The sequence below is a fragment of the Cnephaeus nilssonii genome (genome assembly GCF_951640355.1).
Source record: "Cnephaeus nilssonii genome assembly, chromosome: 2".
Lineage (NCBI taxonomy): Eukaryota > Metazoa > Chordata > Mammalia > Chiroptera > Vespertilionidae > Cnephaeus > Cnephaeus nilssonii.
The window spans coordinates 34,553,307-34,655,007 of record NC_137073.1 but is presented as its reverse complement, the minus strand read 5'-3'; the positions used below and the strand labels follow the sequence as shown (position 1 = coordinate 34,655,007).

At 52.4% G+C, this 101,701-nt stretch overlaps 6 protein-coding genes across 8 annotated transcripts; 3 read left to right on the top strand and 3 right to left on the bottom strand.

Annotated features, from left to right (window-relative positions):
• The first annotated feature begins 6,386 nt into the window (after positions 1–6,386).
• PRKRIP1 (PRKR interacting protein 1) lies at positions 6,387–27,766 on the top strand. Its single transcript, XM_079788246.1, has 6 exons — positions 6,387–6,586; positions 7,489–7,567; positions 8,353–8,453; positions 10,801–10,886; positions 12,025–12,092; positions 26,487–27,766. The coding sequence occupies exons 1-6, from the start codon at positions 6,461–6,463 to the stop codon at positions 26,585–26,587; spliced, it is 561 nt and encodes a 186-aa protein (XP_079644372.1). The 5' UTR covers positions 6,387–6,460; the 3' UTR covers positions 26,588–27,766.
• Positions 27,767–34,891: 7,125 nt separating this feature from the next.
• Positions 34,892–47,555, top strand: ORAI2 (ORAI calcium release-activated calcium modulator 2). The gene is made up of 3 exons (XM_079786577.1): positions 34,892–35,048; positions 39,296–39,533; positions 44,170–47,555. Exons 2-3 carry the CDS (start codon positions 39,306–39,308, stop codon positions 44,707–44,709), a joined length of 768 nt encoding a protein of 255 aa, XP_079642703.1. The 5' UTR covers positions 34,892–35,048; positions 39,296–39,305; the 3' UTR covers positions 44,710–47,555.
• A 1,166-nt stretch (positions 47,556–48,721) lies between these two features.
• ALKBH4 (alkB homolog 4, lysine demethylase) lies at positions 48,722–58,048 on the bottom strand. The gene is made up of 3 exons (XM_079786566.1): positions 57,907–58,048; positions 54,474–54,671; positions 48,722–51,063 (listed from the first exon to the last, which is right to left on the bottom strand). Exons 1-3 carry the CDS (start codon positions 58,027–58,029, stop codon positions 50,479–50,481), a joined length of 906 nt encoding a protein of 301 aa, XP_079642692.1. The 5' UTR covers positions 58,030–58,048; the 3' UTR covers positions 48,722–50,478.
• Positions 58,049–58,120: 72 nt separating this feature from the next.
• LRWD1 (leucine rich repeats and WD repeat domain containing 1) lies at positions 58,121–64,999 on the top strand. The gene is made up of 15 exons (XM_079786556.1): positions 58,121–58,351; positions 58,810–59,044; positions 59,140–59,256; positions 59,727–59,867; positions 60,108–60,212; positions 60,464–60,586; positions 60,665–60,779; positions 60,996–61,105; positions 61,286–61,493; positions 61,969–62,041; positions 62,140–62,280; positions 63,811–63,902; positions 64,082–64,240; positions 64,323–64,435; positions 64,532–64,999. Exons 1-15 carry the CDS (start codon positions 58,272–58,274, stop codon positions 64,670–64,672), a joined length of 1,953 nt encoding a protein of 650 aa, XP_079642682.1. The 5' UTR covers positions 58,121–58,271; the 3' UTR covers positions 64,673–64,999.
• A 183-nt stretch (positions 65,000–65,182) lies between these two features.
• On the bottom strand, positions 65,183–69,413 carry POLR2J (RNA polymerase II subunit J). The gene is made up of 4 exons (XM_079786589.1): positions 69,285–69,413; positions 67,975–68,064; positions 66,109–66,283; positions 65,183–65,370 (listed from the first exon to the last, which is right to left on the bottom strand). The coding sequence occupies exons 1-4, from the start codon at positions 69,335–69,337 to the stop codon at positions 65,335–65,337; spliced, it is 354 nt and encodes a 117-aa protein (XP_079642715.1). The 5' UTR covers positions 69,338–69,413; the 3' UTR covers positions 65,183–65,334.
• Positions 69,414–72,859: 3,446 nt separating this feature from the next.
• Positions 72,860–96,905, bottom strand: RASA4B (RAS p21 protein activator 4B). Of its 3 annotated transcripts, none has more exons than XM_079792181.1 (21): positions 96,727–96,905; positions 91,773–91,829; positions 90,242–90,355; positions 89,722–89,783; positions 88,482–88,611; positions 86,547–86,628; positions 85,847–85,978; positions 85,546–85,637; positions 84,004–84,121; positions 83,602–83,752; positions 83,233–83,297; positions 82,831–82,943; positions 82,390–82,582; positions 82,015–82,152; positions 81,322–81,466; positions 80,913–81,082; positions 78,835–78,972; positions 77,555–77,690; positions 76,481–76,601; positions 73,685–73,749; positions 72,860–73,522 (listed from the first exon to the last, which is right to left on the bottom strand). In XM_079792181.1, exons 1-21 carry the CDS (start codon positions 96,789–96,791, stop codon positions 73,401–73,403), a joined length of 2,409 nt encoding a protein of 802 aa, XP_079648307.1. In that variant the 5' UTR covers positions 96,792–96,905; the 3' UTR covers positions 72,860–73,400. The 3 variants fall into 3 exon arrangements, with proteins under 3 accessions (XP_079648307.1, XP_079648308.1, XP_079648309.1); XM_079792182.1 differs by having other exon boundaries at positions 84,022–84,121; XM_079792183.1 differs by lacking the exons at positions 72,860–73,522; positions 73,685–73,749 and having other exon boundaries at positions 76,584–76,688.
• Positions 96,906–101,701: the final 4,796 nt, after the last annotated feature.

Here is a 101,701-nt window from a genome sequence, read left to right as displayed (position 1 = left end):
TATCAACTGAGCCAAACCAGCCAGGGCAGAAAATATATTTTTTTTAATAAGATACAAAAAGCTCTAAACAAAGAAAATAGTGATACATTTGATTACATTCAAATGAAGAGCTTCTTTTTGAGGACAGATTCTAGTAAGAGAGTAAACAAGTGAGCCACAGAGTAAAAGGAAAATATTTAAAATGCGTTGTGATTGAGTCTAAATATATAGAGTTCCAAAAACAGGACAAACTACACGAGCATTAGAGATGCATGGTTAGGTGATAAACATATAACAGTATAAAGGAAAGCAAGGGAGCGGTTACCATTCCGGCCAGGAGAGAGATCCCTCTGGAGGAAAAGCACAGAGAGTTGTTTGGAGGGTCAGGAGTGGGCTTTGGGGGCTGGCCATGTTTCATTTCTTGGCCAGAATGGTTTTATACAGGTGTTTGCTTGTGGTCATTCATTGAGCTATATGCTTTTGTACATTTTTGTGTGTATATTTTATTTCATGATGTAAAACTTTAAAATGGTATCTAATCAAGTTCTTGTGAGATCATGCATAGGATCCAGTTGCAAAGAGCGTGGCATATCAAAAGTGCCCACTAAAGTTAGTGACTCTGATTATCATTGGATTGGGGCATCTTGAGTGTGACCTGCTCATGCATGTGGAACTCAGCCGAGGATTTGTGGGTGGTCCACATATTCCTAAGAGGTCACCCTTGGAAGGTGTGTGAGGCACAGGTGGGGTGGGCAATGTCAGGGGCTGAGAGATCATGGGCCAGCCTGGACAGGGCGATGCATTTCTCCTACTGGGTCTTTTTTTAATTTATTTAAAATGGTTATTGTTTAAAGTATTACATATGTCTTTTTTCCCCCATTGACCTCTCCCTGGCTGCTCCCACCCCCCAGCACATGCCCTCACCCCCCTACTGTCTGTGTCCATTGGTTATGCTTATATGCATGCATACAAGTCCTTTGGTTGATCTCTTACCCCCGCCCCCCATCCCCCCCTGCCTTCCTTCTGTTCCATGCTTCTATGCCTCTGTATAGATGTACCACAGGTTTTTAATCCATTCATCTGCTTATGGACACTTAGGTTGTTTCCAAATCTTAGCTATTGTAAATTGTGCTGCAATGAACATAGGGGTGCATATATCCTTTCTGATTGGTGTTTCTGATTTCTGCACAGCAAAAGAAACCATTAACAAAACAACAAAAGAACCCACTGCATGGGAGAACATATTTGCCAATGTCATATCCAATAAGGGTCTAATCTCCAAAATTTACAGGGAACTCATACAACTTAAAAGGAAGATTAAACAATTCAATAAAAAATATGGGTAAAGGACCTAAATAGACACTTTTCGAAAGTGAACATACAGAAGGCCAAGAGACATATGAAAACATGCTCAAAGTCACGAATAATCCGAGAGATGCAAATCAAAACAACAATGAGGAACCATCTCACACCTGTCAGAATGGCTATCATCAACAAATCAACAAACGACAAGTGCTGGTGAGGATGTGGAGAAAAAGGAACCCTCGTGCACTGCTGGTGGGAATGCAGACTGGTGCAGCCACTGTGGAAAACAGTATGGAGTTTCCTCAAAAAATTAAAAATGAAACTCCCATTTGACCCAGTAATCCCACTTCTAGGAACATATCCCACTGGGTCTTTCAGCCAGCAGACCACGGAGTCCCCCTACCATGGGGGTCCAAGTTCAGGGATAGGAAGGTACTTTAGTGAGTCAGACTGAGAGCTCTGGAGGATGGGGTCATGCCAGTTGTAGCTCTAAGCACCTCCTGCCATTACTCAGTGAGGCCTGGTTCAGAAAGAGCCCCTGGCCTGTGAGTGCTAATCAGCCTTGGCCAGAACAGCCAGGACTCTGTTTGTGAGGGGACCAGAGGCAGAAGTGTGGGGACTTCACCCACATTAACCTCTAGGCTTCAGAAAGCCTCTTTCTGCCACCCCACCCTTTTGCCCACACTGGACAGGGCAGGGAAAATTTATAGGGTGTAAGCTGCCTCAGGGAGGCACAATGGGCCAAAGGCTGGCAGTGCTCCCCAAAACCACCCAGACAATGGGGGTTGGCTCCCCTGTAACCTGGCAAGGCAACCTTTATTATGCCAAGTGTATTGAGACATAATCTTTATACAATTAAATTCACCCTTTTTAAGCATATAGTTCAATGAGTTTGGCAAATGTGTATGTCCACATAGCAAAAGAAACCACAATCCAGATGTACATGTCTGTCACCCCAAAATTTCCCTTGGCCCTTTAAAGTCAAACCTCTCCTCCTACCCCTCCTGCGTGACCAGCTGTCCAAAACTGCTGATCTGTGTTCTGTCCCTATCATTTTGTCTTTCCCAGAATGTCAAGTAATGGAATCATTCAGGTTGTAGCCTTTTGAATCTGGCTTCATTCACTGACCATAATGCTTTTGAGACTCATCTGTGTGGTTGCAAGTATCAATAATTCCTTTCTTTTTATTGCTGAGTAGTGTATCACTGTTTGGATATATCACAATTAGGTGGACATTTGGGTTGTTTCCAGTTTTGACAATTATGAATCAAGCTGCTTTGTGCATTCACATACAGGTCTTTCAGTGGACACATATTTTCATTTCTCTAGGGTAAGTACCCAGGAGTGAGATTGCTGGGTTGTATGGTACATGTGTGTTTATCTTTATAGGACACTCACAAACTCTTTACCAAAGTTGGTATTTTCCATCTTCGTTTTTGTTCCCATTCGTGGAACTGTTCTCTCATCATCAACAGCAGGACCACTGTGGAAAGACCACTAATTCAGTGAGAAACTCAAGTTATTGAATAGTTGTAAAAAGTTTGGCTGTTTTAGTTCCTTTAAGTACCAACCACAACTCTAAGGATTGAGGTAGGAGTGTCTATCCCTCCATAGGGACCAACTGTCCTGGTTTACCCAAGGGTCTCCAGGTTTTAGCACTGAAAGTCTTATGTCCTGGGACACCCTTAGTCCTAGGGTTAAACTGGGACAGGTGCTGTGCCAGGCACTGTATATCCATCATGTCATTTTATCCACAAGTCAGTATCAAGGGTAGGTTTGCTTGTCTCATCCTGAGCATAAGGAAACAGCCTTTGGGAGGTTAAGCTGACTTTCTAGCCCACACTCCAGAGAAGGTGGAGCCAAACATTGGCAACAGGCCCACCAGACTCCAAAGCACTGGTGTCTTCCCTAGGTGCTGAGATTTGGGCCTCAGGAGTACAGGCCAGCAGGTGGGCCGGGTGGAGCTTTGCTGCCCTCTGGTGGCAGATATGGTGGCGCTCTAGGTTTGAGTCGACTTTTATGGGGCAGAGAGGCTGGTAAGGCACCCTTTTCTCCCAGGGAGCAGGACCTCAAAACTGGCCTCAGCCCTGGAAGGGTGGCCCTCACCAGTCTCTACTGGGAGCCTTGGTCCAGCCATTCAGGAGTATGTGAGCATTTAAGGCCCCGCAGACCCAGGGCCAGACTGCTGGGTTTGAGTCCCTGTGACCTGAGCCTGTCACTCACCCCTCTGGGCCTTACTCAATTCCTTATCTATAAATCAGGATGATAAACATGTCAATACACTAAAACTAGGCTTAGACTGAGGTTGTTATTACCAGCTCCTTCACACCCACATGCCTTAACTTTCCCACCTTTGTACACTCATTCACTTCATTCATTCACTTCACTTTCATCCAGCAGTTATCTACCAAGCACCAGCTCTGTGCCAGACCCTGAGCCGGGGGTGCCAGGGATATGGCTCCCTCCTGGCTTTGTAATTTTCCACAGTCTCGTGTCTGCCTTCCTTCCTTCCTTCCCTCATTCACTCACTATGGTGTATCCATTCATTTATTGTGTTCATTTTTTTCAATTAAAATTGACATTCAATATTATTTTATAGAGTGTTCATCCATTTTCCTCATATTTTTCACTCATTTAACTTCCTTATTCATTCACCCATCCACCCATCACTTGATCATCTCGTTTACATGTTCATTCTTTATTTGTTCAGGCAGTTGTGACTCACTCCTTTTCTCCCCTCATTCCCCTGTTCTGCAAGCATTCTGGAAGCACCACTCTACTCTAGGCCAGGATTCTGGCTCAGGTCTCCCCGCAGACTTGTGAGTGGAGAGATGGTGAGGATATAATGTGGTACCTACCCTGCCAGCCAGTGGGACCCAGAGCAGGGGAAGCACCAAGAAAAAAGCAACTGTCCGCCTGGAGGAGGGGACTGGGAGCAGTCATAGGTTTCACGGAGGAAGTAGCATTTAAGCCAAGCTAAGAAGGGTGTATGGGAGTTCACCAGGGAGGAAATGACACTCCAGTAAACTCTGTGTGTGTGGGGGGGGGGGAGGGGTGTTTGGGGAAAAGTGAGGTGCTTGGATGGCTGGAGTGTGTGATGTAGGGCCAAGTGTCCCTGACCATACCCAGGCCAAGCCCTCCCTAGGTTCCAATGACAGACTTGGGCCATTCAAGAACTTCCCCTAATTCATCATTCTTGGCCCCTGGAAAACCACCCACTATCAGGCAGCCAAGAATGGCCTGATAGTGTTAATACAGGACCCTGTCACAGGAGCCACCTGTCTAACCCCTGGACACTCAGTAGGCAAGCTATCCTGGGCTGAGTAGGCTGAGCAGACAGCAGTAGTGGGAGTATCTGAAGTACCTGGCCCCCAAGATCCCATGGTCATCCAGCAAATATTTGAGTGCCTTACTGTAAGCCAGGCCTTATCCCAGACACTGGGCATACAGCAGTGAACAAGACAGAACTTCTACTCTCTAGCAGGCAATAAATAATAAATGAGAAAACCAACAATTGTGAAGACCACCAAGAACATACCTGTAGCTGAACAAGTTGGGTTTATTACCTCTCTAAAAGTAAGACTGCCCTTACTTCAGCATGAGAGTAGGTGTTAAAGAGGTCTTATAGGATTTAAGTTTAGGCTAAGTGATTTGGGGAAGGGTTAGATGTTTTCAGGAAGCAGAGACAATTCTAATTGGATGTCTTAAATATTTAAAGTGGGAGGAATGACTCGAGAGGCCAATGCTGTAAAGAAGCAGCAGTTACTCATATTAGTGAGAATGGCAAAAATGTTCAGTCTTTTTCTGGTTCCAAAGATATTCATGTTTTTCCATCAAAAATTATTACAAAGAGCATCCCTTCTAACAACTGCCCTGTTCATGAATTGCTTAATAAAGCCAATTAGATCTTGGAAAAATACAAACATGAATACAAAGCATTCTTGTTTATTCTTGCTCCATCACGGTCACTGAATGGCCTAGTGTGATGTTGGTGCTCTGGGAAATTGATGTGCAACAGGAGAGCACCAACCCCTAGCTTTTGAGTGCCAGGCCAGCTCCAGATGTGCGGGGCAGTTTTCTCTTCTTGGTAAGATAGTCTCATTCACTCGGCTGAGGTATATATGCTGAGTGCCAGGAGCAGAGTAATTCGAGGTGGGCAAAAGAGGTAGGTCCCAGTCCTTAGAAAGTTGTTTGCGAAATCTTAAATAAACAAGTTGTCAGAAATGGGTGGGGTAGTCAGAGAAAGATAAATATCACATGATCTCACTCATTTGTGGATTATAATGAACAAGATAAACCAGGGGTCCTCAAACTTTTTAAATAGGGGCCAGTTCACTGTCCCTCAGACCGTTGGAGGGCTGGACTATAGTTTAAAAAAAACTATGAACAAATTCCTATGCACACTGCACATACCTTATTTTGAAGTAAAAAAACAAAACGGCAAAAACACCCGCATGTGGCCCTCGGGCTGTAGTTTGAGGACGCCTGCGATAAACTGATGAACAAAAACAGATACAGAGAAGCATGGATCAGATGCTCAAACCTCAGAGGGAAGGTAGGGGATGATGAGGGTAAGAGGGAGAGATCAACCAAAGGACTTGTATGCATCCATATAAGCATAACCAATGGACACAGACACTAGGTGGGTGAGGGCATGAACGGGAATGGGCTGGGGATGGGGGGGGGGGGGAGGGAGGGATGAGGGGATAAGGACACATATGTAATACCTTAATCAATAAAGAAAAAACAAGAATTATAAAGGAAAGAAAGAAATGGGTAGGGGGAGTGAACCAGACCCAAGGAAGAGTCAGGACACAGGCTCAGGGCGGGAGGGGAGGCTGAGAGCCATTAGCAAGCAGAACTGCCAGCGGAGCCGGGACGCGCGCGACGGGAGAGGTCGGCAGGGGCAGAACCCTAGGGCACGCGGACTCCTCTCCCCAGGGACCGGGACGCTCAGCCGCCGGGATTTACCCAGAAACAGGAAATGAAATCAAGCAGTTTTGATCAAAACAACCTGCCCGGTCTCGGGTTCATGAATATTCAGCAGCCGGCGACTCCGCCCCAGTCCCGCCCAGCTGGGAGACCGCGCTGGCGTCGCTGGCGCGCGTCTCTGTCGTCAGACGTGCGCGCCGCCGCCGCCGCCGCCGCCGCTCGCTAGGGAAACCGGAGAACTGTCATGGCGAGTCCAGCCGCGTCCTCGGTGCGACCGCCGAGGCCCAAGAAAGAGCCGCAAGCGCTCGTCATCCCCAAGAATGCGGCGGAAGAGCAGAAGCTCAAGCTGGAGCGGCTCATGAAGAATCCGGTAAGACGAAGCGTGGGCTCGTCCGCCCTCCGAGTCCCACCCCCTTCCCTTTCCGGTGCCTCTAGGGGCCCTAGGGCCCACTGCCCCCGCCCCCAAATTCAGGAATTCACAACCCGAACCCCAGCGCCAGTCCCTTAGTGAGGAGCAGGCTGCTTCAGAGATGGTGAGCTTCCTCCTGCCCTGATGTTACAGCCCAGCCAGGGGGCGCTGTGGGGCGGCTTTCCGTGCTCCAAGACCTTTTCCCGTTTAACTTTTTGTAAACTGAAGCGTTAGACTGTAAAGGGTTATTTTAGCACAAGGGTTACTTTCTTCTAAACTGTACCTCGTTAGCCAAGCCGGTGTGGTTCAGTGGGTGAGCGTCGACCCACGAACCGTGAGGTCCCGGTTTGATTCCGGGTCAGGGCACATGCCCATGTTGCGGGCTACAGCTAGTGGATGATTCTCTCCCTTTCCCTTCCTCTCTCCGAAACCAATAAAAACATTTTTAAAAATAAACTACCTCGTTAGAGGCATGGGGCAAGTCGCTCACCCTCTGCAGGCCTCAGGCCCCTCAGTCATAAAAACAATTGGATGAGCAGGTCTCATAGATCTTAGACTAGAAAGGGTTGACTCTCTTGTGCAGTGTAGGGTTAAAGTTGGAGGCTTCCAGCCATACATGGTGACTTACGTTTCTGAGTTCTCCTCTGGAAAGTTTAGAATAGCTTTGATGAGCCTGTGGGCTGTGATAGACCCCAAAATATACAGGATGAAGTAAAGCTAAGACAGAGGGAAGAAATCAGCTTTAAGTCCAAGGAGCAAAGCAGCCTTATTTTATTACTCTAGTTAAAACCCTTTTGGTTATGAGATGTGACTTTGTCAGCAGGTTTATACTTAATAAATGCTTTCCTGTTTAAATATTTCAGGACAAAGCAGTTCCAATTCCAGAAAAAATGAGTGAATGGGCACCTCGACCTCCCCCAGAATTTGTCCGAGATGTAATGGGTAATGTCTTTGGGGAGTGTGTGTGAATGTAAATATAATTTTTGAAGTATAAATATAAACCCTGCAGTTAGTATGTGTTAGTTAGATTTCTAATAGGAAAAAATAACGTTCACTGGTCCAGTATTTTGCTTTTACAACGAAGGGGTTTGGCATCAGAGAATTTTCTTATGCATTGTTTTTAATAATGCCTCACATTGGTTATTTATCCATGGAATAGTTTTATTATTTTGTTGGGTTGTAAATTAACATATACTAATTAAAAAGAAAAAGAATAGAAGTATTTAAAAAGTTTGAACCACCTATAATTTCATCGTTCCACTTGTAACATTCTGATATAGCCTTCCAAACCTCTTTATAGACAAAACCACTGCTGATTAAGAAAAAAATGTTTTTAGAAAAATGTGGTTGGTCTACACATACTATTTGGTAACCAACTTTTTTCACTTAATAGACCATGGATATATTTTTAGCTCAGAAATATAACATGTGAAATCACCTGGTGGAGAGGGAAAGGTCATAGGCTCTCTTCTAGGTTTCCCGGTCACTGAATTGCATTCTATTTCTCCTCTTAATACTGCATTAGAGTGGACTTTTTAGTGAATTCCACTTTCACCGTTCATGCAACAAATATTTATTGAAGGATATGCTAGATTCTGCAGTATAGTGGGGAGTAGGACAGGCCGTCCCTTCCATTATTGAGTTTCTTTCTTTGATCACTGTTAATTAAAGGTAGCCTGTGTTGATAACTGGAGCTCATCAAGAACTCTGAACTATCCTGGCTATAGGTTCAAGCGCTGGCGCAGGCAGTGGAGAGTTCCATGTGTATAGGCATCTGCGCCGGAGAGAATATCAGCGACAGGACTACATGGATGCCATGGCTGAGAAGGTCAGTGAGCAAGGAGGCTGACTGAGCCCTTGGGTATGAACAGTGTGCACTTAATAACTTCTAGAAAAAAGCATTTGAAACAGAGTAGATACACCTGATTTGTGTAAGGACTGCCTTTTAAAGCCAGCACCAGAAACAGACATCAAGTAGAGCCCAGTTAATCCTAGGTCAGACTTCGCACAGGAAGATAAATACCTATATGTACTAGTAGAAGGGCACAGCCCTTCAGGACATTGCCATGAAATTTAATAGGAAGCAGGATCTCCCACACCACTTGAGCTTTATTTCTCTCTTATTCTCTCTCTCTTTGGCTGAATACCTATAATTCCAGTTAGGGTGTGGTTTCTGTGAATACTAGTGTGGTTCTATGTGTCTGCTTCTTTTAGTTTTCTAGCTTGGCGGCTGGCAACTCTTCATGACAAGTGTCAAATAATAATTGATTAAAAATGGAGAATTGCTTTAGAAATTATACTGTAAAAACTATTAAGCATTACTTGACTAGAAGGGCCAGAAGTTTCTCTCCTATTTAAAAAATACTCTTTTGAACATATCACTTGTTTTATTTTTTTAATTAAAATTTGGAGTTATTTTATCCACACCAAAAGTCTTGCTGGATTTTTCACTAGAATTGAGTTGACTTAATTTGAATGAGAATGGATGTTACAGTGTTAATCATCCCTCAAGAAACTATGTTTTTTCACTTGTTTAAATTTTTTTGTATCTCTCTGATGACTTGTGGAGATTTTGCGTATATCTCACCACATTTGTTCAAAGATTTTTTTTTTTATTGCAGTGATGCTAGGTGGTCCTCTATTTTATTACTTGATATTACTGAGATGCAAAAAAAAAAAATACTGACTTTCGTATAGTGCTCCTAATTTGCCCACCATACTATTTTTAAAAATCAGGTATTATTTGGCTGTTTCTTTGTGGTTTTCCAAATCTGAAACATTGTACATGATGCCCTAGCTGATTTTGCTCAATTATTAGAACATCGGCCTGTGGACCGAAGGGTCTCAGGTCATCAGTTTGATTCCTGGTCAAGGGCACATACCTCAGTTGCAGGTTTCCCCAACCCTGGTAGGGCACATGTGGGAGGCAACCAATCGATGTGTCCCCCTCTCCCCCTCTCCCCTCTCCCCTCTCCCCTCTCCCCCTTTCCCCCTCTTCCCCTCTCCCCTCTCCCCCTTTCCCCCTCTTCCCCTCTTCCTTCCTTTCTTCCCCTCTCACTCTCTCCCTCTCCTCTCCCTCCCCCTTTCTCTCTCTCTCTCTCTCTCTCTTTCTTTCTCTCTTTCTTTCTTCCCCCATCCCCTCTACTCTCTGGAAAAAAATATCCTTGGGTGAGGATTAAAAACAGACAAACAAAAAAATAAAACATTGTGCATGAGAGATTGTCCCTTGTTCTTAATCTTACAACACACACTAGAAAAGTCCTTTTCCTCAGTCTTCTCATAATGGCTATTATTTCATGGAATACATTTATACATTTTGAGAGATTCAGATACTTTAAAACTATTTGTCTGCTTTTTATGAAAGAGGAGACTGCTCAATAATATTTCATTTTCCAATAATTTGATTTAAAAAGTTAGATTTAGCCCTAGCTGGTTTTCTCAGTGGTTAGACCTTCGGCCCACAGACTGAAGGGTCGAGGGTTTGATTCCGTTCAAGGGCATGTTAACATCGATTGCAGATTCAATCCCGGCCCAGTCCTCTCTCTCATGTCAATGTTCCCCCCCCCCCCCTCTCTCTCTCTCTCTCTCTTCCTCCCTCTCCCACTCTCCCTCCCCTCCCCCTCCCCCTCTTCCTCCTCCTCTTCTCCCCCCTCCCCCCACCCCACCTCCTCCACTCTCTAAAAAATATTAATGGAAAAAATATCCTTGGGTAAGGATTTAAAAAAATAAAATAAGTGTACAATGGGATCTGGGGTCATTTTCTGGCTAGTTTTACCTTTATCTTGGATTAGTCTGGCTCTGATTGGTTTTTGTTCTGGCTTCCTGACTATGGTGATTTAAATCATCTGCTCTTAAGCATCTTCAGTTAGGGAGGTTAGGGTCTTGTGATTTATTAGCTAGCTGTTAATTGCTCAGCTGTTCCCCATCCTTTGTCTCAGTTTCCTCATTCCACTTTCTGGAGAATTTTCCTAGTTTCTTACTACCCTGCTTCAGTATCTTAGTGACTTCACCATCAGAGAGCCCTGTATTGATTTCCCACCCCTCTGTGGGGCAACCACTTAAAGTTAAAGTGGCCCTGGAGATCTAGATATGCTTGTAGCACCCCCACTGGTGTGACTTTTGGAGCTCTCCTATCCAGCCCACAGTGTGTTTAAATGATGTGGGGTTTTTTGCAGCAAAAATTGGATGTAGAGTTTCAGAAGAGACTGGAAAGGAATAAAATTGCTGCAGAGGAGCAGACTGCAAAGCGTCGGAAAAAACGGTAAGGGCTTTGTGGCATCTCATAACTAATGAGACTTAAGGGCAGGAAATGGAAAGTAGATGCATGGTTGGTGAATGAGTCCTTGCAGTCAAAAGTTTGCCTGTATAACCTTTAGAGGTCTTGGGTGTTTAACCCACCATGGAGCAATCCAGTAGAGGAATGGCTTTTCTTCAAATACTCCAAGAGAGATCAAGACATTTACTGTGCCCCTCCCCCAGCTGGTTACAACTTCTTCAAAGCTTGGAGGTCAGCATTTCCGTGATCATATGGATTTCTCTTCTTCACTTCTGTATTTTAACTTCAGGTTTAACTAGGTGCTGTGAGTGAACTTCTCATTTAGCTTCTTCCTTAAATTAGGGCCTGTGATCTCCCTAAGAGACTATGTAAGTATGCAGGTTGCATGTGTATATGTTTTAATAAATACTCCCTTATCAATGTAAGAAATGTCTAAACCTGTAGGGAATTTTTTAAGAATTTGTTTGAGCCAAACTGAGGACAGCTGCTGGGAATCAAGATCTTAAATAGTCTCCAGAATGGCAGTTTGCAGCTTCTTTTATGCATTTGAAATTGAGGGAAGTAAGGAAGGTTACATGAAGGTAGAGAAAGTAAGGCTGAGATTGGATTACAGGATAGTTGACCAGATCTGTGCTCTCTTGAAGGAGGTTACTTCTGAAAAGACATTTCAAAGTTCTGTTAACCTAGATGCACTAAAACAATGGCCTGCTTAAGACAAAGATAAACCTTTTACAAAAGTTATATGCCTGGGGCGTGGCTGCCCATCATGACCTGCCCAGTTAGGAATTTATGATCAGGTCACCCTATGAGGTTACTTTCAGTAGAACCCCACTTTTAGAGTGCTGAACAGGATTTTTAAAGTCGTCCCTATTATCTTGGGATGAAGAACCATCTCCATTGTTTCTGAGATTGCTTTAATCACCTCAGGAGGATTTCTCTTGATTCGTGAAGAAAAACGGCTTGATAATGTTGATGATGGAGTAGCAGAATCATAAAGTATTCTTTCATTTTATTAGTGTAGTGTTTGTGTGATTATAACATTTTTAAAGGTCCTATAAGTAGATGTTTCTAACATACACAATAAGGTAGCTAAGGGATTAATGTGTTTATATTACATTTGTAGCCAAAAGTTAAAAGAGAAGAAATTATTGGCAAAGAAGATGAAACTTGAACAGAAGAAACAAAAAGAAGGTGAGTAGTACCCACTTTCCTTGGTTGTGATCTTTCATGGTGTTGCACAGAAGCTGACCTGCCAAGAATGAAATTTAGAGTTTGGAACTGATTGGCTGACCAGTGAAGAAATTAGGGCTTATTTCTATTAGTTAAGGCTCATTTAATTGCAAGTGTCAGAAAGCCAAACTGGATTAAGCACAAAAGGAACATACTAGCTCGTGTTAAGTCCAGGACAAACCTTCCTTCAGTCATGACTAGTAAAAGAGCTTCGAGTTGTTATTGGCATTCACTGTTTCCCTCTGTCTCTTAGCATCCCGTCCTCAGGCAGGCTTGTCATCCCTGTGGTTGTAAGGTTCCTGAGGCTGTACCCTGCCTCATTCTTGTCCAGTAGGAAAGATTGAGATGTCCCTAGCAAAGGTGTTTTTGTGTTCCTTTGTCTCTGATTGAATCACTTGGCAAGTTAGTTAAGAATACTTTTGGCACCACCCTGGCCAGTTTTGCTCAGTGGATAGAGCATCAGTCTCTGGTCCCAGGTTCGATTCTGGTCAAGGGCATGTACCTCAGTTGCAGGCTCCATCTCAGACCCCAGTTGGGGTGTTGGAGGCAACCAATCAGTGTAAGAGACACATCAGTGTTTCTCTTTCTCTGTCTTTCCCCCATCCTTCTCTCTCTAAAAACCAGTGGAGAAATATCCTCAGGCAAGGATTAACAACAAAAAAAGAAGAGTAAAAATTGTTGCCTGGCCAGCATGGCTAATGGCATATGCCTGGGTTGCGGGCTCAATCCCCAGTGTGGGGTGTGCAGAAGGCAGCTGATCAAGGATTCTCTCTCATCATTGATGTTTCTATTTCTATCTCTCTCGCTTCCTCTCTGAAATCAATACAAATATATTTTTTAAAAAGAATAGTTTTGGCACCCTGGCTGGGTGGCTCAGTTGCTTAGTGTCATCCCGTACACCAAAAAAGGTTGCGGGTTAAATGCCTGGACAGGGTGCCTATGAGAGGCAACCAACTGATATTTCTTTCTCCCTTCCTCACTCTCTAAAAAAATCAATGAGCCGAAACCGGTTTGGCTCAGTGGATAGAGCATCGGCCTAGGGACTGAAGGGTCCCGGGTTCGATTCCGGTCAAGGGCATGTACCTTGGTTGCGGGCATATCCCCAGTAGGGGGTGTGCAGGAGGCAGCTGATCGATGTTTCTCTCTCATCGATGTTTCTAACTCTCTCTCTCTCCCCCTTCCTCTCGGTAAAAAATCAATAAAATATATATTTTAAAAATCAATGAAATATAGCCTCAGGTTAGGATTTAAAAAAAAAAGAATGCTTTTGGCTGCAAGAAACAGACAGGCTCAACCAGCAGTAGTTAAACAAAGAGGAATTCATTTTTCTTACATAACAAGAAAGCAGGTGATAGGTGGCAGCCTTTTATGGTTCAGCAGTTCAATAGTGTCAGGCCCAACATCCCTGCAGTTCTTTTGGCCTTTGTCCTATGGGCATGATATGGCTATTGCAGCTCCTGGCATCATACCTATGCTCAAAGCAGGAAGAAGAGGGAAAAGAGTGCTATTTGTCTGGTGTGTTTTTTCTGTAACTGAAAAGCAAAACATCCCCTAGAAATGCTCAACTGTTGACATCTTATATGTCATTGATCAGTACTAGGTCACTTTGCCATCTCTTGCTACCATCAGGCTAGATGAATAGATAAAAGAATTGTCATGATCATCTTTAACCTCTCATAATTCATCATTGAGAGCTGGATACATGGCATCCCTAGGTAGAATTGAGTTTGTTAACGAGAAATAGGAGGTGAGTAATGTGTCAACATACCACAGTGCTGCCAGTCTTGCCTACCTTTGAAACCATCACAAGGCCAGAAGTACCAGCCACTCCCCTGGGAGCCCCTGAGCTGAGAGTCAGGGACAGAGGGATCCCAGATAGGAAGGGAGGACCAAGGATGCTAAGAAACAAAAAACAATTGCAACTCTCCATAACATTATTGAATCTGTGGCAATTCCCTGATTGACTAGGCATATTTCCTGATTGGACAGTTTTGATTTTTGGTCTTATGATAAAGTCAGACTTTCACTGTCATATTGCAATATGATTGGACCCTTCAAGGACCAGTTTCCTTCTGAGTTATAAATGTACTGAGACACACTATATATGGTATGGTTTTTTACTAGAAGAAATTCTTTTATGATGCCTGGGGAAAGGCTGTTTTCTACTGAGTCAGATTGAATGAAGATAATCCTTGCAAATGTAAGTTTTTAGGGAGCTGCCAGGCAGGTCAAATAAGGACAGACCTCTGTGTGTGGAACTTCTGAGGCACTCCCAATGCAGCTTACCTCCTCCAGTGGTTTGTAGGCTGGTGCTTTTTTTTTTTTTTTTTTTAATATATTTTATTGATTTTTTTACAGAGAGGAAGGGAGAGGGATAGAGAGTTAGAAACATCAATGAGAGAGAATCACCGATCAGCTGCCTCCTGCACACCCCCTACTGGGGATGTGCCTGCAACCAAGGTACATGCCCTTGACCGGAATCAAACCTGGGACCCTTCAGTCCCCAGGCCGATGCTCTATCCACTGAGCCAAACCAGTTATGGCTGTAGGCTGGTGCTTTTCATAGGTACTGTGATTATGAGGCTGTTGGCTTTGGTGACTACCTTGGGTTTATGGAGAGGGTAAGGAATACGACAAGTTAAAACACCACAGCCGAAACCGGTTTGGCTCAGTGGATAGAGCGTCGGCCTGCGGACTCAAGGGTCCCAGGTTCGATTCCGGGCAAGGGCATGTACCTTGGTTGCGGGCACATCCCCGGTGGGGGGTGTGCAAGAGGCAGCTGATCGATGTTTCTAACTCTCTATCCCTCTCTCTTCCTCTCTGTAAAAAATCAATAAAATATATTTAAAAAAAAAAAAAAGTTAAAACACCACAAAGCTTGCTGTTCTGACCAGGATTCAGCCATTTTTCTCAAAACAATCCAAGGAACATTTCCAGAGTCTGAGCGTTATGATCCTTTACTCACTGGGTCATGAAATCATTTTAGAGGTTGCAGCTATTATTTTTTCAAACATGAATAAAGAGACAAGAAGCCATTAGAACACATTACACTCAGAATAAATATTTTGTGAATCTTTCCGTTTCTGTGTCGGCTGTGGGCTATGGGCTTCAGTCAAACAAATTTGAAAATCGTAGTTATAGTGCATGGGCCCTGCCTGTTCTTATAGTTAATAGTGAAGTTAATATCTGTACATATTTAAAAATGATTAGTGATCATGCATAGTTGAGCAAGATAGGGAATGCTATAGGGATAACTGTCAAAAAATGGTTTATGTGCTTTTTACCTCACCTCAGTTTCCTTTTGTGAAAGAGAAAATAGATTTTCCAGCTATCTGTTTGAAATGAATAGAAACTTAAATGTTGTGATATTCCATTGTGCCATAAGGTGGCTTCTGTGTACTGCTGGGTTCTTGATGAACTTGGAGTAAATCACTCAAGCTTTTCGGCCCTTCTAAAAAGCAGTAAGGGGCAGCTGGCTAGGAGTTCCGTTCTGTTGTTGGAGAAGAAGTATCCCTGCTTGTTGTCTGTGCTGGTCCAGTAATTTAATGAAAACACCATGCAGTGTGGGACTCGAATCTGAATGACACCATGGGATTGTATTAAGCCCATTTGGATTATTATGAAGTCACTAGAGGCCCGGTGCATGAAATTCGTGCACTGGGGGGGGGGTGTCCCTCAGCCCAGCCTGCATCCTCTTGCTCTTTACCACCTGCCTGCTCGCTGCTCCTTAGCGCTTTGGTGGAGACTGGAGACAGGAGAGGCTCCCACCACCGCTGCTGCACTCGCCAGCCATGAGCCCAGTTTCTGGCTGAATGGCGCTTCCCCTGTGGGAGTGCACTCACCACCAGAGGGCAGCTCCTGCGTTGAGCATCTGCCCCCAGTGCGCATCATAGCGACCGGTCGTTTCGCTGTAACGGTCCCTTAGGCTTTTATTATATAGACTAGAGGCCCAGTACACGAATTCGTGCACCGGTGGGATCCCTCGGCCTGACCTGCAGGATCAGGCCGAAACCAGCTCTCCAACATCCCCCGAGGGGTCCTGGATTGTGAGAGGGCACAGGCTAGGCTGAGGGACCCCACCGGTGCACGAACAGGACTGGGGAGCAACGCGGGAGGTTGGCCAGCCAGGGAGGGATCGCGGAGGGCTCCAGGTTGTGTGTCCGGCCCATCTTGCTCAACCCCGATTGGCCAGACCTCAGCAGCAAGCTAACCTACCAGTCCCAGTGTCTGCCCCCTGGTGGTCAGTGCACATCATAGCAACTGATCAATCAGTTGATTGTCTGCCCCCTGGTGGTCAGTGAACATCATAGCGAGCAGTTGAGCTACCTTAGCATATCATTAGCATATTACGCTTTGATTGGTTGAAAGGACAACCAGACACTTAGCATATTAGGCTTTTATTATATACTAGAGGCCCAGTGCACGAAATTTGTGCACGGGGGGGGGTTGTCTCTCAGCCCAGCCTGCACCCTCTCCAATCTGGGACCCCTCGAGGGATGTCCGACTGCCCGTTTAGGCCCAATCCTCCAAGTAGGATCGGGCCTAAACGGGCAGTCGGACATCCCTCTCACAATCCAGGACTGCTGGCTCCCAACTGCTTGCCTGCCTGCCTTCCTGATTGCCCCTAACCGCTTCTGCCTACCAGCCTGATCACCCCCTAACTACTCCCCTGCCAGCCTGTTTGCCCCTAACTGCCCTCCCCTGCAGGCCTGGTCACCCCTAACTGCCCTCCCCTGCAGGCCTGGTCCCCCCCAACTGCTTTCACCTGCAGGCCTGGGTCCCCCTGCCCAACTGCCCTTCCCTGCAGACCCGGTCGCCCCCAACTTCCCTCCTCTGCCGGCCTGGTCACCCCTAACTGCCCTCCCTTGCAGGCCTGGTCCCTCCCAACTGCCCTCCCCTGCTGGCCATCTTGTGGTGGCCATCTTGTGTCCACATGGGGACAGCCATCTTGTGTGTTGGGGTGATCGTCAATTTGCATATTATCCTTTTATTAGATAGGATTAGATAGGATAGAGTCCTGGTGCACAGGTGGGGCCCGGCTGGTTTGCCCTGAAAGGTGTCCCGGATCAGGGTGGGGGTTCCCTTGGGGCGTGGGGCGGCCTGGGCGAGGGACCTGTGGTGGTTTGCAGGCCGGCCACGCCCCTTGGCAACCCAAGCAGAGGCCCTGGTATCTGGGATTTATTTATCTTCTATAATTGAAACTTTGTAGCCTTGAGCAGAGGCCTGGGCCCGCCAGGGCAGGCGGAAAGCTTGGCTTCCTCCATTGCCGGGGACAACTCAAGCCTCCTGTTCTCTCCGTGGCCGCAGCCATCTTGGTTGGGTTAATTTGCATACTTGCTCCTGATTGGCTGGTGGGCGTGGCTTGTGGGTATAGCAGAGGTGTGGTCAATTTGCATATTACTCTTTTATTAGCTAGGACAAGCACCTCAAGAAAAATTGGGGGGAGGGGAGGGAAAGCAAATTAAAGAATCTACAATCTTACTGGCCTCTAGTGCTCATTTCATACAGTGCTGAATAATAATTGTCTCCATATTATTATCAGAAGCGCCTTACTGTAATGATTTGAACCAAGATAATAGTAATATATGGCTAGAAAAACGAATGAATGAATTAGTCTACTATACATAACCTATCCACAAAAATTCCAAATATTTGTTCCACATGAAACTCTATGGCATATATTTGCTTTTTTTCTGGCAAAAGCGGGAAATTGAAGCACTGTACACAGGAGGCACTTCTGCAGCTTCCTGGATGGCAAATGGATCTAATTCTAAGATCACAGTTCTCAGCAAGTACCTCAACAGGCTTCACTGGCTACTTCCCCTCTCAAAACAGTTCATTATTAAAAGGTACTGGCTTCACCCAATGTCCTCAAGCAACTACATATTAAAACCTGCTCTCAGTTTCCCACTGTCTCTTCCCCTTATGCCTTCTTCTACAGCATGGATTATTTAACAAAAAACATTTTTTATTTTTCAGTTACAGTTGACATACAATATTATTTTAGTTTCAGGCGTATAACCTTGTGATTAGACATTTAGGTACCTTACTAAGTGATCACCCTGATAAATCTAGTACCCATCTGACACAATATGTAGCTATTACAATATTATTGACTATATTTCCTATGCTGTACTTTACATCCCCATGACTACTCTGTAACAACCAATTTGTACTTAACCCCTTTACCTTTTTCACCCATTCCCCCAACCCCCCTTCTATCTGGCAATGATCAGAATGTTCTCTGTATCTATTAGTCTGTTTCTGTTTTGCTTGCTTGTTTATTGTTTTTTAGATTCAATTGTTTGATAGATATTTACTGTCATTTTATTGTTCACATTTTTTCTTTTTTCTTCTTTTTAAAGGAGAACCTTTCACATTTCATGTAATAATGATTCAATAGTAATGAACTCCATTAGCTTTTTGTTGTCTGGAAAGATCTTTATAGGTCCTTCAATTCTAAATGACAACTTTCCTGTGTAATCTTGGTTGTTGTAGGTCTTTGCTGTCCGTCACTTTAAATATTTCTTGCCACCTGCTTCTGGCCTGCAAAGTTTCTGTTGAGAAGTCAGCTGACAGCTTTATGTGAGCTCCCTTGTAGGTAACTAATTTATTTTCTCTTGCTGCTTTTAAGAATCTGACTTTTAACCTTTTGCATTGTAATTATGATGTCTCAGTATTGGCCTCTTTTGGGTTCATCTTTTTTGGGACTCTGGGCTTCCTGGACTTGTATATCTATTTCCTTCACCAGGTTAGGGAAGTTTTCTGTCATTTTTTCAAATGGGTTCTCAACTTCTTGCTCTCTTTCTTCTCCTTGCACCCTCATGATGTGAATGTTGGAATGCTAGAAGTTATCCCAGAGGCTTCCTACACTATCTTCATTTTTTTTTGGATTCTTTTTCTTATTGCCGTTCTGATTGGATGTTTTTTGCTTCCTTATGTTGTAAATCACTGATCTGATTCTCAGCTTCATCTACTCTACTGTTGATTGCCTATAAGTTATTCTTCATTTCAGTTAGTGTATCTGTTAGGTCTGATCAAATAATTGAATTCTAAAGGTCAGTTCCCATGTGCACGAAATTCATGCACTGGGGGGGTGGGGAGGGTATCCCTCAGCCCAACCTGTGCCCTCTCGCAGTCCGGGACCCTTCAGGGGATGTCTGCCTGCTGGCTTAGGCCCAATCCCCTAGCCAGCAGGCGGACATTCCTCTCACAATCCGGGATCCCTCGCTCCTTACCGCCTGCCTGCTCACTCCTTACAGCTTGGCTCGCTGCTCCTTAGTGCTGCCATGGAGGCAGGAGAGGCTCCCGCCACTGCCACTGCGCTCGCCAGCCATGAGCCCGGCTTCTGGCTGAGCGGCGCTCCCCCTGTGGGAGTGCACTGACCACCAGGGGTCAGCTCCTGCGTTGAGCATCTGCCCCTGGTGGTCAGTGTACGCCATAGTGACTGATCGTTCCACTGTAACGGTTGCTTAGGCTTTTATTATATAGATGATGAACTCCCCAATATAATTTTTCTAATACTAGTCTTACTATCCTAACATAGGCCTGCCTACCAAAGAAACCCAGGGTGACCTTAAGGTGATTTGTTACTAGGTACCTTGAGAGAAGTTTCTCAATCTCAGCATTAATGAATGACATTTTGGGCCAGATAATTATTTGCTGTGAAGGCTATATCCTGTTCATTATAGGATGTTTAATAACATCCTGGCCTCTGTCCAGTAGATACCAGTAGCACCCATCCTCCCCTCAGTCATTGACATGCAAAAATATCTTCAAACATTGCCAAATGATCTCTCGTGGGGGAGGGGGACAAAATTAACCCCAATTAAAACTCATCTCAACTAGTATCTGGAGTTCAGAAAGCACTCAATATATGTTTTGGATAGAACTGTTTGTTTCAATGCCAAAATTCTTATACATGTGTTGGAAAACTATTCATATCTTTTTTATCTTTTGAGATACAAAAACTCTAATCCATTGCCACATGTATTCTAGCCTTTTCAGCTTGTTTGCCAGTAACTTTCTAACACCATCCACCATCCTTTTATTTAATTATTCAGTTTCAGTATACACGGATAGTGGTTTCAGAATTGTTAACCTGTTATCTGTGGGAAACAACTTTATCAACTAGAATACAGTGCAATGTACAGTTCTTTTTGCCTTTAGTCTTACAGATCCTGCTATTTCCAAAATTATTTAGGTCAATATCTTTCCTTCATCCCCTTCACAGAGGTTTCATCCATTTGTAATATAGTTGAATTCTTATTTCACATTTCATCCTTGGATCCTTGACATCCTGAAATTTGCATACATTAAAGTTTATTCTTTATGCTATAAAGTCCTATGAATTTTGACAAATGCATAGTATCATGTACCCACCATTGCAATATTATGTAGAATAGTTTTCCAGCCTTAAAAAATTCCCTGTGCTTCATTATTCAGCCTCCTCCCCACCCCCAATCCCTGGCAACCACTGATCTGTTTACCATCCCTATAGTTTTGCCTTTGTCATTTCGTTGGAATCATGAAGGATGTAGCCTTTTCAGGCTGGCTTCTTTCATATAGCAGAATGCATTTAAGATCCATCCATGTCTGCATGGATTTTAGCTCATTCCTTTTTATTGGTGAATAGTATTTTATTGTATTGGATATACCACAGTGTGTTTATTCATTCACCTATTGAGGGACATCTTGGTCATATCCAGTTTCTAGAGATTCTGAATAAAGCTGCTACAAACATGTAATGGTTTTTGTGTGGATATTTTTCAAATCTGTTGAATATATACCTAGGAAGATGATTGCTGGATCATATGGTTAGAGTAAGTTTAGCTTTGTAAGAAACTGTCAAACTGTCTTCCAAAGTGGCTGTATCATTTTGCATTTCCATCAACAATGAATGAGAATTCCTGTTGCTCCACATCCTTTCCAGCAATTGGTATTGTTAACTTTTTGAATTTTAGCCATATTTATATGTGTGTTGTGGTATCTCATAATTTGTGACAGCATTTTTGAAGTTCCTATGCCCTCAACATTAAGCATAATAGTAATAAGTGCTTCATTATTTATTATTTATTATTTATTATTTATTTATGTTGAAAGAATGAATGGGTAAAATAATGTTGCTGAATTACCAAATGACTTGAATGGTCATTAGATTTCTCCTCTTTGAGAATGATACTTCTAGGCCCTGACAACATGTTTCCCACACACAGGAATCAATTGTGTTTACTGTTGAGGTGCTACATTTTTAGGGGCTTTTCAATCACAATGAATGCTTTGATCCCTCCTGTTAATCAGCATCTCAAGCATCTAAAACCCCCATTTCACAAACATCTAGGTTGATCAGTATTTTACTTTCTTTTCTTTTTCTTTTCTTTTCTTTTCTTTTCTTTTCTTTTCTTTTCTTTTCTCTTTTCTTTTCTTTTCTTTTCTTTTCTTTTCTTTTCTTTTCTTTTCTTTTCTTTTCTTTTTTAGGGAGGGAGAGAGAAAGAAACAGATTTGTTGGTCCACTTATTTATGCATTCATTGATTGATTCTTGTATATGCCCAAACCGGGGATCGAGCCTGCAATCTTGGCGTATCAGGATGATGCTCTAACCAGCCAGGGCTTTATGTTTCTTTAAGATTAGAATTAAAGATCAAATTCTGTGCTCTGGTCCTCCTATGGTCAGACCTGTGCAGGTGTGGTTGATGGTTCTTAGAGAGGCTGAGACAGAATATGCTAAGTTATGGAATAAAACAGAAATAATCAGCAGTTTCAGCCTTAGAGCCCAAGTTCTAGAACAGAACTCCACAGCTGGCATATGGGTCAATGGGCTGCAAGAGGTGAGACCTTGGACACCCCCCTCCCCACCCCCACCCCCGGCCTTCAGGGTGGATAAAGGCTGAGTGAAGGCCTTGGACTTGGACCAGTTGCACTATGTGCCGTAGAATTATTATCCTTTTCCATGTGTGCCATGACATGAAAGAGCCTGGGGAGTACTAACTACCCTGAGTCCAGGGAGCTCAGAGCCAGGTTTTTTTATTCCTCTAGTTTTCCCCTCAATCTCTCTAGTATGTGCGTGCGTGGGGGGGGGGGGGGGGGGGGGCAGGACGAGTAGAATACATATAAAATTTACCATCTTGCCAAAACCAGTTTGGCTCAGTGGATAGAGCTTGGACCTGCGGACTGAAAGGTCCCAGGTTCGATTCCGATCAAGGGCATGTACCTTGGTTGTGGGCACATCCCCAGTAGGGAGTGTGCAGGAGGCAGCTGATCGATGTTTCTCTCTCATCGATGTTTCTAACTATCCCTCTCCCTTCCTCTCTGTAAAAAATCAATAAAATATATATATTTTTTTAAATTACCATCTTAACCATTTTAAGTGCACAGTTCATTGGTATTGAATACATTCAAATCATTTTGCTACCATTTCCACCATGAATCCCCATAACTCTTTTCATCATATAAAATTGGAACTATACCTATTAAACAGTAACTCCTATTTCTCCTCCCCCAGTCCCTGGCAACCACATTTTACTTTCTGTCTCTGATTTTCACTATTCAAGATACCTCATATAAAAGGAATCAGAATATTTGTTTTTCTATGACTGGCCTGTTTCACTTAATGTCTTCAAGTTACATCCATGTTTTAGCATGTGTTAGAATAATATTCCATTGTATGGCTAGACCATAGTTTGCTTATCCATTCAGTATGCTCACCTCACTCCTGTTTCCACCTTGTTTTTCTTTTGCCTGAGTTTCCTTATGCATTTCTTCAGACAAGGTTGTTAGAGGCCTAGAGAGTTAAATAGTTCAGGTCTGAATCCTGGATCCTTGTTTTAGTGATTATGAGACCTTCGTAGCAAATTAACTTCTCTGAGCTTTATTCCTCATCTGTAAAATGGATATATGGTAGGTATTTAGAGTTAAACAAGACAGTAAAAAATTGGCACAGTGCCTGGCACATAATAATTGTTCAACAAATATTAGTTATTAAAACATGCTCACCATTTGTACTTTTGAAATTTCTCAGTCTTTTTGGCATGAGGTTGAGGAGGAGGAATATGCTAAATTTATTAAATTAAATCTTAGAGATGATTTTAACCCATTGCCATGAGTATTTTTAAGTGTCTCGTCCTAGGGTATGAAGGTGATTTTTAGACTATACAGTGCCTGGGCACCCCAAGGTTTCCTGCCTTGAAGCTCTTTGTCTGGCCTTGTGATGACAGCAGGAGCAAATCTCTGGGTGCCTGTGGGCTCTGGGGGTGCTGGAATTCCTGCATATCTGCAGGGAGGAGGCCCATTGATGGGCCTGGGTGAGCCCACTGTGCCTGCAAGTGGCCACCTGGGCTGGGCTGAACTGGAGGACTGGTGCTGCCTCTGAGGGCTCTGCCTTGTTCTGGCTTTCACCCACTCCTCTGCTCCCAAAAAGAGGGAGGAGGAGTTGGGAACACGTTGTCTTTGTGCTCTGCTTTTGGTCAGCTCAGTGGCACTGTGGGTGCTGGCAGTCATGCCAGGGAAAACACTGGAACTCAGAGCTGCACGTGGAGTATCAAGAGAGGGTTTCTAAGTCTGTGGGAAGAGCCAGGAAGCTGACATATTTGTGTGGGCAGAGCCCTCTGCTATAGATTTTTTTTTTTTTTTAATCCTTTTGCCCCTGGCCGGTGTGGTTGACTGTCCTCCCTGCACCAAAGATCACAGGTTCAATTACTGGTCAGGGCACATGCCATGGTTTCAGGCTCCATCCCCAGTAGAGGGCATGCAGGAGGCAGCCGGTTGATGTTTTTCTCTCTCTCTCCCCCCTTTCTCCCCGCTCCCTTCTCTCTCTCTCTCTCAAATCAATTAAAAAAACAAACAAACATTTTGCCCTAACTGGTTTGGCTCAGTGGATAGAGCGTCGGCCTGTGGACTCAAGGGTCCCAGGTTCGATTCCGGTCAAGGGCATGTACCTTGGTTGTGGGCACATACCCACTAGGCAGTGTGCAGGAGGCAGCTGATCGATGTTTCTCTCTTATCGATATTTCTAACTTTCTATCTCTTTCCCTTCCTCTCTGTAAAAAATCAATAAAATATATTTTAAAAAAACATATTTTAAAAAAGCAACCCTCCGATCACTTTAGGGAAGAAAAAAAATCCTTTTGCAGACTGCAGTGTGAGAGCTTGAGACATCAACAGCAGTATTGTCAGTATTAAATGCTAAATGTTAAAGGGCTGGTTGGGGATGTTGCCCTGGCAAAGTGGTGGTGAGGACCATATAAAAACAGGCTTGATGCATGGGTAAGGTGACCAGACGTCCCGCTTTTGGCGGGACAGTCCCGATTTTTAACAATTTGTCCCGTGTCCAACGGCGTTTTAAAAAAGTCCCGATTTTTGGAAAGAATGCACGACAAGCTAGAGAACGGCGGGAGAAGGGGAAGGGAATGAATATACGGTTTTCGGAGGCTATGTGGCTATTTAGCCAGGATATGAGTTTTATATTATTTTTGTTAATTTTATAATGTTAAACTTTAATAATAACAAAAAATTGTTGAGAACTGATTATCGAGAACTGCTTATCAAAGTTTGCATTGTTGACCAGTTGTTAGAATTCGACCACCATTGTTTGGACTTAATGAACAATGGCATTTTTGGGATTGGCAATGACAAAAACATTTTGTAACTGTCTCTCAGACGATACACATCGTACTGCATGCTAGTAAGCTAGTTAAACAAGTGATGTCATTACAAATCAGCTATTCAGATAATTTAGGTAAGTTATTTATTTATTTCATAAATACATAAATTTTCTTGAATTTGGCAGACAGTACTCATATTAGTTATATTTTATAGTGGTGGCAAAAAGTCTAGCGCCGGCCTTGAAAGTGACACTTACGACTTACGTTACGGCAAATTCAGAGGAAAAATAATACAAGTTAGTATTGTTATTATTTAGAAAGAAATATAGGATTAAAATATTTTTTAAAATATAGTTACTTTATAACAATCAAATTAATTTAATTTATAAACTAACAATAAAATATGTTCATGTAATTATGTACCTACTTACTGTGTTTTTAAGCAATATGTATATAATAACTTATAATATAATTTTAAATTATTTTTTTTTAGATTTTTAACATAATGAGTAAGAAAAGAGGATGCAAATTCAACGATGATCTAAGAAGTGAATTTCCTTTTATTAAAAAAACCAAAAGCGATTACAATATAGACCAAATTTTTAATCAAGAACCCCCCCCCCCCCCCCCCCCCCCGGGCCGAAACCGGTTTGGCTCAGTGGATAGAGCGTTGGCCTGCGGACTCAAGGGTCCCAGGTTCGATTCCGGTCAAGGGCATGTACCTTGGTTGCGGGCACATCCCCAGTAGGGGGTGTGCAAGAGGCAGCTAATCGATGTTTCTCTCTCATCAATGTTTCTAACTCTCTATCCCTCTCTGTAAAAAATCAATAAAATATATATATTTTTAAAAATAACCCCCCACCCCACCCCCCTGTCAGTGTGTCCCACTTTACCAATGTTAAAATCTGGTCACCTTACGCATGGGGCATCAGGCTCTTGTGTATGCTGCTGGATCTTTTTTTTAATTTTTTTTAATTTTTATTTTTTTTTAAATTTCTTTATTGATTAAGGTGTCACATATTTGTCCTCAACCCCCTGTTGAACTTAACCATTGGTTAGGCTCATATGCATGCACACAAGACCTTTGGTTGATCTCTCCCCCCTCCCCCCACCCTCCCCTATCCTCCCTCTGAGGCCCGACAGTCCGATCGATGCCTCCTTGTTTCTGGTTCTGTTCTTGTTCATCAGTCTATGTTGTTCATCATTTCCCCTAGATGAGCGAAATCATGTGTCACTAGAGATATACTTAACTGAATGTGAGACGAGCAATAATAGTTATGCTGACAGGCAAATGAATCAGTCTGTAGTGAGTTTCTTTCTGGACCAACAGTTCTTTTGAGACCCAATATCAATGTCCACCAGTTCCTTATGAGTACATGTCGGCACTGACCCCTCAGCTCTGGATGGTGGACAAATGGTGGTAATGCAGGTCCGACTCCCTCTGGTTTGGTCTCGGCCGGACCCAGGGGCACGGCTTCACCCGGACCCAGGGGGTGCGTGGCCTCACCCGGAGCTGCTGGATCTTTTTAATAAGGATGAGATCTACCCACCAGCAGTGGTAGATCGGTTCTGTGATGGACCCTTTTATACTGGGCAGTGGAGGTGAGGACTGACAGATGAGAGGACCTCTTCTGGCTCACTTGTCTGTCCAGGAATGACCAGTTCCTAATGTCTCCACAGCACTTATTTTTCTAAAGCATCCTGGATTATCTGAGTGAGTTTGGACATCGCTAATCGAATGTCATGTGATTACAGGATCCAGTCAGAACCAAGAGCAGCCATCCAGTAGTTCTGAGGCGACATCTGGGACAGAGGAAGAGAAAGAGGAAGAGCCCAGCTTCATCATGGGGCGATGACAGTGTTGGCCACGGTGGCTTTCTGGAGCCCAGGGCCTCAGAAAATCCTCCACATGACCCAAGGAGAAAGGAGGTTGTTTGAACTGTTTCTCTCCCAGGGCCTCGCTGGATAGAAGCAAGTGGAAGCCATCCTGACTGCTTGTGGCCCTGCCAGTAGAGACAGAGAGGACTGTCCTGGGCACTCAAGGCATTGCCAAGCAGTTCATTCATGTTCCCGCTAAAGGGGGGAAATGTATAACCTTCTGCCCCTGCTGTCTGTTCTCACATATCTGGACAGTGATGAGTTTTGGGCTGGTATCTGTGAAAGGAATGTTTATTAAAGAACAGAAAAACTTGAGGTTTTGATTGGACCTGTGAAGTGTCGAAGTGTAGGGAAGGCTGTGAAAATTAGGTGATAGAGATGAGGCCTGTTACACCAGCCTGTTCCCAGGCTCATTGAGGGAAATGGCCTTGGTTCTGGAGCTGACTTGCACTGCAGGGCACCTGACCTCCATTTCCTTCAGCTGAGGGTGCAGACTGCACCTCAGAACACGTGCTCCTGCCCAGCTGCTCCCAGTACATAGGTGTGTTTTGGGAAGCCTTGGGCATATGCAAAGGGAGATGTGGGATATAACCAGGGAAAATAATTGGAGACTAATAAAGAAGCAGGTGGAGAATCCAGGCTGGGCTGAATCAGAGTAGAGGGCATGGGGAATCCTAGCCAAACTGGAAGGGGGAGGAGGGGGGAATCCATGGCCCAAAGCTGTGTTTTCATCCTGAGGTCAAGGGGGTTCTAATCAGAAAATTTGAGGTTGCCTTTCAGGTAACAGGAAGGACAGAGATGGTTTCTAATTAGAGCTTTTGCTCACTTTTTGGATTATCTCCAACTCCAAATTTCTAAAAATATCTTATGGCTTTTATAGAATTGGATGGAATTAAGGATCATGGTTGTGGGTGAATGTTTTCTTTCACTTTAATAGTATTGATTTCCCTGGCCCTGCCCTGAGCCAGGTGGCATTTGTGATCACTTCTACCCTTTCAGCAATTCAGGTCACAGGAATTTATTTTTTTTTTACACTTCCCTATTTTACTGTAATACATCAGTCTGGTTAATAAGTGATTTACAGGAATTTTTCTTTTGCCAGAAGCTGAAATGGAAAGTCAACCCTAATAAATTAACACACACACACCCTGGCCATACATTTTGAAATCCATGTTTCTCTTTTCAGGGACTGGCTGGTTGGTTTTCCTTATCTTCCCCACCGCCACCCCCCACCCCCCCCCCCCCCCCAGAGTGTGTGTCACAACTCTTGCTTTGAATCCAGCCTGGATCTCATGGGTGTTGTCTTTCACTGGAGACTGTGGAGTATGGAGTTGGAAGACTTGGGTTCAAGCCCTGCCCCTGCCTCTGATGAGACTGGGAAATCTAGGCAAGTCACTTCCTACCTCTGCTGCACCTGGCCAAGAGTTTGGTGATACATGTGTTGGACAGGTGGCTGGAAGACTAAACAAATGGGATACCAGGCAGGTGTTTATGTTTTACACCTTTACCAGATTTCGAAGGTGATGTTTAGGTAGAATGTTTCTGACAGTTTTTAAGGGGTCATTTATACCTTGGGTTGAATGACTCCGTTTTTTTTCTTCAGGATATTGCTTATTTGGGAAAGGGGAACAATTAGATGTCATAAGTGAGAAAGAAGGGGGCGATACTGAGAGGATACCCCTGCTCTCCCCCCAAAAGCCATGATTGGGCAGAATCATTAAGTAATGCCCTATGATTAGCTTGTGGATAGGGAGAAATTAACAAAGGTATATATAACTTGGCTGTCTCATGTAAGAATTCTGATTTATCAAACATTAGACCTTCGTTCACTCACCAAATATTTATTGAGCACTCAGTGGCAGCCCTGAGCTAGGAGGCCTAGTTATTTGTATTAGAATACTGTTTGCCCTTTTATTAGAAGTCCCATATAGATGTACCAAACAAGGTTTATGAACAGAGAGGTCTGGAAACCAGCCCAGGTCACCCAGCAAATAAGTGGTGGAGCTGGCCTTTGGACTCACATAGTGTGACTCCGGAGTCCCTCACCCTAGCCCTGCACCACAGCACTGTGCTGCCCTGGGAAAGAAGCTGTGCAGAGCCCAGACCTGTCTGGTGCCTGGGCTGTAGACTATAGGACCCTCCTTTAGTAAGCCCCCTGGTGCGTTTGTGTGCATAGTAATACAGGATACAGGATATCACTATGTCATAGTTTTAAATATAATTGATTCTCATTTTTTCATAAGTTCTATGTTTATGAATTCACCAAAATTTATTTGTAATCCCAAAATTAATACTCATGTTTTTGTGGTCATTTGCAGACATTCACAGAACGGCAAAATTTTGAGTTGCCCAATGCACACATTCCCAACTGAGGTTAAACAAGGTAGTGCTCTGCCTTCTTGTTTCAGCGCAGACTTAATAACAGGTTTTTTACATTTATTGCTTATCGTTGGTGGTTTGTTTAAAATGGCCCCCAAATGTGGTGCTGAAGTGCAGTCTGGTGTTCTTGTTTATTTTGTTACTCCTCACCTGAGGATATTTTTCCATTGATTTTTAGAGAGTGGAAGGGAGTGGGGAGAGACAGAGAGAGAAACATCGATGTGCGAGAGACACATCGATTGGTTGCCTCTACGACATGCCCTGACCAGGGCCTGGGATCAAGCCCGCAACTAAAGTACATGCCCTTGACCAGAATCAAACCTGGGATGCTTCAGTCTTCGGGCAGATGCTCTATCCACTGAGCCAAACTGGCTAGTGTTCTTAAGCACAAGAAGGCTGCGAAGAGCCTTAGATATCCTTCATTCAGGCATGAGTTATAGCGCTGTTGGCTATGAGTTCAATGTTAAGGAATCAGTAATATATATTGATAAAGGTGTCATTAAACAAAAACATACGTAAGGTTATGTGTTGATCAGCTGATGTCATCAGGGGCTCACAGGAACCCAACCTCTACTTCCTGGTCAACAATAGAAGGGGCTGGTTGGGCGTGGTTCAGTGGTTGAGCATCGACCTATGAACCAGGAGGTCACAGTTTTGATTCCTGGTCTGGGCATGTGCCTGGGTTGCAGGCTTGATTCCCCGGGGGGGGGGGGGGGGGTATGCAGGAGGCAGCTGATCTCTCGCCATTGATGGTTCTCTCTCTCTCCCTCTCCTTTCCTCTCTGAAATCAATAAAAGATATTTTTTAAAAAAGCTAACATACTCTTTAAAAAAAATGGACGGGAGGAGACAGGTGGGGAGTTCTTGGAATAATGTAGACTGTAGGTAATGATGGCCTGAATTAGTACAGAGGCCATGGGGGCAGGGAGAAGTAGTCGAAATTCCAGAGACATTTATTTAGGTGGGAGAATTCACAGCACTTGATGGGGAGGGGAGGAGTCAGGAATGACACCAGATCTATAGTGTCACTAGCTGGGTGGATGGTCACACAGCCCCGGAGATAGGTGATCCAGGAAGTAGAGCAAGTATGTAAGGGAAAGGAGGAATTCAGCTCTGGGCATGGTGAAGTTTGGGATACCCCCTGCCAGGCTGGAAAACTCAGGGCTAGAGGTGATGATTTAGGCTCCTGAAACGGGCAGTGGGAGAGACCAGTCAGGAAGTATAGAAAGGGAGACCCAGACAACACTGAGAAACACCTGCATCTAGGGGACGGACAGGAGCATCCTGCACAGAGGGGAAAAGTCAGGTGGGGTCCCCGGAGCAAAAGAGGAGAGTGTTTCCAGATGGGGGAGGGGGGGGAGGTGTACCCAATGACAGACAAGACAATGGCTGAAATACCTTCTGGATGTAGCAATATAAGGTCAGTGAACCTCGGAAGGCTGAGGAGAAAATGAAGGAAGTGGTGATGACAGCTCTCTTACCAAGTTTGCATGAAGTGGGAAAAGATGGTGGCAGGAAGGGGTCAAGCTGAAGAGGAAAGAAGGCTGAGAGGGTGAAAGTGGGTCCCAGCAGGTCAAGGAAGAGAGGCAGTGGTTTGAGAACTAAGTGAGAAAGAGAAAGGATATTTGAATGTAAAATTTCACAGAGGGTGATGACAAGGAATAGGCCATAAGAGTGAATGGTGCCCTAGCCAGTTTGGCTCAGTGGGTAGAGAGCCTGTGGACTGAAGGGTCCTGGGTTTGATTCTGGTCAAGGGCACATGCCCGGGTTGTAGGCCCAATCCCCAGTGTGGGATGTGTAGGAAGCCAGCCTATCAGTGATTCTCTTCCATCATTGATGTTTCTATCTCTTTCCCTCTCCCTTCCTCTCTCTCTAAAAACCAATAAACATTAAAAAAAAAAAAGAGGAGCCCTAGCCAGTTTGGCTCAGTGGCTAGAGCGTCGGCCTGCGGACTGAAGGGTCCCAGGTTTGATTCTGGTCAAGGGCATGTACCTTGGTTGCGGGCACATCCCCAGTAGGGGGCGTGCAGGAGGCAGCTGATCCATGTTTCTCTCTCATCGATGTTTCTAACTATCCCTCTCCCTTCCTCTCTGTAAAAAATCAATAAAATATATTTTTTAAAAAGGGGGGATGACTAATGTGTCAGGGGATACATTGTTTATTCCAGCTGAGTGGCCATGCTTGATTTTAAGATCTGGTGTGGAGAAGAAAGTAGGGACCACAGTCTTCACTGAAGGAGGGGCATATGTTGAAGAGGAAAACTGGCATATGGTTGACCCTGGAGGTATGCCTCAAAGAATTGGCCTTTTTGGGTAACTTAGGCCTTGGGGGAGGAAGCAACTTGCCAGGGTCAATCAAGTAGGAAAATAGCCCAAACTGTAGCCCAAACATCTGCTGGGTAGCTGGTACTTGTGGACCTTAAACTGAACCTCCTAACCCCTCCATGTAACTCCCATTCAACTTCCTGGGCATCTAAGGGGCCCTCCAACAATTAGTACTGTGATCAATCTCCTTTCATCCCAGCCAGTGTGGCTCAGTGGTTGAATGTAATCTATGAACTAGGAGGTCATGGTCCAATTCCTGGTCAGGGCACATGCCCTGGTGGCCGAGTCGATCCTCAGTGTGAGCACCTGCAGGAGGCAACCAATTGATGATTCTCTCTCATCGATGTTTCTATTTCTCTCTCTCTCTCTCTCCCTTCCTCTCTGAAATCAATAAATTATATAGAGGCCTGGTGCACGAAATTCATGCACGGGGGCAAGAGGGCCCTCAGCCCTCGTGTAATCCGGGTCCCTTGTAATCCAGGACCCCTCGGGGGATGTCTGCCTACCTGATTGCCCCTAACCCCTCTGCCTGCCTGTCTAATCACTCCTAACCACTCACCTGCCTGCCTGATCGCCCCTAACCACTGTGCATACCTGCCTAATCACCCCTAACCACTCTGCCTGCCTGCCTGATTGGCCCTAACTGCTCACCTGCCTACCTGCCTGATCTCCCCTAACCACTCTGCCTGCCTGCCTGATCACACCTAATCACTCTGCCTGCCGGCCTGATTGCCCTAACTGTTCGCCTACCTGCCTGATCGCCCCTAACTGCCCCTGCCTTGGCCCCCGCCGCCGTGGCTTCATCCAGAAGGATGTCCAGAACAACGTCGGGAAGGTCATTCAGCTGTCGGGTCTAATTAGCATATTATGCTTTTATTATAATATTATACATAATTAGCATATTACGCTTTTATTATTATTACTAGAGGCCCGATGCACAAAATTCATGCACTCGGGGCTGTGGGGGGGGGGGGGTCCCCCAGCCTGGCCTGTGCCCTCTCACAGTGCGGGAGCCCTGTGATCGATCGCCCCAAAGATGTAGGCCCCACCCACCCATCCGGGGCTCCTCGATGGATTGCCCCAAAGAGATAGGCCGGAGCCTGGGGTCCCACGGCAGGACCCCCAGGCCTGGCCATGCGGAGTGGTTGTTGGGCCCTGCTTCCATGCCGCACACTCAGCGTCAAGTCCCTGCCCACACGCATGTGCCCGCTGCACACTCAGCCTACTGGTGATGGATTATGGGATTGTGATGGCATGAGGGCATCACAGCATGAGGGTGTGACAACCACCTAGGCTATTATTAGTGTGTGTGTGTGTATATATATATATATATATATATATATATATATATACTAATAATATATATATATTAGTGTGTGTGTGTGTGTATTTGTGCACAGGTGTGTGTGTGTATATATACAAATTCGTGCACAGGTGGGTTCCCTTTGGGTGGCCTATAGGAATCAAGCTGAAACCCACAGTCCAACTCCACCTGCAGCTCCTACCTGCTGCTCCTGCTCATCCCAGCCCCACTGTGCCTGCCGTGGGCTCGCACCCAATCAGTCCCTATCGGGAGAGGCTCGTACTGTCGCAGCAGCACTTGCCAGCCATGAGTCCTGCATCTGGCGCCTTCCCAAGGGGAATGGCCTGTGGGATCGGGCTGAAACCGGCTCTCCGACATCCCCGTGGGGTCCTGGATTGCGAGAGGACCCCACCGGTGCACAATGGCTGGGGAGGGACCACGTGAGGGCATGTCTGGCCCATCTCGCTCATCAGCCTGATCAGCCTGACCCCAGCAGCAAGCTAACCTACCTGTTGGAGCATCTGCCCCCTGGTGGTCAGTGCACATTATAGCGAGCGGTTGAGCAGCATTAGCATATTATGCTTTGATTGGTGGTTCGGTTGTTCTGCCATTCAGTCTATTTGCATAATACCCTTTTATTATATAGGATAATATATATATTTAAAATATTTCAACCTGGTGCTTTCATCTTCCTCAATCTTTGGGGGTGAGGGGGTCAAGGGAAAGCCATTTTCTGTGTTTGGTAGGAAACTAACTGAAAAACACTGGTAATTATGACACATTTTGCCTCTGTCCAGTTATGCTGGATTAATGTGCTTGGGGTGGAGGCATCACTGACTAGCATAGGAATCTTTGCAAAGGATGTGCACTGAGGCACTCAACAAGCAAATGACTCTGTTGCTGAAAGAAGTATCATCTATGACACAACTACTGCAGTTTAGTGTTTTTCTTCCTGTTTTTTTCCAGGTCATTTTATGAAGAGCTTTGAGGTTTGAAAGCCACAGTATGGTTGCATTTTGAGGATTTTGCCCCTTTCCTGTAGCCATGGAGGCAGGGCAGTATATCAGTCCCCAGGATTTTCCTATAACCTTTGTCAGGGCAATAACCAGAGGGGGAACTGGCTTAATTTGTTTTGTGTCCTACTGGACCAAAAGATATCATTTTTTGGATAAGTGTGTCACGGTTTAGTGCTGTGTGACAGATGGAAAAATCCTATGTAGGGCATGGAGGAAGGACTCTGAGGGGCCCTCTGGCAAGGCAGGCTGATATGAACCCATCTCGCCTGGTGGTAAATCATTCATGTGCACTTCCTGAAAAGAACCGTCCAGTTTCAATATCTACCTAGATTGTGAAATCGGAGAGTTCACCATTGCGGATGAGAGATTCCTTGCAGCAGCGGATGGAAGTGGCTGGGTCAACGCAGAGACCTTTTCACCCCAGGTGCCTTACATCTGAGAACACTAGATTAGCTCTCCGCGCGTGGTCACAAGGGTTAGAATCCCGAGCGTGCGGCACCCGGGCTAGGTCCCGCGGGTTTCACAGGGTCTGGGAGACCGGGGGTGGGTGAGCTTTTGGTGACCACCTGACAGCTCCAGCCCGCGATCTGCGTATGCCACCGTCCACCCAGGCAAACTCGCGCGTGGCTGTCTGGGCCCTGCCCAGTCTGCCCTTCCACCCGTTTCCCCCACGTTCTTCCCCTCACTCCTGCCCGCCCTGTAGTCACATAACGGGATCCTTGTTCCCTCTCTTTGCAGGATGCGCCCTTTTGGTCTCTCCGCATCCTCCTTACGGCCAACGATCGGTCCTGGGCATCCTCCGGGACTGACCCTGGAAACCATGTGGTCCCATTCTGCGCTTAGACCCACACACCGCGGGCAAGGCAGGCCCCACCCTGCCCTGGACTTGCTGGCCAGACCAAGGGTCAGACAGCGCAGCCTTATTGTCCTGTCACTGGGGCTCAGGGAGGCTGGCCTTGGGGCGGGAGCGCGAAGGATGCCCGGGCTTCCGGCTCGCCTAGCTGCCGCTGCGCCAATCCCTGTCCACGGCTACCCGAGGCGCGCCCGGGGCCAGAGAGATGCGCTCCCTCTGAGGGCATTCCGGCCTGGGCGGGAACCGAGTCCAGCCGGCAGGGCTCCCTGGGACCCCCAAGGAGGGGCCACGAGCCCCGCCCCTCCGGGGCCACAGGGTCACGTGGTCCGCCGCTCCCCCGAGGGCGGGTCACGTGACGCTAGCGCGCCGTTGCCCAGGCAGCCGCTGCGGCGGCCGGCGGGGGCGGGACAGCCGGCGAGGCGGGGCGGAGGGGGACCCCGCGGGACCGGCGGAAGGAGGCAGGGGCCGCGCTCTGCGCCCGGGCCAGGCCACGGGGCCACAGGGCCACAGGGTTAAGCCGGAGCCAAACCGGAGCCGAGCCGGGCAAGGCGAGCAGAGCAGCTCGGTGAGTGCGCGTCGCTGGGGGTCTGGAGGAGGTAGCTGGGTCCTCGCCCGTCCGCGGGACCGGAATTGCACCAGGGGAGGGACGGGCTTTCTCCTGGGCGGGCTCGGAATGGGGTGGGGTGGCGGCCAGGTGACCCTAATTCCGCGGATCCCCGGGCGGGTTGCGGCGCCGAAAGGACGGGGAAGTCGGGGGCGCGGGCCGAGCCCGGTCTTGCGGCGTCTGGGGATTCCCTGGGGGAAGGACGGAGATGCAGATGGACTCTTCCGGGAGACCCCTGTGGGGACTGCTGGGCCTCCGTCCCCCACAGGTGTGACAGAGACAGAGAGAATGAGAAACAGGTTTCTCTGCGGGCACTCACCATTGCTCACGCCCCAGATGCTTAAAGGAAGTTAAGATGGGCAAACCCCAAACCCACCCCCTGGGTGTGTTTCAAACAGGCCTGCCAAGGAGGGTAGCTAATGTAGAGAGAGTCCCAGTTAGTGTACCAAACCTCCTTTTCTGACTTCCCTTATATAGAAATAAAAACCCTCCCAGGTTCCACCAGGAGAGCATCCTTTGGAGCCCCTGACACCTGACTGAAGTGTCGGGCTCCATCTTGCCCCACCCTACCCCCTGCCCCAGTTGAGTGTGAGGACCAGACTCTGCCCGCCCCCCCTCGGGCCCGGGACACCTGGTGTAAGGGAGGACAGTGGGGCTGGCAGGGGATAGGATGGATTTGAATCAGGTCTGGCTGCTCCCTTTGCAGGAAGCGGCTTCACTATCTTTAGGACCCAGGCTCCAAGCAGACAGCCCTTCCTTCCCACCCCTGCCACTCTGAGGATGGTCATAGGGCTGCTGGGGCTGCCCTGACCACTCCCAGGAGGCCACCGTCTCCACTCTGGAACTTGAGCCCAGCCCCTGCTCACGGATGGCCCCAGAACTTCCCTCTTCTTCACCCCGTACTTACCTCTGTGTTTTGGAGGTTACCAGGCCCTCCTGCCATTTCATTGGCACACAGATCAGGCTGATACTAGATTGTTTCCCTGATTGGCTTCTTCCATGACCCATACTGTGCCCTGCCAGAGAAAGCCCAGCAGTCACACTGCCTGGGCTGCCCTGAGCTCCAGTACTCCCTGCATCCTGCCCCTCCCCCATTTCCTTGACACACACCCCCGCCCCCACTCTGCAGCCAGTCTTCCTGCCTTGTTCCCTGCCTCTCAGAGCCCATGTGGGTAGCATTTTGTCTTTGAGGGAGAGTCCCTCTTTGCCAATATTGCCTTCACTACCTATGTCCTTACCCCCATCCTTGCTCCCTAGAAGGGACCTTCTCCCTGCCCAAAGCTGAGGCAGCCAGCACCCCCTCTGCTTCCTAGGCCCTCTCACCCGCTCCACTAAAGCATTTAGCTCATCGAATGAGAATTACCCGTTATCTTGTTCCCCACTGGGCACAGGAACTCACAGGGTTCTTGCCTTTTTCATCTTTGATGCCTAAATACCAAATGCTGTCTTACTTTAGGGCCCAGTAAACATCTCTGTGATGCAGGATGTTGGATGGAGAGACGGCTACTCTGAGGAGGGCAAAGGTTGTGCCTTCTACCCTTCCACATCAGTACACTGTCTTTATCATACCTTTAGGCCCACTTCTGTTACATGTAGAAAAATGAAAGAAAAAGTGCATTTCCAAATGATGCCATCCTAAATTATTTGGAGCTAGCCAAGGGATAGGTTAGTAAGCAACATTCCTCTGAACTCTCCCCCAGGGAAGGGACCTTCCAGTTATTAAAGTGCTTGAAAGTAGTGCTGCTGGCTGCAGGCAGACGTGGGCAAGGGGGCCTCGATGCTTCCAAGTAGGCATTCCTAGTAATTGACATCTCTGGCAGGAATAGAAGAGCACAGAACTGTTCCCCAGGGTCCTATTGGCCAGTAAAAGCTGGTCTCCATAGCCTGGTAGTGAACAAAGAGGAAGGCAGCCCAAAACAGACTCTTCCAACTTCCAGGACCTTCCCATGGAACCCTTTTAGAGATTGGCATGGATGGATCAGGTTTGGGGCATTTTCTCAGTTGCTGACACTTGGTAAACACCCCTGACTCCCCCAACCCCCATCCCCAGCCATGCTCCCTGGGATCCAGAAACCCTTATCTGTTTGTAATCGCCTTAAGTAGGCTTTTCTGAGGTCTATCAGGGCCTAAATGTCCAAGTTAATATCTGATGCTAACTGAGCTGTGAGGTGCCTGTGCCCTTGAAACTTGCCCTGCAGATTAATTAGAGCTGATCCCAGCATGCTGCCAAACGGGCCAGCCCCTTGGACCATAGGAGACCACCAATCCCTATTGGGATTAGTGGAGATTTGGGTTTAAATTCACAAATCTTGACAGATCAGTCCTTCTGATCTTCATTCTGTGCTATTGTCACACCAGATTTCTTCCTGGGATAACTCCAGAGGTCTCCATTCTCCATCCTATATAATAAAAGGCTAATATGCAAATTGTCCCCTCCACTGGGAGTTCGACAGGGAGTTCAACCGGGAGCTCCACCACGGGGCGGGGCCCCCACCCGTGCACGAATTCGTGCACTGGGCCTCTAGTTTCTTTATAAAACCCTAGAGGCCCAGTGCATGAATTCATGCACGGGTGGGTCCAGCCGGCCCAGCCCCAATCAGGGTGGATAGGGCTGGGCCTGTCAGGAGGAAGAGATGGCGGGAGGTTGGCTGGCCGGCCCGCCCTGATTGGGGCCAATCAGGGCCAGGCTGGCTGGGTGGAGGGGCTGCCCCTGAGTGGGGTTGAGGGACCGATTGGGGGCGTGGCCAGCCATGGGGAGGAGCGGTGGGCCGGCCGTCCCCGCCCCCAAATGGGGGCCAGCAGTCTAGGAGAGAGACCATGGGTGGTTGGCTGGCGGGCCCTGCCCCTAATCGGGTGAGGGGGCCGATCTGGGGTGGGGCCAGGTAGGGGGAGGGGCTGCAGGAGGTTGGCCAGCTGCCCAGCTCCCTATTGTGGGGGTGGTGATCAGGGGTGGGCCAGGAAGGGGAAGGGGCTGCAGGCTGATCAGGGTGGTGGGGGCCCATCAGGGGCGGGGCCAACCAGGGGGAGGGGCTGCAGGAGGTTGGGTGGCCAGCCCTGCCCCCTGTTCTGGTGAGGGCTGCGATCAGGGGTGGGGCTGCCAGGGGGAGGAGCTGTAGGAGGTTGGCCAGTGGCCCCACCTCCTATTGGGGTGGGGGGTATGATCAGGGCCGGCTGGGGGGCGGGGCTTTGGGCCTATCATGGTGGGGTGGGCCGGTTGGGGGCGGGGCTGGCCAAGGGGAAGGTGGTGGGGTGTTTGGCCTGCCAGCCCCACCCTGGGAGAGTCCGGTAGTAGCGGTAGTGGGCAGTCCTTACTAAAGGATACTTTTGAGAACAGTAACTGGGAAGAATGGGAAAAGAGCACGTTTGAGCAGAGGAATAAGTAAAGCTGCAATGCTGGCCAGGGATCAGCCTCAGCAAACCACATAGAGAGCTCTTGGGTCAGTGGGGAAAAAAGAGACATATGTACCTGATCGGCTGGTTCGCTGGCCACAGTGGGCGTCATAGCGACCGGTTGTTAGGGTGTTACTGTCGCTGGCTTTATATATATATTAAATCCAACTGAATATATATATTCAGTCAGCCCCCCGCAGGAGGGTTTATAAAAAAAGAAAAAGAAAATTTAAGTTGGATTTATAGCAGCTGCTTGGAAAAGTGTATTTCACGTTGACACCTGGATATTGAAAAGCAGTTGAGTCTACAGGTCCTGTATCTTGTTCAAGAGCCCTGTAGGGTGGGGATGTCCTCATTTGAAGATGATGGAGGTCAGCAAGGTCAGGTGTCATGTTCAACATCACACAGTTGGGTCAAATCCAGACTTGGTAACTTGAGGTCCTAGGATATTTCTAAATGCTACAGCTCCTTACTCCCTAAAGATTGGTGCAACTTGGAGGATGTTGTTAGGTGCTCTTGGCCAACCTTGGAATTCCATTCACCCAGAGCCACACTCAACTGGAACCCTTCCGAGCTCGGGATGGCGGGAACAATGTTGAACACTGTGGTGCTTCTTGGAAATGCACTCCTGAGCCTCCTCTCCTATAAATGGTCCACATGTGGGGACTGCATTAGGACCAGGGCCCCCCCCCTCACACACCACTGGCCCCATGGCGCTGGTGTGGGGTGTAGACAGGGGCCCCAGAGAAGGTAAACTGGGTTTTCCAGGCCCCAGGAACCCTGTGGGATACCTGAGTGTGTCTCTCTTTTGCCCCCAGCCTGGCTCCCATGATGAGTGCTGAGCTCAATGTGCCTGTGGACCCCTCCACCCCCGCCTGCCCTGAGCCTGGCCACAAGGGCATGGATTACCGGGACTGGGTCCGCCGCAGCTACCTAGAGCTGGTCACCTCCAACCACCACTCCGTGCAAGCCCTCTCCTGGAGGAAGCTCTACCTGAGCAGGGCCAAACTGAAAGCCTCCAGCCGCACCTCTGCTCTCCTCTCAGGCTTTGCCATGGTGAGTGCAAACACTTGGTGGGAACATAGCTTGCAAAATGGGCTCTGGCACTCCCACTGGGCCCTACTGGTAGCCAGGATGGACCATTAGGAAATTTCCCCATATCCCATCCGCCAAGGTGACTGTGACTGCTCTGTCAACCAGAGGGGCTGCTGGGGCATAAAGGGGAGTTCCCAAGCCTCAGAGCCCACAGAAAGAGCCACTCTCACATTCACATAGAAGTATTTGCCTGGCAAGGAAGTTAGGGTGGTAATTAAAATAGCTTTAGAATACAGATTTCCTGGAGAAAAGTACCCACATCTGCCCATCTCAGGGTCCACTCAAGAGTTTGGAAATCTCAAGGACGTGGGCAGGAGCTGTGGATTGATTTGGGTTTATGCAGTGTAGCCCAATTGCGGTGCAGATGCCCCCAAATGTGGCCTCCAGGGTGACTAATCAGAGCCTCTGGCCTCACTCCCAGCTGCCCACCTGTGGCTTTCCTTCTGAGTCATCCCCAAGACAAGCGAGGACAAGAGTCCACCTCAGGCAAAACTGAGGGCACTGTTGACTCCAAAGCCTCAACCCACATCCCTTTAGGGAATTGTCCTGAGGATGCAGGTGTCAGGAGTCAGACTGCTGGGGCTGTGGCAACCTTTCTCTGTTGTATGTTCAGAGGTCCTATTGGGCTGGAAGCAGGGGATTTATTTTTTATGTAAAGACAGTTGTTGTTTTTCTGTAGTCCAGAGCCTCATTTGTCAAATTGGTAGTGCAGAAAATAAAGAGCTGTCAGAGTGAGCCACTGTGGTCATTCCTCTGACAAGGGCATGCTTGGTCATCAGTAGGGCCACCTTTGGAAAAATGACACCCTACACAGTCAGGGCATGACTTCATACAGGGTGAGGCAGAGGTCACCAAACTGAGAGGCAGTAAATTTGGGTTTAGGTCTACTTTAAAGCAAAGGCTTATTTAGGTCTTGTGTTTTTGTTTTCTTAAACATAATTACAAAAGTGTGCAATTACATGGTGCACAACTTTGGCTCATAGTGATTTTCTTCCTGTGGTTTCCATCACATTAAAAAGACAAAATTTTGCCCAGCCACTGTAGCTCAGTGATTGAGCCTTGACCCATGAACCAGGTCACGGCACGATCAGGTCAGGGCACGATCCCCAGTAGGGGGAGTACAGGAGGCAACCAATCATTGCTTCTCTCTCACCATGGATGGTTTTGGTTTTTTTTTTAAAAAATATATTTTTTATTGATTTCAGAGAGGAAGGGAAAGGAGAGAAAGAGAAACATCAATGATGAGGGAGAATCATTGATCAGCTGACTCCTGCATGCCCCATACTGGGGATTGAACCTGCAACCCGGGCATGTGCCCTTGACCGGAATCAAACCCGAGACCTTTCAGTCCGCAGGTCGACACTCTAGCCACTGAACCAAACCAGCTAGGGCTCATTATTGATGTTTCTATCCCTCTCCCTTCCGCTCTCTGAATTCAATTTTTTTAAAAAAATTTTTTAAAAAGACAGAATTTTCTCAAGCTTAATTTTAAGGAATGTGTGTGAGAAGTTTAAACATCACTATTAAAATTAGAACTTGTTTTCTACCCCACAGAAGAAATACAGTATTGCATTACATTTTGCTCACCTATACTTATTTAACTTTGGGAAATGAACTCTGGGAAGTATTGCATGACATAATGCAGAGAGACAGTTTCCTTTCTGTGTGGGGCTTGGGTCTGGGAAATTACTTCCTGTCTGCAGCTGTCTTTTTAGACCCTGGCCTTCCAAACATTTGGATTTCCAAACTTAGGGCAGCTTTCCTGTTTTCCAGCCAACAAAATGCTCATCCAAGTTGAAGGCTTTAAAACCACTCATTCAGAATTTGAAAACTAGCCCTTGAGTAAGTTATCAAACAGAGTGACTTCTGGAGGAGGAGTTTGAGATGCACTGGCAGCCTTCAAAGGTATGAAGTGGTCTCAGGATGAGAATAGTGGGCCCCAGAGTGCTCTCATTAGCTTGGCAACGGCGGTCATACTTCCCAGTAGTAATTCATTCTTCAGCGTTTATGGAGTATCTACTGTGCACCAGCAAGTGCTTCGTTAAGCAGCCTGGGGATACATTATAGAAGCCACACAGTACCCTTGCCTTCTCTTCTAGAAGGTCCCTCTCAGGGAGGCTGCCCCAGCCTAACATGCACTGAGATTCCGCCATAGCAGTGAAACAGCATGGAGCCAAGTCAAGGGCAGATTAAAGACCAGTAAATCAGATAACCATTCAGACTGTGGTGCAGCTTGGGAGAAAGAAGTGACCAATGCAGATCCTCAGATAGCATTTTGGCATGGCCAAATAAGGGCAGGGACATGGACAAATGAAAACAGGCAGTTTGCTAGGTGGAGTCCCCTCTTTATACCATGTATTCCCTAATTAGAATTGCAAAACAATAAGTACTTATGCCCAACCTTAAGCTTATCTCTTCATGTTTATTCTTCTAACAGAGAACCAGTGATCTGAAACCTCTTTACATAAACAAAATGAAAAATGGCCTTTTGGCTTTTTCTCCTCTTGAGGCAGAATACAACTGCTTCCTTGTAGGCCTTTTAATCATCTGTTTCTTATCTCGGTGCCCTCTGTGGTTTACAACATCCTTTTGTTGGGCCAGAGCCTACCCAGGCCACAGGGGCACTGAGAAAAGACCACCTTCAACTTCTGTCATGGGCTACTATCTTTTTGGAGCAATATTTATTGCTGGGTTTCTGTTCGGGTATGGTCCACTAGGACTGTTGTATCTTCTTTTTAACTACCAAACGTTCCCTCTCCACTGCGGAGATGAGGTGCTCACTCTAAGAGGTGGTAGTTTCTAGAAGTTGTGACATCCTTCTTGTTAATTTAACATATATATGTTATTGATTTCAGGGAGGGAGAGGGAAAGATAGAAACATCCAAGATGAGAAAGAATCATTGATCAGCTGCCGCTTGTACACCCCCTATTGGGGATTGAGCCCATAACCTGGGTATGGGTCCTGACCGAGAATTGAATTGTGACCTCCTAGTTCATAGGTCGGTGCTCAACCACTGAGCCACACCAGCTGGGCTCTTGTTAATTTTTAAAAACAGGGATGACTCAGATCTAGGAGGCAAACACAGTGGGTGGAAAAACCTTCCTCTGGCTTCTCTCTTACTGCCCCACCCCAACCCCTTCCTGGTTTGATTTCTTACTTTCGGGTACTTGGGAGAAGGCCCTTGGTGAGCCCCAGAGCCCTTACTGGGCCTGGACTAAACCCTCCACTGGGGAGGTCCACAGTGCTGCGTGCTGGGATGGTGGGGTGGTAGGGTGCTGGGCCTCAGAGGCAGCTATTCTGAAAGGATGGGGTCTGACCTGGCAGGGGCAGAGGCAGGAGTGTTGCTCAGTCTGTAGTTTGAAAGCCATGTAGAGCCTGGGGTGAGCATGTACTACCTCAGTGGTCGGCAAACTCATTAGTCAACAGAGCCAAATATCAATAGTACAACGATTGAAATTTCTTTTGAGAGCCAAATTTTTTAAACTTAAACTTCTTCTAACGCCACTTCTTCAAAATAGACTCGCCCAGGCCGTGGTATTTTTGTGGAAGAGCCACACTCAAGGGGCCAAAGAGCCGCATGTGGCTCGCGAGCCACGGTTTACCGACCACTGTACTACCTAAGTGGCTATAAGCATTCTGTGCTACAGAGATAAGCTGGGCTTCTTCTGGTTCCCTCTGTGTCTGTTTTTTTCCCTTTCATTTAAAAAATAATTTTTATCATTTATTACATGTACATAGTTTAGAAATTAAATACAGTTGACCCTTGAACATGGGTTTGAACTGCACAAGTGCACTTATACATGGTGGGTGCGCCCAACACTCCCATGCTGCTCAAGGGCCAGCTGTACTGTCGACTTACAACAATCCCAGCAGACCCACCCGTATTCTCCACTCCCAGAGGCAGCCTCTCGCAGCTTTCTGTCTTCATGGTTCCAAATGACATTTGGAGACTGCTGTTTCTTTATCCATTTTGGACGTTACCCATTGGCATCCTGTGCCTGTGGATGATGATTCAGCTCACTCTTCCCAGCCCACCCTCCTTCCCACAGCTGCCCCTCCTCGCTTGGCCCTTGGGTCCTGGCCGTTAGATATGTATGCAGTTTCTCTCTCTGGCTTTTGGTGTCAGCTGAGAGATGCACCCTGTGGTCTGTGTGAGGCTGTCTGGGTTTGTAGCTCTGAGTCTGGGCACCACCAGGAACCTCTGTTCTTACTTTTTTTTAAATCTTTTAAAAGGTCCATTTTTATTTTTAAAACAACAGGGTTTTTTTGCAGCTAAGCCACACTGCAGCCTGGCTCTGATCTCAATAGCAAAGCCACATGTTCCCAGGGAAGTGTGGCCTCTGCCCTGGCTCACAGCTTGGCACCTCAGATACACCGTACGTTCCATGTCTGGGAAGGCACCTGGACGGTGACTTGCACCGCTTGGTGCTTCTTTAGTCTCTTCTGTACTTTAGACTTTTTCTCAGTGAGATCTTCTTTAGCTAATCAGAAAAAAAGGCAAATTCAAAACAGCTGAGCAGCAAAGAGGGTGTCCTGTGCTCTGCAAGGGCCTGGCAGGTGCTTGCCCAGCCCAGCAGCATCCGCTCTGCCTTGCAGGTGGCCATGGTGGAGGTGCAGCTGGAGACGCAGTACCAGTACCCACCGCCCCTGCTCATCGCCTTCAGTGCCTGCACCACGGTGCTGGTGGCCGTGCATCTCTTTGCCCTGCTCATCAGCACGTGCATCCTGCCCAACGTGGAGGCCGTGAGCAACATCCACAACCTCAACTCCATCAGCGAGTCGCCGCATGAGCGTATGCACCCCTACATTGAGCTGGCCTGGGGCTTCTCCACCGTACTCGGCATCCTGCTCTTCCTGGCCGAGGTCGTGCTGCTCTGCTGGATCAAGTTCCTGCCTGTGGATGCACGCCATCAGCCGGGCCCTGCACCCGGCCCCGGTGGCCACACAGGCTGGCAGGCCGCCCTCGTGTCCACCATCATCATGGTGCCCGTGGGTCTCATCTTCGTGGTCTTCACCATCCACTTCTACCGCTCGCTGGTGCGCCACAAGACCGAGCGGCACAACCGCGAGATCGAGGAGCTGCACAAGCTCAAGGTGCAGCTGGATGGGCATGAGCGCAGCCTGCAGGTCGTGTAAGGGCGCGACTCCCCTGGGGGCTGGGAGCCAGCAGAAACAGCCTGCTTTTGAGGGAATTTTAAAAACGTAAATTGCCACGAGGCTGCCTAGACACTGCCAGATAGTTCAACACCAAAGTTTTACTCCTGTCTTAATGCCGTAAAACCTGGCTCATTTCCCCTCAGAAAATGGAAATCCTTAAACGAGAGACTGATTCTGTTGCTAAGCCCTTAGGGCAAAGAAAGGCTGAGTCCTTGGCCCTGGGGACTCAGGCAGGGCTCCAGCACTGTGGCCCTCCCAGAGATGTGGAAGGAGTGGCCAGCAGAGCAGGGAGCCTGGCGGAGGCCCGGAGGGAGTCAGGGTAGGTAGGGCTGGGAGTTCAGAGGATTGCCCATGACTCCTCAGGTGCACTGCCTGGCAGCCGGGTGGCACATTTGATAGTACCAGCCTGCTGTGATTAGGTGGGAATTGTGGCAATTAGATGGGCACAGGATTACTGCTGGGCCTGGTGCTTCCCTCCCCTGCTCTGCAGGGGGTTGGGTGGCCTGGCTTGAGGGCAAGGCAGGAGCCTGGGGCACATGTCAGCCCAGCAGGTATGGGTACTCCAGGAGGAGGCAGACTTGTCAGGGCCCGGGGGAGACTTCCACGAGTGGAGGCCTGGCAGAGTTGGGGAGGCATGCCTGGGGGCAGCCTACTTGAGGAGGCTGTTAACTAAGGGGCACTCCAAAGCACACTGGGCTCGTTCTTTCTTCCCAGCCGGCCTGGAGGCCTGGCCACACTGACCCAGCAAGGCTACCAGGTTGGGAAGAGCCCGCAGTCCAGAGGCCCACATCTCTTGGCCACAGAATGCCCTCTGAGCCTGATCCTCCGCGCTCTGGTCCCAGAAGGCCAGGGGCATTTGCTCAGGTGGCAGAGCCTGCCCATCTCCCTGCTGCCCATGGTGCCTGGCAGCAGAGGGGCAGCTTGGGGGACTTCCTGTCTGGACAAGGCTGTTGGCCTGGTCTGGTCGAGGGGTGGTAGCACCAAGGGTCAGCCCTGGCCAAATGTGGGTCTTGCTCAAGAGATGGAACAAATGCAGAGAATGCACAACCCCACATATGCTTCCCCCTGGGCCCCCAGGCCTCTCAGCCACAGCCGGCGCGTTTACTGCCGTGCGCAGCGTGGGATCTGGTTGCCCTAGCTCGTGTTCTTTGGCTGTTCACATACAGGCTACAGCTCAGCTTACGTGTGAGCATGCTATACCCCAAGCTGCTTCTAAAAACCACCTTTACCACATTGGCTGGCAGCCACCTGGAGAAGGAGGCCATTTCCTCATTGGACTTCATGCTCTGATGGCATTTCTATCAACAGCCTAATATCTCTGTGGGATCTGGGTGGCCTGGCTGAAGTTTCTGGGAATGTGACCTATTGGTGAGAACATAAACCTCAACCTGTAATTCTGAAATGCTGACTGGTGACACTTACGGGGGCCTGGACATGGTGTCCCTCCAGGCCAGAGAAGTGCCTGGCGTCTTCTAAAGGGCGTGTCCCTTGTACCTTCTGCAGACATCTGTCATGACTTGCTTGCTCTCTAGTGCATGTTTCCCCTTTCCCACAGCCTCGTTGAAAAGGCTTAATTGGTTTAATGTGTTTGCTTTGCAAAAGAATGTCCGCATCACTGCAAGACAGCCACTTAGTGACCTGGCGGTGACAAAACTAGCCTGCTCTTCCTCAGCTGGGAGCAGGCAGCAAGCTCTTACTCTGGCCTGAGCCTTTTGAGGGGTCGTGCTGAGCTTACTCCTGCTGCCACTTTCCTGGGCCATTTGGTACCACTGCCCCAAGTGTGCCAGGTCCACAGAGTCCCACGTTCCCCAGACTAGAAAGCACACCCCAGTGCCAGGGGTGGCCCATTATGCCTGATCCATGGGCAGAGCTTTTGGCCTGACCGCAACAAGGTCAGATACGAGGTGCGCATTGACAGTGCCACATGAATAGGAAAGGCGCCACGTACCACGTTAAAACAGTGGGAGAGTAACGTTCCTGTAATTTCCTGTTCTCATCCAGAGTGCTTTCCCAGCTCCAGCCTTTCTAGAGACACGAGGCAAAGAATTTCTGTGGGAACAGAGATGAGAGTGAGTCTGGGGACTGGTGATGGGCGGGGAGGGGGGAAGGACAACCTCAGGGTAGCCGAGGAGCTTGTCTGGAGATGGAGGATAAGCTGCTCATTGAGCTGCGGGAACAACTCTGCAGGGCGGTTTAGGGGAGGGGCTGGCAAATTACAGGCTAGAAATTCGGATTCCGGAGGTTTAACGAGATTGTGGACTGTTCCAGTACAGGCCTCTCCTTGGTGAGGCGCCATGGGCCGCCCCGGGGCCAGCGTGGGCTTGCCCTATTTCCCTCTGAGCAGAGCCTTCCTGGTGCTCATAAAACAAATGCCTGCAAATACTTGAGGCCCGTTCCAAAGTGGAACACAGTCTCCATTTAGTACCTGACCAGAAGTATCAAAACTGAAGTGTTTCTATTTCAGAAACTGGGGGCAGAACACATTTTAGTGTCTTCTAGGAAGGTCTGTGGAGGATAAAGTCATAGAAGCCTGAGCGGACGGGGTTCATCTGTAGTCCTTATCTGTCTTGTGCTGATTAGTTCATTATGCATGACACTGTGTAGGTCATGTACGGTGTACAGACCACAGTCCTGGATATGGATTTTTAAAAGTTGCCCTGGATTGAACTGAATAAACAAGCTATACACTGCTCTTTCTGTTCTGGGTGGAATGCCATGATAGCTGCTGGTCCTTCCCTGGTGTCTGCTGCATCCTGGATCCTTAAGCCCCTCCTGCCTCCTCCTATTTGGTGATCACCGGCCAGTGTCTTAACAGGCTTCCCAGGTCAGAGACTTCTCTGGAATAGACAGGGGACTTGGGTGTTTCTCTTCCCTTTCCAGAAACACCGCAGGGGGCAGCCCCAAGTACAGCTGAGTGCCAGCAGAGCCATCTGGACAGGGTCAGCTTGAAGTCCTCCAGGAGAAGAGCCACTGAAGCGCTAGTCCCTCTGGGCTTTCTCCAACCCCAGGAACCTGTGGCTCTGGGCCGAGGCAGGTGTCCAGCTGGGCAGCAGTAATGCAGAGCCCTCCCTTGGCCTGGTGGCAGGTGGCATTCACGAGGAAGCTCCCAGATTTTCTGTTTTGTAATAGTTGCCCAATGAGGTAGATGCTCTAGGAAAGAATTTCTGTCCATTATTAATTTTCTGGCAGTTTAAGCCAGACAGTCCTAGGAATTAGGTGTGCAAAGCCTATATGGAAAGTTCTGCCAATACAGGGGGCCAGACTGCCTCTGCAGCCCAGAGGAAGGACTCCTCAGGCCCCGAGGCACCAAAGGCCTGAGCTCAGGACAGAGCTCAGGGCCAGCAAACTGACTGTAGACATTTCCCCAGCAAGCCCGTGGCCAGGCCCACTTACCATTCAGCTGATCTGCTGAGAGAAGACTCATTCCTGACTCAGATGCTTCCAGAAGGTTGAGGGGTAGCGTCCACAGAGCCCTGGACAGGGCCCAGCAGGGTAAGGTGGGACAGGACTGAGCCTAGACTCCGCTCAAGGCCCATTTAAAACATGCAGACTTGTACAGGCAGTTTCTGCACAAGTCTCAGCAGAAATAACCGAGGGTCCTCCCTAGACTGAGCTCAGCCCCATTAGGACCAACCTGGGCCCCACTATCGGACCCTGCGAACAGGAACCAGCACCAATTTTCTTCAACAGTGCAGGCTGAGGAATGTCAGTAGACTCCCCCAACTTACTCTGGAAGAGGGCACTGTAGGACCCCCCTTGGACTGGATGCTTCCGTATTAGTATCTTCCCACAGACTCCTGCCTTCTAGTCTGAGACTGCAAGAGCATTAGCACAGACAAGCATCTGGTGCTGAAGGAAAGCAGGAACAGCTACCTAAAATACGGGGTGAAGCAGGCGCTGTGCCCCAGGCTGTGGCTGCTGGGACCAGCCCTTCAGAAACAGGGCAGCAGTGCAGTGGTGCCCAGGAGCAGCTCTGGAGGAAGCACCCCAGCCTGGCCAGCCCCCAGCCCCACCCCATGGGCAGTGGGTGGCTTAGGTGAGACAGTGAGCACCTGGGGCCTAGCAGCTTCAAGGACAGACTTAACTCGGATCACCGACTTTACTACGTGATGAAGCATTCCCTAACGTGCTCTGCGGGATTGTAAGGGCCAAATGTTAAACATCTGACAAGCATTAGGGGATTCCAGGAGAAACAGGCTTCTCCACTGAGTGACTCCCCAGCCTTAACAGGTCTCTGCCTGACAGGTCTTGGGGTGCAACAATTCCCAAACATCCATTCCCACCTTTATTGGCAGAGCCCCTTGCAGACTCCGTCCAGGGGTGGGATGCTCTAAGGCCCAGCCTCAGGGCAGAGGCTCCCCACTGGGCGCCATGGAGCAGCCCACCATGCCTGCAGGCCTGCTTGGTGGCTCAGATGCAGCAAGATCGGTTCCAGCGGGGCTTGTATCTACTAGTACATGCTCAGTGTTAGGTCTGTAAGGGCTGGCATGGAGACTACAGACCTGGGAAGAAGCTGTCCTTCACCCTGCTACTGAGTGAGCTGACCCAGGAAGCAGCAGTTAAGGCACCTGGGAGCTCACCGACCCCCACTCAGTAGCCTCTAGAAACCCACACAGCCTGCCCACTGGGTCTTCACAGCATTCTCCAGTCCAAGCCAGTGGCTCAGCAGCTATGACACCACTTCATGGGCAGTGCGGTGGCCAGTGCCTCCCCCAACCTTCCTGCTCTCAAAAGCTCCTGAGTGACCATGAAGACCAGTGCCGAGCATGAAACTTTCCAGGCTGTGAGGGGGCACTGGTCCTTCAAGGCTGGCTCCCAGCATGTGGCGGGTGAGCTGAGTCTGTTTTGTCACATAAGCAACAGGAGAGAGGGCTGGCCATGCAGACCCAGGGAACACTGCCATCACCCTCCACCTCCACAGCCGGCACGCCCGGCCACAGGTGCACAGGGGCAGCCACCTCTCCAGGTGAGCACCACACAGCACCAGCACCAGCCAGTGAGCCACCTGTGCTATCCTGGGAGTTGAAGAGAACTTTCCCCCTTACTTTTTAACATCATTACATGGGGCGGAGGTGGGTTGGGCTATGAGGAAAATCTGGGAGCTTCCTTCTGAGTGCCACCAGGCCGAGGGAGGGCTCTGCATTATTGCTGTCCAGCTGGACACCGGCCCACCCCCGTATTTTAGGTAGCTGTTCCTGCTTTCCTATGTGTGGGCTAAATCTCTCAGATTTCCCTGTCCTTGCTGCATCCTGCACCCCAAGTCTGGGTCAAGCAAACTATCACCAGCTCTGAAATCTGAATGTCAGTAGACATTCAGTTAATAGCATCAGATCTCCTACCAATTCCATGCTCTGATCTGGCATGCTACCCAAATGGAGGGACTGCAGGGTGGGGCACCAGGAAACCTTGCTGAGACAAATGGATAAAAGAGAAAATGGTTTTAAGTGATTCCAAAGTTTTTAAAGCTCAAATTATGCCACTTCCCTCAAATTGTGACAAATTAACCCAAACAGGTGGCCACAGTGCAGCTCGAAGGGGACTGACCTGAGACACATCCCCATCAAAACCAGTTCCCGGCTGGGCTTGCGCTGCCATGACGTCAGGGTGTCGGCAGTCTTCTCTGGAAACCTACTGAGCTGGGAAGGAAGACCCTTGTGCTGGGCTCCCCCTTCAATCCTGGCAAAGGGTCAAGTCTGGAGCGGCACCCTGGGCCAGGCCCCGTGCCAGCTCCCGTCCCCGGAAGGCGGCTCACATGGGCCTCCCCTGAAAGGAGAGAGAGATTTGCAGGAGCTCCTGCCCAAGTTCTTGCTGCCTCCCACCGGGACCGAATTCGGCCGACAGCTCCCTGAAGGTGGCACACACACGGCGGGCCTCCACGTGTCTGCGGTGGATGGCATGCTTCCACTGGTGCCGTGCAGCTCCGGTGAGCACAAGCAGAGAGCGGCGGGGTACGGGGACGGCCACCTCCACCTCCTGGCACAGGACAGACCTACTAGGGGCCATCACACCTTCCAGAGCTTCCGGGAAGCCGGATGGGGCCAGGCAGAGCAGTAGGCTGCCGGGCGCCTCCCGGGACATGGACAGCACGGTGGGGGACAGGAGGTTGAGGCTCACTAGCCGCTCCCCCCACAGCCAGGTGTCGTCCAAGTGGGGATCAATGGCTGAGCCCCGTTCTGGGCAGTAGTCCAGGTTACACTGCTCCACGGGCCGGAAGTCCTCCAGGATGGGGTAGAGGCCCATTCTCCGCACTATCTCCCGGCTGAAGCTGGGGAGGCCTTGGAAGCCAGCCGTCTTGAGCTTTTGTTTCCGAAAGTTGACTTTGGGACCATAGTCCTAAAGTATGAGGACAAAAAGGAAGCAGAGAAATGTCTGAGTTTACAGAAATGTTATCACACACTAGGTCTAAAGAATTCAATCACAGTGACCAAGAAAAGAAAACTTTCTGACTTCAGGGGTCTGACATTCCAGTAGGAAGAGGCAACACCACAAAGATACACATGAACTGGAAACATCAGATGGCTGTAAGTGCTAAGGGAAATAATAATGCAAGGAAGGGGATACCAAGTGTTAGGGATGTCTTAGCCCAGATACCCGGGAAAGCAGAGCTAGAGACAAAAGGCCCCTGTGCAGGTAGTGCATCCAGGATGTGATACCGAGAAGCTGAGATCTGGGACGAATGAGCAGCAAGGGAGGGATGGCTAATGAAGGCAGCATTATTACGGTGGGAACACCAGGGTTCAGAACCACAAGGAAGAACAATTATCACGTGACATGGCAGTTCTACCTGGTGCATACCTCAGAGAAATGAAAACAGGTCCACACAGAACCTAGCACATGAATGTTCACAGCAGCACTATTCACAATGGCCAAAGAGTAGAAACAACCCAAGTGTTTACCAGCAGATGAATGGACAAACTAATGGGAGTATATCCATACAATGGAAGTTTAGTCATAAAAAGCAGTAAAGCACGGGTATATGCTGCAAAATGATGAACCCTAAAAACATTAAGCTAAGTGAAGACACCAGACACTAAAGGTCACATATTGTATAATCCCATTTACTAGTACATGAAATGTCCAGAATAGCCAAACCCACAGAGACAGAAAAAATAGATTAGTGGTTGCCAGGGGACAGGGGAATAGGGAGGGACTGCTAATGAGTATGGGTTTCCTTTGGGGAGATAAAAATATTCCAGAACTAGATAGTGGTAATGGTTACACTACCTTGCCATTGTGACTATACTAAAAACAGATCCACTGAATTATACATTTTAGTTTTTATGTATTTTTATTGATTTCAGAGAGGAAAGGAGAGGGAGGGAGGGGGAGGAAGGGGGGGGGGAGAGAGAGAAAGAGAGAGAGAGAGAGAGAGAAAGAGAAAGAAACATCAATGATGAGAGAGAATCATTGATGATCAGCTGCCTCCTGCACACCCCCAACGGGACTGAGCCCACAACCCAGCCATATGCCCTTGACCAGAATTGAACTCAGTACCCTTCAGTCCACAGGCCGATGCTCTATTCACTGATCCAAACTGGCGAGAGCTGAATTGTACATTTTAAATGGGTGAATTTTATGGTATGTGGCTTCTATCTAAAAGAAAATAAAAATAAAATAGGAACGGTCTAGAATATGCCTCAGATTTTTGCTTGAGGTGTGAAAGAGGGGAGCATTTATTTGCCGACTCCTGCCCTCTCTGGTCGCCCTCCAGTGGAGGGTGGCTCCATCTGGGGGAACTCCTCCTTCCAGGTTGGGCATGTCTCAGAGTGCCTGGGTGAGCGGCTCCTGTAGGGCATCGCCAGGAGCAGCAGGCAGAGAGCCTGACATGGGAGTGCAGCGGGCAGGGCACAAGGAGATGGAGCCTTTGAGGAAGCTGGAGCGACTGCTATGCCTGACACCCCAGAGCAGCAGTGAAAACAAAGGGGCGGACTAACAGCACATTCAGAGCATTGTAAGGACTTCTGTTTAAGATGGGAGGCCCAGAGGGTTTGTAACAAAGTGGTGGCAGGATCTGATGAGGTGTTACTGGAGTTACTTTCCTCTCTATTGAAAACTGACTGAAGAGGGGTCAGGGCTGCCCCAGGAACTCTCTGAAGAAATCCTGGGAAGGGAAGGGGGGCTGGGATGCCTGTGTTGGCAGTGGTGGGGAGGGTGTTCTCAGATTCAGAGAGGTTTTGAAGGAAGAATGAACTGACAGGAATTAATGAGAAAAAGAGAAACCTGGAGAGATCCACGATTCCAGCCTGCACAGGTGGAAGATGGAATGTGCCATGATGGGGACACCGCAGGGGGCCGTGTATGGGCAAACAGCCAAAGCTCAGTTTAGGGTGTGACAAACAGAAGCCTGGGCTGGAGATATGAACATGGGAGTCCACAATACAGCGACGGTGTGTAGGGCCATGACTCACTAAGATCAGCAAGGGGATGTCTGGAGCAGGAAGAAAAGAGGCCCAAGGACTGAGCCCTGAGAACCAGTTGCTGGGTTCAGAGCATGGAGGTGAGGGATGGAAGCAGTTTTTGAGTGGGTGAAGCAGGAATGGGAGGAGAGTCAAAAACAGTGAGAACAACTCTTGAGGAATTCTGTTGCAGAGAAATGGAGCTTACTGGGAGCTGGGGGAAAAGATCCAGTTGAGGCAATGCTGAGCAAGGTCTTCTGAGAGGAAGGGACCAGTACACAGCTGGAGGGGACCTTGGAGAAGCCCTGGGCACAGGTGAGAAGAGAACCGCACCCACGCATGGCAGGCGGGTGTGCAGATATGTGTTTTCTTGGAGAGAAAGGTCATCAATGGAAGGGATAAGAGGTTTGGGAGAACAGCAGCAAAGTGATGACCTGGGGAGGTAGGTATGACTGTGGGAGCAGGAAGGCCCAGAGCCGGGAGACCTGACAGCAGGCTGCACATGGGTGCGAGGGAGAGGGAAGCTGGGCTGTAGATGAGCAGAAAGAGTATGATGAAGCAAACACAAAAAGTCGAGGGGTGCCCAAGGAAGTAACTATAACTGGCTGTAGTACAGAGTAAGGAGAGATGATGGGAGGGGAAAAGTGAAAAGGTGGCCGGACGCCTGGCCGGTGTGGTTCCGTGGTTGAACATCAACCTGTGAACCAGGAGATCATGGTTCAATTCCTGGTCAGGGCACATGCCCAGGTTGGGGGCTCGATCCCCAGCAGAGGGCGTGCAGAAGGCAGTCAATCGATGATTCTCTCGTCATTGATGTTTCTCTCTCTCTCCCCCTCTCCCTTCCTCCCTGAAATCAATAAAAATATATTTAAAAAACCAAAACAAACAGGTGGCCGGATGGATGGTTCACAGGTTCTGGTGGGGGCAAGGATTACTGGAGATGAGGAATAGAAGGAGTGACCTAGACAGAGAGGAGTGGGACTGAGGAAGAGGGGGCTGAGATCCCGGACAAAGAGGAGGTCTGGGACCTGGAGGCCCGAAAATACATGAAACTAGCGGGAAGAGAACTTAGAGACAGGAAAGCATCTGGCATCTTTCAAGGAGCCCTCCCTGACAGTCACCAGCACTAGGCCAGCTGGCTGAGAGCAGAAAGAGCTGGGGGTCCATCTTCCTTACAGTCCTGGCTCACGGCATTCTCCTGGGAAGGTGGGCAGGCCACGTAAGCTGGGCATATACCTGGTATGGCTTACGAGGAGGGCACTGAGCAGGAGGTGAGCCAAAGGGCCCAGCAAAGTGACTGTCCTCTCTGACAGGCCGACCCTCCTCCCTAGCTCTGGGCCAACCTACCTGCTTCCTCCGTCCAGACTGTGAGAGTTTCCAAGGCTCACGGTCCATCAGCTGCACCATCTCAGCTTCTTCTTCTCGGGTCACGAAGTCCTCTATCAGTGTCACGCCAGGGAAGGGGAAGGCCCAGCCTTCAAAGTCAGACTCCTCAGCCCCCACAGCCCAGCCAGTGTCCGAATAGTAAATGAAACGATGTGTTTTCTATAAAAGAAAGACAGGGTCTTGGAGCCACTGGAGCGTGCCCTCCCGGAGGGCCTCTTGGGAGCATCTCCTGCCCAATGATTCATCCTCCCCTGAAGCCACTTTGGAAGGCAGCTAAAGTCTAGAGGGAGGCCAAACCCCTGCTTGGGGTTGCCCCCTGGGAAAGACCCTCTCACTTTCCTCATCCATAAAAGGAAAGAGAATCTGCATAACCATTTTGTTGTTGTTGTTGTTCTCCATTTTATAGATGAGGTGACCAAGGTTCAGCAAAGCTAAGGAACTAGCCAGAGGCTGGGGATCAGCCTGCGAGTCCAGTTTCTGGCTCATTGTAGGGTATCTTCTGTCCTCAGCCTTGTGAGAATTAAAGGAGAAGATGGTGTGATAAGATCCAGCCCAGACCAGAAGTTTGAGAAATATGCTATCCCTAAAGCTGGGGTCCTGGGGCTGTCCAGGGGTGAGCAGCACATGCTGGAAGTCCAGAGGGGAGAAGCCCTCTACAGTCCAGGTGGGGATGTCTTTGGGCTCTGCCCTCTTTTGTGGCAGCCAGAGGCACTGCCTGAATTTCCCTTTAAAAAAGAATAGAACTTGCCAGCCATCGAGAGGACAGCTGGGCTGACAATCTCCTGCTGTAGTGCCTCCGGGACCTGCCTCGGTTTTTGAGCGGAGGCCATCTTCATCCCGTGCAGCTTCCAGCCAGTGACCCAGCACGGACCTGGCCATTTCTGCCCAACATGGGCTTCCTCTAATGGGCAGTCTTTGCTCTGGAGCTCCCGACTGGGTTGACTGTGCCGCGCCAGCACAGCCAAGGGTTCGGCGAGCCTGAGGGAGGGCCGGCAAAGGATGAAGAAAAGACAGACAAGGAGAGTAAGCTGGGTCTAGGTGGATCTTCTGTGCCTGGCTGAGGCCACAGAACAGATCCAGACTGCAAGCTGATGCTTTATTTTATAGTCAGAGGTAAACAAGGTAGTGGTCACCATAGTTACAATGTTCTTATGAGTTTCACCTTGTTTTGCCAGCATTTGCTGCACCTTCCACAGCCCATTAGCTACCCAGGTAGGATCTAGGGAGTGTCATAAGGTCAAGCTTAATTATGCTAAGAGGGATGTGCCCTCTCAGCTGGGACTTGTTTGCGGCTTTGCCAGCAGGTCAGTCCGAGGCTTAATCCTATAACCGATCCCTACAGTTGACCATGATTTTATCAGATCTACATGGCAGTCTGAGGTCCTCCCTAACCAATCAATTCTGCCTCCTCCCCCTTTATGTTCCATAGGCATTGCTACCACCCCATCTTGAACCACCATGTCCTCTGTCTCTGGCGCCTCATATGGGACATGTTAAAAGTGGGAGTCATCCTAGACATCTTGCTCATCCCCCAGCAATCATGTCCCGGACATAGTTCAGACCTTTGGTGCTTTCGAAAAAAAAGTTTTGTGGTAATATATAAATAACATAAAATTTACCATCTTTAATAATTTTTTCAGTGTACAGTTCAGTGTGTTAAGTACATTCACTCTGTTGTGCAATCTCCAGAACTTTTTCACCTTGCAAAACTAAAATCACGTACCCATTAAACAACTCCCCCTTTTCCTTTTCCCAGCCCCTGGTTACCACCATTTTACTTTCTGTCCATGATTTTGACTACTCTAACTAATGTAAGTGGAATCACACAGCATTTGTCCTTTTGTGACTGGCTTATTTCACTCAGCATAATGTTTTCAAGGTTCATCCATGTTGTAACATATATCAGACTTTCCTTCCTTTTTAAAGCTGAATAACCTTCTATTGTATGTGTGTATTCCTTTTTGTTTATCCATTTATCCAGCAACGACACAGGTTGCTTCCACCACGGGCGTGCAAATATTTCTTCGATACCCTGCTTTCAACTCTTGTGGGTATATCCCCAGAATTGTTGGGTCATATAGTAATTCAACTTTTAATTTTCTGAGAAACCTTCATACTGTTTTCTACAGGATCTTCCACACTTTTACCAGGGACACTGCAGTTTCTTCACTGGCTTCCCAGCCTCAATACCTTCCTATTAGGTCCCAGTGAGAGAAATTAGCTTGAAATGCAGGCAGACAGGGCAGGGGTCCAATGGAAAAAAAAGGCAGGTGGAACATAGGCAGGGGCAGGCTCGGCAGTTTGAGCAAGCCTAACCACAGGAACCAGCCATGCTGAAGTAACAGAATGTTTTTGGACACAGAGCGGAAGCATGGGAAACCAAGGGAGGGCCTGCAGCAACAAGGTGTTCTAACGCACAGAAACAGGGAAAGTTCAGGTCCATTGCTGGGCAAGAACAATGAGGGAATCAATCAGGTGAGGACATGGGTAGTGACAGAGCAGGCTTGTAGCAAATATATACCCCTGGACTACAAGGCTTTGGGGGCAGCCCATTATTGTGTCCCCCCCCCCCCGCCCCCACCAACCCCTCCGTGCAGGGAGTCTGAATCTGCTTGTAATAAATTTTCCACACTTTAGCTTAAATCTTCTGGTCCCCAGAGCTCATTCTTCTGTGTAGGGAGACACGACCCCAGAAAAAAACCTCAGTTCACCGTTCTGGTTATCACCAGGATTGTTCTACAATTCACATGTCATTTCCTTTAAAACCCTTCAGGGGCTCTCCAAGGCCCCCAGGACAAGTCCTGCCTGGCCAGTGGCCACACACAGGGCCCTCTGGGGTCAGGCCCCTCGGACCTCATCTTCCTCACCTGAAGCATCACCCATCTTCCAAGCACACGCCTCTACCCCAGGCCTATATCCAAGCAGTTTCCCCGGGTGGAACGCCCTATCAACCAACTAAAATACTTCCAGGCCCAGTTCAAAAGCTGAGTCGTTTTTCGTTAATTAACTGGAATTAATTTCCTCCTTGCTCATTTCCATCCAAGGCCTTATGGGCACTTTTGCCCTGGTTTTCGGCAACCTCTACTCTTTCCATATCGTTTCCCCGCGGGCCAGAGAAACTCCCAGGCCCCGACGAGAGGGGTGGGGGTGGGGTGGGGGTTGTTAAGTGGGGGTTTGCTGTCAGACTCCCGCCAGGTCCGAGGTGAGCTGTGGTGGGACTGCACCCACGTCCCAATCCCTTCCCCACTCCTCAAAGCCTGCATCTCCTCACCCCCACCACATCCCACTGCGAGGACCCCTAACAAGGTTTGGTCCGGGACGGCCAGTCGGGGCCTCAGTTTCCCCATATGAAGAATAAAGTAAAGTTGTAGGCGCCTCCTCTCCCAGCCTTTACCTGTGGGGAGTGCTGCCAGGGTGGGTCACCTCCCCGCTGCCGCTCGCAGATTAGACAGGTCCGGATGCCCTTACAGCCGCATTCCCGAAGTACTTCGGGGGCCGCCACCACCGCAGCCGCCATCGCTGCGTCCCGACGGCCAGGGCGCAGGCGCGGGGTTGCAGGGACCGCTGGGACTTGTAGTCCGTACGCGGGGCACGAGGCCCGCGGAGCCGCTTCCTTCCGGTCATCTCCGGTGCGGGGCTCGCGCGGCGCCACCTCCTGGGCTCCGCCAGCTGCGGGCGCCAGCAGCCGACTCCGGAGTCGCGGGCTCCGCCGAACGTAGACGCCGCCAATACTGCCAGCGCCGGCCGCGCCTCCTCGCCATGGGCCCCCTCTCCCCGCAGCTGCTGATGGAGCGGGGGCGACCCAAGAGCGGCCGACTGGGGAGGATCCGGAGCCTGGAGTAAGAGGCGGGCCGGGACGACGGGGGGTTCGGAAGCGAGGCCCGGACCCTTACCGGGCCCCGTTATCACCATGTCGGTTGGGCGGAATCTCTAATCACTCGGGCCAGATGCCATCCTCTCGTCAGGAGATGGGCCGGTGGGCCTCCCTCCTCCTTCAGGGGAAGAGGGCCCGGGCTGCTGAGAACCGTCGTGCAGAAAGAGAATTGAGAACCTGTTGAGAGAATTACAGAGGGCCTGGGGAACAGAGAGGAGTCCCCTTCAGAGGCTCAGGAAAAGCATCCTGGAGGGGGCCAGCTGCCCCGAGTTTTAAAGTAGTTACAAGATTTTTAAAAATAGGTTGTTGGAGAGAGTCTGTGTGTACACGACAAATGCCAGGTGACAAAGCCTTCAGAGGCCGCCATAGGTGCGGGGCTGGAGGCTGCCTGCCCTGAGCACACTCTGTCTGCTCTCCACCCAGCCTGTCAGGACTGGAGCTGCTCTCAGAGCACTTGGACCCCAAGCTCCTGAGCCGTCTGAAGCAGCTGCAGGAGCTGGACCTCTCCAACAACCAGCTGGAGATGCTGCCGGACAACCTGGGCCTGTCCCACCTGCGCATCCTCCGCTGCTGCAACAACCAGCTGGGGGATGTCACTGCCTTGTGCCAGTTCCCGCAGCTTGAGGAGCTCAGCCTGGAGGGCAACCCCTTCCTGACAGTAAGTGGGTTCGCCCAGAGGCCCCAAGCCTGGGGCCAGCACTCTGTTGGGCTTGGGCTCAGCAGCCCTCAAGCCATTCTTCCCTGATTCCCCAGGTCAACGACAACCTGAAAGTCTCCTTTCTCCTGCCCAAGCTGCGTAAGGTCAATGGCAAAGATGCTTCCTCCACTTCCTCTCAGGTGGAGAACCTGAACCGGGAGCTGACCAGCAGAGTAAGGGGACTGAGAGGTGTCTCCGGGGCTGGGGAACGGTTGGCAGCCTTGAGGATCGAGCGACAGGCTTGGACGTTTGTAGGGCACTGAGGGAGGTTACAGGGGCTCTCGTCCCTGACGCCCAGTGGCCCTTCGTCCCTAGCCTGACATGCTCTGAGCCTGGTTGTGGTGCTTGGCCTCTTGTCCTTGGGTGGTGTCTTGCCCTCCAGGTGGGCAGGGCCCGGGGGGGGGGAGGAGCGGGGGAGGCTGAGAGATTTTCCCAGTAACTTTCCCCTGGACAGACCACTTTCTCCCTCTGGGGCTGTGTGTGTTGCTTGGATTTGTGTAACATGTAGCTAAGAAGGCTGTGGTTTAGGGAGGCTTCCAGGAGGCGGTGAGGTTGAAATACCTGTGGCCCTGAGATTGGGGGTAGAGGGGCCATGGAGGGTCCAGGGATGAGCTGGGCCTGGATGTGGTCCCTCTTGTACCAGGTCACAGCTCACTGGGAGAAGTTCATGGCCTCACTGAGCCCTGAGGAGGAGGCTGAGAAGGCCCAGGCGGACTTCGTGAGGTCTGCTGTCAGGGATGTGCGCTACGGGCCCGAGTCCCTCAGCGAGTTCACGCGGTGGCGGGTATGTCCTCACCCCATTGTACAGTCTGTTCTCCCAGCTCCTTGCTGGCTCCCATGTCCTGAGCTGCCCTGGAGGCCTCTGACCATGAGGCACTGTGGGCAGTGGGGCAGGTCAGGAAAGGCACCATTCTTGGCTAGAAAGGCCCTTTCCCAACTCAGGAGGCCCAAGCTCCCTCTGACTGGGTGTCTGGGGAAGAGCTGAGGGGCTGTGCCCAGCTTCTTGATGCCCTGGCTCCACCAGGTGCGGATGATTTCTGAGGAGCTGGTGGCCTCTGGTGGGACGCAGGTCCATGAGGCAGACATCCCAGAGAAGTCCCCAAAAGCCACAGCTATCCAGGGGCCCAGGGTGAGTATGGTTCTTTGTGGCTCCCTGGGCTGTGAGGGCCTGCCGTGGCCCTTCCTTCCCAGGGAGGCTACGGGGAAGCAGGGGGTTCTGGAAATGAGCCCAGGAGAGCCTCCAATGCCCCAGCTAATTCCCTCTGACCCTGGGCCAGTCCTTACCTCCTGCACCATGGGAGGGTGCGGCCCCGCCTGTGATAGAAAGGAAAGACCTGGGTAGGTGGTCACCAGGCTCTCAGTCACCCTTCCCCCACACAGGCCAGGCCAGTGGCCTGCAAACGGCCAGATGATGTCCCACTCAACCGTTCTCCCTACAAGCGGGTGTGCACCTCCCCATTGGCCCAGGTGGAGGGCCGCCCCACGGGCTCTGATGGCAGCCAGGTAAGTTAGAGCAAGGTGGCAGAGTGTGTGTCTGGGAGCAAGGATTGGGGCAGCTATAACCCCCTTCTGCCCCCACAGCCTACCCTGAAGCTGGAGCCCCTGTACTTCCTGCAGTGCCACAGCAAGAACAACAGCCCCCAGGACCTGAACACCCAGCTCTGGGCCTGCGCCTTCGAGCCGGCCTGCGAGGAGGGTACATCCTTGGTGGGCAGGCAGGGCAAGGGCCACAGGGTACAAACAAAACAAGCTTTCTGGGTGGGGGTGTGAGAATGCCACCTGGAGTGGGGCTGCCTGGGCCATGGGGGGATTAGGACAGACAGAGAGCTTCAAAAATGTCAAGGCCAGGAGGGAACTGCAGGGGATAACTTTACAGATGTTTTTACTAGGCTGACCTGACCCCTCAAAACAGGGCATACAGGGGCCACATCCCAGTCTGTGGCGACGTGTGGCGGAGAAGCTGTGTGTGTGATAGACTGCCAGACGGGCATCGTTCTACACAAGTACAAGGTACCTGGCGAGGTGAGTGCCAGGGCCCTGCTTCTGCAGGGCAGCGGGCAGAGCCCTGGGAGCAGAAGTGCCACCTATTCATCGGGTGACTTTTTCTTTGATGCTGGGCCTGTTTCCCAGATTTGATCCTGCATGCATGTGCACACATGTATCTCTGCCCCTTGGTGACCGCTCCACTCCCCCATCCCCCAGGAGTTCTTCTCCGTGGCCTGGACAGCCCTGACGGTGGTCACACAGGCAGGCCACAAGAAGCGCTGGAACGTGCTGGCGGCTGCAGGCCTACGGGGCCAGGTCCGGCTGCTGCATGTGCGTGCTGGCTTCTGCTGTGGGGTCATCCGGGCCCATAAGAAGGCCATCGCCACCCTCTGCTTCAGTCCCACCCACGAGACCCACCTCTTCAGTAAGACCTTCTCCCCGTACCTCCAGGGCTCCCCCATCACCCCTGTCCTGCAGCCCAATGCCTCAGTGCTCCCTGTGGCTGGCAGTCTCATTCCAGGCTGCCAAGGTTGGCTCTAATCATGATAGAAACAATGTGGCTTTGTGGACAACTGACTGGGCTTCAGATCCTGGCTTTTCCCCCAACCTGTTCTGTGGCCTTGAAGCTTTCTGACAACCTGGGCCACTCTGTGACCTGGGGGATACTCCTGGGCTCAGTTGTGGTGAGCCCAATGAGGGTAATGTGTGAGCAGAGGCCTACAAAAGATGGCCGCCTGGTGTGGCCCTCGTTAGGTTAGAGTAAGACAGGGCTTGTAGGCCGTGGCCTGCCCTCCCTGCTTCAGAGGGGCAGGCCTTGGAACCACACTCTCAGCCTTGGATGCAGCCTGCAGGAGGAAGCTGGGCCTCCTCAGAGCCACCTCTCCCTATCCCCTCCTCAGCGGCCTCCTATGACAAGCGGATCATCCTCTGGGACATTGGGGTTCCCAATGAAGATTACACATTCCAGGCCAGGTGATGATTTGTGCAGAGCTGGTGTGAGGAGGGCTGGCTGCCTGGCTGGTGGACATCTGGATCAGTGGCCTGATGCTTTCCCTCTCACCCACCGGCAGCCAGCTGCTCACACTTGATACCACCTCCACCCCCCTGCGCCTCTGCCCCGTTGCCTCCTGCCCAGATGCCTATCTGCTGGCTGGCTGTGAGGGTGGCTGCTGCTGCTGGGACGTGCGACTGGACCAGCCTCAAAAGAGAAGGTGAGCTGGATGGGGATGCCTTGAAAGCCAAGCCTCAGAGCTGGGGCAGCTGCCAGTTCAGATGTCTGGCCGCAGGCACATCTGCCAGAGGTGATACCCAAACCATGCATGCTGCCCTGGGCAGCCACAGAGCCTGTCTTCACAGAGCTGGCCTGTCCCCACCTTCTGCTGGTTTTCCATGAGTAGCCACTTCACTTGAGTAAAGGTCTTTGTGACTCTTTCCTTCCCTGGTGTTTGGCAATGGGACTTGGGTTGGATTAGGTTAGTTCCCTTTCTGAGCTGGGATCACTTCACCTGCAACCTGAGTCCTCACTACCACCCATGTCCTGCCACTTACCAGCAATGTGACCTTCCTGCCTTAGCATAATTTGCTCGTCTGTAAAGTTGGGACAGTAACTTGCATCCTAGGGCTATTGGAGGACAAGGGAGATGGTGTCTGGACAGAGATGAGGCCCTAGAAAGAAGGTCCAGGTTGAGGCTTGTGGCTCATCCGTGCCAACTGGAAGGCCCAAGACAGTGCTCAGCATGGAGTCCCAGCCCTCTTGGGGCCCATAAGCCTAGTAGGAGATGCATTAAACAAAGGTGGCCAATTAAAATCCCACGAAGTATGATGTCAACTATGAAGGAAGGAGAATCAGGTGCTTTGAGGGGAATAGGAAGGCCAAGGGGACTCTGAAGAGGTGACCAGTGGCAGATGGGTAAGTTTTCAGACTCATCCTCTCCACATGAGCCCTATGACTCAGATGGGTAGAAGGAGGGAAGGCATACACAAGAGGAATAACATGTTCAAAGGGCCAGTTGTAGGGAGAGCTGGTTCATCAGGGAGGCCTGGTCACAGCTTGGAAAACCAGAGGAAATGGTGCGAGATAAGATGGTAAGGTTGCTTGGGCCAGGTTGTTTGTTGGCCATGGTAAGATTTTGAATTTCAGAATAGCCTGGGAAGAATTTTAGGATTAGGTGGCAGGAGTGAAGTGGTGGAAGCCTCAGTAGACTGTGGCAGTGTGGGTGGTGGCCCTGTGCCACATTTGGGAGTGAAGCCCTGGGCCGGCCTCCTCCCTCCTTCCCTGCCCATTCACATCTGCCTGGTCCCCAAGTCCTGTGGCATCTCTTCCTCACATCTTAGATAAGTCTCTTCCTCCTCATAGTTAGTACTTGGCTGCCTTTCTTGCTTCCAGGTGTCCTCTCCAGGAATCTGCATCTGCTGGGTGGCCTTTCCAAGCAATGTGACCCTACACACTCTCAGCTTAGAAACATTCAGCCACTCCCCATCCTCTGGGTCACAGCAAACCCCTCCCCAGTCTCTCCCTTCTCAGGCCCTCAGCTGGAAATGCCTTCCTCCTGCGCATCTCTCAGTCCCAGAGGCGCTGCCTCTCTCCAGAACCCTCCCTGGCCATACCACCCCCCATCCTGGAAGAACCAGGCCCTCATGTCACCTATGACTCAGTAGGGGCCCAATGAATGGTTCTCATTGAATGCATGAGAAATTATATATGCAAGGAATAGTTACCAGCATCTCCTATGGTCCCACAGGGTGTGTGAAGTGGAGTTCATCTTCTCTGAGGGCTCCCAGGCATCTGGCCAGAGAGTGGACGGGCTGGCGTTCGTGAATGAGGATGTCGTGGGTGAGAGCCCTGCTTGGGAGTCTGGCCTCCTGGGACCCAGCTAGGCCCTGATAAGGCCTTCATGGGTTGCTTCTCCCTGGGTTGGGGTTTAGGTCTGGGAACTTCTGAGGGGTCCCCACTGTGGAACAAGAAATGCCTGGAGAGGGCCCCTAGGCAGAGTTCTCCATTATTCCTCACAGCCTCCAAGGGGAATGGTGGCCTGGGCACCATCTGCCTGTGGAGCTGGAGCCAGACCTGGGTGAGCCGGGGCAGCCAGTCCACAGTGGCAGTGGTGGTCCTGGCTCGTCTGCAGTGGTCACCAACTGAGTTGGCCTACTTCTCACTCAGCACCTGTCCTGGTGAGCCCACTACACACTCCCCCCTGCTTCCCACCCCATGGAGCTCTGCCCCACCTTAGTTCCCATTTCTGTGTCCTGGCAGACGAGGGCATTGTGCTCTGTGGGGATGAGGAGGGCAGCGTGTGGATCTACGATGTCAGGCACATCCTGATGCAGCAGCCTCCACTGCCGGCAACCCCGCAGGCCCCCACACAGGTATGCAGCTTGCTCCTCTCCCTCCCTGCTGGGATGGCGCAGCATGCGGGGCTGGCATCTAGGAAGGACCCCAGCCCCTCTCTCTCTCCCTACCAGATCCTTAAGTGGCCCCAACCCCGGGCCCTCAGCCAGCCAGTGACCAGGACCATGGTGAACACAGTGGTGGCCAACCCCACCTTTACCTACCTCACCGCTCTGACAGACTCCAACATTGTAGCCATCTGGGAGAGATACTAGCTTCCAGCAGGAGCGCCTGCCTCTATTGCAAAGTACCAGACCAGAGATACAACTTAACTTATTTGACTTTTTGGGCTAAATGGGATGGGGATCTTTCTATGAATATTTTTATTAAACTCTCTACTGTATAAGAGAAGCCTGGGAGAGCTGTTTGTGGGCCCCTTCGGGTGTTGCTACTTTGAGTAAGACAGGTTGACCTGGCAGCTGGGGCTTTTACAGTAGAGACTTACGGAAGTACATGGGTTTGAGCAGTTTCCTTCTGCTCAAGACTGCCTTCCCTACAGCACCCCAGGTTCCCAAGCGGTTCAGAACGCATTTGTTCCTGCCACCCTCTCAGACAGAAATACACATCTCTGGGCCAGTCCACACTGCAGTGTGGCCCGAGCAGCCTTGAGACAGGTCATCTACCTCCACTGAGCCTGACAATCTATTTGCTGTTAAGTTACCTCTTCTTCAGCTCACACCGGGTCTTCTCCTACCACACTTTATTAGGAAGATGAAACAGAATCTATGTACAGGACACAGCGGTGTCAGGGGCGAGGGGATCTCTGGGCTATTTCCAAGGAGGCCACAGTTGGGAGAAGCAGCTCTCTTCCACTTAGTGCCTGGAAAAGGGCCCGGTGCAGGGTAGGAACTGGCCAAGCAAGACTGCTTCCAGTCCACTATTCAATTCCTTCTTGCTTGTCTTTGATGGCCACCTGAGGGAAAGGAAAGGCAGTGCACTTAGCTGGAATGGCGGGGTCAGGGTGTTGGAAACTCAGCCCTAGCATCCCTAACCAAGGTCTGCCAGGAAACTGCTTCCATGGCTCCAGAGTGAGTGCAGCACGAACTGGAAAAAAAAGGCAGTAAACCAGGCCCTGAACAGCTCCAGGGAGCTGGGCAGCCAGTAACCCTAGGGACTCTCTGAGCCTGCCCCACCAGCCCCACCACTTCTCTGCAGCACACATCCTGCTGCCTAGGATGGGAGTCGGGTGGATCTGAGATGCTTTCTGGGATGTAAGCTGAAAGCTGACACACTGGATCTTTCCCTAAATTGTCTAGACTTTGAAATTCCCTGCCTGAACACGTGTGACCCCATCTTAGGATGAGCTGCTCTCTAGATAGACAAATACCCTGGACACAGACAGGCCTTACCAACCACAGAGCAGCCAGCACCAGAGAACAGACTTGGAGGAGCAGCACTAAGGGACAGTAGGCCCCTTGCTTCCATAGAGACCAGAATGCAGACAGCAGGCCCCAGGCAGGCCTCAACTCCATAACCTCATCCACACTTCCTGGAGGCCATGGTGGAAGTCCCTGCTCTGTCATCACCTCCGCCCCTTCCCCCCAAATAAAAGGGGTCAATCCTAGGTGTGGGCATGAGAACCCACATTTCTGGTACATATAGGATGGCGTCCAGACCAACCCACCCCACTCCTGAACGGCTGGCTCCTCACCCGGAATCGCTCTTCCAGCAGGGAGAGTTCACTAATGAGGTCTGTGATGGCATTGGTGAAGGCCTCCTGGGGGCTGTAGTCTGGTGTGGTCTGCACACGGATGATGATCTTGTGCTCCAAGGGGTGGGGCACTTTGTAGCCAGCAAACAGCACCTGTGGGTCCTTCAACAGCTGTCTGAGAAACAGGGATGAACAGTGAGGAGGCTGAGCCTAGTGCCCTTGGAGCTCTGGCCCCTTGGAGCTTACCAGGCTTCTAGACAGGGGTCTTCTCAATGGGCTGAGGCCTGTGAGCAAATGCAGCTGGCAGCTGACACCAGGTGTTCCTTGCCCTTGACTTTGTTGTGTGTTTTTTCCCACCCAAAACAAGTAAAACAGATACTTTGGAGAAGATATACCATATGGAACTCCTCCCACACACACCCTCCCCCCCCCCATATCCATGAGGATCAAGAACCTTAGCTGGTATACAAGGTTTCCAATAACCTTTTCCCAGCTTAGGGGAAGTCAGACCCTGCAATGTGCCGAAAGAGACTTCCTCAGGCAGTAAAAATCCAGCCAATGTTCAGTAAACCAGAACACAAAAGCCCTATTCCCAGCTCAAAAAGCATCTGACAGCAAATAAAGGTGTAGGGAGAGAAGGCCCCAGACTCTGAGCAGTTAGGGAAATGGATGTCCTTTAGGCAACAGATTAGCAGCTGCTGTCCACCCCCCTGCGGTCTGTTCTGTGAGGTGGTGAAGTGAAGCGGTGTTTTTTGCTGGGCACGGGGTTTTCTCCAGAGCAGCTCAGCCAAGTGTGAGCACCTAGGGGGAGAGCCCTTGCATAGCTGAGGACAACTCATACAGCAGAGGAGCAGCAGGGCCCCACAGGAGCCTGGGTGCACCACTGGCTTGGTTCAGGGTGGGAGTCATCCAAAAGATGGGCAACGCTACCCTCTACTTACACCAGGAGACCAGGCAGGCTTCAACCCCGTCTCAAACACACAAACCTGGGGAAGGCCTCCTACACTGATGGCACTTTTCAGTGAAATGACAAGTCCCTGGGCCAGAACATCAATCACACTGTTAACCACCTTCTTGGCCAGGACTTCACTGGTGTAAACAAACACCCATCAACCAGTATCAGATGCCCACTAGGGGTACGGGATAACCACTGAACCCTCTCTTACCTCTTCCCCTTATTTTACTCAGTTGCAATCTCTGGATGCCAGTTACAATCTTATTTTACTCAGTTGCAATCTTAGGATGCCAGGTGTCACTGAGGTCATTGTGGGGCAGGGAGGGTGGGAGCTAACCTTGACTACTTCTCAGTGCTCATTAGCACAAAACCACAGGGAGGCCTCCTTTTCTGTGGCTTCCTGCATATTCACTTACTTTAGTCAGATAAATGAGCCAATGCAGAGAAATGTGGCTATGTGAACAGGTATCGGTCAGTGTCATTTTGAAGAAAAGGCACTGGAATGAGTAAACTAGCAGAGCAAGCAACCAGGACTCCATGCAGCTGAGAGAGACGAGAAAATCTTTTGGCCCTGGCAGTTGTGTGCAGTGGTTAGAGCATTGGCCCAGGCACTGAAGGGTCGAGGGTTGGATTCCCAGTCAAGGGCGCATACCTGAGATGCAGGTTCCATCCCCAGCCAGGTCTGGGCATGTGTGGAAGGCAACCAATCGATGTGTCTCTCTCCCTCTCTCTTACTCCCTCCCCCCACCCCCCCTTCCATTCTATTTAAAATCAATGAAAAAATATCCTCAGGTGAGGATTAACCAAAAAAAGAAAATAAAATTTTCTGGAACTTGTACTTTGCCTCAAAGAACACCATTAAACATAGGGGGGGAGACATAGCCCCTGAGAGCCCTTGACTTGGAACTTACGATTTAATAATGTTTCCTAGTGTGTGATCTTCTTTGTTGATGGTGAACAAACAGGCATTGGGTACTTTGGTGTCCTTGTTAATGGTGATCCTAGGAAGAAACAGAGGCAAGAGATGGGGGCAGAGCCCCTCCTCCCTGAGTCTAAGCCCCACCCTTTAAGGCAGATTCAGGTCCCACCTGCTCCTAGAAGCCTTTCTCAATCTCTTCATCCTATAACGACCTCTCTGGCTCAGTGTGTCTATACTCTGACCCAAGCTATGCCCTGATTTTGTAGGACCCTCGCCTGCTTTGGATCGTTCCTTCTTCCTAAAGCAGAGTTTCTTGGTCTCGGCACTACTGACATTTTAGGCCAGATAATTCTTTTTGGCAGAGGGGTGGCTGTACATTTTAGGATATTAGCAGTATTCCTGGCCTCTACCCACTAGATGCCGGTAGCACCCCTTTATGACAACCAAAAATGTTTGCAGACATTGCCAAACGTCTCCTGGGGGGCAAAATGGTCCCCAGATGAGAACCTTCTCTACAGGAAGAATGAAGTGGCTGGCAAGGGCTAGATCATAAAGCCCTGCATACCAGGCGAAGAGAGATTTGAAAAGCCAAAATCCTCTTAGCCTGGACTAAGCACTTTACATAAATTACTTCATTTACTCTCCCCCTAGATTTACTTACTGTGATTGAATACAGTAATAAGCCCAATTTCCAGAAGAGGAAAGTAGGCCTCAGGCCGATTAAGTTACTTGAGTCACTTGCCCAAAGACATACCACACAGTCCTTCAGTGGGGGGTGCAGGAGCCAAGCCCAAGCTCTCTGACCACTAGACTACGTTTCCCTTCGCCCCGCAAACAATGAGGAGTCTGAAGGTTTTACACGGGCGGATGGAGATTGGATATGAGTCTAAGAAACATCCCTCTGGATGCAGAAGGAGGATAACGGTGGCGGCCCAGGAGACGAGGGAGAAGGCTGCCAGAGCAGGCACTCCGGGTTCCAAAACAGACCCACCACTCCCCGGTGCCCGGAAGCTACTCACCTCTGAGTCTCAGGGTGCTCATCTGCACGGGGAGACTCGCCGCCTCGAAGGACTAGCTTACGTTTGGCAGACACAGGTGCGAAATGCTTTGTGAGCGGACGCCCAAGCAAAAGCTGCTTTCCAACCCCCGCCCCCCGCCCCCATCTCTCCCGCCGCTCCCCCGGAAGAGGAGGGCAGAGGAAGCCCCAGAATCTGCAGGAGCTGGCCACAGGCAGCTCAGGGTTCGAGCCCTCGCCCGACCCTCCCACGCCCCGGCTGGCCCCTTCTCCCTCCCCCCACTTACTTCTTCTCGCCTTCGAACAACAAGAACGACTCGAAGGCAGGAGGGGCGTTCATCCTAGCGTCGCAGCCGCCTCCAAAGTCTCCGCGGCCCCACCACAGCCTCCAGAGCACTTGAACGCAACCTCTTCCGGGTCAGCGGCTGCTACCTCTTCCGGAGTTGGCCGACGGTGCCAAGCCCGTGTGAAGACTGGCTCATTGCCCCTAGCGGAACGGAGGACCTTGCGCAGGCGCTAGAACTCAAGGGAGGGAGGCGTGGGTTCGCTTCGTCGCGCATTCGGAGAGCTGGGAGCTACTCTGCGTGTTGCGATGTCCTTGTCTAGGCTGAGGGGCAACCCTGAGTTCGACCTCTCTTTGCTCCCCACACCCCTTGATCCGTCTTTGGAAATGTGCCCTTGGAGTACACAGCAAGAGGCCCCTGGATGAATGGAGCTCTGGGTTATGGGTGGGTGTGGCCGGAGGGGGCGGAAGAAGCCTCAGGGGCTCCCGAGCGTCCATCCCTTGAACCTGACGGCTGTGTATGGATAAGCCCCCTGCCAGAGCTGCCTGGGCAGATTGCTACGAGACCCGTGGCTATGTTGTAACTGGTTTGCCAAGTGGCCTTGTGACCTAGTGAGCTTCTTGTTAGGGGTACAGTTGGTGAGGGCTGGGCAGGAGGCAGGTATGTATATAGGTGTGAGAGACTCTGGGAGGGATAAGTGCATCTGTCCCTGTTTTGATTGGTTGATATTCTGCAGACTACAGCTTAGTATAAAGGCCCTACCTGAGCTGTTTGAAGCAACAGGGACTGGAGTCTCGGGTTAGCTACTAGAGCCCTAACAGCTTCCCAGCTGTTTCTCTAGGTCTGGGCAGCAGCCAAGAAGTCGCAAAGGAAATCTGAGCTTCCACGGCCATTTTTTGTGAAGGGCCATTTCCTACTTGAGCCTCCAGCCCTGGGGTGAGTCCCCCACAAACACCTTGACTCTCCAGCTCAAGCTGGTGGGCACCTCTGTAACTGCTGAGGAATAGAAAGCAATTAAGGTCATGATGCCCTGAGGTTGTAATCCTCTCTTCTGAGTCATCCTGGCAAACTTTGGGCCAAGGATGCTACCTTTGCCAGGGTTGCAGAGGCCTGGATGTGTCATACTGGCTGCCCTTAACTGAGCTAGGGTGGGGAGGAGTGTCAGCCAGCAGGGGCTTCACCCTCCTTGCCCCTGTGGAAGTATGCCCTGTCTTGGGGAGTTCTGCTCACACTTGCCCTTTGATTCCCAAATCGACACGGGATCCTAGGCTCCAGAAGCTGTAAGCCCCCCGAGTCTTCAGAGGCTCGATTTTGGTGTGACCCAAGAGGAGGCCAAGTGACCATCCCCATCTTCTGATAAGATAGGCCTGCCAGGCACAATTGTGAAAGAGGCTGCTGGGACTAGGGGTGTTAAGAAACATTATCCAACCTCAGAAATAGGCGAAGGGGGCGTGTTCTGCCAGTGTCAGACTGCGGCATTGTTGAACAGGCCTGACCAAGGGTTATTTAATGTCTAGGGCACAGAACCTGTGAGGGCTTGCAGACCAAGTCAAGCCTGTCACCTGTTTTTATAAGTAAAGTTTAATTGGACTAAGCTAATCCCATTTGTTTACTCATTGTCTGTGGCCACTTTTGTGCTCTGAGAATAATTGTGACCAAAACTTGCACGCCTGGATCTTTTCAGAAAGTTGGCCAATCCCTAATCTTGGGGAATGGACTTGGGTTTGACTTTGGTATCATTCTATTAGAACCCAGACACTGAAGTTATTTATGAACTTGTACGTTTCTATCCCACAGAGAACATCACAATTTTATTCTAGCATTCTTTTCTCAGAATGCTTACTAATATGTACCTAGCTTCTCAAAATGCTCTATGAGCCAGCTTTGCCGAACACTCATTTCCTCGTGTAATAAATCTTTGATACATGTTCGTTCTGTATCTGTGTGAGTCATTTTTTAAATATACTTGAAAACTATACTTTGACAGGAATTTCCAAAAGGAAGTTGGTGAGAATTTGCCCAGATTTCCTACGGGACAGGCCCAGGGGATGGAAGATGCATGTTCTGTGTTTGCTGGACCCACTCAGGGCTTCCCAGGGTGCCTGCCCTGTGCCGACTGCCAGCTCCCTGGGCTGCAGGCCTTGCGACATCGGGGGGACCTGTCCCGGACCCCGGGGATATAACAGGCCTGGCGACCCTGATGGGGTGTGGTGTTGGTGTAGAATCCCTGGGCGGGGAAAGTGTGACCTCTGGCATTTCCCTGGGTCATAGGCAGACAAGCGTCTCTTCTGTCCCTCTCCTCTTTCTCAAGTGGCTTCAAAAAAGAACATGGTACTGTAGGCAGCTCTGCTCAGAGCTGAGAGGAGACCCTAGGGGTGGGGTACACACACGGTGGGGACAGTGCCAGGCATTTATTCATTTTATCTCCCCTTCTGGCTGAGGTGGCCATGTCCACACCAGGATCCACTAAAGGAGAGGGCGCTGGGTGTTGCCAGGAGCTGGCTGTATGTGTGCACTTAAAATCCAGAATTCTACTTGTTGCAGCCCCAACCCGTGCACACCTCTCCCCTTCATTCCCTGCCCTAGGGCTTAAAAGACCCGGGGTCCATATTTCCTGACCACGAGGTCCTGGAAACCAACGAAGATCCAACAGGCATGAGGATTTGTGTGAGGCACTCAGGAAGTAGCCAGAGAACCAGGTGTTCATGATGGGGTAGGGGCAGAGCAAGCTCAGCCACCCCTGGACCCACGCCTTGAGCCAGGAAGGGAGAAGGGTCACCTCGCCCTGCAAAGAGGCTCATGAGGTCCATAGATGGCAGTATCGCAACCAAGAGGCAATGCACATCCAAGGGGGTGGGCTGGTGGGCATCCTTGAGGGCCCACTGCCCCCATCAAGGCTGTGGCCGGGAGAAAAGGTCAACATGGCCCCAAAAGCCACAGGGCAGAGGGAAGGAGGCAGCCCCTGTTCCTTCATTTCCCCTTGGCTTCCTCTACCACCCCTTCAAGAACCCAGTATGCAGCCTGCCCGGGTGGCCCTGTCCCAGGCCCTGCTGGTCAGCTGCGGACTGCCCTCGCCTAGGACCCACAGGCAAGGCTCCAAGCTTGGTTGGATAAGAGTTTGAGAGAATGTATTGGAAGCTCCTGCCCCTTCCCCATCTTGTTCATTATGTTGGAGGTTACTGTGTACCTAGAGATGGGTCGGGATGAGGGCAGGGAGGTGATGACCAGAGGGAGCCTTGCTTTGAAGAAAGGGTTGGCTGAAGGAACGCTGGCAGGGCCAGGCATTATGAGTCTTCAGGACACTTGGAGCCTGTTGGGGCTGCAGGGAGAGGACAGCGGGCGAGCCAGGGCAGGCTATGTGGCGTGTGGGGATGGAGGCGTGGAACCCAGGGGCATGGTGAGGACAGCAGCTGGAGAACAAGGGAGCCCCCTGGGAGGGAGGGAAGCAAAAAAGAAGGGATGGGGCGGCAGAGGCTCTTGGGGTTCCAGTCCTTGGCCACCCCCCGCCCAGCACCCCAGCAGCTGTTTGGGTCCCCAGGCCCCCTCCTTCCTCTGGCCCCCACATGAGACCCCAGAGACACAGTTACAGCAGGTTTATTGTTGGCGACAGAGCACTGCGCTGCTCTCCCAGGGGCGCGGCCAGCGGCTGTGAGGAGAGCAGGTGGACTGGTGGGTGCTGAGCCAAGTGAGTGCTGAGGTCAAGGCCTGCCCTCCTGGGCTCTGTGTTCCCTCCCACCTCTCTGCGTAAGGAAGTGCCAGTCCACTTGGGTGTGGACCCTCTCAGGAGTAGTTCCTGGCAGGGTCTGCCCTGGGCAGGAGTGGAGGGCCCCGGAGAGTCTGGGCTAGTGGCGGTGACAGCTGCAGGGACCGCAGGAAGCAGCCAGGCCTCTCCGAGGAGCAGGAGCCCCGTCCCCCTAGACACTTCATGTGGGTGATGATGGGCCAACGCCGTCAGCTTTGGACTTCTGGATCCCCTGGTCCCCGGCTACCAAGCTCACCCAGCCCAGGAGAGACCCAGGCCCTGCACCCCAAGGAGAGGGCCTGAGGTGAAGGGCGGAGAGTGCACCGGGGGTGTCCGGGCACCGGCAGGGGGCTCGGTGAGGGGACGCAGGCCAGGCCTCACGTCTGCAGCTCCAGGAGGCAGTTGGGCTCCGAGGGCGGGGAGCTGGCGGGGCTGCAGCTGTGAGCCTCCCGGAGGTCCTGCAGCACCTGCAGCAGCTGGGCCAGTGGGTCCTCTGGTGCTGGAGGCAGGTGCAGTTTGAGGGCAGAGCAGGCTGGGCCTCGCCTCCCAGTGCTTGTCTCAAGGGTCAGAGGGCCCCTGGAAGTGGGCCTCAGGAGCCCCACTTACAGCATCCCTGAATGGGGCTCCAACCACCGAGGGAGTCCAGATGGGAAGGACCTACCTTCACCAGGGCCCGTGAGCGTGGAGCCTGCCCCTGTGCCCGCACTCAGCTCCCGGTGCTTCTCCCTGTGGGGGGACAGAGGGGGCTCTTGTTGCCCTTGCTGGGAAGGCCGGGTGACCCAGGGTGGGCCTCCTGAGCCCCAGGGGCTGACTCTTTCAATCTAAAGGGAAGAAACCTGGGCCCAGGTCTTGGCCCCTGATCACCTCCTGCCTTCCCGCTTCCAGCCTCCTCCTCTGGTTCCCCACCCTCCCCCCTGCGCCTCGGCAGAAGGCACTTTGGAAACCGAGTTTGACCACGTCGCTCCTGATTGGGAGGGCCCTTGGGAAAAGAGCCAGTTGGCGCCTGAAATTCCTCCAGTATTAACTGGCCATGGAATGAGTTAACTGGCATGGAGAGCGTGGCATTTAAGCATAGTTCCTAACCGGTTGTCCCCAGTCCTGTCAGGTCTGATCCTCTGTGTGCCTACGTGGAGGGAGGGCGAGCGGCCGCATGGACCCCATACTTGGAAGTTCCTTATTTAGGAATTCTTCTGGCTCAGCCCTTATGAAGGTCTCCCCGGCCTATTTTGGGAGAGATGTTTCCCTCTGCCAAGGTCTAACAGACTTCCTCCTCCTCAGACACCTGCTCTCCTGCTCCTCGCAGGGCAGCCACCTTGGCCTTTGCCCACGCTGCCCCCACTGCCCAGAATGCCCTTCCCTGCTTCACTCTCTACGAGACCCTTCAAGCCTCACAGACCAGCTCAACCGTCATTCCCTCGCTCCTCCTCCCGTGTTCTTATTCACATTTATGGTGGGGCTGAAACGTGAAAGGCACTGTTCTCAGCACTGGCATTAGAGCAGTGAACACCACAGGCCTGCCCTCAGCAAGCTCAGTGTAACTGCGACAGGCAGGACATGAGTCAACCACACGTGCTGATGAGTTCCATAACGTTCTAGAGTAACAGTGGTCAGGGAAGGCATCTCTGACAGGTGGCATTTGAGCAGAGGCCTGAATCAGGTAAGGGAATAAGCCATGTGAATAGCTGGGGAACAGCCTTCAGGCAAAGACACAGCAAGTGCAAAGGTCCTGTGGTGGAGAGGCCCAGAGCCAGCAAGATGGCAAGGACAGCATCAGCAAGCTTAGCCCAGAGGGCCTGATGGTGGATGAGGCTTAGAAGCAGGTCAGCCAGGGCACTTGGGCCCTGCAGCCAGGACAAAGACTGGATTTTAAGGATGTAGAAAGCCAGTGGGGGTTTTAAGCGGGGGAGTGGTATGATCTGTTTTATGTTTGAGAAGATCACTCTGGGGGCCGTGTGGAGAAGAGATCCTAGCAAGGCAGGAGCAAAGACAGAATGGCCAGTTAGGAGGCTCCTACATCATCCCTACGATGGAAGATGTGTGGCTCGGACAGGGAGAGTCACAGTGTAGAGTCTAGAATGATGCACTTTGATGATGGAGGAAGGGGCCAGAGCCCCTTCGGCTGTTAGCCATTGAGACTGAGTTCTGACTTACGATCTCTAGAACTGTAAGAGACTAAATCTGAGTTGTTTTAAGCCACCAAGGATGTGGTAATTTGTTACAGCAGCCACAGGAAACTAATACAGCAGGTGGTTGGGTCAGAGGGTCTGAGGTCCTGGTGGGTGGAAGGGCACCAGAGAAAGTGAGTTGGAATGAGGGGAGGGGTGGCCGAGTGGTCCCGGAGGTGGGGAGGCCCCTAAGGCAGAGGGTGGTGGTTAGAACCATGGGCGCTGGTCCTATGGTGGGACCCACCTGAACCCAAGGTGGCTTGGGTTCAAATCTTAGCTCCACTGCTTCCTGGCTTAAATGGGCATAATAATAATAAGAGTACCTACTTGGTTCAGTGGTTGTGAATATTAAATGTGTTTAGACATAAAGTGAAATTCAGTGGAGCCTAGATGATGATGATGTGATGTGGAGGAGGAGGAGGCAGGAGAGGCTGTAGGGTGTAGTCACAGGAGTGAGGGTCCAGGTGGGTGAAAGAGTTAGGTCTCTGGAGTGTGGAGCTCAGGGACAGAGCGACAGGGTGGTGGCTGCGTCCTTGGGTGGAGGATGAAGTCGGGGAGCAAAGGGGCGAGAACAGGGGTGGAGAGAAAGCCGGGTCAGAAAGGAGGTGGCTGCAAAGTGACCTGGAGGCCACTGGGGACTGCAGTTCACAGGGAAGTGAGTGGGTCTAGTCTGGCAGCGTGGGCTTTGAAGGATGTTGAAGAGGTAAATCCTGGAAGAGCAGATGAGGAAAAGGACAGCCACCCCGCTCCAGGCCCAGGTGTAGGAGTGCAGGGGACTAGCCTGCCCGGGGAAGCAGTGATACCGGGAAGCACTGCACCTCTTTACAACAGCCCCACGCTGGACCCCCAGAGAGTCCGAGTCATGGGGCAGGGCCAGGGCATCCTGTTTTCAAGTTGTTTTTGAAAAGCATCCTGTTTTTCCTACACGGTAGCCAGGGTGGAGAACCACTGAATTAACCGAGATGGCCGCGGACCTCGGGGAGTTGGCCGAGGACAATGCTGTGCTCTGAGGGCACCACGAGAAGGCTGGGCAGATGGGGAGTCTGGTCAGCCTGCCCTTGGGGCCCTCATCCTGACGTGAGCTGGCCTCATGTTGTAGAGACCCAGGGCAGGGGCCCCGCCCCAGGTGTGGCTGCCAAAGCCAAAAGGTGCCGCAGGATTAGAAGGGAGGTGACCAGCCACCGGGGAGCAGTCCTAAGCCTGAACCCCAGCTCTGCCCCCTCCCTGGCACATCTCGGAGTGGCACGAGCTCTCCCATTTGGGGCTCACTGCCCCTGCACAGGCTGCCTCACCGCAGCGCAGCCTCCATGCCCAGCAGGTGCCGGTAGATGAGTTGGGCCTCCAGGTCATGGTCGAGAGGGTCATTCCATTCCTGCAGGGTCACCCGTGACCGGGTCTTATCACAGCCCAGACCTGGGGGCGGAGAGAAGGTCGAGTTTCAGGCAGGCATTGTGAGTGCTCCTGTCCAACTTCCCGGCAGTTCAGATGGGAGAACTAGGCCTAGAGAGGGAAAGGGATGGACTCAGGGGGCCCCAGTGCAGGCCGGGCTGGGAGCACAGTCCCGAAAGTCTGGCCCAGGGCCTCCCCATGGCTCCCCACACTCCCAGGGCGGTAGCTCCTCTCCCCGGTCCACTCCTGAGCCACGGGGTGCCTGACTGCAGAGCGTGGGAGTTACCCAGGACACCACTTAGGGAGCTGGACCACTTTCTAGAAGCGCCTGCCTGGAAGCAAGCTGAGAGCACCTGGAAGGTAATATCATGGTGAGGGGACCAGCAGGGTTTGTGCCTTGGAATGAGCTGCCGACCACTTGCTGGCCTAACCACCTTGGTAGAGGCACCTGCCCTCGCTACGCCTCCGTTTCCTCCTCCATAAAATGAGGCTTCCCGGCTCTGCCTCATAGTGCCCTGGGGAGCCCCACTTCCCAACGGCCAGGGTTATCACTGGGATGGGGATAGTCAGAGGCTGCAGGCAAGGCCAACCAGCAAGAGACACCCTTGCAAAGAGCTGCCAGTTTCCACCCCCTGTTCAGCCTCAGATCCAGGACGGGGCTGGTGCAGGTGGGTCAGGTTGCAATGGCCTCTAGCCACACTGAAGGAAAGCTGTTTACATTTAATTAAAATTAAATAAAATTTAAAAGTACTTAAAATTCAGTTCGTTGGCTGCACTAACCCCAGTTCAAGTGCTCAACAGCCACTTGGGCTTGAGGTACAGATACACACCGTTTCCGTCATCACAACAATTTAGTAGAAGCTCCTCTGTGCCATCCCTCTAGTGCCCAAGGCCCAGGGTCCCCAGCACCAGCTCCAGTGCCAGGCTGCCCGCCGTGGACAGATGCAGCCCAGCAGGGCCCAGGCCTTCACTCCCACCTGTCTTGTCCTTCTGGTGGCAGCAGCTCCACTTGTCCCCGCGGAAGACTCCAGGGTGGTAGGAGCCCAGCAGGCCGGTGTTGTTGATGCTCACCTTCCGCAGTGCAGACAGCCACTGGTTCAGCTCGTTCACACACTGCAGGGACCAGAGGTGGGCGGAATGGGGCTGATCAGAGGCCACCCCCTCCAGGAAGCCCTCCCCGCTGCAGCTCCTGTGCCACGCAGGACAACATGTTCCCCGCTAGCACACTCAGCAGCTTTGAGTGAATGAGGAAAGACTGCCCTCTCCCAGTGGGCCCAGCCCACACCTGAGCACCTGGCTTGATGAACAGAGCACGGGCTGGATTTCAGCTGCCACTGCCCCATGGCCATGCACTTGGGTAGTCCACAACCTGCCAACCACATGCGGTGGCCCTGTTGTCACCACGTTTTCCCTGTGGCTCTGCACTCTGACCCAACAGGGAGCCCGTAGTGGGCAGGGCCTATGAGACAGGTCTGTGACCACCTAACACCTGCCAGGATTGTCACTCCCTGGGAAAGCCAGGCCCCTCCAGCTTCCTGCTTGTGTTCTTCCTCCATGTGTTCTGCCCCTAATGCTCCATCCTTCACCTGTCCCTTCTCAAATGCCAATTAGAGGCTCTCCTGACCACCCTTAATGAACAGCACCCCTCCCTGCGGCACCCCACTTGACCCTTCCCTATCTCTCTTAGTCTCTATTGGTTCCCTTCAAGGCACTATTTGCCATTGTAAATATTTATTATTTATCAGCCCATCTTCTTTCCTGGAATATAAGGTCCATTAGGGCAAGGACGTTGTTTTGTCTGCTGCCCTATGCCCACCACTTAGAACAGTGCCTGGAACCTAGCAGGTGCTCAATGAGTACTTTTAAAATGAATGAATGAATGAATGAATGAATGATGAGTTAATCCATGAACAGAAAAGAAAACACATGGACAGAGAAGGGGATGTGAGAGCATGCACCCAGAGCCACACACATGCACAGACATGATTGTTATGTGTCGATATGCACGTACACAGAAACACAGAGGCACCAACCAACTCAGACACTTGGAAGTTCAGTTTCCCACAGATGTGTGCCAGGTGCAGCCGGACCTACATGGGGTGCCTGGGCAGGCCCACGGAGAGACACACACTGCACTCACATCACACCTCACATACCTTGCTGTGCCCGATGTGGCTGGGAGATTCATTCATTCCAGCCCACCCAGGGGCTACCCACAGCACCCCTCCCCCAGGATGCCCCCACCCCGTGGCCACACCTTGCATTGCAGGTAGGCGGTCTGAGGCCTGCCTGTGTCGTCCGTGTAGATGACCTGCATGACGTGTGAGCTGCCAAAGCTCTTCTCCTCCACCTTTTCTGCTGCCCGGATGTTGGCTAGCTTGATCAGGGCACTTTTCTGGGAAGGGGAGAGGAAGGGAGGCTCAGGGTCTTCGTTGAGGCCATTCCAGCTCCTATCTTTGGGCCTCAGTTTCCCCTTCTGCAGCACCAGGGGTTGGCGTGGGGGACCCAGAGTGCCCATCTCTCCAGGAGCCTGCTCTGTGAGTGACCTCAGCCGGGACAGAACGCAGACAGATGGGGCCCAAGTGCCCAGCCTCTCGGAGGCCCCCTGCAGTCCTGGGAGGTGTGAATTTTGGAAACGTTTCTAGACACCCAGCATTCCCCGGGGCTGGAAGGTAATGCCTGCCATGGACCAGGCCATGTGCCTTTGCAGTCATTGATTTCCCAGCTCACCTTTATTTTCCCAAGCTCTAAAAGTCACATTCCACCTCCTAACACCCCTCCCGCCATCACAGAATCGAATGAGATACAAATGGGACAGAGAAAAGCTCTGGATGTAGAATGTCCACTCCCTGAGACAGCTCCAATCTGCTCCAGCCGAGTCTCTGCCACTAGTCCCAGACCCTGCTCTCCTTGCCTCTGGAACACCCTCCCATCAGAAATCACCAGGCCCCACACCGCCCAAATGACCAGGTCCCATGGTCCTTGGGGTAATGCCCACACTCCCAGCCTGGCGTCTAAGCCACCCCCCCCCCCACTGGCTTCAGTGACAAGCAGAGAGGGGCAGTGCCATCCCTTGGAGGAGTGGGGAGCCCTGGGGACACATGTCTGAGCCGTCTCAGGTTGGGGCCACCGAAAGGACAGAAGGGACAGCCCAGAGGATGTGGTGCCAGGCCTGCTGGAGAGGAGGCGGGAGGGAGGTAGTGGAGGGTGGCACTGCACAGGGGGATACACAGGATTCGCCCACAGAAAGGCATCTCCAAGGACCAGAAAGGGGCCCAGAGTAGGATGAGGGAGGGCCCTGCCAGGCAGCCAGGCTTTGCTGAGGCTACAGAAAATGTTGAGGGGAGCCAGGGCTGGGCAGTTGCCCAGAGCAAAAAAAGCTAGAAAGTGGGAGGCCCAAGCTGAGGGGTCACCCCAGGGAGCTCTTTCACCCCCTTAGGATTCCCTGGCTGCTCAGGGCTGGGTTGGGCATCCCTGGCTGGCCATCCCCAGAGCCTGGCTGACTGGGGGTCAGGTTGGCCCAGCCGGGGTCAACAGGTCCACCCAGAAAGTGTACACTAAGCCCTTCTTGGGAGAAAAGTGCGCAAAGGAGGCCAGCCCAGGGTCACAGTGTCTTTAGCAATACCACTGATCTGGGTCCTGCTCTGAGCCAGATCCTGGCTCTGCGCCTGGAGAAAGATCATCTCATCTGATCCTTAAAAACCTGTTAAGTAGGGACCACTGTCTCCAATGACAGCCAAGACACCGAGGCCCCGAGAGGCGGAGACACTTCCCCTAGGTACTCAGGGCTGAAACCCAGGACTCCCCTTAGCCCTCTCTGCTTCCCTGCTCTCCCACTGATGCTCCTCTCAGCCTCCTATCCCACGGATGCACCTGACCTAGAAGCCAGAGCTGGATACCATATCAGCTTCCTGTCCCCTTCCCCCTTCACTGAGGAGCTTCTTTCTCATGGGTCTCTCCACCCACCACCCCCCAAAAAATATGCTTTTATTGATTTTAGAGAGAGGGGAAGGGAGAAGGATAGAGAGACAGAAACATCTCCGCCATTGATCGGCTGCCTCCTGCATGCCCCCTACTGCGGATCAAGCCCACAACCAGGGCCTGTGCCCTGACAGGGAATCGAACCAGCGACCTCTTGGTTCATGGGCTGATGCCACACCGGCTGGGCTCTCACAGGTCTTAACTGATTTTGTAGCTGCCATCAGAAGGCTAGTCCTGCCTGGCTTTCTTCTCTGATCCTAGTGGACCCTGGGACGGGCTCTGAGGAAGGGACAGGTGTCTCCAGGGTGATACAACCCCTCAGAGCCCCACCTGCCTGCCTCTCTCCTCACTCACCTTGGAGCTAGGTGTCTTGGCAAAGCTGAGGGCCTCCGTGGTGAGGGAGAAGTAGAGCTTCTTGAAAGAGGAGGACATGAGGGGGCCCTTGCCCTTGGTCCTGTGGATGAAGAGTGGCCCCTCCTTCACTGGCGGCATCTGCAAACTTAGCGCCCTCTGCAGGTCCAGTTCTGCCAGGCAGGGAACGTAGGGCAAAAAGTGAGCTCAGTGGGGTCCCTAGCAACACCAGCAGGCTGTAGGTGGAGCTTCCCGAGTCACAGGCAGGGGCAGGGCCACGGGACGGGGCAGAGCAAACGTGATTAGCAGCTGTGGGTGCAGCCAGAGGCACAGAGGTGGATGGGGCCACAGGACTGGTGGCAGGTCAAATGCAAACAGGGTCCTGTGGGTGGGGCCTCCAAGAAGGGCTCACCTTCCTTCTCTTCGATGTCCACCAGCTTGGTGATGAAGTCCTTCAGCTGGGCCACGCCCTGGCGCACAGTGGGCTGCAGCGGCTCCATCCAAGCCTCCTTGGCCCTGGAAGCCGGCGTGTCCATGTTGCCCACATTCTGGATGGCCTGGAGATGCCAGCAGGGTCAGGGGCCCAAACCACCGACAACCCCCCCACCCCAGTCTGTGCTACTCCCACAATAGAAACGAGGCAGAGTCAGCATGGGCTCTGCTCACAGGCCCACTCCAACCCCCCCGGGGACCAAGGGTAAACAGATCACTACGTGTGAGACATTTGGGGCCTGATAGTTGATGCTACCTAGGCCCAACCTATTGCCCTTCCTTTGCATGTCTTATATCAGACTCTGCCCCACGGGGTATGCTGGCCCCAGCCCAGTGCTGGACACACAGCCTGGGAGTAAGCAGACATGGGGTTGACAGGCCCAGGATTCACCACCAACAGGCTGTGTGGCCTTGGGCAACCTCCTTCCCCTCGCAGGCCTGTTTCCTTATCCATGAGGTTGGGTAGCCATGGAAAAGCTTTGTAAACCGGGCAGTGCCACGTGAGAGTCTCAGTAGCCTGGTCACAAGGACTCCCTGGAGCCAGGTGGGAACAGTGCAGTCCAGGCGAGGACCCTGTTCAGCACCCAGCTGGGCAGCCCGCCTGCAGTCTCACCTTGGCCAGCAGCAGCAGAGTGCGGCTGGTGCGGGCGTCTGCGTGCCGCTCCCGCAGGTGGAAGAGCTTGGGTGCCATGATGGCGGGAGAGACGAAGCGCAGGCACAGGAAGCTGGTGACAGCGATGAACGGCACGTTCTGGAGGGGTGCGGAAGAGCCGTGGGCTGGACTCCCCCAAGCCTGAGCTCCTGATAGCCCCTTTCCCTTCCAGGCTGTCTCTGTCTCTCCCCATGACCCTGCCCCTCTTCCTGCCCGTGGCTACTAACTCCACCACCGCCACGCCTGCCACCCCTCTCCACTGGGCCTTGGGGCCCCACAGCTCCCCGTTCCCTACCGCTTTCTTCTCTCTCCCAGCCCTGCCTGCAGGGGGCGCACCTCGTGCTGGGCGCTGGGGAAGCGCTCCCGCACGCGCAGGAAGAGCTGGCGGAAGGTGGCGCGGACCACGGCTGGGCAGGCTCGAACGGAGCGACAGAGCGCACTCAGCAGCGCCCCCAGGTGGGCGCGCAGCGTCTGTGCGCTCTGCTGCAGCACCTCAGCCTCAGTCTGTGGGCGGTGCAGCCCAGAGCACCTGCGTGGGCCGAAAGCGGACGGTCAGAGAGGGTCGGAGTCAGCGTCTGCACACGTAACAGGCAGGGACTCCCAGAGATACAAAGGCCATCAACAGAGAGAGGGACACAGAGACAACACACGGGTGAGCAGGTAGACGAAAGGTAGATCCAGGTAAAAAGAGTCATAAACATATACTTGCAGACATCGCTGACCCCCATCTCCAACCCCTTGTCCCCCTGCCCAAGGATTCCCCGCCCCCCATCTCACCCAACATCCTTGACCTCCACTTTACTGGGGTCCAGCTCCACGTACTTCTTCTCCTCAAATACCCTGTCGATGATGGGGCCCAGGATGCTGTGCAGATACCGCATCCCAGCCACCTGGGGGCGACCGAGAGCAGCATTGGTCCTGTTTCCTGGCTATCACCCCGCTGTTGGCCTCCCAGCCACCCTGTGCACCCTCTGCCTGTTGTATCCACTCAGGACTGGCCAGGCACATAAGGAATGCAGCTCAAACTGTTGCTAAATGAATGAATGAATCAACCAATGAATGAATCAATGAAGGAAGGAACAACTAACAGAAGCCTTGAATTTAAGTTATGTCTCTTGGCCTCTCTGAACCTTAGTCTCCTCATCTATAAAACAAAAGCAAGATACCATGCAACCTCACCTTCAGAAAAGACTCCATGGACTTTGTGGCCAGAGAGTTGCTCCGGAACAGGGTGTTGGCCTCACCTATAGTTAGAAATTCCAGTGGGCAGAGGGCTGGGAGAGGGACACGCTTTGGGGAAGAGGACCCTGGGGTGCTAAGAGGGCCCTTCAGTAAAGAGCCTCCTTGCCATGTCTCAACCCATCGCCTCACCTCTGCCTTTGCTTTTTCCCTTGCTTTCTAACCTGACCCTTTTCCCCTACCCGAATCCATCTACCTCCTACAGGAGGACCTCCTAGATTTCCCCCATCCCAGCATCTCCAGAGTCCTTGGCTCCCTGCTCCACGCTCCACAACACCCTCAGACAGGCCACTCCCTCCCGGGCCTCACTGGTGCGACTCAGCTCCAGCTGGAAGAGCAGGTCCAGAAAGCCTTTGGCTAGTCCCTGGCCCAGGAAGAGCTTGAGCAGGTTGGTGGCTACTTCCTGGCGGCACTCGGTGCTGGTCATCTCCTCGATGAGTGGGATCAGCTGTGCTGGGCCCTGCGGGAGGCAGCAAGGAGAGGCGGGGCTGCAGGTGCACGAGGGAACCCAAACCCTTCACTCTGAGGACCTCAGAGGGCCACAGGGAGGGTGAGGGAGTTTCCCCAAGAGATGGCAAGGGCCCCTGGACACCAGCTAGTTCCCTACCATCCTGAGAACTGGTTCTGGCTCCTCAGAGGGGGTTTAGATGGACAGGAAGGCCAGGCCTACCATCCCTGGACCCTCCCTCCTTCCCTGGGGGCCCCCCTCACCTGGGCGCCCAGCGTCACCTCTCGGCACAGCAGCTGCACCAGGGGCTGGTAGCAGCCAGAGGGCAGCACCGTCTCGTCCCGCAGCCGCACCTCCAGCTGCAAGGAGCCCAGGTTGCCCCTGGAATGGGCAGCATGTGACCTCTCCACCAGGGACCCTGGGCCGTGCCCCCTCCATCTTCCCTGCGTGGGGCCAGCCTCCCAGTCTCTCCACTGACCCCTCCACCTTGGTTCCTCGCACTGCCCCACCTCCCATTCTTTGCCCAAGTGGTTTGCTCTGTTTGGAGAGCCCTTCCTGCCTCTGTGCTCATGGGAACTCCATCTGTCCTCAAGGCCTGGCTCCCTGCCACCTCTAGACTCCTGTGGACTCGGGCTTGACCCACAGGACTTGTTGGGCTCCCTGTGGTAAACTCCTGGAGAACAGTTCCTTCGCGTATACACTTTACACCGGAAGCAAGTCCCCAACCTGCATCACAACCTGCCCAGGGCCCTGAGGCTCCAGCAGGTCAGCAACTTGCCCCATTAGATCTAAGTTCCAAGCTCCCCTCCCACTGGGGGCACAAGCAGAGCTTAACAGTCTCTGAGGCCCCACCGCCCGCAGCACAGCACAGTCCACAGTGATGCTGCTCGGCGGCCTCGCCTGCCGCAGGCGCCGAAGACAAAGGTGCCTGGGCGCTGGGTACAGCTGTTGCTCTGCCCTGCCCCGTTGAGGGTGAGGATGGGGGTCTGGGGCCTTCAGCAGAGAGACAAGGCTGAACCATCCAAGGCTGTACCTGCCACCTCAGCCTCCCCCAGAGGGCTCCCTAGATAGGGCTGCCAGTTTTAGCAAAATAAAAATACAAGACACTCAGTTAAATCTCAAAGTTTAGTATAAGTTTGTTTCAAATATGTCATGGACATACTTACACTAAAAAATTATTCACTGCTTATCTGAAGTTTGGTTCTAACTGGACATCTTGTATTTTATCTGGCAACCTTATGCCCAGAGAATTTTGGGGCAAGTCAGAGCTCTGGTTCTGAGGACTTGAACTCTAGTCTGAGGTCTGCAGAGAAACTCTTTTCTTTTTTTTTAATATATTTTATTGATTTTTTACAGAGAGGAAGAGAGAGGGATAGAGAGTTAGAAACATCGATGAGAGAGAAACATCGATCAGCTGCCTCTTGCACACCCCCTACTGGGGATGTGCCCGCAACCAAGGTACATGCCTTGACCGGAATCGAACCTGGGACCCTTGAGTCCGCAGGCCGACGCTCTATCCACTGAGCCAAACCGGTTTCAGCATGAAACTCTTAAAGGGAAAGGGTCTGAAGGCTTGTTCCCGAAACTTTCAGATGGCAGAAAGCAGGAGACCTGCGCTGCCTTGGAGCTCAGAGGACTGAGCGGAGTCCAGGACTGAGGGAAGGATGGGGTGGGTACGAGCTGAAAGAAGCCTGGGGCTGCATCACCTACCCCTGACCGGCCCACCTGCCTGCCTGCAGGAGCCCACGCTCAGCCTCCCCCAGGCCCAGAGCCCACCTTCCCAGCCACCAAGTTCCAGAACTCACTCTTCCCTCCGCCTCTTGGACAGGTGGGGCTGCAGCTGGAACCAGCCCTCCTCCTGCTGGGCCGCCCACAGGCTCTCGACGTTGACCACCACCTGGGGGCAGGGCAGAGACAGGGCGGGGCCACACTATACTGTACTTTCAGAGGGTCCCTGAGCACCGGGGATAGTTGGGGACAGGTAGTTGCTGGTTCTGGGGAGCCCCAGGTCTCCTGAGTGCCTTCTCTGGGGAGGTTGGAGGGTTGGGTGGCTGGGAGGACAGGTGTGAAGGTGGCAGGTACAGCCTGGAGGGGCAGGGTGCTCACCTTGCCCAGGAAGTCATTGCGGCTGACAAGGTCCCAGTCCCAGGCCTCCACGCACAGTGCCTCTGTGGCCCCCTTCTCCAACTCAAACTCGAATGTCTCATTCCAGCGTGGGTAGCATGATTTCTTCACAATCTGCCCGGAAAGCAGGGGGCTGACTCCATGGGCTTCCCACACCCAGCCAAGGGCAGAGCCACCCCGAACAGCTCCCCTGGGTTCCCTGCAGGGTCCAGGCGGAGGCCCTGCAATAGCAGAGGTAAACACTTCCTGCCCAAGTCCCCACCCATTTCTCAAGTGGGGAAACTGAGGCCTGGAATTAGGCATTTGCCCAAGGCCACTCAACTAAAAAGCACTAGATTGCACGGAAGAGCCAGGTCTTCACACCCTCCCCCGCAGGGCTGAGCCCACCCCCTGGCGGTTCCCGGAGGTGAGGAGGGCACTGGAGGCAGCTGTTGGCTTTGCCGCTTGTCTGGGTCCGGCCTGGCCAGGAGTGAAACACGGCCGAGGCCACAGGGGTTGGTGCCAGAAGGGCCGGGCCCGCTACGTGTCCGCAGAGAGGTCACCCTGCTTTTCTGAACCTCCTCTGTAAGAGGGCAGCCCTCGCCTCACCTCCCAGGTGACGGGGAGGAGGTGGTGAGGCCGTGAGGGGCATGGGTGGGGCCCTCAGCCTCCCTGCCCCCTCCCCAGCCCCAGGCCTTCTCACCGAGGTCTCCTGTGTCCGGCCATTGTAGCGCACACGGACAAAGGGGTCAGATGCACCATTCCGGTCCTTGGGGGCTAGGTCCCTGGGGAGGGGGGAGCGAAGCATCCCCTGTCACTCAGCTGCCCCGGCTGGGGGGTAACCGCACCAGGCTGGGGAGGCCTGAGCTCCCCCTGCCCCTGGCCAGCTGGGTGACTGTGAGCAGCATCCCCCCCTTTTCTGGACCCTAATTCCCACAGCGATCACCACGGGGGCCCCCACACCAGGCACAGGACGCCCCAGGTTGGAGCCACAGCTCCTGACCAGGCAGCTGCACCTACTGGGGCGAAGGAGCGGGGGGCGAGGGGGGGGTAGTGAAGCAGCCGGGCCGTGGTCCCCGCGCCTCTGTTCCCAGGGCAGCCCTGAGCAGGTGCTGCCTCTCGGAGCGGCGGTTTCCTCATCAGTAAAAAGACGAGGACAAACCCCATGACTAAGGAACTGATCTTTTAGAAGGCTTGCCCTGACACCCCCCCACGTGAGGGGGTCTTGGTAAGCAGCTCAGCCGACCGTCCTCTCTCCACAGATGGTCCCTTCCGAAGCCCAAATCTGGCCCAGGCACCCCGCATGGCAGCTCTATGGAAGAACAAAGCCCACCCCTCTTCCTTTGCTGCAAATACTATTTCCTGCTCTTTCCAGAGTTGGAGTTTGGGGCCTCTCATGCCTGCTTTTCTTTCTACATCAGAATCATCTACTGGGATTCCAGAGGTTGGTCTTGAGAATCTGCCCAGAAAGAGGAGGAGAAAATGTTCTTTCTGCCTCTCGGGCACAGGCAGCTTCTTGTGCTGTCTGCAAATGCCAGCAGGGCCTGAGCTGAGGACAGGGGGACATCCCCACACTCTAAGGGGAGACCCGGCAGACCACTCCCCCATCGGGGGACATGCTAAGAGGAGGCCAGGCTGGCCCAGCCACCGTGTCCCCAGCGTGTGAGTGTGAGTGTGTGTGTGTGTGTGTGTGTGCACGCATGCACACTTGTGCCACAGAGAGCCTGGTGCCCGTGAGGCTGAGGAAGAAGGAAGTGGGTGAAGCAAGGGGTGGGTGTCGTGTGAGAGGATGACTGAGCATGAGGGGCGGGACTGTGACTGTCCATCACCATCACTTTCCGTCTGGCTGTGCCTCTTCCACATTCCAGCCCAGGACAGAAAATAAAGCCAGGGAAGCCAGAGTTCTCATTCTCAGGAGAGAGATCTTCCTCCCAGAGAGGCCACCGCTCCGCAGCGGGGGTGGGGGGGTGGGGGTGGGGAGTGGGGGGTGCTCCCATAGGCCGGGGCTGCCCTCCCGCCCAGAGGCAGGCAAGGACCCGGTGGAGGTGGGCTGGAGCCAGAAAGGAAGGCGATTCTCACGGAGTGTGACTCACACTCAGGCTGCAGCTAAAAATACGCAGGGTGGGGGGTTCCCTGCCACAGGTGACTCAGGCCCACCTTCCCCAAGTCACTGTTTCTCCTGCGGACAATCCCCCGCTTCCCACTGGAGATTTTCAGCAACCTCTTTCACACACACACACACACACACACACACACACACACACACACACACCTGCCAACCTCCACACCAAGCACCCTCCCATCACCACATATCAGGTCAAGTGCATATTGGTGTTAGATCCAGGGGAAGGCCAGTCTTGGCACCGGGGCTGTAGGATCATGGTTCAGGGTACCCCCTCACCCCCCAGCTGGTCTATGATGCCTGAAGTTCCACATTAGAACATCACCTCTTCCCCTGCCAGTCATACCCTCCTGAGTGGGGTCATCCCGGGAACCTCTCCCGCCAGCCTGAGAGCAGGCTTTGATGGGAGGAGGCCCGGGGCCGGGAGGTGGATGGGGGAGAGGAGGCTCAGCACCCACAGTGGGTTTCTCTAGTTTCTTGGGGCCCATGCCCTGCTCCCCACCCGCCACATCTCACCTGGCCTCCAGCACGGAGCAGCGCAGCCGGCCGGCACGGGTCCCCGGCACCAACTCCAGCCGCAGGTGGATCTCGCCCTGCACCTCCTCATCAGGGTCGACCTCCGTCAGGTGGGCCCATCCACTAAAACCTGTGAGGCTGCAGGTCAGCCAGCGGCCTGGCTCTTTCCATCCCACGCCCTTCACACCCCCAGGCACCACGTGGCCCCTCCTTAATCCTCTCAGAATCTTCTCCAGCTCCTGTGAGGCAGGGGATGTTGTCCCCAGTGATAGATGGGAAAACTGAGGCTCAGGCTTGTGACCCCTGTATCCTCACTATTGTGTCAGGGTGGCTCCGACCCAAAGTCATCATGGCACTGCCTTCTGTCCTCAGTTTCCCCATCTTAAAACAGGGGGAGAATGGCTCTTGCCTAGGGATGCTGGAAGGAGGGCCCAGAAGGCGAAGCGACAAGAGAATCGCATCATTGGGGTCACTGAACCCCGAGGGGCTGGCTGGGGCCTCCGGCAGGAGAGGCCGCTGGCCTGGCAGGGGCCAAGAGGCTCCATGAGTCAGCAGATTCCCCCCACCCCTCCCCATGCCGGCCCCAGCCACACAGACAGGAGCAGGTGTGTGCCTGGGAGGCCCCTGAGAGTTCGTTGCAGGGGCTCGGGCTGGCAGAGCCGAAGCATCTAAGAGCTTCCGGTCTGAACACTCATGGGCAGATGGGGACTCAGCCCAGAGAAGCAACACCTGCCGCAAGGCACACAGCAAGGCTGCGACAGGGCCGGCCCCCAAAGCGGTGTCAGCACCCTAGGAACCATCCAAGGGGTCTCCAGCTAGCCCAGCTCGAGGCCAGCGGCTCAGACTTAGGGCAGAGAGGCACTGGGGCCGGGCTGAGAGGGCCTCAGCGGGGGAGGAGGAGCCAGCTGCATTGGGGGGGGGGGGGCCCTGCATCTCAGCAGTGGAGCTTGAGGAGGCCCCTTGCGCTGCCGGCAGAGGCCTCAGATCCCATCACTAGCAGCCCTTTTGCTCTGGGGGATGCGGTCCAACCTGGAGGCAGAATGGGGCCCAGGGCACAGAGGTGGGTGTGCGGCCCTTCTGGGGAGGGTAGAAATGGCTTTCCCTGAGCATCGGGCCCGCAGGAGTTTTGAGCAAGGGTCTCTGAGTAGCGGGGAGGCTGGGACTGGGGAGACCAGTGAGGCGAGAGAGGAGGAAGGCCAGAGGAGGGGAGCAGGAGTGGGCTCCCTCCTGGGGACCTTACCTTTAGGGTGAGCAGCCAGGGTGTCCTTGGTGAGGCAGACCTTCCCGATAACGTCATCCCGGCTGGAGGATGGAGAGGGAGCCAGAGCTGGGCAGTGCTCTGCGGGGAGCCCAGGACCCCCCTCCCACCCAGTTTAGGGCCCCTGTGAGGAACGGGGAGGTTGACACCGGTCACTTCAGGGGCCTCTCTGAGTAGGACCCAGGACCTTTCTGCACATGGACCAACCCGTGTGCCCACATATGTGCCAAGATGCTCCCTGGGTGCCATTTCCTACCTCACATCCCTACACTCACACAGCGCACCTATGCCTGTATTCCCACACGTGCACACATATGACATGGCACAAGCACGGTGAATCCACACAGCACGCACCTCACACCCTTCCAGACCCCTCTGGGCTCCCCCACCCTCCAGGCTATAAAGAGGATGCAGAGTGGCCAGCAGTCCCCGCAGTGAGACCGGCCAGGGACGGGCAGGGGGTGGGGTCCAGGCCCCAGCTGAAGAGTGGGGCCCACGTTACCTGAGGGCATCCTCGTCCATGACGTAGAAGGCCACCGCATGGAAGGTGGGCGGCAGGTGCACCTGATACTCCTCACCCCAGAAGGGGCACAGGGTTTTCCACACGGTGGCTGTCCTGTAGGAGAGCACCCTCAGACCTGCCCAGCCGCCTGCTGGCCCCCGGCTGAGGCAAGGTGGGGCTGTGTGACTTGAGCCTACCTTTTCCCACATCCCCTTCCACTCCCAGAAACAGCTGCCCTGCTGTTTGATGACATCCCAGACCCCCTGTCCACCATCAGCCACTCCCTCCTGGTCTCCCGCTCTGCCTGGGTGGGCACAGGGCTGCCGCTTCAGGCCACTTTACACTTGGGGAAACTGAGAACACAGGTGGCAGCACTCAGGTCACACAGCAGGACTCCCTGGCTCCTGATGCTGAACGGACTTGCTGGCTGGAGGCAGGGTGATGGCCAAGCTGGCTCTGGAGCCAGACCGTCCTCCTGAGGGGCCTGGGAGCCAAGGTCCCAGGGCCTCACCCAGCTCTGGCCAACCCCCCCGGATCAGAGCCTTCAACACATGGGACTCAGCAGGGATTGCATGGGGGAAGCTGAAGCCGCAAGGACCCAGATTAAGGCTCAGGGGACCACCTTCACCCAACCACTTCTCAGAGAGGGTACTGAACTCGGGGACCTCGCCTCCCTGTCTGTCACTGAGACCATCAGAGCCATCACGCCCTCTCTTCACTTGCTGTCTGCGGTTGGGAGAGAGTCTGGAAAAAAGATGGGCCCTGCTCGCTGGGGGAGGAACCTAGTCTCACAAGTCAGGCAGCTTGGCCAGCCGTCAGCCGCGGGCACTCAGCTGGACAGAACCGCGGAGCAGCTCTGGCCATGAAGCTGGAGGCAGAGGCTGGGGTGAGGGAGGGGACTGGACAGCCAAGGCCCTGCCCGGAATCGTGAAGCCCATGGGGAAAGGGAGGTCCAGGGGAACTGGGCCCTTTGGGTGCAGACTGGGGACCCTCAGCCTGGAGAGGAGCAGTTTTTCTGGGGGAATAACCACTGTGGGGCTCTCTAGGGGAGAGGGGTCCCCAAGTCAGAGCAAGGACCAGGGAGGGGAGGAGGAGCTCAGGCTTTGGGGTGAGCCAGACTTGGGTTCCAGTCTGGCTTTACCACCAAGTATGAGATTTTAGGCAAGTCACTTAGTCTCTCAGAGCCTCAGTTTTTTTTATCCATAAATGGGGTTGAATATCATATGTAGCTCATCGTAAGCATTAAATGGGCTAAACTCGTTTAGTATGGAGGAGACAGCTCTCCCATAAGTGACAATCTTGTTACAAATCATCATCATGTCACTCCTGGGGGCTGTAAAGACTACAGAACAATCGGTGAGAGGGGGCCCCTGGCAGATGCTGGTGTGAAGGTGTAATTAGCAAGAGGAGAGGATCTTTCCCACCTCCTAGTAGGTGTGTCAGGGTGTGGTGGGGCCCATCTCCACACAATTCCACACCCTTCGGAGGTTTGTGTGCTGAAAGGGGCTGGGGCTGGGGCTGGGGGCAGTACCTGATGATAGGCTCATTGTCCACCTTCACGATGCAGTAGGGGTCACTGCTGCCGTTGCTGCAAGACAAACAGGCGAGTGAAGGGGCTGGCAGGTGATGCTGCAGGTGGGGTCAAGGGTGGGGCCTCCCAGGCAGCTCCCATCCCTCTGCCAGGGGCCCTCAGTGACCCCGAAAAAGACAGTCAAGGCTGAGGCACTGGGTCCTGGGCTGGGGCCAAAACCTGTTCCTCAGCCTCAGTCTGGGATGGAGTTGGTTAGGGAAGGCAGGAACCTGCACCAGGGCTCTCGGCCCCACCCCTGCGCCACCTCAGGGAAGACAGAAGCACCAGGCCAGTGCCGTCCTGTGCACTGAAGGGTAAGGGTCCTTGGTTCAATAGTCACAAGTCACAACAGCCCCAGGCCAGCTCCCTGACACCCCTCCCCTCAACACCACAGGCAGCCCTGTCGTCTGAGCCTTTGCTCTTGTTGCTCCCCTGCCTGACTGCCCTCCCAGCCTCAGCCCCTCCTCTAAGAGCCCTCTCTGTCCCAGGGGCAGGGAGTGAGGTCTCCCCTGTGACCCCACTGCTGGCCCCTCCTCAGTAGGTTTCCCTCCATCCCGGGAAGCTAGTGATGTCCCATCAGTTGCTTCTCCCGCCTGACTGAGTGACCTGAGGTTAGGGACCATTCTGTGTCCCCAGGGCCCAGGACAAATCTTGCTATAAGACAGAGTCCTGTGAGTGTTTGCTGAAGGAATGAGCAAATATAACCATCTGTCCTCAAGCTCCCAGCCATCTGGGAACAAAGGGCCAGGAAGGCAAACACGTGGGCCTGCCCAGTCCCACCTGTCTCATTGGTGGGGGATTCATGGGGTTGAGGGCAGCCCCAGCCAGGCCCAGGGCTGGTACTGGGCAAGAAGGGGGTGAAGACTGTCTCCAGAAATGCCCTGCAGGCCTGGCCTCCATAAAACGGAAGTGTAGCCCTGGCTGGTGTGGCTCAGTTGGTTGGAGCGCCGTCCTGTGCACAGAAGGGTCATTGGTTCAGTTCCCGGTCAGAGCACATAACCCAGGTTGTGGGCTGGATCCCCTGGTCAGGGCCAGTATGTGAGGCAGCTGATTGATGCTTCTCTCTCACATCACTGTTTCTCTCTCCCCTTCTCCCTCTCCCTTCCTCTCTCTCTAAAATCAACAAAAACAAACCCTCAGGTGAGGGTTTAAAAATAATAATTTTTTAAAAAGAAAAGGAAGTGTATTTTCGTGTTGGAGGTTGGGGAATTCCAAGCCCTGCTTCCCTTCTCCAAAGAGGCTCTTCTTTGGAGGAAACCACTCGGCACAAACGTCTCCAAAGGCTCTCAGACGCCAACAGAAAATGTCTGCCAAGACTCAGCTTCCCCCCAGCTCCCTGGTAGTTGCCCCGGGTCCCCGACACAGGTGAAGGCCAGGCCATGGAGGTGTGGAGTCCAAGTTAGCCCCGCCCTAGACTCCTTGCTCCTCTACCCGCAACCCCCACCCCCAGCATTTAAGAGCCCACTCCTCCAGCCCCTTGGGAACACCCCAGGTTGCATCCCACCCACACCAAGGCAAGGGGACCCCAGGCCTTACATAATAGGTCCCTGTGGTCCCCAGATGCTGGACTGGGCCCAGGAGCTGCACAAGTGTTTGAACAAGAAGCCTGGAGAAACCAGGGGCAGGTCAGTGTGGGCGAGCCCTCTGCGGCTGCCCCCCTCCTCAGGTCCCTCTCTCCCTTCTTCTGCCTCCTGCCCTGGGGGTTCCGGGGGCAGGGAACCTCTTGTGTACCCCCGTGAGCCCAGCACTACCCTCTGCTCAGCTCTCACTCAATGGATGAACTGTGAGCGCCCCGTGAGGTTTGGGGCTCATGTTGTAGTCAGGGCCACGGAGGTGGGCAGAGACCCAGCGGCAGGAACAGACCCTGTGTGCAGGGACAGCGATGCTCTAGGTGGCTGGGTCTGAGGCCAGACGTAAGGACCTGGACCGAATCGTGTTGGGACCTGTGCCCTGCCTACTGGCCTCCGCCCTGCTGAGGCCCCAGGGCAGATCCCCTCCTCTACTTCTCCTTCCCCAGCCACTTGCCGGCTCTGGCCCAGCCTGGCTACTTGCAGGGCCTCTATATTTAGGGCCTTGGCAGTTTCCAGGCTGTGGAAGAGGAAGGATCAGGGCAAACCCTGAAATAGCCCCGGGCCTGTCCCCAGGGTCACTGGGCGTGGGAGCCAGTGGGTCACCGGTCACCATGAGACTCAGCTCCTGTCTGTCTGACCCAGGCACCCAAGGATGGGAGACAGCGGGAGGAAACATGGCAGAAACAGGCAGGCCCTGAGAGGAACCTTAAGAGAACTAAAAACCCATGAGTGAAGTGGCAGGGAGGCAGGGGGCAGCTCTGTCCGAAGGGCTTCCCTCCTCAGAACTGTCTCGGTGAAGGTGGGCCACTACGATAGGCTGTGAGCTCCTGTCCTCAGAAAGGTGTAAGCCCTGCTGGAAGGGATGCTGCTCAGGAGGCAGGCTGGAGGCTGGTGAGGCACAGTGAGGTAGGCTCGCCACCACGCCTGCCTCCAGCATTCAGGGAGGGCTTCCTGTGATTGCCACGCGCCTGCCACCCTGGAGCAGGGCGTTTGTGAGGCTCTCCCCACTGAGCCCCACAGCAAGCTTGCAGCGTTCGTCCTGCTAGGACGCAGCCTGTCAGCAGCAGAGTGGGCTCGAATCTTGGCTTCTCTACCTACCGATGTGGCCTTGGCAAGTGACTTCCACATCCTGAGCCTCAGTTTCCCTGTCTTCAAACTGAGCATATTATAGGGCTAATGAGAAGGTCCTCAACACCTCTTATTGCCCTCCACTGTGGACCAGGTGTCCCTCAGGCTACCCAGAATATCAGGTCAAATGAGTCATGGTTCCTAGCCTCACAGTCACGTGACACACGCGACCCAGGAAAGAGCCATTGCTAGCAAGGGCTCTGCCCTAACCCCAGATGACGCAAAGTCCCGAAGGGTGCAGAACAGGGACGATGAAGCCTGCACAAGGGCACCAGTAAAAGCCCTGGAGAGAGAGCTGGGCGGTGTCCTGAAGGATGAATAGGAGTTTTCTGGAGGACTCTGAAGGGGAGAAGGCCCTAAATACATGCAGAAGCAGGGTTGTGAAGGGCAGTAGCCCAAAGGTGAGCGGCTGGGGGAGGGGTCACAGCTGGATTTAAAAGATAGTTGACAGGTTAGAATTGTGTACACCAGCCACTATAGGAAAGGCTGAGGAGAGGAGGTGAGTAGGGCAGGAAGGGGGGCAAGGCAAGGAAAAAGATTTCAACGGCAGAACCGACAGGATTTGGTGGCCCCACCCCTGGGAATGAAGGCACCTTGCCCAGAGGCCCTCAGCTGTGCAGAGGCAGGGCTGTGCAGGAAACCGGGCACCTTGGCTCCCTGCGCTGGTGAGAGCCTGGAGCCAGGCACGAGGCAAGCGCTTCGGGGATGGGGAGGGAGGCAACAGACAGAGGGGCCGCTCCTCCCAGCTGCTCCTCCCAGCTGCCACCCGCCAGAGGAGGCCAAGCTGACCTAGTTACTGGTGCCCGCGTGGGGGGTGCTTCGTGGCTGGGTCTGGAGGCTGAGACCCTTCTCAGAGATCATCTGCCTTCTCACCCCAGAAACCACAATCCCAGCTCCCACCCCACCTCCCCCCACACACAGAAACCCACCTTGAGATGGTCCCCCACTACCCTCCCTCACCCATTGCCATGGCAACTGCTGAGCCTGGCCTCATCAGGCCCAGGAGGCCTTGAACTGGAACTGGCGCTGAGTGTACTGGGAAACTCTTATGGGCCACTGTCCATGTAAGAGAGATGCCGGCCCCTTCCTCCTGTACTGCCCCCCCTGCCACTCCCCATCTAGCCACCTGGCTGCATCCAGGAGCCAGATGAAGAGCCTGGGTGTGGGGAGGCTCCAGCCCAGCGGACTTTGGACCCTATGCTGCGTCCGGCGGGGCTCCCTTTCCTCTGCCCCCTCCTCCAGAGCCCCCGGAGCTTTGTGCTTCCACAGCTCATATCTGAGAGATTTCTTTGTGCTTTCCACAGTTCATATCTCTGAGGCTTAGGGGACAGGAAGCAGCCTAAGGCTGCATACAAAGGAACCAGGGATCAAATGGAGCAGCTCAACTCTGGAACCTACTGAGAAAGATAGGTCAAGGGGTTCCTGAAATCTCCTCAGATCTGGCCAGGGACGGGGAAAGCCTAGGTGCCTGTGCCTCTTAGGGGCCCGAGACCCAAGACCTTGCTCTGCACTTGGAGCCAGCGTTTCCTGCCTCCGAGCCTCCTTTCCTCGTCTGTAAATGTTATGATGAGCACTGCCTTGCGGGTGCTTGTGAGGATTAGAAGTGACGGCTCCAGTAAAGCACAGGGCACAAGCAACAGCTACTCCGCAGCCACTCCATCTTGCAAGGGTCCTGGCCTCCTGCCCTATCTGTCAACTCCTCAAGCCCAAGTGCACAGCAGGGAGCCCCGGACAGCCCCTGGGTCCCAGGAGTGTTTCAGATGCACACTCCCAGGTACTAAATGTTCAGAAACTACCAAGGAAAACTCATTTCTAGGGGGGCACTTTCATCCCCTCCGGCCACGCCCCCGGCAGTTGACGGAGATCTTAGTAGTCCACCGAAATGTCTCCCCTGTGATGTCGCCCCACGCCCAGCTCCGGTCCTATCAAAGCCCCTTCCCCTCTAGAGCCGCCGTTCGCTCCGGGTTCACTGAGGCCCCTTACAGACCCCGCCCCCTCCCCAACCCACGGCCCTTCCCTGTCCCCACCCCTGAAGACTGCTCGCAGCAAATCTTCTCACTGTCCCCATTTCCCGGCCAGTCTCCCACTGCGGACCCGCTCACCACACCCTCGCTTCTGCTCTACTTGTGGGCGGGCGTGGAGACCCCGGAAAGGTCAGGCATAAGGGGCAACGCCCCTCCCGGAAAGTTGGGGTTCCCACCCCCGGCCGCGCTCACATGTCCTTGGCGGGCAGGTTCTTCCCTTCCACGATGCGGATGGACAGCGAACTGCGCTTGGCCATCGTGGGTCCGCGACTCGGGGTCCCGGCCGGGGGGGAGTCGGACGCCAGGGTCCGGTGCAGCGCGCAGCCGGCGGGCGGGCAAGAGCTGGACTGGGCGCCCAGGGGGCGGGCCGCGTCGGCCCGTGGGGGACAGGGGGGGCTGTTAACGCGGGGGCGGAGGAATCGCTTCCACTTCATTCACCCCCGCCCCCGCCCCACGTGCGGGGGACACTGCACACAGGCGGGCCAATCGGCTGCTGGGGCTGGTTCGGGCGGCGGCGCTTATTGGCCGCCTGGGGCGGGGTAGGGCGGGGCCTCAGCGAGGCATTGACGCCCGGCGGGCGCGGTGGGGCGAGGGGTGCCCCTCCGGGCTGGCGGCGATGATCCGCGCCCGGTGGCCTGCGCCACGGATCTGCGTGGGCGGCGGGCGTGGCCCGAGTGCCAGTCCCAGGCGCGCGGGGGCTGTGGGACCTAGTGTGTGTTCGGAGGTGTGGGCCTGTGTGGGGACACGCGGGACGGTGGCGTGGAGGAGGACCGCCCTGGCCACCCGAGGCTGGCGCGTGGGAGGCCCTGCATAGGTGCCAGGTCAATGAACAGTCGGACGAATTTAGCAAACAATATGCGTGTTTGTGTCAGAGCCTCCTGGGCCCAAAAGGAGGCTGCGAGAGCTAAGGGCAGCACAGAGATTTGGGGACCAAGCCTTTGGGGCATTTGAGCCTGAAAGACCTGGATTATTTTTGAGAGCCCCCTTCAGAGGTGGGGGCTTTCTCAGTTACCATCTCATCTACACCTCCTGCATCCCCCGCGGGGAGACCCTGGAGGAGGCGCTCAGGTCAAAGGGAAAATCACCTGCTGGAGGTCAGGCAGCTGGTCCAAGACAGGGCCAGGCTTGGCCTTCCCGGTGCTCCATGACCTCGACCTCGGTCTTTTCACTGGGGCACGATCCTTCTCCCACACTGTGTCCAGAGCTGAGTTTCTAGAATTGTCCCCCTTCGCGGTTCCCTCCTACACTTAGAGATCACAGTCCTAGGGCTGGCACAGGGGTAACTGGCGCTGGGCACACTTGGGTCCCAGACCCAGCTCTGCCACTCCCCTGCTGAGTGATGCTGGAAGGCTTCCTGGAGGTCAGTGAGCTGGTTCCATCCCATCCCCTGCAAAGAGGGAGCACAGACACCTGTAAAGACACTGAGGTGGGTGCTGACGGCTGGCACAGTTCTCTTTTCTGTTACATTCAGTTTTCTCTCCCTATTTTGTTACTTATGCTCCACATGCACACTTTACCAAATTCAAGATATTGATGGTTTGCAATGAAAAATGAAGTCAAGTTTCTCTTCTCTCCCAGCCACACAAATTCCCTTTCCTGTGGCACCCACTATTCCTGGTTCCTGTGCCTCCTAGAGACAGACTGTCTACAAAGGCCTCAGTAGACAATTTTTTTTTTATATACACAAACTAGAGACCTGGTGCACAAAATTCGTGCACTCAGGGGGGTCCCTCAGCCCGATTGCACCCTCTCACAATCCAGCAGCCCTCAGGGGATGTCTGCCACTGCTGCTGGGCTTGCCAGCTTCTGGCTGAGCGGCTGCCCCCTGGTGGTCAATGTGCACCATAGCAACTGGTCGTTCTGCTGTTCGGTGGATTTCATGTTAGCCTTTTATTATATAGGACTAGAGGCCCGGTGCATGAAACTTTGTGCACTTGGCGGGGGGGGGGGGGGGGGTCCCCTCAGCCCAGTCTGTGCCCTCTAGCAGTCCGGGACCCCTTGGGGGATGTCCACCTGCCAGCTTAGGCCCACTCCCCAGGAGATTGGGCCCAAGCTGGCAGTCAGACATCCCTCTGGCAGCCCAGGAGCCCTCGGGGGATGTCTGACTGATGGCTTAAGCTGCAGTCGGACATCCTTAGCACTGCCAAGGAGGCAGGAGAGGCTCCCGCCACCTGCTGCTGTGCTTGCAGTCCTCAGCCCGGCTTGTGGCTGAGTGGAGCTCCCCCTGTGGAAGCGCACTGTCCACTAGGGGGCAGCTCCTGCGTTGAGTGTCTGCCCCCTGGTAGTCAGTGCATGTCATAGCGACCTGTCATTCCTCCATTAGGGCCAATTTGCATATTACCCTTTTATTATATAGGATAGTAGCTTACTGGTTGCACTTATGGTTTCACTTATTTTATCTTGGAGAGTGGTGCATGTCGATACGTAAAAAGTACCCTCGCCCAGCCAGTGCGATTCAGTGGTTGAGCATCGACCCATGCACCTAGAGGTCACTGGTTCAATTCCCAGTCAAGGCACATGCCCAGGTTACGGGCTCAGTCCCTAGCAGGGGGTGTGCAGAAGCAGCTGATCAATGTTGAGGTTTCTTTCTCATCAATGTTTCTATCTTTCTCTCCTTTTCCCTTCTTCTCTCTCTAAAAATCAATTAAAAAATTTTTTTCAAATAATTCCCTCATGCTCTTTGCCACTTGCCAAGTTTTCCATCATGTGGACATACCATCATCTTACTTTTTTAAAAGATTTTTTAAATTGATTTTTAGAGAGAGAGGGAGAGAGAGAGAGAAACGATGTGAGAGTGAAACATTGATCAGCTGCCTCCTGCACACCCCCTCCCAGGGATCATGGCAGCCTGGGCATGTGCCCTGACTGGGAATTCAACCAGTAGCCTTTCAGGGCACGAGACTACACCCAACCAACTGAGCCACACCAGCCAGGGCGGTGCCATCGTCACTTGATGGGTCCCCAGGTAGTGGATGGGTAGGTTGTTGTCATCATTTGCTTCCACCAAACCACACAGCTCACACATCATTTTGCACGTAAGTGAGGGCAGGCAAAGGATAAATTCCAGGAAATGGAATCCCTGGGCCAGAAGACGTGTGCGGGGGACTTCTGTAGGATTTGCCAAATTTCCTGCGGCAGTGATTGTACACAGCCACCGATATACAGGAGTGTGCCAGCACCCCCCTCCCCCACGTCCTCACCAATCTCTGATCATCATCCAAGCGATGGGAAAATAAAGGTTGCTCAGGGTACTTAGGGCAATTGTTCAGGTGTTTTATCAGAGCCATTATCAGTCATTCTTGGTTACTGAGATTTGGCCCTCTGCCTCGTTGTCCTTCAGGTATGTTCTTCTCTCACCCCACCCCCCAACCTTTGGGTTTGGGCCAGGCCACCAGGGGGCTAATAAACTTTTTAGCTTCTGTAGATTGAGAGCCCACTCCGCCCACGTGGACTAAGAATGAGGCGGACGGTGGCAGGGAGGGCCTCTGCGAAAGTCTAGTGTGTTCAGGTGTTGCTGCAGGCTTATCCCTTCACCTGGCCTGGAGACACCCCCCGCCCCTAAGGCCAAGCCAGGGAAGCCCAGACTGGGTTTCTTCTGTCTGCTTCAGGATGCAGGTCTTGCTTATCTCCAGTGCTGGCGAGCTTACCTCCTCCAAAGGCAACTCTGTCTATCTTCTGACTATCCCAGCTGTGAGCAAGGCCTGGACTCCCACGTCATTTTGCTAAGTTCGCTCTCCCACTGAACTTCCAGAGTGGCTCTTGGAGCCGACACCGAAGAACCATGGCTGTTCTTCCAAAGCCTTCAGCCTACTCAGCTCCAAGCTCCATGTCCCTTTCCCCCGCCCTGCCGTGAGCTCTAGACCCCACACTCACCGGTCATTGTCCCCTAGGGAGCCTCTACTTTGCCATGTTCCCTTCTGGAGTGTAGTAGCTTCCAGAGTGAGGCTGGGGGCTGGGCCTCCCTGCTGTGCTTTGGGCTGTACAGAGCAGATACGAACAGATCAAACCCTGTCTTCTTCTGGGCACTAGACCTTCAGTGATACCCACAATCCCCTTAGCTTTGTTGGGTCACACTTCCCTGTTTCCGGTTCTAAAACACAGAAACCAGCTCCAACTAATTAAACAGAAAGGGGCTCATTAGAAGGCTATCGGGATTCTCTGGTAGGGCCAAAGAACCAGCCAAAGGCCACACCCGGCCACAAACAATGCCCCAAATCATATGCCAGAAGTGGCTTGGAGCCAGCCCTGGCCACAGACCCCTCACCTCACACCAGCCCTGGACACCAGTACTGCCTACAACTGCTGGACTGCGGCATGCCCTCACCCCGGGGAGGCTGGGGCAGCATTGCCAGTCCTGTGGGAGGGTCTCCCTCAGAGGTCAGGTGGAGGAAAGGGAGGAGACCTGGGCGGAGGAAAGGGGTTCAGGTGCTGGGCATTCCAGAGGGACAGTATTCTCTGCAGGGTCTTGAATTTCACCCCGTTGCACCCCAGATGACATTTGTCTAGCACCTACTCGATGCCACCTGGACTCCAGGCACCCACATAGTTTTCTCAGTTGGTTCTCATGACAACCTGTGAGGTAGGTACTGTCACCCCAGTTCCCTGAGATTCCTGTGATGCGCCCACCATCCTGCACCAAACTCCACTTTAGAAGGAAGGGAGGTTGCCGGTGGGTCTCAGGCTGCTGCCCCACCTCATCCCCGTGACACCTGAGGTCCTTACCTCTGCATTGCTCACCCCTGGCCCTGTGGCCTGGAAGCACAGCCTCTAAACATGGGGATTCTGGGGCAGAACATAGTCAGCACCGAGGATTCAGCCAGGAGGCGAGCCAAGCGTCCAGCACATTCCCAGAAACCAGCCTCTGGGGACGGGGAGAGTCAGAGGGCAGGTCTGGAGGGGAGCTCAGCCCTGGCTCCACCATCGGCCTAGACCCTCCATTTGTTGGGAGCGGGGAGGTAAACAGAAGGGATCCCTTTGCTCAGCAGACCGCTGCCCTCCTTTTCTATCTCCTCATTCATAATTCAGTCATCTGCTTATGTATTCTGCACTCATTGAGTACTGCTGTGTGCCAGGCCCTGTGCTAGGCACTGGGGATCCAGAGAAAAACTCACTATGGTTCCTGCCCTCAAGGGGATCGTAGTTGAAGGGAAGAGATGGAGGCAGCAGG

Excerpts from the sequence above, each read along its gene's own strand:
- PRKRIP1 (XM_079788246.1), top strand. The coding sequence starts at position 6,461 with ATGGCGAGTCCAGCCGCGTCCTCGGTGCGACCGCCGAGGCCCAAGAAA. Across the intron at positions 7,568-8,352 it reads ATTTGTCCGAGATGTAATGG|GTTCAAGCGCTGGCGCAGGC; the intron begins GTAATGTCTTTG and ends TCCTGGCTATAG. Across the intron at positions 12,093-26,486 it reads ACAGAAGAAACAAAAAGAAG|GATCCAGTCAGAACCAAGAG; the intron begins GTGAGTAGTACC and ends ATGTGATTACAG.
- ORAI2 (XM_079786577.1), top strand. The coding sequence starts at position 39,306 with ATGATGAGTGCTGAGCTCAATGTGCCTGTGGACCCCTCCACCCCCGCC. Across the intron at positions 39,534-44,169 it reads TCCTCTCAGGCTTTGCCATG|GTGGCCATGGTGGAGGTGCA; the intron begins GTGAGTGCAAAC and ends TCTGCCTTGCAG.
- ALKBH4 (XM_079786566.1), bottom strand. The coding sequence starts at position 58,029 with ATGGCGGCTGCGGTGGTGGCGGCCCCCGAAGTACTTCGGGAATGCGGC. Across the intron at positions 54,672-57,906 it reads CCTGGCAGCACTCCCCACAG|AAAACACATCGTTTCATTTA; the intron begins GTAAAGGCTGGG and ends TTTCTTTTATAG. Across the intron at positions 51,064-54,473 it reads AGTCTGGACGGAGGAAGCAG|GACTATGGTCCCAAAGTCAA; the intron begins GTAGGTTGGCCC and ends CTCATACTTTAG.
- LRWD1 (XM_079786556.1), top strand. The coding sequence starts at position 58,272 with ATGGGCCCCCTCTCCCCGCAGCTGCTGATGGAGCGGGGGCGACCCAAG. Across the intron at positions 60,780-60,995 it reads CGAGCCGGCCTGCGAGGAGG|GGCATACAGGGGCCACATCC; the intron begins GTACATCCTTGG and ends CCCTCAAAACAG. Across the intron at positions 61,106-61,285 it reads AGTACAAGGTACCTGGCGAG|GAGTTCTTCTCCGTGGCCTG; the intron begins GTGAGTGCCAGG and ends CCCATCCCCCAG.
- POLR2J (XM_079786589.1), bottom strand. The coding sequence starts at position 69,337 with ATGAACGCCCCTCCTGCCTTCGAGTCGTTCTTGTTGTTCGAAGGCGAG. Across the intron at positions 68,065-69,284 it reads TTGTTCGAAGGCGAGAAGAA|GATCACCATTAACAAGGACA; the intron begins GTAAGTGGGGGG and ends GTTTCTTCCTAG. Across the intron at positions 66,284-67,974 it reads CTAGGAAACATTATTAAATC|ACAGCTGTTGAAGGACCCAC; the intron begins GTAAGTTCCAAG and ends CCTGTTTCTCAG.
- RASA4B (XM_079792181.1), bottom strand. The coding sequence starts at position 96,791 with ATGGCCAAGCGCAGTTCGCTGTCCATCCGCATCGTGGAAGGGAAGAAC. Across the intron at positions 78,973-80,912 it reads CCAAGACACCTAGCTCCAAG|AAAAGTGCCCTGATCAAGCT; the intron begins GTGAGTGAGGAG and ends TCCCCTTCCCAG. Across the intron at positions 73,750-76,480 it reads GGCATGGAGGCTGCGCTGCG|GGAGAAGCACCGGGAGCTGA; the intron begins GTGAGGCAGCCT and ends GTCCCCCCACAG.